Consider the following 144,179-nt stretch of genomic DNA (forward strand, 5'->3'; position numbering starts at 1 on the left):
GTAGACAATGACATCATCCAGATAGGGTGCAGCATAGCCCCCATGGGGTTGCAGGACTTCATCCATGAGTCGTTGGAACGTGGCTGGTGCCCCATGGAGGCCGAAAGGCAGGACCCTGTACTGCCAGTGGCCACTTTCGGTACTGAATGCCGTCTTCTCTCTGGCCTCCGGGGCCAGGGGAACCTGCCAGTTGCCCTTCATGAGATCCAGGGTACAGAGGAAACGGGCTGAGCCCAGTCTGTCTATCAGTTCATCAACCTGAGGCATTGGGTAGTGGTCAAAGGCGGAAACCTCATTCAGCCTGCGGTAGTCATTGCAGAACCGCCAGGACCCGTCCGACTTGGGGACCATTACAACTGGGCTGGACCAAGGGCTGCGGGACTCCTCAATGATGCCCAGGTTTCTCATACGGACTACTACCTCTTCTTCAACCGCTTTCCGCCGGGCCTCTGGTATACGATATGGCCGGAGCTGAACGGTTATCCCGGGGGTCGTGTTGATGTTGTCTTGGATGAGTGTGGTGCGGCCCGGACTTTCTGAGAACACGTCGTGGTGTTGGCTGATTAGCTCTCAAAGGTCTTGGCGCTGGCTTGGGGACAAGTCATCACCGAGAGGCACGAGTAGCTGTGGGGAAGTGATGGCGGCAGATAGGACGGGGTGTCCCTCACCTTCCCACTCCTTCAGCAGATTGACGTGGTAGACCTGGTTTTCCCGTCGTCTTCCCTCTTGTCTCACCCTGTAGTTGACCGAGCTAAGACTCTCAGCGATGATGTATGGGCCCCTCCAGGCAGCCAAGAACTTGCTCCGGGCGTCTGGAACCATCACCTTATCCCCTGGAGCAAAGACGCATAGGCGGGCCTGTCTGTTATACGCTCTCCTCTGGGCCATCTGGGCCTGCTCCATATGTTCCCTCACAAGAAGGAGCACTCTCTGCATCCGGTATTCCATGACTCTCACATGGTCAATGGTGGTGAGAAAGGGGGAAGAATGTTGTTCCCAGGTCTCCCTCGCCAAGTCCAGGAGGCCACGTGGTCGTCGGCCGTACACCGGTTTGAACGGGGAGAACCCAGTGGAAGCCTGGGGAACCTCCCGGACGGCAAAGAGGACGTATGGGAGCATGAGATCCCAGTCCCTCCCCTCTTCGTCCACCACTCGTCGGAGCAGTCGTTTCATGGTCTGGTTGAACCTCTCCACAAGGCCGTCGGTCTGGGGGTGGTAAACAGAGGTTTGGAGATGTTGGACCCTCAGCATCCCACACAGGTCCTTCATCAGTCGGGAGACAAAAGGGGAGCCCTGGTCTATCAGGATCTCCTTGAGAACACCCACTCGACTGGTGAAGAGAACGATTTCTTTGGCGATGCCCTGGGATGTGGATTTCCGTAGCAGGATGGCTTCTGGCCACCGGGTGGCGTAGTTGACCATGACTAAGATGTATTCGTGGCCCCGGGATGACGGAGGGAGGGGCCCCACGATATCTAACCCGATCTGCTGAAACGGAACGTCTAGGATGAGCGGCACCAATGATGCTGGAGGCGGTCGCCGAGGTGCAGTGCGCTGACAAACTGGGCATCGTCTACAGTGTCGTTCCATGTCCCTTCTCATGCCGGGCCAAACAAAGAGGTCTCTGATTTTCTCCAGGGTGTTAGCTTTGGGCCTGGGTGAGACCAGCAGATCCACTTGCTCACCTCTGCATATCATGTTCTGGTAAAGGAGGCCATTCCGTACCAGGAAGTAGGTATCTGGTACAACCTCCCTGTCGGTCCCCCTCGACCACCTGGACCTGTCCCCAACAGTGTTTCAGGTTCTCCCGCTGTTCCCTACTCAGGGAGCCCCCACCGCCTGGAAGCGAGAACACAGACAAGGGGTGTGAGACATCTGGAGGCTCTACTTCTGCGTCGGCTTCGGTCTCCTCTTGACCCAAGCAGGCAGGAAGAGGAGGGCTTGTTAACACTCTCTGGTAGGGTTGGTGAGACGGGGCCCTCTTTTTCCTCCGGGGCCTCGCTTTGGCAGGTGACAGGGTCCCCAGGTCTGGCCAGTCGCCCCCCAGAAGGAGGGGAACTTAAAGGCCTGGGACGACGCCTACTGTTAGGTCTCGGACCTGTGCCCCAGTCCCCTCGATCTTCAACGTTGTGGCAGGGACGTGATGGATGTCTCCATGTACACACTCAATGGGAAGAGTGCCTTTGGTGTGGTATTGAGGGTTCAGCACAGAGGGGTGCACCAGGGATACAGAGTAGGGCTGGGCGGTATGACGGTATATACCGTGCAACGGTAGAAATGTGTCTACCGGGAGAGATTTGGCCATACCATTTCAACCGCGGTATACTTTTCAGTGTTTCCCACACAGACTAATTTGTGGCGATGGGCCACAGAATCAACAGCGGCCACCACATATTGCGTTTCGTAAACATTTTTTTTAAGACTATTTAGGTTAAACATGCAGCAAATTCTTTCAGCTGCATTTCCTTTCCCTGCTCTCCCTCCGTCTCTCTGTCACTTACGCGTCTTTCTCACATACATAGTCACAACGTCAGCACACGTTAGTAACGATGCATACATTCGCCGTTCTAGTAAGACAGACAGCTATATCAGCGAGTATTCAGCATTAGCTTAAGTTCTAGAAAAGTTCAGGCTACTTTTCGCTAGGTACCTACGAACATGTCTTAATCGAAGGTTCCCCTTCGTTCTTTTGGTGAGTAGTCTCAGGAGCTAGTTAATTACCCGGCGTCATGGAGCCGACCAGTTAAATAATTATTTAGCACTAGCGTTGCTACTTGCATATGCAGAAATTATTTGTTTGTGGTTGATTTTGTGAAGGTGTGAATAATTTTGGATGAATAAAGTTCTGTGTAACAAATTATTAACAAAGGAATTATTTTTAACCCCCCCCGTTTGTCTGAGGGCATTACGGATCCGTATTGCACTGTGAGTACTAGGTCACCACGCGGATGGCATGACTGCGCATCAGCCAATCGGAACGCTCATACTAGTAACTTTGAGGCTGTGTCTACTACCGCGCACTTTATGAAGTACACTGCAATACAGTGCCCTGCAAAACAGTGCACTTACATATTCAGTGCACTCCGTCGCCGATAAGTGCTGTCTCAAATGGAACACTTACGTTAAACACTTGGTGGAAGTGACGGACGCAAATCTGCTCGCCACACCCGCAAAACCTGCCAAAATGAACGAGCTTCTCCACTCAAGTGGAAAAAGCTGCTGAAAGGGCTCCTACTTTTCCGCTACGTAGCCAAGATGGCGCCCGTTTAGGGCGAGTAGTGTCCATCGTCCATCAAACACTGTTTTTTTGGACCGTTTGCAGTGCGCCATCTGGGTACTTTCAGTGCACTGAATTCTTCTGTTTTTGTGAGTGAAGCGCCCTAAGCACTGAAAGTCAGTGCTCGAAGTGCACAAGTGCGCGGTAGTAGACACAGCCTGAGTCTTGTTTTAAACTCAAGTGTTGTCTCATGTGAGGCAGTTGTTTTTGTTTGTAATAAATAATCAAGTGTGATGATGAAGTACGGTATGGTTATACAGTACCATTTCTTAATTAAATTGACTATATTTACTATATCAATTACTATACCGTGATATATACCGTAACCGTGATATAAAATTACTCATACCGTGATAGGAGATTTTGGCCATATCGCCCACCCCTAATACAGAGCTCCCTGTATCCAGCAGGGCCTCTACGGTTCTTCCTCCCACCTTTACCGGCCGGGTTGGTGCTTTGGACCCTGCCGAGGGACCGTCCGCAAAGTCTTGTCTGGCTCTGTAACATGGCGAATTCTAACTAAAAAGTGTAGAAACTCACCAAACTTTGAGACTCACACCAAGGCATTATAAAATAAAGGTTCCACTACTAGGTTTATGAAGTTGACTATTCAAAAAACATAAAAATAAAAGTTTGATCATTAATGTGGAGGATCACATCAAAATGCCAAAACTCAAAACGGGAAATGCTATATAGCCTTCTGTTTAATCCGCCACAACTTAACAACTAATGTTAAACTTGAGGGTGTCAAACGAATGACAAAATCACTCAGGAAATGCATGTCACGCTAACCCTATAGCTTTCATGCTGTTACAATGCGCCACCACTTGTTTCTTCATTTAAAGTTTTACATCGGAACATTTCTTCTTAATTTCTGCCATGGTCCGGTTCTCTGAACCCACAGCATTTATGGCCCTATAATAATTATTATTATTTTATTTGTAATGCACTTTACATTTAGCTAAATCTCAAAGGTTAAAAACAAGAAAGGGCACAAATAGGGACAGTTTTCCACTCCGCCGACTTTCTTTTGTCTACTACCTGATGATAGGCCGCCAAACAGGACACATTTTCTCGCCTCCACCCCTGTTGTCAGAACCTCGATCTCACAGTCACCGTATTTCTTTGAATAAACGCTGCAGCGTTTATTAAACAACGTTCATTTTTGGTTCAGCGTTTATTCAGACCAAGAAATGACCTCAGGAGCACATTAATAGGCCATCTGCATATTCATTTATGGGAGGAGGCAAGGTGGGGTCAGTGGATCGTTCACGTTCAATCTCACGTTGATTGTGATTTATAGAGGAAAGGTTCACTCGAGTACAGGGTTTACACCATACAAAGTGTTTTTTGGGAAAGAGGTAGTCCTGCCTGTGGACGTTATGCTTGACCTTGGCAAGAGGCTTGACATAGGCCACCAACCAAGGGTGTGCAGCAAGACCACTGACAGCTGCCATAACACCTAATGAGACCCATCTGCAATCTCCATCCTCTACGACCGGTCGAGGGGGCGAGGTGTTAGTGCCCGGAGCTAGAGCTGGGATGCCCCCAGCCAGACCTACAGGATCAAGCAGTGGCGCAGAAAGCTGCGCTGTCTCAGTTGGATTACAATGGCAAGGGCACCGGCGGTGGTCAAGAGCCTTCACACTGGGACCATGCAGACACCCACAACTAACCAGACTGCATTGGAGGAGGAGACACGCCAAGGCGCACCTCTACTTGAAGCGACACGCCTAGGGCGACCAAGGAGGCCACCAGGATGGTCTCGGGACTATGAGATGTTTTGATTGAGACTCGAGGACGAGTCTGCTTTATGGACGGGAGGAGTGTAATGAAATTACGTTGTGTGTGATGTGTTAGGAATGTTTTGACATGACTCTTCTAATTCCGGAGAGTTACGTTTTAATCTCTACTCTTTTGAGTGCGTGTGTGTGCGTGCGTGTGTACGTGTGTGTTTTTAACCTGACAGCGTTGCCAGTTTATGATCTGGGGAGGAGGGTGAAAAGGGATGGTGGCTTTGTGTGTAGCCTGGCTGGCGTCTTGTGTGCCTATTGCAGTGCCGTGGGAGTATGTGCGGTGCCCTACAGAGGTGGTGTGTGTTGGAACCTTATTTATTGCAGTTTTTTGTATTGCTGTGTAACCTTCCTATGAGTTTGACAGGGCCTTAGGAGTAGTCGTTCAGTCAAGTAGAATAGAAGCTTACTGGGACTGTTTTAGTAACCTGACGTTATCCAGCATAACTGGTTGTGTACCTTGTATAATAATAAAGACTGAACGATTTCTAAAGTTCTTCGTGCAGCCTCATTCTGTGTGCCTTCTCCCAGCTTAAAGAACCTGACTACATTCTAGGTTTAGTATAATATGAAATCAACATCATTTCAGAAGCAAATGTTACTCAGGCTATTTTAAGCGAACATAAAAATGCTTCAATCTCACTTTGTCCTTCCATTAACCCTTAGACGCGTGAGTGCTATGGGTTGTTCCGTAATTGCAAAAATAACTTTCAAACTTTAACAATAAAATGACATTATATAACAGATAATCTTTCTAAATACTTGGCTCTCTTAGTGCTCTCCGATAAAGGGTACGAGACAGGGGAAGGACAAAGGGTGTTAGGTTGTGTTTTTCTCCTAGATCCGAAAAAACGCGGCTTACATGTAAAAACCAAACCGTGGTTTGTGTGTTTAACAATTCATTTTTTTGTGGTTCGTTTTTGCACCCCTAATGTGATGTCGCTTTTAGTCTCTACCCTACCTTTGACTTCATGTTGTTCCTCTGTTTTATGAGATTAGGTTTTGTGTGCCACTTTTGAAAATAGACATTTTTGCTTGTCTGTGTACAGTTTGGGAGATTAATGATGGAACAAAGCAGAGGGGGCCCCCAAAATGTTCCCTATTTTGCCCTTGTCTAGTTCGGGGAACCAGCTAGTTTACATAAAACATAAAACTTAATTTGCAATAAATTTTATGGGATTTTACTTTGACTTCCTCTAATATGTGGAGGTTGGATCGTGTTTTTATAGGGAGCTCTGCTCTTTCAAAATTTAAAGGGTAATAACACAAAATGTATCATGAACTCGGTCAAGATTAGTAATTTACATCAATAAAACAAATCCTCTCCCTAATCCGAGATGACCCTCTACGTTAATTATGATGCACAATTTAAGAAGCCTAGAGTGGTCTTAAAGAGTCGAGTTAATTCCTATTTTAGCTTTCTTGTTATTCTTTCTTGCTAATTGAAGAAGCTAATTATTTTGACCTTCCTCAATCACTCCTTGTTTTGCCCTCCCATCTTCTCCTCTCCCAGCCGATACCTCAGGAGCAGGTGGCCTGTCTTCTTGCCAACGCCTTCTTCTGCACCTTCCCCCAACGCAACTCCAGGAAGTCTGAGTACGCTAACTACCCAAACATCAATTTCAACAGGTAGCCCCCTCCACGGGATAAAAACGGTATCCTTCCCTTCTAGATGAATAGTTACGATAGGATAATTCAACATTAAAATGGTGTAATTCAAAGTTAGACTGCAGTGGATAAAATACAGCTTCATCTAGTCCTGTTAGTGTGAGAATACCTAGTGATTATTTAGACTCATTTCCAGAAGGAGGCCTGTGCATTTTTCTTTACTAAATACTTGCACCTTAATGCTCCTTAGTGTCTTCTCTTAGTATTTTTTTCAGATTGTCTCTCAGTAGAAATTCACTGCAAAATTCACATATACACATATAGAATACTAACGTGTCAGTCATGGCTACCTGTGAATACAAATTTCATTGTTACGGGGAATAACTATATTGATCAGTGGCGATTTCTTTGCATTTCTGCAAGGGAAGCTCGGCTTCCCCTAAAATGTAAAAAAATAGATGGTCAAATATTTACTATTATGTTAACATTTTAAATGCGTTAGAACACGTTCATCTCAAAGACGAGTTTGTTAAAAATCAGCTACATATAGCAGTACGACTGACTCGATTTCCTTCACATACTTTCCCATAGCGTCACAGTGCATTTCCCTGTTGAAGCCTGGCGTCCATGAACTTCAATGGGGCTGCTTAACAGTTTTTTTCAGTGCTTCGAAACCATACGGTCATTGGATAAATGCTGCGATTATGTCCCGCCCACAGACGCTCGGTGTCTATCGGGGTAAATGGAAGTGTGGGCTGGCCTGGACGCCGGGCTTCTGCGTAATGATTGGAGGGTCTGTTGAAAGACTGCATCTCCTTTTGATTGACAGCAATTTTGTACTCGCCGAAGCTATTCGAGCTCAGTCCCATTGCGGATTCTGCAAGTGTAGTCGAAAGACAAACTGCAGCCACATATTTCTTGGTATTTGCTTGACGAAAGTGGTAGCCAATTTTCATCATACATTTCATACAATTATGCAGCACATTCCTTGTTTCAGTGTAACCTAATTCCCACATTTCCTTCTTCAAGTTTAATATTGTTTTGTTAGATCGTTCGTTCATTGATTCATTCATTCATACAGTAGCCAGTGAACTAGCCAAATAAGGGACCATTTTTATGATGTAAGCTTCCCCAATTTGAAAGACCAGCAGCCGTCACCAATATTGATATGGATAGTGGACTACTCTTTGGCTCTTAACACCATCCGGCCATTCAAACTCCGGACCAAGTTAAATTATCTTGGATTAGACACCACACTGTGCAACTGGATTGCTGACTTCTTAACTAATCGCACGCAAAGGGTCAGAGTGGACAAGAACACCTCCTCCACCGTTTTTATTAACACCGGGGCCCCCCAAGCGTGCGTGCTGAGCCCCCTACTCTATACTCTGTACACGCATGAATGCCTTGCCTCTTCCCCCTCCAATCTCATTGTCAAATTTGCAGATGACACCACAGTGCTCGGTTTCATTAACAACAACAATGAGACTGCCTATAGGGATGAGGTGCAACATCTGGCGTCATGGTGCCACTGCAATAACCTGGTCTTGAACATCAAGAAGACCAACGAGATCATTGTAGACTTCCGCAAATGTGGACGAAATAACAATCAGACGCTCTCTATTGGCGCAGAGGAGGTAGAGAGGGTGCCCAACTTTAAGTTCCTGGGGGTGACCATGTCTGAAGCCTTGTCCTGAGGGACTCACACTGCCTTAGCTGTGGGCCAACGCCTCTACTATCTGAGGAGTGCCAACATCCCGAAACCACTGATGGCAAACTTTTACAACTGTGCCATCAGCAGTGTGTTAACGTATGGTTTCTTAGTGTGGTTTTCCGGCTGCACTAAGGCTGAACAGCAGGCACTCCAACGGGTGGTAAAAACTGCGGGGAGAATCATTGGGACGACTCTCCCCGAGATCAGTACCATCTACGCCGGTCCACTGTCTGAGGAGAGTGCACAACATCCTGCGGGACCGTCACCACCCAGCTCACCATCCGTTCCACCTGCTGCCCTCAGGTAGAAGGTACAGGTCCATACGGGCAAGAACATCAAGACTGACCAACAGTCTGTACCCACAGGCTGTGAGGCTTCTTAACAGTGCCCCCCCCCTCCCCTTTCTGCCTCCCTCTCATGGACAGTAACCACATCCACCAATTACAATAACAATGAACTGGAATTTGCATTGTTGCACAAATAACAAAATACTCCACATCTCTTGACTGTTCCGCCGTTGTTATGTTCTGTTACAATGTCCATGTTAAAGCCCTTCACAATGCTAATACAGAATATTGTTATTGTTACTGTTATGTGTATTGATTGTGCTAAGGTTTACACAAGGGTTATTTATGGAAAGTTTATTGGAGGGATATTGCACTTTGTATTACACTTTTATGTCAAACTATGCAGCGTTTGAATGCTCTTAACATAATTTCGTTGTTTTCTATGACAATGACAAATAAATATTGAACTATATATATCTGTTTGACTTTCTCCATAATGGTGCTGGTGTCTTATCTAGCAAAACAAATGGACACCGTTCAGACAAGGCTGTATAATCCAAATTCAATTGAGCCCATGTTTTAAGAGCGCTGTGCAGAATAATTGCAGTTCTAATGTTGCAGGATTTAATTATTACAGCCTAAATTATGTTGCATTGTGAAGTTTTTTTCCATATTATCAGACATGCTAGGTCTTTATCCCACTCAGAGTTCTTAGGTTTTCTTTGATAATGATTGAGTGTTTGGTGTTTGTTTTGTTTTTTTTACAGTTTTTCACAATTGTTAACACACAAAAAACTAAATTTGGCATAACTTTCTCAACCTTCACTTCATGTACCAATTGCTCGACCCAATTTGGTAGTACTTAACACTCCCTTATCTGCATTAGACTCTGACTTTCCTTGTTTACGCACTGATGTCAATTGCACATCACCTTGTTGTCAAAACACTAAACACAATGTTCAGTTGTTGCACACACTTCTCAAGTAAAATCTCAAAGTATCAACCTACAACACACAACTATTCAAATCTCTAAACACTCAGGTCTGGTGAGCAATTTGCGATCAGGACTGCAGCATAAAAAGGGCTTTGGGCCTATGTTTTGTTTGGTGAACAATGGAGAACTTAGAACATATTGACAACCAGAGAAAGAGAGGGGTAAGAGTGAGAGGAGGAGGAGGAAGAGGAGGACAAGACGGAGGGGGACAAGGGGGAGGAGGAGTAAGAGGACAGAGAGAAGGAAGAGTAGGAAGACAAAGATGAAGAGGAGGACAAGGAGGAGGAGGAAGAGAAAGAAGGAGAACGGTCATCTCGAATTAGATTCGGGCCACTGTGGTAGACCATGTGCTCAACCATGGTTTGAGCATGAGGGAGGCTGGCCACAGGGTCCAACCAAATCTCAGCCGCTTCACAGTTGCTGCCATCATTAGAACCTTCAGAATGTAGGTTCACAATTGCCTTGTGTACTGTAATACTGCATATCAATAGAATAGTGTGCTCACAGTATCTGAAAATTCTAAGTGAGATCTGCAAATTGTGTTTTACCATGTGAAATGGTTTAAGGTAGCCTGACGTTGTCATACTCATAATTCTAGTCAGAATATGAGTCTGAAAACTCTCCGTTGGGCTCTGACTACGGGGCGTGTTTCAACCGAACTCGTAAAACAAATGCCTCTTCGCTCAATTGGAAAGACCTACAACCAATCAGAGCAATATAATATGTTGTTTGTTGAAAACGAATTCAACCCAAGCGCTCTTTCGTGACGTTGTTGATTACGTTACTGTTGATCATCTGTCCATCATCGTATAAAGCCCACACTGGCAATTTCATTAGTCCGTCCCGATTCTGGTTTTCTGTAGTTGTCCCCAATACGAGACCCTCCAGACCCAACTTCCCGAACAATTTTTTTTGTGGGCGGGGAGAAGTTGGGCTGGCAGCCAGGCTAGGTTTAAGGTATTGACAACAGACAGGCACAATTAGCTACAGAGTTCAGGCAACTGAGAACTTTGTTCAGCCAATGGGTTTTAGTGTTTTAGCAATTGAGAAAAACTGTAACCAAACACATGAAATAACATACAGTACTTACCAAATACAGTACTGACTAAACAGGTGGATTGAACATTAACACCTGATAAACCTGCAACACAACTTATTAGAGTTCGACTCAAGGGAACCTTTGGGCGTGACATGACCATCTGATCAACCCGACATCTCACTTTAGCTGGTCATAAGACACTTTTATTATTAGGGCTGTGAAAAATAACGCGTTATGCTTAAATTACAGGATTATTTCTTTATTTTTGTTTAACGCATTTAACGTAATATAACCACAATTCCACCCAATCTGCAACTTCTGGATGAGAAGTTTGTGTTCCAAAAAAACTAAGATGGAACATCCAATAAAACCAAAGTGATATGAACACTCTGCGGCAGGGCTCCAGACTGCAACCAAATGGTCGCATTTGTCGAATATATATCAATATATTGGGGGGGACATTTTGACCAGATTTGAATTATGGGGGGGGGATGTGTCCCCCCCAATATGTGTTATGATTACGGCCTTGATTCATAACCTGTTCAACACAATTTAAAAGGGTCCTTTGTAAGAAAATTACTGTTCTGCTTGTGATGATTTGTTTATTAGCCTACACTTCTGTGCTTAAAGTTAGTATACTAGCTTGAGACCACCATAGCTACGGGAACGAGAGTGAATGCAAATAGAGGGTGTCTACATAAAATCTTTCTTGTTTTTTGTTTATAATTTGCATTTAAATGTGTACACAACAGTTAGTTCCAACCAAATAAGTCTACTTTAATTGGACAAGAGGCATTCCATGAGTGCTGACATTTGACATCCTCAGAGAGCAGGGGTGTGGGGGTGGTGGGGCAGCAGTTACATTGGGGCCAGTGGTTCTGTTAGAGGGGCCAGTTACATTACACATTATTATTATCATATAGTTTTCTTCACTGCAGGCATTAACAGGCAAAAGCAGTGGCACCCCCATAAATGTTTTATAGGAGTGGGCAGATGGGGCCACTGAAATCTTGGGGTGGCACTCCAAAATCAAAAGCCATAACTGAATTTCAGGAATTGTATTATGCTGTTGTAGTATATAGGTTAGTTGAAAACAGAAGCGGACTGGGGAAGGGTGACAGGATCTAAGTGTGGAGACGTTGATTTATATGCCGGAATGTTTTATATACAGTACACAGTCATTTTTTGTGCAGAATACATAGAGAATAGAGTATAGAGACTTGTTTAAACAATTGGAAAGCGTGAGAAGGTAAAGAAGTGGAGAAAAGAGAAGCAGAAAAGTGCAACACCCTCCCATTACCATTATCTCTAATTCACTCTCCTCAGTCTCATCTGTGTTGTATGTCTGCAAACTGCTATAGTATGGGCCTACACGAAAGTTATTAAGTCATTAGACTTGTGTGGGGAGGGTTTGACAAGTATGACTGTATTCCTCCACAGATACCATGGGCTTGGACATGGAGTTGGACCAGTTACTATTCACTTTGACTTGATGGGTGTGACCTGTGAAGAATGAATGGCACCATGCAATGGTGAAGGGCTATAACCCAGGGCTGATTGCAACTGTTGTTGGAAAACATATGTAGTAGGGCAGAATAGAGGAACTGGACACAAGGTACTGGTTTGGTCCCTGGTTAGTCCCCAAAAATGTTGCAACAGCAATGAAACAGCAGAAAATATTAGATGGCATTGCATCAAGGCCCAATTGGAGCAGAAGTCATAGGATATTTACAATTGTAGTAGGCCAATTGATCTTTTAGTTTTAAAAGTTCAGGGGGGTAATTTGTTGGATATAAAAGGTGTAGCACAGACAACGGAAATCTGATTTTCCTGGGAACCCTCTCGTTGCTGCTCCGTGCTGTTTTTGGACTTTGAAGAAGTTGAATTTGGACATAGAATATGATCAGAACTTTGAAAATAGTATCCACAATAGTGCCTCTGTCAGTTGTGTGTCTGTGTAAACTGCGAAGGTAGCCCACATGACCTCAACTTTCTTACTATGATTGCCTCAATGCACTTCATTAAAACCTACAACAGAACTGAAAGCGGTAATTTAGGTGGGGAGAGGGAGGGAGGGTTGGGGCGTTGAGTGTTTCTTGCACGGGTGCGATTGTCTTTTTCAACTGATACCGTCTAGCACTTTTGGCCTTGTTTGAACACACACTGGAGCCCCGTCTTATGTTTCTAATATATATTAAAGAAACTTGGGTTTGTTGGAGGCTCGAAAGTGGTTCTTAGTGTTGTAAGAATTGACAGGCTTGGAGTCAGGAGATTGATTACAAAGGCTTTCGTCTTTATTGCTTAGGTAGTTTGGAATCATACGCAGAGCTTCTCTAGCCAGAGAAGTCTGACATGCATTCAATAGACAAGAACTTTTATACAGTCTTTCTACGTCATACAAATATCTTTGGCAATTATCAGACAACACACAGTTTGTTCAAGATAAACAGTCCTCTCAGATAAAATGTCCTCCCTCATTTGGCCATTCTTGTGCAACCAGTGGCTCTAAAGAGCAACGTACCACCCTATCAGGTCATCCTGACCTGACTTCCTTCTGAAAAGAACATTCTAACGGGAAGGGAGAGTGACTCACCCAGCTCGCTCTTACCCCATAACTGAATATGGGACAAAACAAGTCTCCTCTCTAGCTTAATTCCTTACATGGGGACAAACAAGTCTCCTCAACTGACCCCTGTCCTGCTTCTTTCTGCACGTACCCCCTCTTTCCTTCCTCGACACGAAAAAAGCCCCCAACAGGTTCATCAAAGATTTATTAACTAAGTAGCAGCTAGCAAACTCTGTCAACATGTGCCTCCAGCTTGGTGTGTCTTCCACTAATGAACCTGCTGCTAATTCGTAAAGATTGTAGGCCTACAAATCACAGGAAAATGTTTTAAAAAGCTAGTCGTTGATGCCCTCTGGTGTTCGGAAGTAATAACACCCCCAATCATTACACGTCTCTCCCCCTCTCTCTCTTTTTCACTTGTGCCAGTATGCATAATACGGCCAATCAAACAAATGAGTCAATGGCTCGTTATACTGTGTGTGTTATATGGTTATTCCGTAATTCCAAAATGAAACGAAACAACAGAAAACAAGCCTTTCCACATAATCTGGTTCTGACATCCAAAATGGACAAAACGATATTACAAGGTTATTTTTCATCTTTTGCAGATATCAGCATAAAGGATATGGAATAATAAAAACAACGATTAATGGCTCGTTCATTCATTTCTTTTTCTGAATTTCTGCAACAAAAGAAACAAAATGCATGCATTTACTAAACCCAACAAAACAAAAATGTTAGAGGCTTCAAATGAAACTGCATTGCAAAACACAATCTATGATCCATATACTGTGAGACCTGACACATATACTGTATAATAGAATGCAGTTTCTGTAATTTCATCTGATGTTTGTGTTTGTTATGACATGTGCTATGATTGATTACAGTAAATGTTCCTGTTGAAAGTGAACGTGTGTTGGGTTTTGGTAGACATAGTGTATTGTTAGTGTATTTTTGTGCTATGAAAATGAGTGTTTGAGTTTAGTTTACAATGTGTGATTTTGAGCATGAAATTAACAGTTTTGCCAATTGTGTGCGGTAGGTGTGTTGGTGCATTACAGGTTTTTTCAATCGCTAAGAAGCGCTTACCCATACTTCGTATACTTTTTCTAAACTCTTAACACAGACTGACACCTACAAAACACATTTGGCCAAATGGCAAATTTTCTTCTCAAAAACCAATTTTGTTAAATATATACAAACTCTCCATTTCAAGACAGAACACATGTTTTTCTGCACACACTGACTCAAAATGAAATTATTCTGTCAAAGAATAACACTTGTTTTCACATCACAAGGTACATGCAGTCAATCAAAGTACACCAGGTTTCAAAATACTGGCTATTATTGACATTATAAAACTGCATAGACTTATGTTTCAGGTATTTGCATGCAAAACATGCAATCCACCTTTTACACTAAATTTCTTGGTTGGGAACTGTATGTCCATATATACAATAATGTTCACATTCAAACACATTTCAGTAAAAAGCAAATCATAATATTTTTTCTTACTGTTTACTAAAGGAAGTACAGTAGAAACACAGTATACAGTAATAGAACAGAAAACGTTGTTTTACAGTAATGTTACAGTGAACAAAATATTGGTTTGTTGAAAGATGCTTATAATGGAGGCAACCGTTGACCACTTCAACTTGGGTTGCACTCTTTCACCAGCCTCTCTTAGTGAAAGACCGTGGTTGATTACATGGTCAATGATAGTGGTACGAAGTTCATCACTGACTACTGTTCTTGCAGCCCTTGGAATGCCACCATCACGCACTCTTACACCTCTACCTTGCCCTCTCCTTGGGCCTGCTCTTATCCCCAGCCCTGCTCTACTCAATGCACCTGCACCTCTCCCTCCATCTCTCACTGGGCCAGCTCGAATCTCCCTGGGCCCCTTGCTCTTCCTCGTCCAAACATTACAGTGTTTGTATTTTTCTGTTTCTGTTTCCAAAAACATCACTCCTCAAAGTCCTTCTTTTATAGTAATTGAAGGAAATAACCCCTGCCACTGAGTCTAAGCTAGACTGGAATCAGCTGTGGGTGGCCCACTTTACCCAACATAAATCATTTTTCAACTGCCTTTTTTTGTTTTTTTTCAGCTGATATGTTGTTTTTGAACTAATATCATTGCAGAAGCAGATGTTTTTATACTGTATCTAAGGTTTGGATAATTGTTTTTGCTATTGTGGGATGTTGTGTGTTAACATTTGTGAATACTACACAAACAATCCATCATTTTGTTGGGAGTGTGAGGGAATGATAGCATTATACTGCTGATCAATGCTGCTATACCAATCAATATCTAATATGAATATGTAAACACACATGTTTTGTAATGCTAATAACTAAGATACAAATATTGAATGTGATCAATTGATTTAATAAAGTAACAGATAAGAAACATTGAAATGTAACTTTGGTGTGTGGACAAGAATGCAGATGTCAGGCAAACTGACTTGGGAGGCGAGTTCGTGACGCTCAGGGACTGGTGTGAGCACAATGAGCTAGTCAGCTCATGGGAGTAAAAGTGTCAACTTGGGAGATAAGGTGATGCTGGGAACATAACTCTTCTCTGCTTCAGGACGAGTCAGACCGGACAGTTCTTACTATGGATAATATGCCCCCTTCCCCTGGAGACCCTGCCCCCCCCCCCTTCTCACTGGATGCTCCCCTTCTCCTTGGAGCCCATCTGCCCCTTTACATCATCTGACCTAGAAGTGGTCTTACCCTCTCCCCTTCCCCTTGAAGACCCCACCCCGTATATCATCAGGACCTCGAGATGACCTGCTCTCAACTCTGGAGAACTCAAACCCCCCCCCCCCCTTGGATTGCATCAGACCTGTGGGTCTTGTCCACCCCCCTCCCTGAACAACACCAGACCTGTGGGTCTTCTCTGCCCCCTCCCTCTCCTAACATCACCAGGTCCGTGGACTGCCCACCTTGCGCCAGCATGAACGCCCTGGACATTTAATTGGTTAACAATAGCCACCCCAAGGTCTCCTGACCAATGGCCACTCACCAGACCTCCCTCTCTGGGGAGTACAAGATCTGTCTCCCAAGGGCGGGGAGACAGAACTTGGGAGGGGCAGAACTTTCTCTGATATTCTGTCACGACCACTTTCTCAACGAAGGCCTTCGTTCGTTCTAATCTTATACTCTGTTTTGGTGGGATGACTGCTGTTGCATCATCGACTGATTCATTGTACTAGACTACGGACATCTTGGTGTATTGTTTTCATTGTGTATCTTGTGATTGCATCATTACTAATTAAACTACAAATAACTTGGTCCGATGCTTAACCATGTATCATTCTTCCTCTCAACACCCAGTTTACACTATCCTTAACAATTGGTGACCTTCCGACGTGCCTGGGTGAGAGATCTGGACGAGAGGTCCCTGAGAAGGGGACCCCAGCCGGCAGGAGCGGGACAGCTGTGGTTCACTGACACTCACTTGGATATCCACAAAAATAGGGTAAGCAGAGCCTGTTTAAACGAAATCTGCATAGCTTAGGACTTTAGCTTTTAGGAGTGAGTGTCTTTAAACTGCACTGTACTGTGACTCTGGGCTGCACACTTTGAATCAAATTGTCCATAGAGAGATTAACGTTGATGCAAACTCAATGATACATTTGTAATTGTGAAACGAGGTGGGGTCTGGCAGATGTGGCACTGTGACGGGAGCGCTTGGCAGTTTCTATGTGAAACGAGGCGGGGTCTGGCAGTAGTCACACTGTGACGGGAGCACCTGGCTGTTTCTGATTGTGTCTATTGTGAAACGAGGTGGGGTCTGGCAGATGTGGCACTGTGACGGGAGCGCTTGGCAGTTTCTACGTGAAACGAGGCGGGGTCTGGCAGTAGTCACACTGTGACGGGAGCACCTGGCTGTTTCTGATTGTGTCTATTGTGAAACGAGGTGGGGTCTGGCAGATGTGGCACTGTGACGGGAGCGCTTGGCAGTTTCTACGTGAAACAAGGCGGGGTCTGGCAGTAGTCACACTGTGACGGGAGCACCTGGCTGTTTCTGATTGTGTCTATTGTGAAACGAGGTGGGGTCTGGCAGATGTGGCACTGTGACGGGAGCGCCTGGCAGTTTCTACGTGAAACGAGGCGGGGTCTGGCAGTAGTCACACTGTGACGGGAGCACCTGGCTGTTTCTGATAGTCGTAAATAATATGTTTGTGGAGATTTAAGGAGTAGCAAACCTCTTTTTCTTGCTTTCTCTCTCTTTCTCCCTATCTACTGCATTGCTGGAATGGGCTATGCCGAGGTTCGAGCAGGGCACATTTCACAAGCAGACTCTCTCTCTTTCTTGCTCTCTCTCCCTTTCTCTCTATTGCATTGTCGGGATGGGGCCATGCCGAGGTTCGAGCATGGCGCATTTTAGACAAGCTCTCTCTCTCTCCCTTTCTCTCGCTCTCTCTCTCTCGCTATCTCTTAGCATTGTTGGGTTAATAATGTGTATCTCTCCCTTTCTTGCTCTCTCTCCCTTTCTCTCTATTGCATTGTCGGGATGGGGCCATGCCGAGGTTCGAGCATGGCGCATTTTAGACAAGCTCTCTCTCTCTCCCTTTCTCTCGCTCTCTCTCTCTCTCTCTCTCTCTCGCTATCTCTTAGCATTGTTGGGTTAATAATGTGTATCTCTCCCTTTCTTGCTCTCTCTCCCTTTCTCTCTATTGCATTGTCGGGATGGGGCCATGCCGAGGTTCGAGCATGGCGCATTTTAGACAAGCTCTCTCTCTCTCCCTTTCTCTCGCTCTCTCTCTCTCTCTCTCTCTCTCGCTATCTCTTAGCATTGTTGGGTTAATAATGTGTATCTCTCCCCTCGCACCTTTCCCCTCCCCTCTCCTCTCCTCTCACCCCTCCCCTCTCACACACTCTCCCTTCACACACCTCCCCTCCCTTCCCTTCCCCTCTCCTCTCCTCTCCTCCCCTCTCCTCTCCTCCCCTCTCCACTCCTCTCCTCTCCTTTCTCCTCTCCTCTCCCTTCACACATCTCCCCTCAACTCCCTACCCCTCCAACCCCTACCCTCTCACACACTCTCTCACTCTCGCCCTCTCTCTCTCGCTCTCCCCACCTCCCCTCTCCTCTCCTCCCCCCTCCTCTCCTCTCTCCCCTCCCCTCCCCCCCTCACACACTCTCTCCCTTCACACACCTCCCCTCAACTCCCAACCCCTCCCCTCCAACCCCTCCCCTCTCACACACCCTCTCGTCTCTCCCTTCACACACCTCACCTCCCCACCACTCCCCTCTCACACACTCTCTCCCTTCACACACCTCCCCACCCCTCTCCTCCCCTCCCCTCTCTTGCACTACACACACTCTCTCTCTCTCTCTCTCTCTCTATGTCTCTCTCTCTCTTTACCTCTCTCTGGTCAAGGAGCTGAGACCTACCGGTGCCAACTAAACTCCTTGTCTCTCTCTCTCTCTCTCTCTCTCTCTCTCTCTCTCTCTAATACTGATGTGTATGTATGGATCTTTGAGACTCTACCCACAGCTACGACCAGCAACAGGTTACAATTATTTTGGTGGTTGGCATTGACTGGTGACAGTGGGTTGCAGCTGTTACTAGCCTGGATCCGGCTGGTGGCAGTTGGGTGGTTGGTGAGCTCAGACTGGTGGTGGATTATATTATTGCAGTTGTGTTTTGTCTGTGGCTCCGACTGGTGGTGGATGGCATTATTGCAGTTCTATTTTGTCTGGCTCCGACTAGTGGTACATGGCATTACTACAGCTGTTATTGTTTGATTCCAACCAGTGGTGGAACAACAAGTATTTATGGTCAGACGTGACCTTGCTATCTGTGTGTGTCTGTTATGTTTGCCTTATGTTGCCTATATGTATCTGTCATGTTTGTTTTATGTCTGTTTCAAACAAGAGAAAATTATGTTTATGTGTCTTTAAGGAGAGGACAAATGGAGTGGCGTCCATCGCACGTTGAATTAAGGCCAGGTTATAAAATATTAGACTGGTGGCAGACCAAATACACAGTCAACCCAGATACTGGGTTTAAAGAAGGCAGCGGTAAAAAAGACCCCACAACCAACAGAAGAGTGGCATTAACTGAGGAAGAATACAAACTTGTGTTTGCAGGATCGCTGCAGTGCATAAACAAGGAGGAAATAAAAGAACAGTATCCAGCACAAGCAGAATATTTCGAGAAGCTGGCATCACAAATTATAGTCGAACCTTCACACTTGCAGCCAATCTAGGGCAGCAGGCACAGTGTTATCTGGAGGAAATTGTGGAATTTGAAGTTCACTCAGAGATCGAGCGTTTCTGTGAGGCTACAAGTGGACAGGACTGGAGCGACGGCTGTCGCTAGGGCCATGTTCTCTTTCCTCACGGCATTATCTTTTGAACCCCTTTACTTTCACTAATCACGTCCTTATTTACACTGGGACATATCTTAATCAGTAATATCCAGTTTGATTGTTATTCAATGTTCTCAAATTTATTTTATTACAATTCTAAAAGCTTGGCTACAGTTGTATGTATGTGGTGAAGGGGACCTGTGAGTATGTTCAGGTCTGCCGTGGGTACATGGATGTCGAATGTCCACTCTGTGGAGTGACGGTGGGTTTTCCCCTATAACATCGTTAGGGTTTTCCCACTGTGTCCAGTGTGTCCACACCACTTGGCCATAACGCTGCATAGTCTCATTATTATCGTTCTAAGCATTGTGTTCCTTAACGGGATATTTTAAATTTTGTGTTAGTTGTCACACCCTTTAAAGGGTGTGAAAGGAGGGATTCCAAGAAAACTTTAAAATATCCTGTCCGAATTAACAGTTTCTTTCTACATGTATTGACTCTTTTAATGTTCTGTTTAACAGATTGACTGATCGTACGATATGGTCGTCACACCCTTTAGAGGGTGTGAAAGGAGGGTGAGTTCTAGTGAAAAAAAAAAAAAAAAAAATTATATATATCTTCCTGTAATCTGACTGACTGTTTCTTATTGCTCATCTGAACTAACCTCCATTGTTTGCTCACACAGGTTCATAATATTTTACATTTGTGTAGTCACACCCTTTAGAGGGTGTGAAAGGAGGGATCCATGAAACTTTAAAATATCCAGTTTTAATGTTGACACCACATAGTGGTGTCAAAGGAGGGATTGTGAGGGAATGATAGCATTATACTGCTGATCAATGCTGCTATACCAATCAATATCTAATATGAATATGTAAACACACATGTTTTGTAATGCTAATAACTAAGATACAAATATTGAATGTGATCAATTGATTTAATAAAGTAACAGATAAGAAACATTGAAATGTAACTTTGGTGTGTGGACAAGAATGCAGATGTCAGGCAAACTGACTTGGGAGGCGAGTTCGTGACGCTCAGGGACTGGTGTGAGCACAATGAGCTAGTCAGCTCATGGGAGTAAAAGTGTCAACTTGGGAGATAAGGTGATGCTGGGAACATAACTCTTCTCTGCTTCAGGACGAGTCAGACCGGACAGTTCTTACTATGGATAATATGCCCCCTTCCCCTGGAGACCCTGCCCCCCCCCCCTTCTCACTGGATGCTCCCCTTCTCCTTGGAGCCCATCTGCCCCTTTACATCATCTGACCTAGGAGTGGTCTTACCCTCTCCCCTTCCCCTTGAAGACCCCACCCCGTATATCATCAGGACCTCGAGATGACCTGCTCTCAACTCTGGAGAACTCAAACCCCCCCCCCCCCTTGGATTGCATCAGACCTGTGGGTCTTGTCCACCCCCCTCCCTGAACAACACCAGACCTGTGGGTCTTCTCTGCCCCCTCCCTCTCCTAACATCACCAGGTCCGTGGACTGCCCACCTTGCGCCAGCATGAACGCCCTGGACATTTAATTGGTTAACAATAGCCACCCCAAGGTCTCCTGACCAATGGCCACTCACCAGACCTCCCTCTCTGGGGAGTACAAGATCTGTCTCCCAAGGGCGGGGAGACAGAACTTGGGAGGGGCAGAACTTTCTCTGATATTCTGTCACGACCACTTTCTCAACGAAGGCCTTCGTTCGTTCTAATCTTATACTCTGTTTTGGTGGGACGACTGCTGTTACATCATCGACTGATTCATTGTACTAGACTACGGACATCTTGGTGTATTGTTTTCATTGTGTATCTTGTGATTGCATCATTACTAATTAAACTACAAATAACTTGGTCCGATGCTTAACCATGTATCATTCTTCCTCTCAACACCCAGTTTACACTATCCTTAACAGGAGGTATAGCTTGCCTCTTTTTCCTCCAGTTACTATGCACTAAGTATCAACAAATATATTGCTACACATGTGATACATCATTGGAAAGCTACGATTCTTGTGCTTCCATTGAAATAAACCAATTCAAGATCAACTCGCAACAGCAAGTATCGTCAACGTCTTTGTCCGGTGACCGTTCCTTCAGCAAAATCAGAGAAAAAAGTTACTACTTACCTACAATTACTTCGGAATGTTCTAGGTATGCACACAACCCATCAAAACCTCGTCTGCATATTCCCAAAGGTCCAAAGTATCTAACCATGTGGAGAAGTTGTCCAAACAATGAATTATATCCACACATAGCCACAATCTTGTTGCTTAATTCTTCCTTCGCCAATTATTTTTATTTCAGTCTCTCATGCACTATCGCTCATAGGAGGAGATGTGGGTCAGTACAAACGCGGGGATAGTCTTAAAATGGCCGCTACACTCTGCCCTTTCGATTGACATCTTATTTCACCCAATAGGAGCTTCCATCATGCCCCGTTGACAGCCTTCTAAAGCCAACTAGGTCTGTGCGTCCTGCCTCCCCCTGCCCCCCCCTCCCCCCCCCCCTAGGCCAACAAGGGTGAGGAGGAGGCCAACAAGGGCGAGGAGGAGGCCAACAAGTAGGGATGGGCGAACGATGCCATGTGAAGATTTGGTGGTTTCTTCCGGATTGTGCCGGCCCAAAGAGCCAAACTATCGGCGCATTGAAAATGAACAGCGTCATGTAGCAGCCGTTTAAACTGGCTGAATGAGGCGTAGTGGTTGTCTCCGACGGTAGAGTACCCTACGTTATTCAATATTTAATTAAGGCTACATGTGTTAATTTTGGTCTGATATTAGTGCTCACACATTAAAATGTTGTGATGCATCCGTAGGCCTTTAGAATTGTCATTTTCTCACAGTAAAAGTTAAAGAATATCGTACGAGGTTCCCTGCACTGGGGCGCGAACTCGGGATCCCAGATTCGCATTAACAATATGTTGTCGTACAACGCTTTAACCAACTACACCTCCGAAGAGATCCTTACTTGTTAATGCGGTTGGACGGACTTTATACGATATGGTCTTTATATCAATTAAACTAGATAACACAGATTTTTTCTTAACATTTGTGATATGTAGGTCTATTGTGAACTGGGGGAACTTTATTTTTACAAATTATTATTACTGTTGACAATGTTGACGAATCATCAACATTTGTTTTCTGGGCACTGTATAGACCTACCTAGTCCTATCATGTTACGTTTCATTTCAATAAAATAACACAACACAAATGCACGGATTTATAATTATTACTATACGGATTTGGCTAAATAATAATGACTGATGGAAGAAACTCTAGCGATGCCTAGTGCTGCTTCTCTGACAATGTGAAATTTGTCTTTAACAAGAAGCGGTGGCTTCGTTCCTTCCATGGCTCTGGTTCAGAAGAGCGGCAAAACTTCGAACCAGTTCGTGACGTTTGAAGCATTGAACGTCATCTGACACGTGGTTTCGTAAGTTGATACAAGCTCCAAAACACTTTTTCGAAACTGTGTGTATTGGTTTTGCGACACAAGCATCGATGCGTCAGTGCCATACGTCCCATCCCTACCAACAAGGGAGAAGAGAAGGTCCAGGAGGGAGAGGAGGAGGCCAACAAGGGAGAGGATAAGGTCCAGGAGGGAGAGCAAGACAACCTCGCACCATCATTACGGACGAGATGCGAGCAACAGTCATTGACCATGTCATTGTCCGTGGCATAACAATGGCTGAAGCAGGACTAACAGTCCGTCCTAACCTGAGTAGGTTCACTGTGGCCACCATTATCAGGGCATTCAGACAACACAACAGGTATTGTACTCTATTGCTTTCTTTGGCACATTACAATTTTACAAGCCTGTGAAAATAGTCTATTGGTTTCAAATCAGTTGTTACTGTATTGTAAAACATGTCAAATGACAACATGTTTCTTTCTTTAGAGTTGAAAGAATGCCACAGAGGTGGGAGGGTTGCCATATTTACAGTGGCACAAGAAACCCTCATTGTGGATATGGTTCGTGAGAACAACCTCATCAGACTCCGGGAGATGAGAGACAAAGTCATTGCCAATAATGTCAACTTTGAGAGCATTGATGATGTCAGCTTGGCCACAATAGACCGAGTTCTCTGGCGCCAAAAGATGCGTATGAAACAGTTCTATAGGGTTCCCTTTGAGCGCAACTCTGCGCGACACAAAGACCTACGTTACAAGTATGTGCCAGTAAGTACACATCCATGTTCACAGTACAGTTAGTGGACATACTGTGTTACTCAGTGGCCTACATTTTTTCTGGACAATACTGTGCTACCTGATTTGACTGTTGTTCTGAACACCTGTGCACTTTCACATTTTCACAGAGGATATTACAGTTGGACGCAATGGCCAGACCTCATGAGTACCTCATCCTGGACGAGGCTGGCTTCAACCTGCAGAAACGAAGGCAAAGAGGCTGTGACATCATTGGCCAAAGAGCCATCACTGAGGTTCCTGGCCAACGGGGGTGTAATATTACTCTTTGTGCGGCCATGGGTTTGCAGGGGCTTGTCCACCGGCATGCTGTCCTTGGGTCTTACAACACCCAACGTCTCCTCACCTTCCTAGAGGAGCTAAAAGACATCCTCCTGGACCGCCAACAACACCATCCTGGGCCCGCACATCACATGTATGTGATCATTTGGGACAATGTACGCTTCCACAGAACAAACCAGAGTGCTTCACCACCAACAGTAACCACTTTTTAAACGTCTGTCTGCCACCCTTCTCCCTTTTCCTGAACCCTATAGAAAACGTTGTTTTGACATTTTATCTGAGTGTGCACACGGCCCTGCCATATCATGCCCTTTTATGGAAATTAACGGGGCGTTAACCTATGCTAAATAGGAGCAACGGGGCACGAGCTTTCAACTTACGAAATATTGGGATTCATCATTCTAAGAACACACCTGCGAAAAAATTTCTGTTTAAGAACACTTCATGAATCACACGTAGATTATTCTTAGTTTTCAAACTATTCTGAGTTTCACCGATACACACCGGCTACATCTATGAACTACTTGTTCTGAGCAGGTGTTGTCAGTGAACAGGCTGTAAAACTGTTGGCTAAGTTACAGACACTCATGAAAAATGTATGCTAATTATCTGGGAAACGTTTTCTAACAGCAGTAAATTGTCATTGTTTGTGTCAAACAAGTTGTGAATTTGTTGTAACATTAAAACAGGAGATCATGACTTCTCAAAGTAATGCTCGCGCTCCAGTGGTTTGCTCTGTAGGTGAATGAAACTTTTGGAAGACGCTGAAGCAGAATCACGTGAAAAATTACAGGATCTGCTTTTTTTCCATTGTTTGTTGCATTAAATTTTACCCAGATAAAATGGTGCTATTTTCCGATTGGTTATTGTGTAGACCCTTTATTTTTTATAAGTGGCTGATAACAGAGCCATAGAAAAAGAGAGTTGCGACACGCTTTGATCTCGCCGACACGTGATCACGTGGTTCAAGTAGCTCGCTGTAGTTCCAAAAAGCCCCACTGCTGTCAACTTTTTTGAATGGTTTTCAATGGAGCTGGCCAACGGAAGTCGTTTTCTCAGGCAAATTACGAATGAAACAGGCTCAGTTGAAGAAATCCGATATTCTGGCTATCTTCAGCTGACTCTTATCTACATTAGGCAGTCCTCGCTGACGTTTTTGGTGAACAATGGAGTGAACTACAACATGTGTGAACACTCACTGCCAGTGAAACGCAGGAAAAAAGCTAGAGCTTGTTTGTCACGTGGTTCCGGTAGCTCGCTGTAGTTAAATGAAAACCCACTGCTGTCAACGTGTTTGAATGGTTTTCGGCGGGACCGACAGCAGCACCATCTCGATTCACGGATATTTTCGGTATATTAACACAATATCAATTGGTTACTGGTGTGTTGTATCATGTATGTATGCTACTTTATTAACATGTATGTATAACATTAACTTATAATGCATAACGCAATATTGTGAAGCAGAGCTGGAAATGGCTATGCTAGCCTACATTGTTCCACTTAACGTTTAACCTTCGACTGTTGAAGTAAATGGGATTTGTTCAACTTTTTTTTTCTTCATCAGCCCACTTACAATTTACCACATTAACAACACGTTTGTACTTGATGCAAGTTGAATCTATCCATGATCACCGGCAACTGTTCAATAGAAAACAATTGAACAGAATATACAAGGCAACCAACTGCAATTCAATAAAACATTTTATTGTACAATATGTCCAGTGTTCTTCCACTCCTTTTGTTTGTAGTGAGCAGGTGATCTTAATGTCTGCTTTTCACAAAACTTAGACCGCAGTAGTAGATGCATCTAGTTGAGCTAACTAACTAGCTAGCTATTGAGTGGACCTGAAATTCCTGCCGAGCGTTGCTGGACGATAGGGGACCCAAGGCTTTAATCTGCAATTCATTGTTGCTAGCTATAATCAGATGTACTATAGGCTAATAAGAGCAGATTCTGTAAACTGTATGCCAAAGAACACCAATAACTTGAACTAATTTGACAGACTATAAACCAACGAACTTCTGGTTGATACACATGCTCTTTAGCTAGCTACAGTAAAAGTGTTGCATAGCTCTACTATAGTCTAGCGCAAACTGCATTTAGAATCTAACAAGCTATAATCTAACAAGCCATAATCTTACAATACATTTTCTCTACAGCTGGCTATATGAAATACTACTAATAACAATTGATATGTGGTGGTTGAAATATGAAAAAATGCAGGATTTTCATCAATTTACCAGCTCACTTGCTTCGGACCCCATAAGCCATATATGGCTCTAACAGCTCTAACTGCATTTAGAATCTAACAAGCTATAACCTTACGAAAATGTTTATCTTAAATTGGCCATATGAAATACTACTCATAACAATTGATATGTGGTGGTTGAAATATGAAAAAATGCATGATTTTCATCAATTTACCAGCTAACTTACTTCGTAGACACTGAAAATGAATGGGGTTCAACGGTGGAAAATACAATGTTTGGAACTATAGGTTGCATGAGACACGCTTAACTTCCGCATTCCTCGATAACAATGGGAGTCTATGGAAGTGTCGCAACTCTCTTTTTCTATGGCTCTGGCTGATAAGTTACAGGCTCGACTTAGAACTCCAGGGGAGACGCGCTTGATTCCTGCCGGTTCCATGGTGAGAGTTCCATGGTGAGAGAATTTTTTTTTTTTTTTTCTGCGTGAGAAATACAATGTTTGGCGGGAGGGCGTGACAAAAGACCGAAATTAGTGACTGTCACGCTCAATGCGTGACACTTGAGAGCCCTGGGCCTATGTCATTGATTCATGTAATTATTTTATGTTTGGCAACACACACATAAAACAATAGGCTACTGTACATTTATTTGAACAGTGTTCTGCACATGTCATTATCACTAAACTGTTAACTTTATCACTCTGATGACTAATATCAGCGCAATAATATAACAAATATGTTCGTTTAAGTGGAATGTTGCAATGTTTCTTTTGAGAATACCTGAATTAGCCATTGTTTTACTTTTTTCCATACATTTTAACCACTGACAATATACCGGCTCACCAAAATGCACATGAGGATGTTTACTTCCTACTTTACTCGCCTTGAATATCGGGGTATACGATTGGTGGATTTTATGAAGGTGTCATGTATATGAGCTCTTATTGGATGCGGACTATAGTTGTCCGGAAAACATGCCTGTGTCGATAAAGAAACAAAATGTCTGTTCCTTGAAAAATATGTGTCCAAGAACTGGACATGCCAACACATTTTTTAAAGGTTGTAGAACAGTTTTAAAGTGATACAGAAAAATCCAGCTTCTCCATCGCCAGGGATCGTTGAAATGCACGATTTTGAGTCTATCGTCTGATCTTCACTCCGGAGCAGAAGGTGGCGGTAATGTACCAATTACCTGGATGCCAACCACCGTCAAACAAGAAGAACAGTAACAGAAACAATATTCTGTAGAATTGAGTAACACTACACTTCAGAAAACACTGCTGTTGTCACAAATGGATTTAAACAAAACGCCTGCTAAGGTTCAAAGTGAGCGTGCATGCTTGTGTGTTCTCTGCGGTTTACCGGCATCAGGAAAATCAACACTCGCTCAGGCTGTCAAGACTCTGACTGGTCAGCAACACTGGAGATCATCGGTTATATCTTATGATAATCTGATTCCAGATTATGCTTTTCATTCAAAAACAGTCGAAGGTTATGAAGACATGGTACAGAGGGTAATGATGATCTAATTTACAATGTTATAAGGCAGGCACTATTTATCAATAGCCTACAATTCGTGTATTTTTCTTATTGAATGAATGATTTTAATTGTATTTAAAATAATTCACTACTTCGAAGAACAAAAAAAATAATAATTATATAGGTCTAAAGGCGCACACAAATTCGACTGTCTAATCAGCCTCACATTCTGTTCCTGACAATCACGCGGTGTCAACCAATATACTGCATGAGGGAGGGCCGAGCCAACTCACACACACTCAGACGAGTAGTCGAAACTCGGAGAGCCGTAACAAATCAATGCATTTTTACAGACATTGTTGTTAAGGCAAAGTATTATTTCATTTAATAATTTCATTAGAATTGTTTTCACACCATTTATAGTTAAAACATTCATGTTTTAAAGAGCCGTTTGAGAGCCAAAAGAACGAAAAACGAAAAACGAAAAAGAGCCAGAATGCCCATCACTAGTGCACAGTGCCCGTGATGTAGTCAATGATTAATGCCAGTGAAACACACACATACAGATTACTTTAATTATAGATACTGCGCAGTGCTCATGATAAAATTGGTGGCACACACAGATTCTTGTAATTATAGATAGGGCACAGTGCCCGTGATGTTGGTGATGCACACAGATTTATGGAATTATAGATACAGCGGGTGAAGTAAGTATTGAACACGTCACCATTTTTCGCAGTAAATATATTTCGAAAGGTGCTATTGACATTACATTTTCACCAGATGTTGGTAACAACCCAGGTAATCCATACATACAAAGAAACCAAAACAAATAAGTTCAGAAATTAAGTTTTGTAATAATGTAAAATGACAAGGGAAAAATATGGAACACGCTTACTGATATTTATTTAATACTTTGTACAAAAGCCTTTCTTGGTAATGACAGCTTCACTATGACTCCTGTATGGATAAACTAGTCACATGCATTGCTGTGGTGTGATTTTGGCCCATTCTTCCACACAAACAGTCTTCAAATCTTGAAGGTTTTCTGGGCCTCTTGATCTTCAGTGAATATTGATCTTCAGTTCTTTCCATAGATTTGTATTGGGATTTAAGTCAGGTGATTGGCTGGGCCATTCTAACAACTTTATTTTCTTTCTTTGAAACCAATGGAGAGTTTCCTTGGCTGTGTGTTTGGGATCATTGTCTTGGTGAAATGTCCACCTTCGTTTCATTTTCATCCTGGTAGATGGCAGCATATTTTTGGTAAATTTGCCCATTCATCCTTCCTTCAATTATGTGAAGTTTGCAAGTACCATTTGCTGAAAAGCAGCCCCATACCATGTTCAAGTTCTATTTTATTTATATAGCACATTTACAAACAGCCACACGGCTGGCCAAAGTGCTTCAGAGTGCGTTTTAACTTACACATACACTTAAAAATACACGTAGATAATGAAATAGAGTTCAAAAAGCTAAAATAGGAATCGTAATAAAAGAGTAGACTAAATAAAATAACCAGTTTAAAAGAAAGTGATATAAAAACTAAACAAAAATATAAACGAACATAAACCCCACAGCAATCATGGAAAGGCTAGAGAAAATAGGTGGGTCTCTAGCCTGGACTTAAAACAAAAAATGGACGGTGCCATACTAATCTCTGTGGCGGCTGCCTTGTATATTTGGAGTTCAAGACCCGTAGGTGCTGAAACCCTACTCTTTCTGTGTATTATTTTTCTGAAATATTTGAGAAAATGTCCCTGAAATCATCAGACTTGACATTTTGCAGATTGACTGGAAGTTGTGCATCTGTATGAATATGAGCCCAATCGGCCAGATGGTGGCGCTATAATGAATGTTCAAAAAAATCACATTTCTAAAGGTCTTACCCTCCACACCGTAAGTTAGATTGACTTTAAATTGGACATACTTGGACAAAAGTCAGCATGATAGATTTTCCATTTAGAATTTTTTGTCAAATGCAATTTTGAGCTCCTCCTAAACTTTAGATCCGATTGCTACCAGAGTTTCAAGTTTGACATTTTAAGATATTGACTTATTAACTTCAAAAAGGGTGTGGTGCAGCAAATAAATACAGAAAGGTCCACAATTGCTGGGCTAATCATCCCAAAACCTACCGAATATATCCACATGAGTACCTACAACCTACCCTGAAAGATTAATTGAAATCAATCTCTAGGAGGCATGACAAATGTAACAAATGGGCGTGGCTTTATACAAATCATACAATATATAAATATAGTAGCCTATTATTATATATTAATTAGTGATGGGCCGTTATCGGCCTTGACGTGCTGCTTACGGGAGACTCTTATCAGGCGTAAAAAAAAATATTGCCGTTAATCTATTTTCAAAGTTGGGTTGGGAGCTGGGTCTATACTACGCAAGCTATGATGACTTTCACCTTGATATTTTAGCATGGATCTATACCTAGCCAAATTGCACTGTAGGGGGCGAGAACGAGTCTTCGAACCTGTGTGTATGCCTTTTGTAAATGTTCACTTTATTTTCATCACCAATTATTGTAGTAGAACAGCTTTCTCAAGTAGTTTGTGATGCATTTTGGAAACAGGAGATGAGCCCCTGGTCTAATGCGCCACCTGGCTTGAGAAACCCATTCTCAAAGACTTACTTTTAGTCGTCATTTGGGTTGCATAAATTCTGAATGCCTTCGGCGGAATTCAAATGAGCCATTTTAATCTAGATTAATTCCAAGATTACAGTGAGATTAATCTAGATTTAAAAAATTAATCTATGCCCACCACTGATATAAATTTATTTTGTCAAATCATTATAAAACTTGCAGGGAAGGCCCTATGTTTCATAATAATGATGAAGTAAAGCTATTTTGAAATTTCTCAACAGGTATGTGTACGGACGTGGTGCTAATTTGGCCATACATTGTCACCAATGTACGTTCAAACATCACCAACTTGTTGGATATTTATATTAAACTCTTTATGTAGAAAGAATGCAGTGTTTCCCACAAAATAAGATTATACAGTGGGGCAAAAAAGTTTTTAGTCAGCCACCAATTGTGAAAGTTCTCCCACTTAAAAAGATGAGAGGCCTGTAATTTTCATCATAGGTATACCTCAACTATGAGAAACAAAATGAGAAAAAAAACAAACAGAAAATCACATTGTCTGATTTTTTTATAATTGATTTGCAAATTATGATGGAAAATAAGTATTTGGTCAATAACAAAAGTTCATCTCAATACTTTGTTATATACCCTTTGTTGGCAATGACAGAGGTCAAACGTTTTCTGTAAGTCTTAACAAGCTTTTCATACACTGTTGCTGGTATTTTGGCACATTCCTCCATGCAGATCTTCTCTAGAGCAGTGATGTTTTGGGGCTGTCGCTGTGCAACACAGATTTTCAACTCCCTCCACAGATTTTCTATGGGGTTGAGATCTGGAGACTGGCTGGGCCACTCCAGGACCTTGAAATGCTTTTTACAAAGCCACTCCTTCGTTGCCCGGGCGGTGTGTTTGGGAAGATTGTCATGCTGAAAGACCCAGCCACGTTTCATCTTCAATGCCCTTGCTGATGGAAGGAGGTTTTCACTCAAAATCTCACGATACATGGCCCCATTCATTTTTTCCTTTACACGGATCAGTCGTCCTGGTCCCCTTGCAGAAAAACAGCCCCAAAGCATGATTTTTCCACCCCCGTGCTTCACAGTAGGTATGGTGTTCTTTGGCTGCAATTCGGCATTCTTCCTCCTCCAAACACGACAAGTTGAGTTTTTACCAAAAAGCTCTATTTTGGTTTCATCTGACCATATGATATTCTCCCAATCCTCTTCTGGATCATCCAAATGCTCTCTAGCAAACTTCAGACGGGCCTGGACATGTACTGGCTTAAGCAGGGGGACACGTCTGGCACTGCAGGATTTGAGTCCCTGGCGTTGAGTGTGTTACTGATGGTAGCCTTTGTTACGTTGGTCCCAGCTTTCTGCAGGTCATTCACTAGGTCCCCCCGTGTAGTTCTGGGATTTTTTTTCACCGTTCTTGTGATCATTTTGACCCCACGGGGTGAGGATATTGCGTGGAGCACCAGATCGAGGGAGACTATCAGTGGTCTTGTATGTCTTCCATTTTCTAATAATTGCTCCCACAGTTGATTCAGTCTTCCCAGCCTGGTGCAGGTCTACAATTTTGTTCCTGGTGTCCTTTGACAGCTCTTTGGTCTTGGCCATAGTGGAGTTTGGAGTGTGACTGTTTGAGGTTGTGGATAGGTGTCTTTTATACTGATAACGAGTTCAAACAGGTGCCATTAATACAGGTAACGAGTGGAGGACAGAGGAGCCTTTTAAGAAGAAATTACAGGTCTGTGAGAGCCAGAATTCTTGCTTGTTTGTGGGTGACCAAATACTTAATTTACAGAGGAATTTACCAATTAAGTCATAAAAAATCCTACAATGTGATTTTCTGGATTTTTTTTTCTCATTTTGTCTCTCATAGTTGAGGTATACCTATGATGAAAATTACAGGCCTCTCTCATCTTTTTAAGTGGGAGAACTTGCACAATTGGTGGCTGACTAAATACTTTTTTGCCCCACTGTATTTGTGGTGGTAGGCAGGGCCAGACGTTGTAAACATTAGGGGCTTAGCCAAAATCTAGGTCCTTGTATCGGTTTGATGTGAGTGTACATAGGGACTTGAACAAGTAATGCGAGCGTGCATGCAAAATTTTTTAGCATTAATTGGAGCGCAAAATATCTTTATGAGCTTTATGGATTCTGAACATTACGTTGGACTCGTATTGTTATATTTGCCAAAAGTATTTAACTTTATAATATTATATAATATTATGATATTTAACTTGAATGTATAAATTTGACAAATTTGTGCAGAGAATTATGATACTAAATCCCAATGTCCCCCCTAATCCCTAAACCTTGAACTCTCACAGATGTACGTGACGTCACCTAGTAAGTGATTGAGTGCAAGAGGCTGCAAGGGCTCAAAATGCTTTAAATTGGAATGGGACGTTTGCTGCATTATCGGCAAAATAGTAATGTTGTTGGATCAAACCTGTTGAAAGCATAATTTTTATCATCAAACTGCAACCTACAGACAGTTCTGACTATATCAACCATCAGTTTAAACTTAACTTTTATTTCTAACTATCTTTATGTCAGGGTTGGTTGCTCCTTCAATGCTTGTTTGTTTGATGTTTGTTTTGTGAGGCGGGTTTGCCTGGACCTTCCTCTCGCTACCGGGCTTCCCCTGGTAACCCTCGTGTTTCAGATTACAACGCTGTGAATTGTGGGCAATTCCCTTAGGCAAAGTCTGCAAACAAAAAGGGTGCATAAACAGGGGCGGATCTACCGGGGTGGCATGGGGTGGCAACAGCCACCCTAAAAATAGCCTTGCCCCCCCAGTTGGCAGCTTTGAAAACAAAGAAAAGTTGTGGTTCATCGGACATTTGCCAGAGCGAATTTCTAATATCCGAATGCAAGGAAATGCAGCACAAGACGACTACATCCACCCTCCCCACACAGCCGACAGAAGTTGCTTTCATTTTAACACTAGGAATGCGCAAACTGATCGTAGAAGGCTCCAATTCAAGGAAGCAATCGTGAGCACGGACAGCAGACCACACCGGAGGAATGAGGTGTTTACGCAATTATATATTAATGACTACGAATAATTACAAAAGTGCAGGGCTAACGGAGTTGCAATGTTAGTTTTCCTGTTGAATTTAGGTTAACAACGTTAACACCTTAACTCGTGAATGCTTTGGGAAAGCAACAACAAGGACAACCGTGGTAAAGTTAGTTTGAATTTCGATATTCAACAGATATTCGCATGGCCAGTATTGGGTTATTTTACCCGGTGTTTTGCACCGCTACGACCGGCCGCTTAGCCAATGCTTTTGGCTGCCTAAACAACGCGTATGTTTAGGGACCATCAACAAATTACAAATGTCTAAAGTCAATAGCTTTTCAACAACATTAATTAGGAGCATCAAAATAATGTTAAACTGTTGAAGATGTATGCGTTCATGCTGCACAGCCTTTAGTTTGTTCATTTTTGTCTCAGGTTATTTTTTTATTTTTTTCAAAATAAATCTTCAAACTTCTATAACTTTTTGGTCATGTGACTTATAATCCTCAAATTAATTGTGTTCACTGACTATGCATGTTGCACATCCTTTATTTTTTTTTCATTTTTATCTCACACACTTCTGCCATGGGGAAGCAAACAGGATCACCTTAGGTGGGTAACGTTAGCAATACAGCTTAGCAAACAAACTATCGTTATTAAACTCAGCTTCAGTTAGCTCTAGCTATCTTGCTGAAAAATAGATCTGGACAAACATGCATCTTGAATTGTAGATTAACATGACAACATGGGTTATTTATTTGAATGTAACACAGTCAGGAACATGAAATAACGTTATCCCCATTGCCAATAAACTAGGCTAAATCATCACACATTCTACCTATGCTCTTGCGTTAGCAAGCTTAACTAGTTTACATGCCTACAGTGTAGGTGTTTTCGCTATCTAGCTGTTCTTGCATTCCTTGCAAATCAGCGTTAATAAAAAGCAGATGAGCTAGAGTCTAGCTAACATTGACTCGACGGGCATGGCTGATGTTTGTCTACACGGTAGCGTAGAAGATCCCTGTGCAGTTCGACCCTCACACATTTGCGCGAACCATTTTACCAAGGACGATTTTAAAAACCTGGGACAATGTAAAGCAGGATTTGCTATGAAGCTGTTGCTGATAAGAGGTGCGTTCCGACCTTATGTTCATCACAACCGCAAGCTGTAGTATGATTTTGTCGGTAACAGTTATTAGCAATGCTAACGTATCCTGTATCTCGCACCTCTCTTTCTCCAGTTCTTTCAAATAGATAATCTAGACAGGCATTAGCAATAAGCTAGACTGCTATTTGTTTTCTGGCAATTTTTTCGGAAGTTTCCCTTCTAATGCCTTCTAACAGCTAGTCTAGCTGGAGTCAATTGTTAAGTAAGGTATGTTGATGTGTTTAGAAACGTATTTAGCATTCTACCTATGCTAGATACAGGAGATGTTAGCATTGCTAATAGGCTAACTGTTAGCGACAAAATCATACTTGCAGCTTGCGTTTGTGATGAGCATATGGTTGGAATAGCACCTCTTTTCAGCAACAGCGGCTTAGCAAATCCTTCTTTAAATTGTCCAAGATTTTAATTCAAAACTGTCTTTGGTGAAATGGTTCGAGCAAATAAATAAATGAGTGTCGAACTTCACAGGGATCTTCTCATAAAAAAAAGCCATGCCCGTCAAGTGTCTGGTTCCTTGGGAAGATTATGAAAAGTGTCAGCATTCCCACTACAGCCTGGAACACTGCATTTACGATGGTCCATTTTCAATATACTTTTAAAACTTAAAAACGTTCTCCTTGGTTGTTCGCGTGGAAGTACACAGAGCAGCGCACAGCTAAACTAGTGTCTGAGATCATGGGCCAGAACACCAGAGGGCTGGTCTGTATGTAAATGTTGGGGCATGACAAAGGTGATGTGGAATTTGCGACATCACAAATTTCACTTTTTCGAAACCAATCTTTTACAGCTGCAATTTCAAGTTGTGAGATTTAGATAGGAATGAAGTGTCAATGGACTTTGAGGTTCACTGTATGTCCATTTTACCCACCGAACTGTCGTTATTCCACTATGACAAGGTAAAATCGGTATTGCAATCAATGACCTCTTTAAACTTTTTTCCAGCATTGAAATATACAGTGAATTCCAATTCCAATAAATGGTCAAATCTGGAGTAGATTACCAAACAGACTATACAGACTCTTCAAAAGCACAATTCAAATTGTAAAAATGCACAGAAAGAGTTGTGCTGGCTTGAACCCCGGAATCGCCACTTTTGGCTGTATTTGTTCTGTGTTTTTTTCTCAGCAAACCAAATGGAGGTTGTACAGGCAAGCAATTCTACAATGTGTCGAGCATATCCTGCAGAATCCTCAAGCCTTGGAGCTGCCACCCACCACCTGCCAGATCAACAGTTTTGCTTTGAGACAATGTGTTTATGCGGTAAGGGCTACAGAGCCTAAGACCCACCAAACACCACTCATCCTTCTACTGGATGACAACTTCTACTACCGAAGCATGAGATATGAAGTGTATCAACTGGCAAGAAAGTGTAAGTAGAATTTGTGTGTCAGTTTGTTACATAAATTATTTGTGGGTAATCAACTGTAGTTTGTATGTTGTGTTAACATGTTGCCACAGACTCTATTGGATTTTGTCAGGTGTATCTGCACAGTCCAGTGGAATCCTGCATAGACAGAAACCAAAGACGACTCCAGGCCTTACCCAATGAAGTAATTGTTGCGATGGCCCAGCGCATGGAGCCTCCCAATCCTGAGAAGAATCCATGGGAGCAGAGCAGCATCTCACTGGACACCAAAGACAGCTTCACAGACAAGGCCTTGTGAGCTGCGAATCAATTGATCAATGAACTAGAACATTATGTAGTGATTTATTTGATCATATTCTGAATAAATCTATATTATTCTCTATTTATCTTACTATGTACATACTCTTTTACTGTATCTCAGACAGAGGTTGAAGGAGCTTATCTCTATAGCTTTGGACAACCCACTGAGCCCAGTTCAGGACAACACAGAACAGAAGGCATGTTTGGGTTTCTAAATGTATATGTTTACACATAGATTTATTAAAAAATATGACTTTGGCTGTATTTATGAAGTGTCTCCTAATGTTTTTTGTTCCAGGTGGCAGATAGTCTAATCTGTGCCAACAGTGTGGTTCATCAAGCTGACCAGGCTTGTCGACACCGGGTATCTCAGGCCATGCAGAAGGCAAGAGGTCAGCTAAAAGCCCTGCTTAAAGCATTGCTTAAACATGATTCAAATGTACACACTAACACACACATGCTTAGGTAATAGTTTTGGAATGTTATTTAGTTTTTGCGATGGACTACTGAAGTATTTATTTAGGCTCAAGCATAGTTTGTGTTAACATATATTCTTAAGTGTAACGTATTTTGGGTTTAGAGCATCTTCCTTACATTTACTCCTATGTTCAGAGAACAAGATGTCTCCAGATCATATGAGGTCTCTAGCAGCAGAGCTGAATAAAGCAAAGACAACATTTCTTCAAAACCTGCGAAAGAAAGTTCTTCAAGACATACCTATTACCCCACGGGAAACCATAGATGGAGAGAGTGTGGCAAAAAGAGCATTGGATGTTTTTGATCAAGATACAAAGGAAATCATGGCAAGATTCCTTCTGATTTAAACAAATACCACTGGAAAAGTATTGAAACCCCATCATTGATAATTATTAGTTTATGATGTAGTGTTTATATGTACAACATCTCAAATACAACATACAGAAGATGCCTGTTTCGTAGGTACCACAAGAATACATTTACAGAGTGGTGTGTAAGAGCAGTAACTGCAGAAAACAGCAAATATGACCTACAACTGTTGGCTATTCTTTTTTTTATACTTGTAAATATATACATACATATACACACACTTATGGAGGACCAAACCTGCCATATTTACAAATGAATGAATAAATAAATGTCAACATCCATGCATTTAGACAGAAATAAATGAATATATATATTAATTAATGCACAATTGTCAATCAATAGTTACATATATTTTACATTTATGTATGTATTTATTTTTGTATTCATTTTACTTATTTATTCATTTATTCATTCATTCATGGTTCCCAATATGATAATGAGGAGGCCAGTAGGCGTGGAAACTGACGTTCAGACATTGCAATCAATCCAGAACCATAGATTCAATCTAGCTAACGCCTGGGACACACTGGCTGCAAAGCGCCTTGAAGCTAGCCTGGCTCTGCCCTCCTACATACTTCCGCTCAATTTAGATTTTGCTTCTGTACTTAAACGGTTTGGTTTGTTTTCAACGTCAGAGATGTAGCTATGCCACTGCATACTTCTGAATAATTATTTAGTAACAAAAATTGAATAGAAGTATGCAGTGGCATAACTATATCTCTGACGTTGATTAAAAAAAAAAACGGTTGAAAATTTAGCAAGTTATGGTTATTTAAAAAGTACATGTAGCACCAACCCAATGTTATGGGTGAGCGAGTTCACTTTAGCAAGATGGCCGCCATGTGCGGACATTCGACTCCGTTGGCCGGACGAGACATCTAGCCTTTATATATATCTATGGGTCTGGCCATCAGGTATGTAAGTCAGATGTCTGCGGTTGATTTTCTACCGGCGAATCAGCGAACAGAGGGAGTGGCTGAGAACGATGACGTTGATGTTGTGCGCTAATTTGTGTTGTAGCTCCGGCGGCGGAGAAAGATGCGAGCGAAGCCATTCGGTCCGTTGTGGCAACACTGCCGAATATCTATAAACTAAAGCCAGAGCAAGAACAAGAGTTTTGTTGGTGGCCATGATGTTGTGGCCCTCCTCCCCACGGGGTTCGGGAGCAGTTTGATTTTCCAGCTACGGCAGCTAGTTCTGTTACAGTAGTGGTGAAAGAATTGGCTAAGGCGAATGCTTGCGATTGGTTATGGCAGGCAGGGCCAGGTTAAGGTAATTTGGGGCCCGGGGCAGGAGCCTCCCCGAGGCCCAACCCTACCACGCAAAATATTTTTAAATATATATATTATTATTACTATGATTTTTATCAATATATATTAGAGAGAGAGAGATTGGTAATTAAATTATGACAGACAAAAATATCAGTGTGATACATTGTAATCAGTGGCGGCTGCTGGTCTTTCAAAAAGGGGAAGCTCTTTTTCGGCCTACATCCTAAATGTTTTATTTATTTGGCTAGATCACTGGCTAGTTCACCCCTACGTAAAACCTAGCCGACTGAATGAATTAATGAATGAACGAACGATCTAACAAAACAATATTAATCAAGGCGGAAATGTGGAAATTAGGTTAAACTGAAACAAGGAACGTGGTGTATAATTGTATGAAATGTATGATGAAAATTGGTTAGCAATTTCGCCATGCTAATATCAAGAAATAGGTTGCTGCAGTTTGTCTTTCAACTACAGTTGCAAAATCAGCGATGGGACTGAGCTTGAATAGCTTCGGTGACTTTTTGTAGTACAAAATTACTGTCAATCAAAAGGAGATGCAGTCTTTCGACAGACCCTCCAATCATTACGTGGAAGCCCAGCGTCCAGGCCAGCCCACTCCTCCATTCACCCCCAGAGACGCTGAGCGTCCGAGGCGGGATCATCTCAGCATTCATCCAATGACCGTATAGTTTCGAAGCACTGAATAAAACTGTTCAAAGCAGCCCCATTGAAGTCCATGGAAGCTGAGCTTCAACAGGGAAATGCACTGTGACGCTACGGGGACAGGGATGGATTAACCAAGGGGCCTACCCAGGGGCCCATGAGCTCAGGGGGCCCATAACCCAGAGCCTCGGCGTATCGTCGCTGTTATTAACTTGATGTACTAGGGTATTGATATGATGATATGTGCCGTAGCCGGTATATGCTAGGCTTAAGTCATTGATGTCTTTAACAGGGCCCCAAAAGTCCTACTGATTAAAATAAAAAATAGCCTAAACATTCACTTTGAAGATGTCACAAGAAAGAAACCTTCATGATACCTTTCAAGCGAGTGTTTATTCCCTCAGTTTATCTATAGGACTTTAGAGGGGCTGAGTACTCCATGCAATATGGGCCCTTCAACTTTGTAGGTAAAAATCCAAAAAGCAAGTGCAAAACAATAGCATTAGAGCTGTGTCTAAGCACCCCCAACACACTATTTATTGAAGATATAATATTATTAAGCCTATGATGGTAATTTTTCAAGAAAGAGAGAGGGTTGTGTGGGCTACAAATGTACACTCTAGTCTTAGGTTACAACTATCAAATATTTTTGTAATATAAACGTTGTTTATTTTGTTGATTACTCGATTACTTTTGCGTTTTTAAACAACAATATCAATATTATTCCTGAAAAAATAAAATAAAAAATGTTTTGCCAAGAGAAATGTTTTTTTTTTGCGGTGAGGGGGGGCCCCTTGACACATCCAGGCTCAGGGGGCCATGGTTTCTTAATCCGTCCATGTACGGGGATGTATGAGAAGGAAATCAGCCGACCTGCTAATATGTAGCTGATTCTGAAAGAACTCGTTTTCGATATGAACGTGTTCTAACGCTTTTAAAATATTAACACAATAGTAAATATTTGAACAGGGAGTCAGATGGCTGAGCGGTGAGGGAGTCGGGCTAGTAATCAGAAGGTTGGCAGATCGATTGCCCGCCGTGCCACATGATGTTGTGTCATTGGGCAAGGCACTTCACCCTACTTGCCTCGGGGGGAATGTCCCTCTACTTACTGTAAGTCGCTCTGGATAAGAGCGTCTGCTAAATTACTAAATGTAAATGTAAATAATTGACCATACATTTTTTTATTGCAGGGGAAGCTGAGGGGGGAACCTTGCAGTCTTAAAGAAATCACCACTGATTGTAATACATTGTAACACGCACCCCTAGCCAGCCACGATGTCAAATACATTGGAACATGCAGTCTAGCGTGCACACACACAGCCCAGCGAACACATATTTATAAACAACTCGATTGAACAATTTAATTATCAGGCTGTGGCCCTCCACTGAAAGGAACATAGGCTAGATAATCAGTTCGGGACTAGTTTAAGTCCACTCGTCTACTTTTTTTGAAGGCAAAGTCACAAATCAAATCGTTGAAGTCAATTTGGCAAAGCAGGTCAAACTCGTTTGACATCACCTTCATGCAAAGCCATTGTTGTCTTGCATGCTTTGATCATAGAGTTAATATAACTAGAGTAAGCTACTTTTGTCTTCCAAGATGGCGTCCCCATTCATTTCTATGAAAAGTGCTCAGTAGCGCAGTGAGGCAAGCGAGAGCGCGAGAAAGGACGCGGCCATCTTTCCACTTCCGTGTCTTCCTGTCTAGCTTTAAACAGTGGCTCCTTTTTTCCCTAGCTCCGAGAGCTCATGTAAATCGTCTATCGGCCAATGTGAACTTTTGTGCTCGTGCCCTGTTAGTATCCGCGAGCACATTTGAAGGTAACTTTCATTGACTAAGCAAAAAAATTGGTTGCTAGTTTACCCATTTCGGATTGGTTTCAAACTTAGCAAAAATCGGGAAAAATTCTTCCATGAAAAAGCTAGTAGTATGAGCCAGGTTCGAGAATCAAACAAAAATCATTGGGGGAGATAGTTTTGTAAATGTTGAATGGAGTTAATAGAATAAAAACGACGGAAGAGTCGGAAACCTAACCGTACATGCAATACCACCTACATCCACCGGGGCTGTTGCTTCAAGCCGAGGGGAGAGGGGTGGGGGCTTGGCTTTGATACCGGCATCGACACATGACGCTAAGAGAACGTGGACTTCACTACGGGTGGGTAAATGCATTTTTTTTTAAAGGCCCCCTAGTGGCCGGGGCCCGGGGCAGCAGCCCCTCCTGCCCATTGCACAAACGCGGCACTGTTACTCTGAGCCCCTCCCGGATGACCGAGCTTCTCACCCTATCTCTAAGGGAGAGCCCGGACACCCTGCGGAGAAAGCTCATTTCGGCCGCTTGTATTCGCGATCTCGTTCTTTCGGTCACTACCCATAGTTCGTGACCATAGGTGAGGGTAGGAACGTAGATTGACTGGTAAATAGAGAGCTTCGCCTTTCGACTCAGCTCCTTCTTCACCACGACGGACCGATGCAGAGCCTGCATCACTGCGGACGCCGCACCGATCCGCCTGTCAACCTCGTGCTCCATTCTTCCCTCACTCGTGAACAAGACCCCGAGATACTTGAACTCCTCCGCTTGGTTCAGGATCTCCTCCCCGACCCGGAGATGGCACTCCATCCTTTTCCGGTCGATTACCATGGCCTCAGATTTGGAGGTGCTGATTCGCATCCCAGCCGCTTCACATTCGGTTGCGAACCGCTCCAGTGAGAGCTGAAGATCACGGCCCGATGAAGCCAACAGGACCACATCATCCGCAAAAAGCAGCGACACGATCCTGAGGTCACCAAACCGGACCCCCTCAACACCCTGGCTGCGCCTAGAAATTCTGTCCATATAGGTAATGAACAAAATCGGTGACATAGGGCAGCCCTGGCGGAGTCCAACCCTCACCGGAAACAAGTTTGACATACTACCGGCAATGCGGACCAAACTCTGGCACCGGTCGTATAGGGACCGGACAGCCCCGATCAGGAAATCAGGTACCTCGTACTCTCGGAGCACCCCCCACATGAGCCCCCGAGGGACACGGTCGAACGCCTTATCCAAATCCACAAAACATGTGTAGACTGGTTGGGTGAACTCCCATGTACCCTCCAGGACTCCGCGGAGGGTATAAAGCTGGTCCACTGTTCCACGGCCAGGACGAAATCCACATTGCTCCTCCTGAATCCGAGGTTCGACAATCCGACGGACCCCTGAATAGACTTTCCCAGGGAGCAGCGTTAATTGATTTTGGGAGTTTTTGGGGATTTGTCCCCAAAAAAGGCAATGTTGCCGCAATTAACATGGCAAGGGAGACAACTTGTCAAACCATTATGACCGTTAACATGCGTACATTGTAGACCTACCAAATCTACTTAACATATATATATATATATATATATATATATATATATATATATATATATATATATATATATATATATGCATTTAGGCTTACTGATAATTAGCGTAATTTGATGAGCTGTCTGAAACCGTTCTGACAGTACGCTAGCCTATGGCCGATATTCTCAACAGGAGATTGAGAATAATAGCCCAAAAAAGAACATGGCAGCAATTGAAAATTGTAGGATGAAATTCAAAACACTGAAGAAGGCCATTGATGTGGGCCAATAATGTTTTTGTCTTCACATCTTGACAAAATCAATGAATTACTTCAACTTAACTTTGCCACACAAATTTATTAACTGATAGGCTAAATGCTGAGCTTTAAGATAAAAGGGAAAGATAACCATGAATAAAATATGGATTCACTGAAATGACTATAGTATTGCACAGATCCAGCACTGACTTTTAAGATCAGAAGGTGACCCAAACTGCAGACTTTGTTTGGCAGAAAAGTCATTTAAAATTGCTCAGCATGACTATCATTATTATATTATGAGTATTTCCTATTAACATAGTCTGACTCTACAGATCCAGAGGGAGCTTGGACAGTGACAGACTGTGGCTGTGCCAAGTGTTGTCACAAGTGTTTTTGTTTGTGTTTCCTGTTCAGCATCTAACCTCTACAAGCGTACCATGACATCGACAGAGAAAGGCAACATTACATTGATTAGAATAAGTTGTGTTTAATTAAATGTTGTTAACATGAGCTCAGGTTACACTTGTGCCGTTGTTGGCTGCCATAACAATTCAAGAAAATTGAAGATTTTCGTCGGAAACGTCTTGCTTCGAACATCAACAACTTTGGAGAAATTGTCTGTGTCCATCGCCCTATGCTTTGCACTCCATGCCAAGGAATAAGGAACGCAAAATAGTGTGGCTTGCAGCTTTGAAACTAAAACACCCTCCAAAGAAAGTGTATGTTTGCTCCAGTGTTGCCAGGTTCGCGGTTTTCCCGCGGAATTGGGCTACTTTTGAAGTGTTGCCGCGGGTAGATTTTTTTGTCCGCTGGTTTGGGAGACGTATTTTGCATGCAAATTACATGAATATATTTATATAAAAATCCATATTTTAAATGAAATAATGTATTTATACTAGTGCTGTCAGTTTAACGCGTTATTAACGGCGTTAACGCAAACCCAAATAAACAACGTCAATTTTTTTATCGCGCGATTAACGCTCTTTTTGGCCTAGCAAACTTTGTAGTTTTTTTCACGTGCTGTTGCAACAATTACCGACGTTAGAAAGACTACAACACCACACCGGATATAGCTAGACCGGAAATAAAACAACAGGCACGCCACACACACTTGTTTGGCTTGCGAGCCGGCTAAAGAGTAGTAGCAGAGCCCGTTTACGGATATTAGACATTCTCTGGTAGTAGGCTAACGTTACGTTTTGAGTGGATGGCGAGCGTGAGACGCCGAAATGGATGCCAATAAGATTCTGAATGGAAAGTTACTTTTAAAAAGTTGCCAAATGGTTCCATTGACAAGACCAAAGTGATCTGTGTGTTTTGTCGTTGTTAACTGAGCTATCATCGCAGCACGTCCAGTCTGAAATACCACTTGATGGCCAAGCACACAGCTGATGCGATTCATGCGAATTCTCCGCCCCCTCGTCAAAGCCAGGCGATTGCAATGTTGTTTTCAATAAATGAAATATTTGCACAAAGCAATCCGAACCACTTTTCCATGTTGATAAGAGCTTTAAAATTTGAAAAAAGAATGGGACAAAAAGAAATCAAGGGACATTTAGAATATATAAAAATGTGCGATTAATTGATTAATCGCGAGTTAACTATGACATTAATGCGATTAATCGCGATTAAATATTTTAATCGTTTGACAGCACTAATTTATACCCAAATCCTACCAAACTGACTCCAGATTAGCATGTACACACATGGACATGGGACACGCCCACATACACACGCACTTTGCGTGTACACACGTGCCTAATGCTCTCAGTTTCCTGAGAAAACCTCCTGAAAACCGCTTTTAATGCTGGCATACTAAAAAATTGGTGTTACTTTGTAGATATTACAATACATTTGGCAATGATAACAATGCTGTTGGACTTTAAAAGCAGTGTATATGGTTTGGCAGGGGTACATTTTGAGTTCTGATATTGGGCTGGTTTTTGGGCTGGTTTTATCGACCATTGGGCTGGTTTTGGGCTGGTTTTGATTGGTCATTGGGCTGGTTTTGTCACACAGACCTGGCAACCCTGGTTTGCTCTTTCCATTTCTTAAAGGGGCAATTGACTGCAAAACCGATTTTACCTTGTCATTGTTGAAAAACGACAGTTCGGAGGGTAAACTGAACATACCGTGAATATCAAAGTCCATTGACACATCTTTCCTATTCAAATCTCAAAAAGAAAAAATTTGGCTGTAAAATGCTAGCTTTTCAACAAAGCCACCGGTCCTACGTGGGACCGGTGATCGCCCTCTTATTGGCTCTGGTCTGTATCTTTGTCACGCCCCAGAATTTACATCCAGACCAGCCCAGCCCGAGGTAGCGTCTATCTCCGATACTAGTTAAGCTGCGCGCTGCTCTGTGTAGGCTACTTATAAGGAATTACAAAGAAGAACGTTTTGAATTATAACAAGGATATTGAAAATGGACCACGGTCGTAAATGCTGTGTTCCAGGCTGTACAGGGAAGGCTAACACTCACAGTCTTCCCAAGGAGCCAAACATTCAACAGGCATGGCTGCTGTTGTCTATGAGAAGATCCCGGCGAAGTTCGACACTCAATCATTCATTTGCTCTGAACATTTCACCCAAGACAGTTTTGACAACCTTGGACAATTTCAAGCAGGATATGCTAGGAAGCTGAACCTGGAAAGAGGTGCTGTTCCAACCGTATGCTCATTGCAACCGCAAGCTATAAGGACAGTATGATGTTGTGCTAACAGTTATTAGCAATGCTAACGTTTCCTGTATACAGCATACCAGGTAGAATGCTAAATACGTTTCTACACACATCAAATGACTCTAGCTAGACTAGCTGTAGTCGGCATTAGAAGGGAAGCTTCCGAAAAATAGCCAGAAAACGAACTGCAGTCTGGTTTATTGCTAACGCCTGTCTAGATAATCTATTTGAAAGAACTGGAGAAAGGCAGGTTCTAGATACAGGATACGTTAGCATTGCTAGTAACTGTTAGTAGTAACACCTAGACTGTAGGCATGATGTAAACAAGTTTAGCTTGCTAGTTAATGCAAGAGCATAGGTAGAATGTGTGATAATTTAGCCTAGTTTATTGGCAATGGGGCTAACGTTGATTCATGTTCCTGACTGTTTCATTCAAATAAATAACCTGTGTAATGAAAATCTACAATTCACATGCATGTTTGTCCAGATCTTTGTCATGTTATTTTACAGCAAGATATCTAGAGCTAGCCTAGCTAGCTAACTGAAGCCGAGTAGAATCATGATATGGTTTGGTTGCTAAGCTGTAGCCTAACGTTCTACCCACCTAAGTCAATCCAGTTTGCTTCAACAACAGTAGTGGAAACAAGTAATGTTATCATTTCAAATGATATATAGTCAATCTGTTGAAAACAGTGTTGTGTAGACACGAATAGATTTATTTGCGCGTTTTTATTTCAAGTCTCCAACTTCGGTGTTTTAGCAAGTGCTGCTGTTGGCCGTGTTGCGTTTTTGCTCCCAGCTTCACTCGTTGATAACCAACCAATCAGCGCGCAGCTTATCTAAATATTAATGAGCATACCATAAAAAGAGAAAAGCTAGTGTTTTTTCCCGGGAACATTTCAGAGGATCTGTCAGAGGGCATAGAACAGCACCCGGGCCATTTTCAACCCAACCAATGTTACATACCCTATTCGGAGACCTTAAGGAACAGTGTGAAATACCCAAAAAACCCAGTCAATTGCCCCTTTAAAAAAAAGCCAACCGAACTGTATCCTGATCCGGAGCTTCTGGGCTACGCAATAATGCAATAATGGCATATCAATATGCTATTATTAATGGTAATGTTAATAGTAGGTGGATAAATAAAGACAGTAAGCAAGAACATATTAAATTACAATTACAAAAGTACATTTTGTCAAGTGCTGTGCATATGTAGTATTATATGTTTACCTTCCACAGAATAGCTGCTGCATGGCTACATGACTTCCCTAACCCGGCTGCTAATGTATTGTAGCTAATGTATTGTACATGCTCGTATGGTTCTTCCCTTTGGCACTTATTTTGGTTGTTCACAATATGTGCTTCATGTTTTGGCGACGTTTTTGGGGCTATCTTGTTGTTATTATCAGTGACCAATGCACTTTGTAAAGCTCTCTCTAGGAAGTCGCTTTGGATGAAAGCGTCTGCTAAATCAGTAAATGTCAATGCTTTCCCTCAGCGTTACCCATGCTGTTTGTTTAGCTTCATTGACACTCTGACTGGAATCTACTGCTGCCTTCAAAAATATAAAGCTGCTGTATTTCTTCAACAGTAGCCTATGGGGTGGGCGATATGGCCCAAATCTCCTATCACGGTATGAGTAATTTTATATCACGGTACGGTAAATATCACGGTATAGTAATTGATGTAGTAAATATAGTCAATTTAATTAAGAAATTGTACTATATAACCATACCGTACTTCATCATCACACTTGATTATTTATTACAAACAAAAACAACAGGTCAAAAGTTGAATGAACGAGTAGGCTACTTATGTACTTTCGATTTCTTACAGGGTAAGTCGTTGTTGCCCATAACGCGCTAGCATTCTGCTAGTGCTAACGAATGCTGATTGGTTAGTGAAGGGATGACTACGACCAGAGATCCCGCTTGATGGCATCCGAAGCAGAACCAGAATGTCAGAGCATTAGCAACATTAGCAACAACATTAGCAAGCCAAAACTCTTTCTAGCATGTGTATTGACCCAAGCCCTCGGCTTGAGGCAACAGCCCCGGTGGATGTAGGTGGTATTGCATTTCCGATTTTCTACCCGACTCGTCCGGTCGTTTTTATTCTATTAACTCCAGTCAACATATCTAAAACTATCTCCCCCAATAATTTTTGTTCGATTCTCGAACCTGGCTCATACTACTAGCTTTTTCATAAAATAATTTTTCCTGATTTTTGCTAAGTTTGAAACCAATCCGAAATGGGTAAACTAGCAGCCCATTTACTTGCTTACGTCAAGAAAAGTTGCCTGGAAACGTGTTCGCGGATACGAACGGGACGCGCACAAAAGGGAACATCAGCAAATCACTGATTTACCTGAGCTGAATGAGAACAAGGAGAAAGGGCTTGATAATCTACAGTTGCCTGCCTTTATTGTAGCACGTTTTACAAATGGTTGCACACATACATGACGGTTGTTTGTAGAGTTTATGTCCGTTATTTTAAAGCAGATGTAACCATTTCGTAATGAACAAATTATTATGCTCACGGCATGACAAACGTAATTATAGCATCATATAATTAGTTGTAATATCGTGGCATGTTACGGCGTCATTATTGATTGTTGACGTGTTATTCTGGTGCAAAGACCAATATGAATAATATGTCTGATAGCCACAATATGGTCGTTATATTGTTAACTTTGTCAACACTACAATGGCATTAACAATAAGCTAGTAATAGTAAACAACACTCATCATCATTATAATAGTAACATAGGTAGGCTATACAGGCTTAATTTAGCTTGCTTTGCAAAGCTAGAACAACGAGATACAAGCCAGATATATAAGTTTACAGTTTATTTATCCAACACAATACAGCAGTCAAACTATAAACACGAAGCAAAAAGAACAACGTATAGGCCCTGCACGTATAATACTACAGTACTAATGGTATTGATCTTCGTAACGTTTACATGCATCTGCTTCTTGATCGGGCTTGTACCACATTCTGACAGTTTTCTGCTATGCCTTAGCTCCAGCTCACAAGCTCGCGAGTGGTTGTCGCAAAGTATGACGTATACAGCTAGTTGCAAGCATGCACGAGTTTCGGAACTAGGAATAAGCTTCTGCGCAAGACCGGACGAGTCGGTCTGGAAAGATGGCGCGGTCCATTTAGCGCTCTCGCTTGCCTCACTGCGCCACTGAGCACTTTTCATAGAAATGAATGGGGACGCCATCTTGGAAGACAGAAGTAGCTGTCTCTAGTTATATTAACTCTATGCCCTTTATTAGACATAAGCTGTGTCTACTACCGTGCACTTGTGCACTTCGAGCACTGACTTTCAGTGCTTAGGGCGCTTCACTCACAAAACCATTAGAATTCAGTGCACTGAAAGTACCCGGATGGAGCACTGCAAACGTTCCAAAAAAACAGTGGCTGTGTCTACTACTGCGCACTTTATGAAGTACACTGCAATATAGTGCCCTGAAAAACAGTGCACTTACATATTCAGTGCACTCCGTCGCTGATAAATGCTGTCTCAAATGGAACACTTATGTTAAACACTTTGTGGAAGTGACGGACGCAAATCTGCCCGCCACACCCGCAAAACCTGCTAAAATGAACGCGCTTCTCCATTCAAGTGGAAAAAGCTGCCGAAAGGGCTCCTCCTTTTCCACTACGTAGCCAAGATGGCGCCCGTTTAGGGCAAGTAGTGTCCATCGTTGTACACTGTTTTTTTGGACCGTTTGCAGTGCGCCATCCGGGTACTTTCAGTGCACTGAATGTTTCTGGTTTTGTGAGTGAAGCGCCCTAAGCACTGAAAGTCAGTGCTCGAAGTGCTCGAAGTGCACAAGTGCGCGGTAGTAGACACAGCTAGTGTACAACGATGGACACTACTCGCCCCAAACGGGTGCCATCTTGGCTACGTAGCGGAAGGGGACGAGCCCTTTCGGCAGCTTTCTCCACTTGGGATGGAGAAGCGCGTTCATTTTGGCAGGTTTCGCCATAGACATAATAAAGAGTAGACGCCGCATTGGCTGCTGGGCGCAAGAAATGCGGCCGCCATCTTGGAAAGGTCAAGTTTCTAGTTGCTTTGCAACAGAATAAACAAGATGCCAGCACTGTGCAGCATATTTCTGCTCAAATCGGCGGATAATCGCAAACAGGGCTCAGGGGATTACTTTCACAAGTAAGATTTAACATTACCATACTATTGGTTGTATTTTGTGAAAATAATAACCATGTCCTGTATCATAGCCACGTGTATGACCTTTGCAGCAAAGCAAACCGCGTGAAAATCAGTTCGGCATTCAGTTCGGTATGATTAATTGAATGCGCTGACAGCTCATTGCCCCAGCCAAACAGATTACACTGAGTGGAGCGGTGGACCTTTCCAAGATGGCGGCCCCACGGTTCGTCAGCGCCAGTAGGCAGTAGCGGTCGATGCGGCGTCTACAATTTATTATGTCTATGGGTTTCGCGGGTGTCGAGAGCAGATTTGCGTCCGTCCCTTCCGCCAAGTGTTTAACGAAAGTGTTCCATTTCAGACAGCACTAATCAACGACGGAGTGCACTGAATATGTAAGTGCACTGTATTGCAGTGTCCTTCGTAAAGAGCGCGGTATTAGAAACAGCCATTCTCTGGACTAAAGTGCTTTGCGCGCAGGAATTTACTCGACGGAACTGTCTTTTGAGATTCTGTTTCCGCCTGTTTGAAAGTATTTGCGACACATTTTAGTTTAGTTTGACTTTTAGCCCGACACGTATCAGGCTAGTTCCGAACCTTGGTTACGTAGCTAGAACTAGAATAATCCACCTTAATGGAACGGAACTCTCGTTAAAGTAAGTGAGACTTGTCAAAGTCTCGCTTTCCCTTAATCGACGTTGATGGAACACCCCCCACAAAAAGCAGCTACCTTATTGGCGTAGAAAAATCACGTGTTGAACCGTGCCACCACTTGCGACCAAAAACCGATTAGGCTCTGAAGAAAATAGTTCTGCATAAAACATACCCGCATCACAATCGACTGGAATTTCAGCAACAAACTTTTTTAGGTAGTTTAGCAGGACTCTTTTTTATGAACTAAAGATTGTGTAGATGCCAGACCGTGGAGCGGGTTGAAACTATATGGGGTTCACCTTGTGGCCTGTTTCTCCACGCCGGTCAAAAAGGCTTTCACCTTCTATGAGCTTTCCTTTTATACATGTTAAGCTGACATGGTACATAAACATGGCATAGGCTACAGGCTATTTAGGCAACTTGTTGCTCCAACAACCGTCGCAACAGCATCCCATTCCCAACATAACGTGACAACGTTTGGCTTTTGTTGCCGTAGTCTTTGTAAAATACGTGCTGTGGGGCATAAAACTAGCCTGGTCCTAACCAGACCCTCGTACATTTCATTTGTACAGAGGGTCTTGGATCTCTCCATTGACAAACGTTAACTTCCTTGAAGGCGGGTCCTCTGTTGAAGTTTAAAACTATTGGATCTGCCCAGAGCCACTCTGATTTGCCATAACCAATCGCAAGCGTTCGCCTTAGCCAACTCCTTCACAACACTGTAACGGAGCTAGCTGCCGTAGCTGGAAAATCAAACTTTTCCCGAACCCCGTGGGGAGGAGGGCCACAACATCATGGCCACCAACAAAACTAAGCAAGGAATATTCTTGCTCTGGCTTTAACCTATGGATATTCGGCAGCGTTGCCACAACCGCAGAATAGCTTCGCTCGCATCTTTCTCCTCCGCCATTACTGAACTGCTCAAACTAGTGCACGACATTAACGTCATCGTTCTCAGCCACTCCCTCTGTTCGCTGATTGGACCTGCAAAAAATGTGTTTCTGGAAACCGACTTCAAAGTCAAGCTCCCAGACCTAGTACAGAAGCAAAATCCAAATTGAGCGGAAGTACGTAGGAGGGCAGAGCCAGGCTAGCATAAAACTCCATTTAGCTACATTTCATTTTCGATGATTAACTTTGTGTCGTCAATCTTCACAAATGTCTCTTCTGCTTGATTGGGGGCTATGACAGATCGTCTATCTCGCTCTTACACACAGGACAATTATGTTGGTTTGACAATCAACAAACAGGATTTTTTATTTTTGAATGATTACATTTTGAGAATTGATATGATATCGTTTTTATCGGGGTAAACACATGGTTGGCCGGTCAGCGTAGTGAAGTTGGGTGTTAAGTGATAGGCTAGCCCACAACTAATGTAGTCAAATATTTATAACATGTTTGTTTATCCAAATATCATATATGGTGAATTAAATCTTTGTTTTCAACGAGGTCGGCCAGCCTGGCCATGTTGTCCATGACAGCAAGGATGGATGTAAGGCTACATAATCGAATAAAAAGCGTTGAAAACGATTAGCCAATGGTGTGTCAAATACTGCCTACCTATTTTGATTTGACATGCATTAACTTATATTGAGATGAAGAAATACAGGAATGAATGAATAAATAAATGGATACACAAATGAATACATGTAAATTATAAGGTAATATTGATTGACAATTGTGTATGAATTTATACATGTTTTCATTTATTTTTGTCTAAATGCATGGATGTGGACATGTATATATTCATTCATTTGTAAATATGGCAGGGTTGGTCCTCCATACATATGAGAGATTTTGAAATGCGGAAGCTATTGAGGACATGGATAATGTAAATATTTTATTGAGTGCACAGTAATTGTCAGTGTCTTTTAGTTGGAAGATTTATATCCAATGAATACACTTGACTTTTTCCCCTCGCAAAGTTTTTTAATTCAGAATGTACAAAAACAGTAGGTAAGATTAGTTCATCACAAATGGTTAATTATTAGGTAAATTGAGGTTTAAATTGCTGATGTTCCTGAGTGAACATAAAGCTGCTGGTAAGCTTATGCAGTTCCTCAGTTACACCAACTGCATTGATAAGTCAGTCCAACCTACGTCGAAGAAGAATATAATTGCAACAAAATCCATTGAAGTATTAAGTCACATTCACATACTTGATTCCTGTAAAGATTAGAAGGTGTTCTGATGGGAACACCTAACAGATCAAAGATTGGTACTGTAATCAATAGCAGTGGACCAACACAAACTGTCTAAATGCTACATGATAAAAAGAATCAGCACCAACAACAGTATAAAGGCATCATTCTGAAATCAGAACAAACACAAATCTAAAAGGTTTATCCAATGTAACTAAATAAAACACTAATTTGTTTTAAATACTTAAAACATATGAATACACTTTAGTTACTTATATAAGACAATAAAGGCCTTTTCAAGGTAGAAGACACTTGATGTCTACTCATCACAGTTTCCAGATAACATACAGTATCTTGAGATACAAACTTTCCTATTCACATACAATAAACATATGGAAGATTACACAACACTCACTTGGTGTGCAAATAATGTAAAATACTTTACGTAAGTCTTACATTACAGATTATACAGACCACACAAACACTGCTACAGCTTCTACAGACCTAATGTACAACTCTCCTTTAGACATTTTGAAAGAAAAAGAACACTTTGGTCTTTGAATGATCAAGTTTTAATTGAATGGTGGATGTGAAATATTCCAGGCATGTCAAAATATGTTTTTAGCCCGCATTCTCTCAACCAGTGAACAATAAAGGAGCTAACAGCACAAAACAAGCAGCACAATTCAGTCAGGACAAAATGACTTTTTGGGAAGATGTGATTGGCAGCAGGGAATTTATGTGCAACAGAGTGTACATGAAATGTATTTAAAAGTGCCAAAGTAAAAGGAATAAAAGTTACGATTTTGAGTTGCAGAGTTAAACAATTTAACATAAAATGTTCTCCTTGTCCGTCTAGCTAATTTATTAGTTAAGGGCCTAGTACTGTTGTAATGGCAAAACATGTCTCTGACATGGTAAACTTCTCTATAAAAGGACTGTCTCGTCTGTCTGCTTGTACTTCTCGTTTAAAGTGAAATCTTTTAGCTCCAAGCCATGTATTACATCCACATCTTTAAACAGTCACTGAATCTGACAGTAAATATGTAATGTATTCTTATAAGTATCAAGTAATTGCGTACATATTCGGCCAAAATAATATGCTATATGTGGGCAAAACAAAGGAACTGTTATTTAGCTTGAACTTTTGAAGAGTTACTGCTTATGCTGTCCCTGAGCAAAATGGCAAGCAAAGTCATACTTATCACTGCACTTACTGCCACAGATGTTGCACTGGAACGGATTCTCATAGCTGTGGCAGCCCATGTGGATGGTGTAGAGGATGTTGTCTGCAAAGTAGGTCTGGCAGTACTGGCAGCTGTGAAGCAGCTGAGGGTCCTGTGGTGGCAGGCCAGGGACAGGTGTGCTAGGCATGCTGTTGCTAATGCTAGCTGAGCTGTGCTCACTGCTGGGGCCTGCTACTGGGCTGTAGGTCCTGCGTGCTGGGGGCTGCGGTTCTGTTGAGCCGGGGGGAGACGTGTGAGCTCCACCTGCAGACGCTTCAGCCGGTGTACAAGAGGCCTGCTGGATAAGAAATGGTTTCTCATCCCTGTCTGGAGACACAGTGGTCTGGCATTCAGGAGGTAGGCTGGCTAACTGGCCTGCCAATGTTGACAATTGGTTCAGTGGGTTGTCCGTCATCATATGCCGTGCACCCTTGCCGGCATGTGCTTCATAAGCATTAGAATGCAGGTGGGGTAGCTCATGTGAGAGGTCATTCGGATAATCCGGGTTCTGCACCACCATGGATGGAGGACTGAAGTTGATGAAGAGCCTCCTGCTGTAGGCCAAGGAGCTGGTCCTCTTCTGCAGGACACTGAGCATCTTCCGACTGGAAAGTGTGGAGCGCGGCCCCTTCATGGGCAGCAGCTTGTGGCGGCGGCGACGGTGGTGTGACAGGTTGCTGCGGTCACTGCAGCGGAAGGAGCAGAGCTCGCACTTGTAGGGCTTCTCCCCAGTGTGAGAGCGCATGTGGGCCTCTAAGTGCCGTTCATAAGCTGATGCAAATGGGCACAGGTGGCAGCGATGGGGCTTTTCTCCTTTTCCATACCACACAAGGGAGAAGACAATAACATAAATGGAAAGACATGCATGCAAAAGATGCAACATGACAAAAATAAAAAGGCATAAGACAGAAGTGTCATAAAATGAGGAAAAAAAATACTACCCCATGTTAAAAAAACGTTACCTGTATGGATGCGCATGTGCTCTATCAGCCGAGCTGTGCCTTTGCTGGCATAGTTGCAATAGCGGCACTTTAGCTTGCCATCGTAGGTCCTCTCAAAATCATCTGCAAGTAACCCTGAGCTGTCATCCAGTGACACCTCCACAGAAGGATGGTCCAGCCCATTATGCTCACTCTCTGTAGCAGCTGCAATAAGTACACATAGATAAAACAGAATGTCCAATTAGATGTTTCTTTTAGTGGTTTAGATTGTGGTATTATTTCGGTTTATAAAAACTTCTGTTTAAAGTTTGTTTGTCAAAGTTAGGGCTTAGTCATCCTCACCAGTTTGTGGTGGAGATTCTGTTTCTCTGTCAACACCCACGGAACCAGAGATCATGTTGACATGCTGGGTTTGCTGTGTCAGATACTCTTGGAAGTCTTTCACAAAATCAAGAGGCTCTGATTTGATTTCTTCCATGATTCTCTTGTGGGTGGTGGTTACTGATTACATAGGGAAAAATACAATATTAGACAATATGCATCGTTAAAAAGCATTGTTTCCATATCATGTAAAGAACTCGCTGTCAATCAACATTACAACATGCAAAACAGTTGGCTAGCTAGCTAGTCCAACTACTGAAGCTAAGCAGCCATATCCCCCTTGCTAGCTAACGCTAGTTACCTAGCAGAGCTAGCTTAACTGTTTAAGAGGCCAACACATCTCCTCTGTCAAGTTACTTACGTAGTAGCTAGTCACATCCGCGCTAATCAATGAAATGTCATATATATGCGTGATTAAACATTGATTTATAAGAGCAAACTGTCAAACCCCAGCTGGGTTGAATAAAGACACCCTGCCGATGTAGCACACAAAAAAGGACTCCGACTTTAAAAGAGCTATATTATCGAAAGTTCCTATCTGGCAAATTGCAGGTATGGCGGACTGATTATTAGAAGATCATGCACCATAAACAGATGATTATCTTAACGTTAATTCGTTATTATGAAAAGTCTAGATAGTGACCGCCCTGCACATGAACTAGAGGGGGACTAGTAATCAAGTCTGTATTCCACCCGGTCTACATACATTGAAACACGTAAATGTAAAGCCGATGCTCGTATAAACAACAAGAATCATGGCGGCCCCACTATTCAGGATCTCTACGAAGGTGAGGAGAAATTTAATGGAAACTAACAAGTCCATGAACATCATTGTCAAACATGTTTTTTGTATTTTCTTTCGTCTAGTTTGACACTATAGACACTTTTGCCGGTTTTGGACAAAAGTGGTTTTGTGTGCAAGACACGCTTAAATAACACCATTACGTAACGTTCCATCTCGCAATCATGAAACGGACCTGCTACTACTAGCTAGCTAGATAGCTAGCCTAGGAAATTAATATATAACTATAATTCCATGACTCTCTATATCTGTCTGTGGCTCGATTCTATCGAGAACAGGGTATTAGGGTTGCATGACGGCAGGTGTCTTGTTCGGACCCAAGGACGTGCAGTTTTTCAGGGATGCATACTCAGGGCTCTCAAGTTTAGAAGACAGGCAAGAGTTATATTCGCCCCCCCCCCCTCCCCCCCCCCCCCCCCCGTTAGGGGGTCAAAGTTAATTAAATAATAAATTGCTTTTTACCTGACATCTTTGAAAAGCAGCAAAGATTAATGCAAAACACTTAAATGTATTTAGTGCTAATAAAATTATTACGCCTATTTGGAAAGAGATGTTTATAATGGGACAATATGTCAGTCATCGTGTGATAACGAAAATATGACTAGGCCTATTACAGAGGCGTTGTTAGACATAAAACTCTACTGGGGCACAGGCCCCTAATTCATATCCCTTTTTTTATTTCAAGCTTGCTGCGCTCAATGCATTACTAGGCTATAGAACCTCCCCTTGCTTAACCCTCTATTCTTCAATTTTTTCTCCCATTGGGAGTTTTTCCTTGTCTTCCTTGAGGGTTTAGGTTGGTTGAGGGGCAGTTCTATGGGCGTATGTGAAGCCCTCTGTAACATGCTTGCGTGTAAAAAGGGCTATACAAATAAATTTGATTTGCCGGGCCTATGTTCGTTCCGCACTGGGGTTCGAACTTGCCACCACTGACATCCCAAGCGCCACCACTATCAACTACGCCAACAAAAAGCTAACAAACCATCGATGCGGGTGACCTGTTACCAAGGGGGGGGTCCAAATGAATACCCTTTCCCATCATTTTTTTTTTGTTCAGTGCATTGCCTACAATTCTATATTTATATATGAAAACTCGGCATTTAGAAAATAGTTTCAAGGAATACATTGACCATTTAAATTTGCATCTACAGGAATAGTGTAATTTCTCAGAGACAGTGACTGCCTGCATTGTGACCACGTCATTTTATCAGAAAAACAGTGACTCATGCATGCTTTTATGAGGCTAAGCTACTCGTTTTATTTGTTTACACATTTAGCTTGGTATCAAGTTACTTACTGTCGCGTTTGCGTATGCTTGGCTGCTGGTCCAGTTTTCTCCGCTTTTTAGGTAACCTCAAATCCTCCATTACTCTAACTCCTATCCAACAAGTTAACTAACGTTACTTTCTTTGCACTCAACTGACTGGCGAAAAAGGGTTAAGTAACCATGACAACGCAGAACGGCGCAAGGTGGATTCAAACTAAATCACACAAGTGTACAATTAGGAGGGGGGATTCACACACTTATGTTTTTCTTGACTAACGGAAATAAATTGAAAATAAATAAGACATAACAAGAGACCGATCCATTCACAGGGTTCATAAAAGGAGAACATATATTTTACATATTTTCTGCTGTATATTGGGGGGGACAGATTGGTATTTTCTCAATATTGGGGGGGGCACGACCCCCCAAAGAATGCGTGGTTACCCCCTTGCCTGTTACATACCTGAGGAGTGAGTTTCACCGATACACACCGGCTAGATGTCACAAGAAAGAAACCATCATGATACCTTTCAAGTGAGTGTTTATCCCCTCAGTTTAGGACTTTAGTAAGTAAGTAAGACTTTATTTATATAGCACATTTCATACAAGAGTTGTAGCTCAAGGTGCTTTACATAAAATCAATAAAAACAATAATACAAGTGAAAAAAGTAATAATTAAAATAGCAAATCTATAAGACCAATAATATAACTAATACAAGTAGTAAAGGTAACAGGGAGTCAGTGTAAAGTGGCTAGGACAGGACTTATGTCTTCTCTCCTTTAATTTTTTGTTAATAATCTATCTGCAGAATTTTTAATGAGCTTTAGTATTTCAGTGGTTTTCTTGGGAAGACCAGTGAAAAGTGCATTTACAGTAGTCCAGCCTGCTGGATATAAAAGCATGAATTAACTTCTCTGCATTATTTTGGTTTATGAATGGTTGTACCTTTGCTATATTCCTCAGGTAAAAGAAAGCTGTTTTGGTCACTTTATTAATGTGTGAGTTAAAATTCAAATCTGAGTCCAGGATTATACCGACTGAGATGTAACAGGATAAGGATAGAGACTTTATTTGGATCACAGTTCGCGGAGGTCGCTAATTATTTTGGTGAGAGCAGTTTCAGTACTGTGATATTTCCTGAAACCTGACTGCGAGACTTCCAGGATGTTATTTTCTTCAAGAAAATAATTTAATTGGACTAAAACTCTTTTCCAGTACTTTACTAATAAATGAAAGGTTTGATATTGGTCTGTAATTTGCAAGTAGACTGTTATCCAATTTGGGTTTTTTTAATAGGGGCTTTACAACAGCTGTTTTGAAGGCATCTGGGAAGACGCCAGTTCTAACGGTGCGTTCACACTGCAGCGGGGTGGGCAGAGCGGGGCGTCGGCTTCCAATTCATTTTCAATGTAACCAGGCGTTGACGCCCGCGTAGGGCATTGTGGGAAGGCGAGCGGGGCGTCGACGCTCGCGTAGGGTATTGTGGGAAGGCAAGCGGGGCGGCGAAAGTTGGATTTATCTCAACTTTATGTAAATGAGGAGCGTGAAAACGCCAGCGATGGCCAATCGGGTTGGTTTCTTGTAACGTAGCAACTGTTGGTCATGGTAAACATTTCTAGGTTTGACAATTTCAAGATGGAAGAGCAACTCATTGTATGTGTGTCTTCATACCCAGTATTGTATGATACATCTATGTTCGATTACAGAGACATAAACAAAAAAAATTATGCCTGGCGCAGGGTTGCTGAGGTTGTCTGTGTCCCTGGTGTGTTGTATTTTGTACTTTAATTCAGTTTCTTCACATTACGTAACTTTCTTCTGTGCTAGCTGCATTAGTCTAGCTAGCTCACCCGGCACAGGATTGACATTCAACGCTGAAATGCTGGCTGGCAGCCACTCGCTATCCATACAGTGATTGTGTAGTGGCAAGTCATAATCTAGCGATTGATTTGCAGAGATTTCGAGTAATATAATAAAAGGTTACACATGTCAACGTTTATGTCTGATGCATCTTTTTTTCCAGCCGGAACATCTTTCCATCTTTCACTCGCCTAAAAAAAGTGTGGAAAAAGATAACCTATTGTGTGCTGTAGATAAGATCATGTCAGATCTAGAATGCGTGTCGGATTTTTGCTTAATGTGTGTAAAAGTTGTATTTTGCCCGCACATTTGCCATGACATTATACAAACTACAACAGTGATTTAAGAGAACTACAGCTCTGAATGAATCTGTCTGACATGCCCCCGAGCGTGATGCACTGTGGGAAGGCCGGCGGTGCTGAGCGGTAAAAAAGTCTGCAGTGTGAACGCACCGTAAGGGATGTGTTTATAATCTCTAGCACCGGACCTGAGACACTATTAGGGCTGTCAACGAATATTCTAAATTCGAATGTATATTCGAAAAGTGGTTAAAAACGAATGTCTTACGGTTCAAAAGTTACGTGTGTAAACACATGTCTAACTTTGACCAGTTGGTGGTGCTCAAGTGCTCCAATGGGAGACATGAAACTTTGTGACTATAAAGAGGGGACTGTGCTTAATGAGTGTGCTAAATTTCACAACTTTTTACCATATGGTTCTAGGGCCTGCCATAGACTCCAATGGGAGAGGAAGATGATTTATAACAATAATAGAAAGAAAAGGTAGAAACAATTAAGTGGCTTCGCGGCTTGGCCACCAATAATATTTGTTTCAATCACTGAATTGAAGCCTGCCATATTTGGGACAAGAATCGCAACCTTAAGTTGCTTGCTCAGAACTCAGCATTTGTTTATTGTTGTTGTTCATTTCACACCGCTATGTGCAGAGAGCGCGACGGTGCGGGAGAGAGAGAAAGAAAGAGTGTGAGCGAGAGGCCAAGGTCTGCGGTCTTGGCCATTAGTTCATTTACTTATTTTTGTTGAGGTAATTTGTCAAATATGTTTAGACTTAAATAAATTAGGCCTACCTACCTACCTACAGTATACAAGTAGTTGTGTTTCGTTGTATTAATTTGTCCTGTTATTGACGTACCTAATGCACAACCAGAAATTTGAATATATTTGAATGTGTTTTTTTAAGGGAATATTCGACCGTCATTATTGAGCAATTTTGACAGCCCAAACACTTGCTTAAAGAATGTTGTGGGTATAGGATCAATATCTGAGGTTGTGGAGTTAGATTCGCTGACAATTTTGGAAAGTTCACTAAGTGTGATATAGGTGAAAGTGCTCATGGTTATGTTGCAGAATCTACTGATGTCAGTTTCGACCCCACTATTAATAATACTAGCTCTGATTAAAGTTATTTTGTTCTTGAAGAACAAAGCAAGCTCTTCACATTTAACTGCTGAGGATGGAGGGGGGGCAGGGACAGTGTTTAGCAGCTGGTCAATGGTGGAGAAAAGAACTCTGGAACTTCTGGCATTTTCTGTAATAATGTTGGAGAAATATTCTCTCCTTGCTAGACGGATGGTTTTGTTATAGGTGGTTAGTGTATCTTTGTAGATATTGTAGTGAATAGTGATCTTTGTTTTCCGCCATTTTCTCTCTGCTGCACTGCATTTTCTTTTCGGTTCACTAACATTTGTATTTCTCAGCCATGGGGAGGTTCTGATGTGCACTTGTTTTTGGTTTTCAGTGGTGCAACAGAGTCTAACACAGATAATAGTGCATCAATGAGGTTCTCTACCATTTAATTCAGAGAGCAATCATGATTAGTTGGCTCATATAGAGCAAATTGTTTAGAAAATGTCATCATAGCTGTATCGTCTAAATATCTTCTTTGGACTAAGAATTCTTTTGTGGTTTCTGTCAAATTTCCACATTAAAAAGTATACATTGATGTTCTGAGAGGGGTAGATCAGTTATTTAAATATGATTGATATTTAGTCCAGTTGTTATCACTAGATCTAGTGTGTTTCCGTGCCTGTGTGTTGGGTCTGTTATCTGTTGAGTTGGATTGAAACTGTCGAGGAGATTTAAGAGCTCAATAGTTCTTGGGTCTGCTTTTTTATTTACTTGGATATTTAAGTCTCCGTTTAAAACAACTTTGTCATATCTAGTGACACATAGTGATGATAGTTCAGAGAATTCTTGTATGAATATTGGCGAGTGCTTGGGTGGGCGATATATAATAACAAAAAGTATTGATTCGGTTTTGAGCTCTATAGCAAGATATTCATATGATGTGAATTCACCTAGCTTAGTGATTTTGAACAACAGTTCAGAGGAGAAAATAGCTGCAACTCCTCCACCTTTTTTTGATTTCCTAGAAACATGGTGAAAGCTGTAATCGGGCTGACACGCTTCTATCAAAGTTGCTGTTGCCGTGTCATTGTTTAGACAGGTTTCTGTTATACAGATGCAGTGTAAGTTGTTTTCTTTGACCAGATCATTAACTAGAAATGTTTTGTTATTTAGTGATCTAACATTTACAAGGGCCAGTTTCATCTGTGGGGTATTAACAGATAAAACAGTGGTTGATAAATCTGTTGGAAGAATATGGATAATTCTGTGACTTCTAACACTAGTTTCATGTTTGTAACCATGCATTTTACCATGCCATTTCTGTTTGTGATGATGACCGGTATGTCTAATGAAATGGCATGGTGGCTGTCCTAGCGTAGCTTTTCTTTGGGAAGGTCTATGTCACTGAGCTGTTCCATCACAAGGGAATTCATCCGGGGGGTGCAGATCTGTGCAGGGCCCATGTCCTTGCAGGAGGCTGTTTGAATGTTTTGTTCCATGGGAGGTTAGACACAACAGGGATAGGGAGAGAAACTTGATTTGTGGTCAGGAGCACGTGACTGATGTTTGCTGTTAGTAGTCGAGATACTCTACGGTTTGTCAGCTTGAAAATGGTCTGCACAGTTCCAGAACACATTGAAATTATCGATAAATCTCAGTTTGTGTGCCAGACAGACAGATCCCAACCATGTGTTGAAAGATAGTAGTCGACTGAAGGCTTCTTTTCCTCTGCGAAAGCATGCAATTGGTCCACTGATGAATACATCTTGATACCTGTTGAGTGCGTTCAGTAGCTGGGTGAAATGTTTTTTAAGTATCTCAGTGCCAGTTTTCTTGTGTAGGATATCAAACGAGCCAGTGTGGATGATAATCTTAGGGTTGTTTGGTTTATTGATAAGGATTATTTGTACCTCTGACGACAGTTCCTCGTTGCTAAGACAAATATTTTCTGTCTTTGCCAGTTTAACATGTACTGTCATGGCATCTCCAATCAAGATAGTGGCCATGTGTGGTGTTGTGTTTGCATTTCTAATGTTTGCCTTATCAGTAGCTGCAGAGCCTGTTCTTATTTTATTTGGGTTAGCAATGATAGGACCTTGTGCTAGACCAAGGTTAGCTACTGTGTCAGTGCTAGCAGTAGATAATATAGTGCTAGCAGCGTTAGCTCCTATAAGTGCTGAGGGTAGTCTTAGCATACCATAGATCTTGATAATACTGTGATATTGTTGTCTGATTAGGCTTGATAGGGGGTCGAACAGCACCCTGAGTATTCCGAGAGGGGCTTGGAGTGAAATGGGGGACTCCTGTTCGCACCAACGATGATGTGTTGGATTTGCATGTGCGTAGTAGCTACCATCATGGTGTGTCGGCGATCTGGGCCCTTCATGTTTGTTAGCTGCGTGGCTAGCACTCCTGTGCCTCTTTGCCTTGGATTCCACACACAAGGGAGAGAGAGTTCCCAGTGGTTCGAATCTGTTTCTGAGTGGGACAGGAGGAGAGGTTATGCGGGAAGAGTTTCTGCCTCGCTTATTTTGCTTTTTATCCCTGGTGCCAGTCCCATCTCCGATGAAGATAGAAGCGGTGCTAGGCCTCTTTGGCTTAGCGCCAAGAGCAGGCCATGACTCATCCGGTTCACCGGCCGGTGGAAAGAAAGCTGGTTCCAAGGGTGGCTCATTAGCCGGTAGCTTAGCCTCCGGGCTAGGTAGCATGGAATCTATTAAGTCTTCGGTTCTCTGATATCTAAGAGGGTTCTGACTCTTAGCTCCAGTTCGACTATCCTCTAAGTTGTTTGCAGTCGTTGCAAGCCATAGTTCTACAGGGAACAAGCTGTAGCTTGCTTGCCTGTGGTCAGTCTGGGAGAGCAGCCCAAAATACTTCTGTTCTCCTTGGGCTTCAGTCCCTCAGGTTGTTCCTTTTTGTGGTTGTAGTCGATCCACTTGATTTTGAGTAATATCATCAAAAACGATCCAAATGATTGAAACTTCAGAGCATTTCTCTATGAATGACTAGACAATGCAGCAGCAGGGAAGGTCAGGGGGGAGGAGAGGGAAAGAAAATGTGACTGCCTTCGTTGGGAGCCAGAGTTCAAGAGGGGCTGAGTACTCCATACAATATGGGCCCTTCAACTTTGTAGGGAGAAATCCAAAAAGCAAGTGCAAAACAATAGCATTAGAGCTGTGTCTAAGCACCCCCAACACACACTATTTATTGAAGATATAATTTTGTTAAGCTTATGATGGTCATTTTTCAAGAAAGAGAGAGGGTTGTGTGGGCTACAAATGTACACTCTAGTCTATGGTTACAACTATCAAATATTTGTGGAATATAAACGTTGTTTATTTTGTGATTACTCAAGTACTTTTGCGTTTTAAACAACAATATCAATATTAGTAGTTATTATAATTTTTTGGGGCGGTGAGGGGGTGTTGGAGAAATTGAAGATGTAACACATTTATCCTGAATAAGAATGATTCTGTGTTCAGCATTCCTTGTGTGTAGAGAGAAGCCTACCCCCAAATCTGAGGCCTGTTCCATAAAGCGAGTTTACCGAATAAGCCAGACTTATGTCAGTTAGTCGGACTCATTTCTTGTTCATTCGATTCCTTAAAGCTAGCTCAACGTAGTTCGAACTCGGTTACTATGACAACTTAGGCTACGAAAGTAGTCTGGTCAGGGTCAGACTAACCGTCAGGCTTAGCGTGACTTGCTTAACCAGACGTCCCTGTAACACTGAACGGGAAGACGATGATTTACCACGTATATTCTCATTTTCTTATTCTCATCAGTTAAACATTGATAGAAAATCAACGTAAATAGCCTACATAGGCTACAACATTTAGCCTAATGCATTAAACAATGATGAACAATGCTTTGATAGGCTACACCGTAGCCGTTAACGCTAAATGTATGGATGTTAGTTTGTGATTACAAATGTTTAGGCTTCAGGCATAGGCCTACATCTCAATCTAAAATATCGAGTATATTTATCATAGCAATATAATTGTTAACAGTAGCCTACAATTGCAAAACAAACCTAAATCCGCCCTCCATTTCCCCGACACAAAACCCATGTTAAAAAGTTAGCACTAGGCTACTGGATAATATGTTAATTAATAGTAGGTTATTTATTTCAAACGATGTCAAAAAAGTCAATTTAGATGAGTTTAGAGGGTATTTTTTAATCAACGAAGGTCTTATCGTTCATGACGTCAATCATGGCGTGTCATTTTACTTTGATTGAAGCGGTGGATGAGGGAGCTGTCATTGTACACGATTTAAAGGGGACGTTCTTTCTGGAAGAAGTTATGTGGCCGTGTGCATTGCTTTTGCCGTGGTGGATTGTGTGATCCATGTTTGACCTCTTGGGCTGTTAAAAAATAGGGTGCACGCGCAATTAGCTTGACTACGTAAATCTGACTTGAATTAGTAGGACTGCGTGAGCTGAAATTGGCCTTTATGGAACCGCTTAAGCCCCACTTGACTAATTAAACTTATTCAAGTCTGGTTTAGGACTTTAAGTCTAGCTTTTTTGAGCGGCCTTTATGGAATAGGCCCCTGGACTTTGGGTAACATGAGGTATATGTAAACAAGGTGACCTGGGCTGACCACTCTCTCTTACTGGAGAGGCCATAAAAGATGTCTGGCCTTATCTGTGTTGGGTGAATCATGTGGTCAAGCTTTCAGGGGTCAAAAGGCACACACACACGCACACACTCAAACATGCACGCACACACGCGCACCAGGTCTACGCAAGGAGCCAATGAAGAAGAGCAATGGAACATTTGCATTCCTTTGTCTTAACCAATGACTGTAAAGAGCGGTTCTGCTTAAATAGGTAGCTAGCGCAACATGCTAGCGAACAAACTTGTAGCACAATGGGGTGTAATGTTTTGTCTCCTTGTGGGCCGGCCGCAAGCAATAAAGCTTTTTTAAACTTGTTCACCGACTGACTGTGCAATGCTTGATAGATTAATATTTCTGACAGGGGGGCGGGGGGGCCTTGACACATCCAGGTCCAGGGGCCCGTGGTTTCTTAATCCGTCCATGGCTATAACCCAGGGTTGATTGTAACTGGTGTTGGAAAACACATGTAGTATGGCAAAATGGAGGAATTGGGCACTGTTTTTGCACTTCAGGGGTGTAATTTGTTGGATATAAAAGGTGTAACATAGACAAAGAAAATTAGATTATCCTGGGAACCCTGTTGTCGCTGCTCCGGGTTGTTTTTGGACTTTGAAGAAGTTGAATTTGGACTTAGAATATTATCAGAAAAAAGTATCCACAACAGTGCTGTCAGTTTAGTTGTGTGTATGTAAACTGCAAAGGTAGCCCACACAACCTCAACTTTCTCAGTATGAGTGCTTCAATGCACTTTATTAAAACATACAACAGAGTTGAAAGCGGTAATTTAGGTAGGGGGGAGAGGGGGTGGTTGTCTTTTTCAACTGATACCGTATTAGCCTGGGTGCCAGCCGAATTTAGCCCCGCCCACAACATTTTTGGGTCAGGAAGTTCGGTCGGCATTGCTCCGTTGTGGAAAAACGATGCCCGAACCAAGTCCGGATTAACCATTAGGGCAACCGGGCACTTGCCCAGCAGTGCGTAGGGCACCAACTCCTGAGGGCACACCAAAAATTAGCCAACTGAAAAATCATCATAGTTATAATACTTATAATGCCGATATTATTTTAGTATAGAAATATTAGGCACGTATATTACAAAACAGGCAGAACAAGAGATATAGCCTCTATTTAAATGCTCAAAAAAAGGTACGATGGTGCCCCCCCCAAAAAACACTACTTTCTACTATACTACTACTACATTTCGGCAGAAGATTGAGCGACACGGTTGGCCAGTAACACGGTTAGCCGGCCCCCCTTTCCCCCGGGACAGTTGGTCTATTCCAAATGAACGTCTATGAGCGGCAGCCATTAGTTCCGCTTATGCACAACTGTGACACTGACAGACCGAAAGCTAGCTAGTAGAGACAATATAAAGATCGAAAACCAGGCTAAGAAACGTAAATGTAATTACCTTCACTAGACAATGTTTTATCAATTGAATATTTTTTTTTGTTTTACATAAAGCTCCAAAAACAAGTTTTCGCTCAAATCAGCCAAAAAAAGATCGCTCTCGCGCTATGCGCGCTATGCGCGCTATGCGCGCTATGCGCGCTCGCATTAAAAGTGGAAGTCCCTAACTAGTATCACATCAGGCACAGAATTTGCATGCATTAGCAGTGTGCTCGCTGTGGTTGTGTATACGGGACCAGCTTTGGTGGGCTGGTCTGGATCAAAGTCCAGGGCCTATTTTCACTCCCAGTCCGTCCCTGGTTCCCTATCTCAGTGGCCTGACGAACTTCGACAGTAGGCTAGGTCAACTTTTCTAAAATGGGCTTAAAAAAATTAAATTATAAGTCGGGGGAAGAAAACAAGAAAGAAAGAGACTAAGAGATGGTGCCCGTGCATCACTTTCAGGTAGTCCATGTTTAATCATTGTTAAATACGGGAAATGTGCTGCTAATTTAATGGTTAGCCTGCATACACCTCAAACTAGCTGACGTTATTGCTAATGTTAGCACCATGGCTCAACATATTTTTTTTTTTGACAAATCCTGAGCGCCAAAGGCAAAAAAACCTGTGTTCATCACGCGTGCAATGCATGTCAGCGAATATGTTCTCAATAGTATGTTTCAAGTAGGCTACAGCCGAACCCTCGTTCTGTTTTGATCAATAATAATCAAGTTGATGAGCGTGTGTTCTTGTCTGATCAATACGCAACTGTGAGGTGCGCGAATGGACAGAGCGGCCACTAAACTGTTGTTCCGCTCAGAGCCATAGAAAAAGAGAGTTGCGACACTTCCATAGACTCCCATTGTTATCGAGGAATGCGGAAGTTAAGCGTGTCTCATGCAACCTATAGTTCCAAACATTGTATTTTCCACCGTTGAACCCCAGTCATTTTCAGTGTCTACGAAGTAAGTTAGCTGGTAAATTTATGAAAATCATGCATTTTTTCATATTTCAACCACCACATATCAATTGTTATGAGTAGTATTTCATATGGCCAACTTAAGATAAACATTTTCGTAAGATTATAGCTTGTTAGATTCTAAATGCAGTTAGAGCTGTTAGAGCCATATGGCTTACGGGGTCCGAAGCAAGTGAGCTGGTAAATTGATGAAAATCCTGCATTTTTTCATATTTCAACCACCACATATCAATTGTTATTAGTAGTATTTCATATAGCCAGCTGTAGAGAAAATGTATTGTAAGATTATGGCTTGTTAGATTATAGCTTGTTAGATTCTAAATGCAGTTTGCGCTAGACTATAGTAGAGCTATGCAACACTTTTACTGTAGCTAGCTAAAGAGCATGTGTATCAACCAGAAGTTCGTTGGTTTATAGTATGTCAAATTAGTTCTAGTTATTGGTGTTCTTTGGCATACACAGTTTACAGAATCTGCTCTTATTAGCCTATAGTACATCTGATTATAGCTAGCAACAATGAATTGCAGATTAAAGCCTTGGGTCCCCTATCGTCCAGCAACGCTCGGCAGGAATTTCAGGTCCACTCAATAGCTAGCTAGTTAGTTAGCTCAACTAGATGCATCTACTACTGCGGTCTAAGTTTTGTGAAAAGCAGACATTAAGATCACCTGCTCACTACAAACAAAAGGAGTGGAAGAACACTGGACATATTGTACAATAAAATGTTTTATTGAATTGCAATTGGTTGCCTTGTATATTCTGTTCAATTTTTTTCTATTGAACAGTTGCCGGTGATCATGGTTAGATTCAACTTGCATCAAGTACAAACGTGTTGTTAATGTGGTAAATTGTAAGTGGGCTGATGAAGAAAAAAAAAGTTGAACAAATCCCATTTACTTCAACAATCGAAGGTTAAACGTTAAGTGGAACAATATAGGCTAGCATAGCCATTTCCAGCTCTGCTTCACAATATTGCGTTATGCATTATAAGTTAATGTTATACATACATGTTAATAAAGTAGCATACATACATGATACAACACACCAGTAACCAATTGATATTGTGTTAATATACCGAAAATATTCGTGAATTGAGATGGTGCTGCTGTCGGTCCCGCCGAAAACCATTCAAACACGTTGACAGCAGTGGGTTTTCATTTAACTACAGCGAGCTACCGGAACCACGTGACAAAAAAGCTCTAGCTTTTTTCCTGCGTTTCACTGGCAGTGAGTGTTCACAATGTTGTAGTTCACTCCATTGTTCACCAAAAACGTCAGCGAGGACTGCCTAATGTAGATAAGAGTCAGCTGAAGATAGCCAGAATATCGGATTTCTTCAACTGAGCCTGTTTCATTCGTAATTTGCCTGAGAAAGCGACTTCCGTTGGCCAGCTCCATTGAAAACCATTCAAAAAAGTTGACAGCAGTGGGGCTTTTTGGAACTACAGCGAGCTACATGAACCACGTGATCACGTGTCGGCGAGATCAAAGCGTGTCGCAACTCTCTTTTTCTATGGCTCTGGTTCCGCTGCGAGGGCCAGACCGACGTGCACAAATAGTACACCTGTAGCCTACAAATGCTAATTACATTTCCACTCAAAATGCTGACAAAAGTTTGATTTACGATTTCAAACGCAGCCTCCATGGTATTCTTAACCTGGAATGATAACATATAGTGCAGTGTTTCCTCTATGGCTACATTTCTGCCGTCACGGTATTAGAAATCAGGCTGTACAAAAGTTTAGTCCATGTATCAGCAGTGAGTGCATGTCAGAGAATAGCACGGACACGCGCTTCACACCGCAGTTGAGATTGCGCGTGTGCGTCCTTGAGAACGTATAACTTATGTTGTCAGTTCTTAAGATTGTTATTGTATAAGTCTATAGTTCTTGCAAATTTAAATCAAGTTAACTGGTGATTTTTGTTGTTTGTATTCTTCCCCTGCTAGCTAAATTGCACATGTCTGTTGATTTGATAGCGATTGCTGCCCTTTCTCAGGTTTGTATTTTAGGTGCATTATTATGCTGAAGTAGTTTAAATTAATAAAAAGTGGGTATATTGTTAATATTTGCTACAGAATGCTTAACCTATCAAGATCAAATGAAGCAGGCAGTGTACTTGCTTCAGAGTGGCCTACCTTAATCGATAGGCTAGGCTACTGACCATTTACAATAAGTTGTTACGTCAATTATTAATTGCAGCATTTATGCCATTTAAAACATACTTTATAACTTTATTGCCTTAGGGGAAATAGGACGAAAATATGTGTGTGTGTGTGGAGGGGGGGGGGGGGTGCAAAACACTTGGGAATAAATACATTGATTAGAAATATATATATATACATATATATATACATATATATATATATTTTTTTTTTGGAGCACCGAAGACCCATTTTGACCCAGGAAAAAGCCCGCTTACTGGCAATTTTTACTAGCCCCCTCCAAAAGTTGTAATTTATCATTGTTATAACAAAACCAAAGACTTATACGTTGTGTTATTCTGTTAACATGTTTAACCATTTATTAAACACATCCTGAATATAAAAATATCAACAACGAAATCACATTTCTAATGATAAAAAATAAAAAGGTAATAGTCAGCAAAACAATTGACTTTTAACCTCAAACATGATGTGCTCTCTTCCCTGCTGACAGCCATCTCTGCACAACTCTAACAGAAACTGAAACCTCTGGTCCGTCAATGCTAATATATGAAAGCTTCCATAGCATTTCATCAATACGATACTAAGTACCCAAGTCGACACCATTCTTCTGCTGCAGTTCAATAGCCTGAGGGAATGAGGCGAATGGCTGGTCCGTCTTGATTACGTGATATGCCGTTGTTATAAGTCGTGCAATAACACGATGGGCATCTACATTTAAATTCCTGACCAGCATGGTCAACGGCCTGGAAGATGGATTGTCAACCATCCGTTTAGCTGTCACGCAAACCAGGTGCTGTCTGCTACCATGGCTGGTCAGGGATTGTTTTTGAAAAATTGTCGGTGCCTGTGTAAAAAGATCCACTTTTGTCTGCTTTAGACGGGAACATACGACAGACAACACAATGCATCTCGTTCCATAAAAAAAGTTGCTTCCGTTTGAGCTTGTAGCTCTACTTTGCTGCCATCTTTACTTTATTGTCTCGCGCCAGTTGTTAAAATGTTTTTGAGATTAGAGAATTACAATATTACGTCTCGTCACTCACTTCTCAACTCTTAATTTGCCAACTGTGTGCCCCACGAGCTGCAAAGTTATTTACATTTACATTTATGCATTTAGCAGACGCTTTTATCCAAAGCGACTTCCAAGAGAGAGCTTTACAAAAGAGCATAGGTCACTGATCATAACAACGAGGTAGTCCCAAACATTGCAAGCAGCCAAAACATGAAGCATACATTGTGGAAAACTAAACAAGTGCCAAAAGGGAAGACCCATAAGAGCATGCAGTTATACACGTTTACAAATTAAAACAACATGAACCACAAAAAGTGCAAATTAAAACAACATGAACCACAAAAAGTGCAGGACTGTACCTGTGGAAGAACAATCAATAGTAAAATATTTCACAGCGAGTACAAGACTTAACTTCGTTATAACTAACCTACAAGAGCAACAAGTCACTCAATAAGAGTCATTGTGATCCTGGAGGAAACTAGCAACAGGTCTAGCCAAGCATTCCTAAGTGCCGTTGTACTCCCGGAACAAGTGTGTCTTGAGCCTTTTCTTGAAGGTGGGGAGACAGTCGGTGTCCCTGATGGAGGTGGGGAGCTGGTTCCACCATTGGAGGGCCAGGCAGGAGAAGAGCTTGTGTTGGGACCGGGGTCTTGAGCGGTGGGACCACCAGGCGGTTGTCTGAGGAAGACCGTAGGTGACGGGTGGGGGTGTAAGGTTGCAGGAGAGACTTGATGTAGTCGGGTGGAGTCCCGTTCACTGCTCGGAAGGTCAGTACCAGGGTCTTGAATCTGATACGGGCGTTGATGGGTAGCCAGTGGAGAGAGATGAGAAGCGGGGTAACATGGGAGCGTCTGGGTAGATTGTAGACCAGGCGGGCCTCTGAGTTCTGAATCCTCTGAAGAGGGCGGGTTGCACATGCTGGGAGACCAGCGAGCAGCGAGTTGCAGTAGTCCAACTTGGAGAGGACCATTGCTTGGACTAGCAGCTGGGTGGAGTATTTATGCATCTAGCATCTAGCTGGGTGGAGTATTTATGCATCTAGCAATAGCAAAACATATGAAGGATGTTAACTTTTTCAATCAATAATTTGCAGTTGCCCGATCGGGCCAGTGAGTTGCTAGTTTAACTGTCCCGACGTTACTTTTTACTGGCTATGCATTTTACAAGAAACTGACGCCGGCTAGCTGTTACTTTACATTCTATGATGCTTTTATATTCCATTTATCAAATAGTTTAAATGAGTAATAAAGGTGGAGAGCTCCTTGGCTAAACCAGGCTAAGAAACGCATGGTACGTGGGGTTGAAAAATTGAGACAAAAATACATTACCTTCTCTAGACAAGATTTGGCCTTGAGCCTTGTTGCCCAGGGCACAGAAAATTGTTAATCCGGCCCTGGCCCGAACAAGAGCTGTTCGTACCAATCAAATTGTCAGTACATTTATTTACATTTATTCATTTAGCAGACGCTTTTATCCAAAGCGACTTCCAAGAGAGAGCTTTACAAAGTGCATAGGTCACTGATGATTAGGGATGGGCGTGGTTAATCGAATATCCGGATATCCTAAAGTAAGTTAGTATTCGAATACTTTTTTCGAATACTTATGAGCGTAGTTTAATAAAATATTTTTTTTTAATGAAAAACCGTTGTGTTGTGAATTCTTATAGTTGTGACGTTAGAAATGATGAAAACCATCAAAAAAGGTAGGCTACGCCTGCGTTCTGCTGCGAGTCTCCTTTCATTTCATTTGACGCGGGGCAATTCCATGCAAAGGTCACCCTTACCATAGAAAAAAAAAAGTTGTGCCCACACAAATGTAACTGTTGTTAAAATGTTCACTTAGGTCTATATTTTGTTGCATGTAACCACTCTGATCTAAATGTATAGACAATTGCACTCTTTTACATAATATACAAGTTGTGCACTCATGCTAAAAAAACATTTGTCAAATGGCCGTTTTATACCATTTCAAGAACGGGATAAATGGACTCCAGTTTTCAATAAAATGTTACCATTTAGCATTTTCCTGATTGACAAGGGAATGATAGAGCATTGTGTATGCTCAGCTTGAGTTAAAAGCACAACTCCTTAAATGCATTAAGCCTCTTGTTTATGAGTCAGTGAGTTCCATGGCCAAGTCACGTCCGTAACGTTTTGTAGAATTAGTTTATGCCTATCAAACAGTGCCGATGCTACAACATCTAAAGTTTCTGTGCAAAGCTTATTTATACCAATGGTTAGTTTAATAAAAAAATCTTGCCCCTTTGTTACTTTTAAAAACTTTAATGATGTGTTATGGACGTGACGTTACGGACGCTACACAATGTAAATCTTCACAATACACTGTTCACAACACAATGCAAATGTTCTCAAATGAAACGGCAAAGCTAACAGTAGTTTTTTCGGCTGTTATAACCCCTTTCACCGACGTGTTTCAAAACAGACATTCCAGTCATGATTATAGTCGGAATCATGGGTAACATGATATAGCCTTAACATCTTCAACGATCGACATCTTCTCCAGTGATACTGAAATTTCGAGTAGCCTAATTGTTTTGCCGTAACTGTCTTTGCCATAACCTCGATCCCCGCTCCATGTTTGTCATATTTACTTCCTACTAGAGAGGCAACTCGAAAGTGCTCGAGGAACTCGATTCGTTAGGCATTTAAGGCGGTGCTCTGTAATTTGCTCGCGCTACCTGTCGGATCAAGCTGAGGTAGAGTTGACAGCTTCGATCAAAGATGTCTTAAAGGGGTCATTGACATTTAATTTCAGTGCTTAATCAATAGTTTAATGTTGAAAATCACTATTCATGTAGGCGTTTTATGTAATTTGCAGAAGACTGGTCAAGACGCGTCACATCCATGACGTTCAAACGTCATATCCGAAATGCTGGTTTCCCAAAAAAGACAAATATTTAAAAAAATACTTTTTTTGTGTTCATTACTCAAAATCATTTGTAATACTGTGTGAGAGTATTCACAGCTAAAGATGATTGTGACCATTCTGAACTTTTATAATAGTAATTTGACAACAACTCAAAAAAAAGATAAGGGGTCCTTTTCTTGTACCCAGCGCAATTGACTTTGTACACTGAAACAAGTATCATTCCTATTTTGCACTCAACGGAAAGCAGACTTTTCCCTTCACAGACGCACGTCGGTAAATTAGGGAAGGAACTTGCGCTCCCAGGGTAGTTCAGTGAAAAGAGGGGCGTGTCCCGGCACAAACGTTCCTTGGTGTCATTTTGCAGTTTGCAAAAAACTATTCCGCCACAGACCAGAAAAAAGTCTAAAGTCAATGGCGCGTTATTCAGATGCTATTTTAAGGGTGCATGCTTGGCCCGTGCGCACTACTGGCGAGGCCAGGCTCCTTTTCCTGCAAGCTACGTTACATTTCTTCCATGTCAACGATTGAAAAGAGTTTCATGAGTCTCTGTATGTGAACTTGATTTTTAACAATTGTGGCAAATTCTGTTATAATAACAATCCGCAAGATAACAAGCGCGCCTGCTCTGAAAGGAAATGTGAGATGATGCTCTGATTGGTTTATTTCACGTTATGCCCATGCCCAAACCACGCCTATGAGTAATGTAGCTACTTCAGACCAACCCATTTTAGATTTACGCCAGGCGCAGAGTCATTTATTCCGCCGGTATAATAGCAACAGCGCCGGAGTCCCGCCCACAAAGTCACTTGCGTTTCACTTTTTGATACTTACGTTCAGATTGTTAAAATAGGGCCCAAAATGTCATTATCAATGCTATTTTGGTGGCCATCTTGAAAATCTCCAGTGACATTTCAGATGTTTTTCTTAATTTTAAAACTATTTCACAAGTTATTTTAGATGTTGAGAAAAGCGCTGTGAAAGTTAGATTCTTGATTTCCCAACAGATTCTGTGTGTATTTCAGACACGTCACATCCATAACAGAATAATATCACATCCATAACGCAGGTTTTTCCTCATAAAATTCAGCATAAAAGACTAAATGTTTTAAAAATGGCTATTTTTATGTTCACCTAAAACTCCATGATCATGTCAATATCAAACTTTCTACATTATACTTACAGGTTCACAGAGTTACAGAAAAAAGTACAGTCTCCAGAAAATGACTGTCATCTCTCGTCACATCCATAACGCAGGTGTTTTTGTAATAATTTTGTGTCTGAAAAATATTTGTTGCAAAAAATTGTTTTCCTCCTCTATTCTACCCAATGAGTACTTTCAGAATATGCATTACTAATTTAAATATTGTAAGAAGCTTTGTTTTACTGATACATTTTTCTTGTCATTTTGAGTACAAAAAACATAGTGTCCTGGCTAAGCAGTACCTCACAGCAACCTCAGTTCCTGCAGTCTTTTCTACGCCGGCCTGCTCGTAAATCGACTCCGTACTCGCCTCTCCCCTGAGCATGTTTACATGCTAATTTCCCTGAATAAAAATGTGTATGCCTAATGCAGTTGTGGCTTATTTATTTTCTTACCAGTAGCCATGTAGAGCTAGCCTGACGTTGTTATACTCATAATTCTAGTCAGAATATGAGTCTGAAAACTCTCCGTTGGGCTGTGACTACGGGGCGTGTTTCAACCGAACCCGTAAAACAAATGCCTCTTCGCTCAATTGGATAGACCTACAACCAATCAGAGCAACGTAATATGTTGTTTGTTGAAAGCTAATTCAACCCAAGCGCTCTTTCGTGACGTTGTTGATTACTTTACTGTTGATCATTTGTCCATCATCGTATAAAGCCCGCCCTGGCAATTTCATTGGTCCGTCCCGATTCTGGTTTTCTGTAGTTGTCCTCAATACGAGACCCTCCAGACCCAACTTCCCGAACAAATTTTTTTGTGGGCGGGGAGAAGTTGGGCTGGCAGCCAGGCTAATGTAGAGCTAGCATAATCGGTTGTTTATGTTTGCTGTTTGTATCCTATAGGATTCCGGTTCCAAGTTAATATCCAAGTTAATATGCAATATTTCTCCATGTGTGTCTTTCATTTTATCGAGGATAGCCTACCCAATGTGTTTAATTTAGTCCAATGTAGCCTACTTTTTATTTCACATAATAATAGGCTAATCGATTTTCCGCCAAATTAAGAGCCTATGTCTGAAGACAAAGCGTTTTTTCAAGTTCACTGTCTTTTCGTCATGTTAATAAATTGATCTTTCATTTGTTTTCTTTATTCAACCCTTGTTTAATCTAATAGCTTAACAGTCCCAATTATTGCCAGAATGTGTGGTGGTTCATGTGTTTGCTGTATACTTTGCGTCACGTCATTCTAATTACATAATGGAACCACATTAACAAAAATAGATTGTAGAAAATAGATCGAAAATCATTTCGGATACTATTCGAATAGTGAAATCAGTTCAAATCTCCATCCCTAGTGTAGACACAATAGATTTATTTGTACGTTTTTATTTCAAGTGTCCACCTTTGTTGTTTCAGTGTGCTGTTGGCCATGTTGCGTCTTTGCTCCGCAGCTTCACTCGTTGTAAACCAACCAATCAGCGCGCAGCTCTGATCTATTATTCATGAGCATACCATAAAAGGACAAAACCTAGTGTTTTTTTCGTAGGAAAATATTAGAAGATTTTTCAGGGGGCATTAAACAGCACCCGGGCCTTTTTCAGCCAAACCAATGTTACATCTCCTATTTGGAGACCTTAAGGAACAGTGTGAAATACCCAAAAATGTACCCAATCGCCCCCTTAAGAGAACACGTGAAAGGCCTTCATATCTCTACTGCTGACATCTGGGCCATCTATTAATTCTGCAGTAAACTGCGTCCGGAAAGTATCCACATCGCTTCACTTTTTCCTAATTTATTATGGTACAGCCTTATTCCAAAATGGACTTCCAGGTTGGCCTACAAAAAGATGTCCTCCGTGCCATACACTCTTGGTCTTTGTAAGCAAAAAATTGGTGCAAGTTTACCCATTTTGGATTTGTTGAAACAAAGGAGCCGGATGCCAAAACGGAAATGCATTACCACCAAGATCCATCCGGGCCTTTGCTTCAAGTTGAGGTGCTGGGGGTGGGGCTGGTGGGGGTGGGGCTTGTGAGCTGCACAAACCATGGAACCATGGATCTTACAGGCTGCAAACTATGGGATGAATATCATTCCAGGATTCAAAACCGTAAAAAAAAGTTTTGAAAGGTTGTAAAAAAATTAAAATCCGAAATAAAGTTTGGAAAGGTCATGAAAAGTTTTGAAACCAATTTCTTTTTTTCCAAAGCAAAAATAATAATAATCCAATCAGAAAACAAAGGTTTAAAAAGTCTGAATATTGTTTTCCCCACTTTTTTACGATATTCAAAGATATGCCCAGATATTTATGAACTTGCGAATTATGTGATTCCTGCCAGCAATGTCCCCTCTAATCTTTTCCCGCACTGAGCAAATAGAAATCTGTCTGAGCGCAAACCTCAGTACTCTGAGCAAAGTTTGCCGAGAACTCCGCTAGCTTCTTCTTAGCTAAATATATCAGAAAGCTTCACCAGCCTACCTGGACCATCGCTTGTCAGGGATGCAAACACATGTATGGTAAAAAAAGAGAGAGGTAATTGAAACCCTCGCCCATGGCAAATATCCATATACTTACATTGCCACCAACCCCCTGACATCCCTGGCCCACCCCTATATGCACATAGAGTAAAATGACATTCTGAAGATCAAAATACACCAACACTAAGTTGTAATATTCAATTTAATTTTTTATTCAGAGACATAAACTCTTATTAAATTATCTAGCACTTCTTCTGGTTTTATTCCTTCTTCTTCTTCCTGGCCACCTTTTAAGGGCACTAAATGTTGATGATCCTAGCCAACTCCTTCAGCTGAGTAACAGCCTGGGAATGGCCCCTCACCACAAGATCAATGGAGGACAAGGCCTGTAGGTTCTTATTTTTGAGAGTTAGTTTTTTCTACTTGCCATAAGCTGTGTATGCCTTGGTCACCTTCCAAATAAAATCCATAACAGTTGGAGATGTCTTTAAGACTGCAAGGGAAGCTCAGCTTCACCTAAAACAGGGGTACTCAATTAGAAACTCAAAAGGTCCATTCACCAAATTTTCATTCAGTCCAGGGTCCGAAAGGGACCATGGTTTATTAGGTGCACGTGTCCCTGGGCATCTTTCTCCCATAGACCAGAGTTCTGGGGGTAATTTTGTTCAAAGTGTCTATGCTTTGTGTCGTAGTGACATTTCACGTTAACTCTACCAATTTTGACAAGGGCAACCGTCTCATTGCAGATTAAACACATCGGTTTTGTGCTCCCCACCGGCAACACAAATGCGAACTTGTCAGCCCATTCTGTCTGAAATTTGCGATTTTCTGAATCAACTTTTTGCTGGGTTTTGTCATGCCATGATTTTAGCTAAGGAAGAAACAGGTAGGCTAGCTACCGTTAGCAAATCGATTAGCCTGCGATGTTGCGAATGACACACACAACCTGCGTTACACACAGAGGTTGCGGCCCACGTTGAGTGAGTGAGTTGTCATGGTGATTACAGTTATTACAGCTCCTGATTGGAGCTTTAGATTGGACACAGAAGATATGAAGAACATCTAGTAAGAAAAAAATATAGGCTATAGTACACAATCACGCACCAATGAATTGCGGCTAGGTATTGCGGTCCGGATCCGGACCGGAGTCCGTTTATTGAGTACCCACCGCAGACAGTAAAAGATACGCAGCAAGAAGAAACACTAGTGGTTCACACTTGCACGCATAGGCTACTGCTGATTTGCTTATTTCCTATTTACTTTTTTGGTGGAGGCAATCCAGAATTACTGTTGGTGCAATTATAATCAGTTTTTCCTGCACAGTATTTGATAAATTGTATACAGACGCTAACCATGCTTAGTTGACTGACATTGGTCGAGATTACAAGGATAGGCATATTACTGTCCAAGGGATCATATAGGCCTACTTATTACCAGTTAATATCACTTTTGAGTTGCTAGCCTGCTGGTACTAGGCTAAACTAGCACGGTCCCATTATGTTGGTAGGTTACCTTTATCCTTCTGGCTTCAACAAGACAAGCTGCTGCTAACACACTGGTCGAAAGATTGCAGGCGCTAGGGATAGATTTAATACAAGCAAAAGTTACATGCTCTACTACTGAAGGACTGAAAATCTTTGTGTCTAATCCAATATGTAATGATGGTAATCAATAACACAAATATGTGTTCTAGAAAGAGTGATCTGGAGTCGCACAGGTCCGATAATATCAGCTTTAATGCAGCAGTTGGAAATCAACAAGTACAGAGCTCTGGGGCTGTCTACGTTTCCCTACCCGCAACAGAGTTTTGGGCTGGTTCACAAAGTCCAACTGACTATCTGTCCCTGCCCCAGCATATATAATACAGTGCAATTGAAACAGAAATATCAAAAAAGGGTTGACCTTGTTCTCTCGTGTATCAGGGAGTTTGTTCTTCCCGACGCATCCCTTCTGCTCGGGTGCTGTCTCAGCCTGGATTCAAGGTTGCTTCTGAAATGGAGAGATAACACACAAAATACAGCCTGTTTCCCACACCCTGTGTGAGACACAATGTTTTAAGCCTGAGCACACTTCTAAGTTCATAAGATATACATTTAATAAGCACAAAACATAACTTTAATACATGCATCCTGTATAAAGTCTTACGAACATTGTTCCCGTTGCTATATAGTGCACAGTGCCCGTGATGCATTTGGTGATTAAGTTGCCACAAATATTAATAACTGGAATTATAGATAGTGCCATGCCCGTGATACAGCTAATGATTATAGCACTAGAATTGTACTGTAATGTATTATAAATTCTTTACTACACTAACAACTTTCAAAACATGTTTCCATTGTAGAATGGGTGTCGATGTAAGGCTAGCAGGTTTGCACTGTTTGTGTAGTTTTCCTACTAGCTAACTAACAACGACCTGCTTGATAGCTACTTACTCTCTGGGTGGTGAAAAAACTTCTGATATCTCTCTTCTTTTTGGGTGACATTTTCCTATCTATAAATCACACAAGGATAAAAAATATCAATGCTGAGACCAAATGAAATTCTAATATGAGGCTTTATTTTTTCCTGGTGTACTGCTAGCTCGCTTTCTGCAAGTCACGATTCAGTAAGTGTTTTTGACTCTGCCTGCCATTTCAGACAATTAAATGACATCATCTAGTCTTGCAGGCTCGAGGGTGCATTGGTTAACTTGAATTTTTTTTTTTCATTTTTCTGGGCAACGAATATAGTAAAGATAACAATACGAATGAGTTTTGCAAATATATTGAGCAAAATATATTTTTTGAAAATTAACAAAATATTGGTGGGGACGATTGTATCTTTCCCAAACTTTGGTTGTGACTAGTCCCTATTGACCCTATGCAAACCTACGCCCTTGGCCTGTAAAGGTTACGTTTCGTTGCCAGTCAAAGCTTGAGCAGAGCGCCAGGGTCGTTGTTTTGTTAAAAGCTTGCGTGTAGTCTAGAGTGGGCTTATCAGATCGTCTCTTCCAATTTTAGCCAATCACATTAACGTGTCTATGTGGACTTCAACAACCTGCCATAATGACGGACATCGTCTCCTTCAGATCACGAGCAATGTCGTCTGGTAGCATGTAAGTGAAATATTGCTTGTTAATCTTATTAAACCGATGATCATACGTGATTGAATATTGCTGAGAATGGCAGGATTCATGTTTAGTCATTTTCCGTGTTTCCTGGGCTAACGCAGAGCCCGTCTACCCATATTAGACATTCACCGGTGATTGGCTAAAATTGGAAGAGACGATCTGATAGGCTGCAGAGGATGTCTTTTAGAAAAAATGCATTTGTGAATCTAAGCGCGTCAGGAAAGTTCCAAAAATCCACACCAACGAATGCAGGGATTCACACCAACGAATGCAGGGATTCACACCAATGAATGCAGGGATTTGTAACTTGTGTTTGTCAGGTTGCAAACGAATGTAATAGGGTCATTTATTTGTGAATCGCGTTACATTTGTGAATCACGAAATACATTTGTGAATCGTGTTACGTTTGTTTGAATCGTGTTACGTTTGTTTGTTTGAATCGTGTTATGTTTGTATGAATCGTGTTACGTTTGTTTGGATCGTGTTAAGTTTGTTTGAATCGTGTTGCGTTTGTTTGTTTGAATTATGAAACTAATCTAACTCCATACCCAACAGGCATTGCACTACATTTGTCACAAAAAGGCATTGCAAGAAGATGTTTCGTGCTGATATTGAATCATTTAAAAGTTAAACGTTAACAGAAAGAATTAGTTAACATTTAATTATTTGTGTCCATATTTTATCTTAACCCAACCCCAACCTAATACATTATTTCAAGAATTAGGCCCATATATATCAGTATTTAATAATACATTTCTATATTTATTTCCCCAATGTCATTATTTATTTCCAAATGTAATTATTTGTTGTCACATTAAATTATTTCATGATTTATTTCAGGACTGTTGGTAAGTAAAACAGTACTGTTAAACCCAGTCAGTCTCGAATAGATTAGAGCCTTTGTGGTAGTGTAGTATTATCCCTAATATTGCCATGTCAAAAAATTTCCCTGAGCAACCCATTTGCATTGTGTTCAAAGTCAGCCTAATGTTGGTTTAAGGATGGGAGACAAAACTGTTACTGTTTAAATCCAGCCTCAGACTTGTGACCAATGCCATTTCTGGATTAACATATTGACATTCTTTCAGGGAAACAGCAATAGTCGGTATTTAATAGACCACACAGAAGTGGCTCAGAGTGCCCAAAAATCAATTTTAAAAACTCAACAACAATGTCTCCGTCCAGATAACCTGGTTACTCAAGACAATCCACTGATCTTGTGGATTGTGAGATGAATGTAGGATAGTTCCTACATTCATCTTCTCAGAGCCAGGTCTGTGGATTACAGACTACTAACTCGTCAACTAGCTGTTTTATAATTAGCATCATTGTTTGATTACAGATTGGTAGATGGGTCTCCCAACCATGGGGCACTTGCCAGGTATGGCTGCAGAACAGGTCCACATGGTCTGCACCAGAGATGGCCTCAGACCAAGCTGCTGGCCTGAAAGTCTCCTACCCTCCCCTACAGACTTTCTCTGAGGAAGAGGGAATGATGAAGGATGCTGGTAAGTGATAACATTTTTTGTGGGGAATGCCAAAGAACAGAAATGGTTATACCTAGGATTAGGGCTGGGAGATATAAAAAAAAACGATACGATATCGTACGATATTCGATGTATATCTCGATGCATTTGCATTAAAAAAATAAAAAAATACGATTTTCTTTTGCCCCCATTAGAAAACAACAAAAACTATTAGATAGAACAGCTATTGTTACAAAGTACAAAATGTGTAGTGCAAATTTAAGTAGTTGCCATAACATGGTACCTGCAACTTAACAAATGGACCTCACATGGAACAATTCATACAGAGGTCCTTATGCGACAGGACAGAGTGCCTGTGCAATTTTCAGTGAGCATGTGCAAAAATAGTGTGCGTGTATCTGTGTGTGTGTGTGTGTGTGTGTGTGTGTGTGTGAACACAGCACAGAGGAGCCAGACGGTGATCTTAAAACACAAGGACCAGCAAAAAAAAAAAAAAAAAACGATATTCATGATATTTACAAATTGTACATTGTCAAAATTATTGCAATATTATTGCTTATATTCGATATATCGCCCAGCCCTACCTAGGATTCTGTTTGAGTCTTGAGCCAAAGGAATCTCTTTACTGTCAGGGAGTCTTTCTACTGTCCTTTTACTGTAAAAATATTTGTTACGGTTTTTTTTTACAGTGAAGAAGTTTGCCCAGGAGCGTATTGCCCCTTTTGTGTCTAAAATGGATGAAAACTCCAAAATGGATGATGAAGTGATATCTTCATTATTTGAACAAGGGGTGTGTGTCCTCATTACGGTTATTGTTGCTATCCCGCAAAATTAGAAATTAAGAATTAATATATGTTTGCTATTGATCTTAACAGCTGATGGGCATTGAGATAGACCCAGAGTATGGCGGCACTGGCTCCAGTTTCTTCTCTTCTATCCTGGTAATTGAGGAACTGGCTAAGGTGGACCCTTCTGTGGCTGTGCTGTGTGACATCCAGAACACTCTCATTAACACTCTGGTGGCCAAACTGGGGACCCCAGCCCAGAAAGAACAGTATCTCAGCCGACTCTCGACAGACACGGTCAGGGATATCCTTTCATTGATTATTTCAATGCATTGTATTAACTTGCACATACTGTATATCACACAGCAATTGTGGACTGGGGTCTGACTCTCTTGTCCTGATCCTCAATCTTTGTCCTACAGGTAGGTAGCTTTTGTCTTTCTGAAGCTGAGTCAGGTAGCGATGCCTTTGCCCTGAAGACACGTGCTGAGAAACACAAGGACTATTACATCATCAATGGCTCCAAGATGTGGATCAGCAATGCAGAGCAAGCAGGGGTGTTCTTAGTCATGGCTAACGTGAACCCTTCAGCTGTGAGTTAAACCTATTCACCAGTGTTGTAGTACCCGAGATCAGTCTTGGTCGCGAGACCACATTTTGAAGGTCTCGATCTTGTCTCGGAATCAACTGCATTTTTACCCGGTCTTGGACAAAAAGCACTGTGGATTTTATTTCTAGACCGGTCAAGACCACAACTGCGGGAATATCACTAAATTGCCTGTGCATTTGTCAGAAATATTAATTGATCAAGCACTGTACAGTCAGTCGGAGAACAAGTTAAGAAAGCTATATTGCTTGCGGCCGGCCCACAAGGAGACAAAAACATCACACGCCATTGTGCTACAAAGTTTGTCCACTAGCATGTTGTGCTATTTAAACAGAACCGCTCTTGACAGTCACTGGTTAAAACAAAGGCATGCAAATGTCCCATGGCTCTTCCTTCATTGGCTCCCTTACGTAGGTAGACCTGGCGAGCGTGTGTGCGCTTTTACGTGTGTGCATCCCTTGCAATGGACATTTGCAACAACAACCCTACCCCCACTAGGTGACAAGCTAATGATCACCCGGCCTTCAGTCTTCCTTCTAGCTCTGTCAAACAGTATCTCCTTTAAATAAACAAACAAACCCCCCTCTTCTTAGTCCTCAGCCCCAAGATAAGGGTCTTGTATGTTTACCCAGAGTTCAGGTTTGGGGGTAGGCCTCTCTTTGCACACAATGAATGCTGAACAAAGTATCATTCTTATACAGGATAAGAGTTACATCTTTAACTTTTCTTGCATCTCCCTCCTGTTTATCTTGAATAAAATGTGTTATTCCAAAACCCCACCTTCACACAGTCAATAAAATCGTAAATGCATAAAAATCTAAGTAATTTATAAATAAAAATAATAATAATAATAATCAATAGGTCTATACAGCATTATAGTCTAGTAGTGTGAATTAACTCAACACAACACGGAAACCCATGATATTGGGTTAAAAACCGCCATCACATGTCCGGATGCATTCACCGGCAGACCTGGGGCCTGTTCCATAAAGGCCGCTCAAAAAAGCTGGACTTAAAGTCCTAAACCAGACTTGAATAAGTTTAAATAGTCAAGCAGGGCTTAAGCGGTTCCATAAAGGCCAATTTCAGCTCACGCAGTCCTACTAATTCAAGTCAGATTTAAGTAGTCAAGCTAATTGCACGTGCACCCTATTCTTAAGCAGCCCGAGAGGTAAAACATGGATCATACAATCCCACCACGGCAAAAGCAATGCACACGGCCACGTGACTTCTTCCTGAAAGAACGTTTCCTTTAAATCGTGTACAATGACAGCTCCCTCATCCACCGCTTCAATCAAAATGAAATGACACGCCATGATTGACGTCGTGAACGATAGGCTACATAGGTCGAGGACCTTTTTAGACCTTTACTTCGTTGATTGAAAAATACCCTCTAAACTAATCTAAATGGACTTTTTTGACATTGTTTAAAATAAATAGCCTACTATTAATCAATACATTGTGCAGTAGCCTAACTTTTGAACTTTGGTTTTGTGTCGGGGAAATAGAGGGCGGATTTAGGTTTGTTTTGCAATTGTAGGCTACTGTTAACAATTATATTGGTATGATAATTATACTCGCATATTTTAGATTGAGATATAGGCCTATGCCTGATGCCTAAACATTTGAAATCACAAACTAACATCCATACATTTAACGGCTAAGGTGTGTAGCCTATCAAAGCATTGTTCATCATTGTTCAATGCATTAGGCTAAATGTTGTAGCTTATGTAGGCTATTTAAGTTGATTTTCCATCAATGTTGAACATATTGAACTGATGAGAACAAGAAAATGAGAATATACGTCGTAAATCATCGTTTTCCCGTTGGGTCAGTGTTACAGGAACGTCTGGTTAAGCACCAAGTCACGCTAAGCCTGACAGTTAGTCTGACCCTGACCAGACTAGTTTCGCAGCCTAAGTTGTAGTAACCGAGTTCGAACTACGTTGAGCTAGCTTTATGGAACTGAATGAACAAGAAATGAGTCCGGCTAACTGACATAAGTCTGGCTTATTCGGTAAACTTGCTTTATGGAACAGGCCTCAGGACTTCATCTCAGATCTCCTTAACCACACAAAATCAAATAGAAACAAAGATTGCAACAAAGAAATCAATACAGAACTGATCAGGATACTAACATGCATACTTGTTGTCAACATGGTCATCACTAAAACAATCAACCATTCCGTTAACTGTCAGTCAGGTTCTTCTAAGACAGTCTAAACCAGAGGCCTGTTCCATAAAGCGAGTTTACAGAATAAGCCAGACTTATGTCAGTTAGTCTGACTCATTTCTTGTTCATTCGGTTCGATAAAGCTAGCTCAACGTAGGTCGAACTCGGTTACTATGGCAACTTAGGCTGCAAAACTAGTCTGGTCAGGGTCAGACTAACTGTCAGGCTTAGCGTGACTTGGTGAACGGGAAAACGATGATTTACCACGTATATTCTTATTCTCATCAGTTCAATATGTTCAACATTGATAGAAAATCAACTTAAATAGCCTACATAGACTACAACATTTAGCCTAACGCATTAAACAATGATGAACAATGCTTTGATAGGCTACACACCATAGCCGTTAAATGCATGGATGTTAGTTTGTGATTTCAAATGTTTAGGCATCAGGCAGGCCTATATCTCAATCTAAATTATCCGAGTATAATTATCATAGCAATATAATAGTAGCCTACAATTACAAAACAAACCTAAATCCGCCCTCCATTTCCCCGACACAAAAACCATGTTAAAAAGCTAGGCGACTGGATAATGTATTGATTAATAGTAGGCTGTTTATTTTAAACAATGTCAAAAAAGCCAATTTAGATGAGTTTAGAGGTGTTTTTTAATCAGCGTAGTAAAGGTCTAAAAAGGTCCTCGACCTACGTAGCCTATCTTTCACAACGTCAATCATGGCGTGTCATTTTATTTTGATTGAAGCGGTGAATGAGGGAGCTGTCATGGTACACAATTTAAAGAGAACGTTCTTTCTGGAAGAAGTCACGTGGCCGTGTGCATTGCTTTTGCCGTGGTGGATTGTATGATCCATGTTTTACCTCTCGGGATGCTTAAGAATAGGGTGCACGCGCAATTAGCTTGACTACTTAAATCTGACTTGAATTGGTAGGACTGCGTGAGCTGAAATTGGCCTTTATGGAACCACTTAAGCCCCGCTTGACTAATTAAACTTATTCAAGTCTGGTTTAGGACTTTAAGTTTAGCTTTTTTGACCGGCCTTTATGGAACAGGCCCCAGGCCCTGATTATGCTCTTCCTCTCCATGTTTGGTGATTCTCTCCAGAGGACTTTTCCATAAAGCGAGTTTACCGAATAAGCCATACTTATGCCAGTTAGTCGGACTCATTTCTAGTTCATTCGGTTCCATAAAGCTAGCTCAACGTAGTTCGAACTCAGTTACTATGGTAACTTTTATGCTTCGAAACTAGCCTGGTCAGGGTCAGGCTAATTGTCAGGCTTAGACCACGTTCTTGCTTAACCAGACGTTCCTGTAACACTGACCCAACGGGAAAACAAGGAATTACCACGGACATTCAAATTTTCTTATTCTCATCAGTTCAATATGTAGGCTACATTTATAGAAAATCAACTTAAATAGCCTACATAGGCTACGACATTTAGCCTTAATTATGCATTAAATAACGTTGAACAATGATTTGATAGACAATATAGCCACGTTAAATGTATGGCTATATGGTAGTTTGTGATAAAAAAAATTTAGGCATCAGGTATAGGCCTGTCTCAGTCTAAACTAGAGGAGGTACAATTTCTGGGGAAATTGTAGGGTGTGCTTGCTTACTTGTAGGGGTCCGTATTTAAATTACATTTTACAACTGATATTTCTGTATATTTTATATTAAAATGCATAGCCTTCTTATTATTTATTAAGATTACATAGATTTAAAAGCATATTTGTTTCTGCTCATTTACAACTCAAAATACTAAGAGTGAAGAGTAGAATGAAATAGTCTTGTCATTTCCCCTGCAAGATGAATGGTGATCAGCAACCTCATAGTTGAATCAAAACTAATATATTTGGCAGACCGGTGTAAAATTTGACCTAATCTCTATGATTTAAACGTCATTGTAAGTTTTTCCCTTCTCGTGATATTTTCAGGCATTTAGCCTACTCATATTGCATTCATTCATTAATAAAGAACCCCCTTTGAAATGTATTTTAACAACAACGTTACCAGCAGTAGCTATATCAGATGGAATCGTGATTCAAATAGTATCATCTGCTAACTGAAAATATGCCCCCAAAAACGTAAATAAGATTGACATTTACTAAGGGGAAAATCACTCATTCATAAAAATGTCAGTGGTAGCGATCATTGTCAGTAACAAGGCAAAATGCGATATAGCCCTGCTGTGTGGAGAATCTGCCCCGGTAAATTGTAGGCTACAACTACTACTAGACTGTCTTGGTAGCGATTGCATTGGTTGAATTCGATTTAATGTTACTTCCGTTGTACGGTCTAGGCCGAAATGAATTATTTTCATGAACAGATTGAAGTTTAGGCTGTGGCAATGGAGTTCAGGTTAGTAGTCACTAGTCAGATAGTTTCACCTATTGAAAGACTTTTGATTTAAGGTAGGGTAGTGCCGAACATCATTGACTTCCATGTAGGCTACTGTAAACAGCTGTGGATATGTTTTTTTTTTTAGCTACTTACTGTACAGTACAGCGTTGCAGTGAGCTACACTGGTTTGAAACCACAGGTAATGATAATTTCACCAACAAATCGTTTACTTGTAATCTAATGTCATAATAAATCCTACAACGAAAATGTAATTGTGAGGAATGTTTATTTTAACGATTGAAAACAGATGCATCATAGACCGCTGTAGTATGTGTTGCCCGGACAACAGAGGCTAATGTCATGATGCTAATGCTTCAGTGAAATAGTAGACTAATGTTTTCGAAAGAAGATGTAACTACTTCCTTATATCAGCTTATATTGTTTTTCATATCACAAAGTAAAATTATTAAATAGTTATCACCCTGGCCTATTTGCTTGTGGCGTTTCTGCAGCTCCCTTGCAGTAAAGCAGTTAGCCTAGCTATCTCCCAGAAGTTAACGAGCTGCTAAACTAATGTTCTGCTAGAGGTAGTCACGCGATATTTCGTGACATTGGTGACGTCAGTAGCGTCAGTGACTGTGGCTAGCAAGTTAGCCACCGTTAGCTTCACTTTTGCCACAAAAACTTAATTAAAACCTAAATCGTGCAACGGAACATAAATCCCAATAGAACCAACGCAATCGCGACCAAGACGAACCTTTTGACATCGACGTTGTCTATGTAGTCCAAATATTGACTGAGCCTTAGGGGCGCGAAAATAAACAATAATAATAATAATATATATGTGAGATAACAATGGTTTGTGCTCGCCGAAAGGCAAGCACACCCCAATTATCTGAGTATAGTTATCATAGCCATATAATTGTTAACAGTAGCCTACAATTGCAAAATGAACCTAAATCTATAGGCTACATCTATCCTCCATTTTCCCGACACAACAACCATGTTAAAAAGTTAGGCTGCTGGGTAATGTATTGATTAATCGTAGGCTTTTTATTTAAAACAATGTCAAAAAAGTCAATTTAGATGTGTTTATAGGGTGTCTTGTTTTTTAATCAACGAAGTAAAGGTCTAAAAAAGGACCTTGACCTATGTAGCCTATCGTTCATGTCAATCATGGCGTGTCATTTCAGTTTGATGAAGAAGTGGATGAGGGAGCTGTCATAGTACACGGCTTAAAGGGAACGTTCTTTCTGGAATAAGTCACGTGGCCGTGTGCATTGCTTTTGCCGTGATGGATTGTATGATCCATGTTTTACCTTTCGGGCTGCTTAAGAATAGGGTGCACGTGCAATTAGCTTAACAACTTAAATCTGACTTGAATTAGTAGGATTGCGTGAGCTGAAATGGTCCTTTATGGAACCACTTTAGCCCCGCTTGACTAATGAAACTAATTCAAGCCTGGTTTGGGACTTTAAGTCCAGCTTTTTTGAGCGGCCTTTATGGAACAGGCCTCTGGTCAGGGAGTCATAAACCTTATTTAACCAAACAAAAACCTGTTTAACCCTAAAGTCACCCCAGATCACTCCAGATGTACTCCCCTGCAAACTTACCTCCATTTTAAAGATGGCAAAAGTAGCTTATCCTCCCCCGAAGGTGATCTCCTACAGAGCAATCAGGACCTTAGGTCAACAGACATTTCTTTCCAGCCTGCTGCTAAGACACATCACTTTGGCACACATCCTGAAATCTCATTACATGTTCTCAATGTCTTTTTCGTCACATTACTATCAACTTTCTGTAGTATAAACAGGTTTCTCAAAAACAAAACATTAAGCTTTAATGCAACTCCCAAATAATACTTCATCAATTCACATAAATGAAACAGTATTGTTATCACCTCTTCCGACAGTCTATAACTGTTCTCAAAACATTCAAACTTCTGCCCTGGAACATAACAAAATCAACTGGAACATCTTTAGGTAACTGGCAGGACGTATACATGATAGGAGTGTTTATACTTAAGCTTTATTCCACAGAAAAGTTTCTAATTTATATCAAGATAAAAACTTCACTTCTGAATCTATTTAACATTTGCATTGTTACCAATGAAACAGTTAAATCATTACATCCATAGGCATAGCACCATTTAGAATTGTTCATACGTTTTTCAACATACAAAATGGAATGTCATTCCCAAGACAATTCCCATTGTTTCTCTATCTCAAAGTCCAATTTGTCTAGACAACGCCATGATTGTGTGTGCATGGTGATTGTGTAATCTTCTCATAGACAATGTAGCCTAGTTGATTAAAACGGCAACCTCAACAGACTGTACAGTCTTTCCCACAGATTAGAAATCTAATTGTGGCGGGGAGGGGGATGTCAGACGGGGGGGGGGGGGGGGGGGGGGGGGGGGGCGTATAATTACGTTTAATTTCTGCATTATGCATGTAGCAACGCTAGTGCTAAACCACTATTTAACTGGTCGGCTCCATGACGCCCAGTAAGTAGCAAGCTCTTGAGACTTCTCACCAAAAGAACAAGGGGAAACTTTGAGTACTGTAAATTGCTCTGGATAAGAGCGTCTGCTAAATGACTAAATGCAAATGTGAGTAAGGTACCTAGCAAAAAGTAGCCTCAACTTTCCTCGACTTTTAGCTACGGCACTAATGCTGAAGGCTCGCTGATATAGCTGTCGGTCTTACTAGAACGGCATATGTATGCATTGTTGCTAACGTGTGCTGACGTTGTGACTGTGTGCATATGTGGGAAAGACGCATGAGTGACAGAGAGACGGAGGGAGAGCAGGGGAAAGGAAATGCAGCTGAACGAATACGCTGCGTGTTTTAACCTAAATAGCGATAAAACATTTTTTTTTACGAAACGCAATGTGTGGCGGCCGGTGTTGATTCTGTGGCGCACCGCCACAAATTAGTCTATGTGTGGGAAACTCTGCTGTACTATAGGCTCCACGCGAAATTTCCTTGACTTGACGCTATCAAACCAAATGCACGCTTTGCAATGACTCACGTGTACCATGTTATCTCCTTGATTACCTCTGATACTAGCCAGGAATGACCCCATCCACCTCGGGTCATTTCCAGGACTTTACGTTTCAAATCCGTCACCACAATCCAGTCTCCTGATCTTAGGTCCTCGGACCTCTCACTGGATTGAAACAGCATCTCCTGCCTGTCTGTGAATTGCTAAATGAAATAGACTACACAGTAATTGGGTGTTTTATGCCTTCGGCAAGGGCACAACCTTTGTTCTCTCACATATATATTATTATTCTTTTCCCACCCCTAAGCCTCAGTCAATATTTGGACTACATAGACAACCTAGGTGTCAAAGGTTTCGTCTTGGTCCTGATTGAGTTGCTTGTATTTTTATTTACGTTCCGTTGCACAGTTTAGGAGGTTTCAACGTTTTTGGGGCAAAAAGCGTCTTCTGTCAACGAAGGGCACTCAGTGCTAGCCTATGTCACTGCGTCAGCACATGTTAGCAACGACGCATGGATACTACGTGATAGAGACGTTCTAGCATGCAAGTTGGAGCTTGGATTATGAGTGAAAAATACCATCCCAAAAAATTCCCAACCATTTGACTTTGTTGAGAAAGTGATTTCGAGTGGAACTGCCATCTCAGATTTTTATTTAGGTTGTGAAAGTCTTTGTAATTTGAGTGAGTGCGGGTCGCCCGTGAGACCGTCTTTTAGGCGGCAGCCATGCTAGAAGGTGTCATAGTAGTATTTTTGTAATTTTATAGTCAATTTTACACGAAAAAAATGGAAGAGGGAAATGTTATGACGTTATGACTATTGTGAAGACAGCCAGGTGGTGAGATTTGAATGTAGGTTGCTGTAAAAACTTTGATTTGTTTGCTACGTGAGAGTCCCGTCAGCTCAATGGACGATTGCGGCAGCTGTTGTCAATCTGCGCCTGATGAGTATTTTCTTAATCGTACCAGGGTCAATTCTACATCAAAAGGGAGAGCAGAGTTTTAAAGATATGGAAATTGCGAAGACTGCCAGCGGGTCAGCATATTTTTGTGATTTGTGTAAAACTTGGAATTTGAGTGAGACCGCGTCTTGTTTTGACGTTAGCCTCAGAGTCAGACTCGGCTCGCCCACTGGCAGTGTGTAGTACTGTCCTCATTTCCGGCGCTTTCAAACAATCAGTGAAGTGTGGCTAGCAACAGCAGCTAGCTTTCCTCTAGCAAACTTCTTTTGAATTAGCCATGTCCCCCTAAATTAATCTCAAACTTATTTACGTTTTGGGGTGCATATTTTCATATCGTTTTCTTCATTGCAGTGCAAGCATTGACAGGCAAAAGCAGTGGCACACCAGATGGGGCCACTGAAATCTTGGGGTGGCACTCCAAAATCAAAAGCCATATCTGAATTTCAGGGATTGTGTTATGCAGTTGTAGTATATAAGTTAGTTGAAAACAGCAGTGGGCTGGGGAAGGGTGATGGGATCTGAGTGTGGAGAGATATATGGATTGATATGCCGGATTGTTTTGATATACAGTACACAGTCATCTTTTATGCAGGATACAGAGAGAATAGAGTATAGAGACTTAAACAATTGGAAAGCGTGAGAAGGTAAAGTGAGTGGAGAAAAAGAGAAGCAGGAAAGTGTAACACCCTCCCATTACCATTATCTCTAATTCACTCTCCTCAGTCTCATATGTGTTGTATGTCTGCAAACGGCTATAGTATGGGCCTACACACAAGTTATTAAAGTAATTGGACTTGTGTGGGAAGGATTTGACAAGTGTGATGACTGTATTCCTCCACAGATACCATGGGCTTGGATATGGAGTTGGACCAGTTACTATTCACTTTGACTTGATGCCTGTGACCTGTGAAGAATGAATGGCACCATACAATGGTGAAGGGCTATAACCCAGGGTTGATTGCAACTGGTGTTGGAAAACACATGTAGTAGGGCAGAATAGAGGAACTGGTTCGGTCCCTGGTTAGTCCCCAAAAATGTTGCAGAAACAGCATAAAATATGACCTAGCATTGCATCAAGGCCCAATTGGAGCAGAAGTCATAGGTTATTTACAATTGTAGTAGGCCAAAAGATTTGTTTTAAAAGTTCAGGGGTGTAATTTGTTGGATATAAAAGGTGTAGCACAGACAAAGGAAATCTGATTTTCCTGGGAACCCTCTCGTTGCTGCTCCGTGCTGTTTTTGGACTTTAAAGAAGTTGAATTTGGACATTGAATATGATCAGAACTTTGAAAAAAGTATCCACAACAGTGCCTCTGTCAGTTGTTCGTCTATGTAAAATGCAAAGGTAGCCCACATGACCTCAACTTGCTCACTATGATTGCCTCAATGCACTTCATTAAAACGTACAAAAGAACTGAAAGCGGTAATTTAGGTGGGGGGAGGGAGGGAGGGTTGAGGCGTGGAGTGTTTCTTGCAAGGGTATGATTATCTTTTTCAACTGATACCGTCTGACACTTTTGGCCTTGTTTGAACACACACTGGAGCCCCGTCTTGTAATGTTTCTAATATATATTAAAGAAACTTGGGTTAATCAAAGATGTATTAATTAAGTAGCAACTAACAAACTCGGTCAACATGTGCCTCCAGTTTGGTGTGTGTCTTCTACTAAAGAACCTGCTTGTAATTCGTCAAGATTGTAGGCCTACTGTAGGCCTACAACAACAACAGATCACAGGAAATGTCAAATGTAAAAAGCTAGTCGTTGCTGCCCTCTGGTGTTCGATAGTAATAACACCCCCAATCATTTCACGTCTCTCCCCCCTCTCTCTCTCTTTCACTTGTGCCAGTATGCATAATACGGCCGATCAAACAAATGAGTAAATGGCTCGTTATACTGTGTGTGTTATATGGATATTCCGTAATTCCAAAATGAAACAAAACATCGGAAACCAAGCCTTTCCCTATAATCTGGTTCTGACATCCAAAATGGACAAAACGATATTACGAGGCTATTTTTCATTTTTTGCAGATACTAGCATAAAGGATATGGAATAATCAAAACAACGATTAATGGCTCGTTATACCATTTGTGTTATATGGTTATTTCATTATTTCCAAAAAACCAAAACAACCAAAAACAAGCCGTAATACTTAAATGTGTGTTTGAGTTACTAAAATGACAACACAATATTACGGCCCTATTTTGCGTTTGTCATCACGGGTTCCAAAATAGAAAAACCAATGGCCACAAGGTACACGGACCCTAAATGCTTGAAAATATCACTAGAAGGGAAAACGGACCCACTTGCAACCAACGCAAGCAAGCACACCCTACAATTTCCCCAGGAATTGTACCCTCTCTAGTTAAAATTAAATTCTCACAGAGGTCAGTTGAAAGCAACTGACTTGTTGTCGGCCCATTCTTGAATCTTTACAAAATTTCTTTAGCTCAATAAAGTTCATGCATATTATGTCTTCTCTCAAATAGGGTATGCTAAAAAGGTTTTTCCTTTTTAGCACATATGCTATAAACACTCTTTCGTTATCACCATCCCTCCTGTTCAAGACTTGATTTATCCCATGGTTTAAATCAGCACATAACAAAATAGATTATTTACTAACACAAGTTCTCCTATAAATTTACATAATTATTATATTTTTATTTTTATTAATATTGGGGACACTTGCTGCATATCTCTCAAGACAGTCTCATACACATTTCCTAATGTTAAGACATCTTGTTTGGCTGCCTCTTTTGCTGCCACAACTGCTTTAGCATTCCCATGTAGCGTAGTTTGCACGGTTAAGATTAGCAATACTTAATTTATAATAAAGTATACAGTTCTTGGGGGCACCACCTCTGATTTATTTAAGGGACAGAGGAAACCTTATTGAATAATATTGAATAATAGCACTCGTAATAATCAGTCTAATCTTAAGTAGCGAATTCCATGAAAGTAGAGCAGATCAGATAACGTGAGGGATAACGCGAGTATTATAAACAATGATTTATTTAAGAAAATGTAATTATGATGAACAAATACCAAAGAAGTTATAGGCTAGTTGAGAGTGAGTTGAGTTAAACAGTATACAGTAGGTCCTAAACTATGATGAGGGCGGAATACTAGATGGTGGGTTGAGAGCGCGTGGGGAGGGGAAGAGAGAGAGATAGGCTTCAGGAGAACAATGGAGGGAGTCTATGTTAACTAATCCTAACGAAAGTTAGGTTGAATCATTTGCAAACTAAAAATCAAACGTAACAAATTAAATCACAATATGCCAATGTTCACAAGTAAGAAATGTAGCAATATCGCAGTTACTGTTGTCAGTTTGAAGAAGAAGAATCAAAGTTCCGTTCGTCGTTGTCAAACGGTTAGAGCAAAGGAATCTTTCGTTAAAGTTCCTGGTGGTCCAGTGAGTTGCTGATTGAGAAGGATAGGTCAGATGTGTCGCGAACATATCCGGTGAATCCTTGCGAAAAAGCAAGGTTTGCTTGTGCGTCAGGGTTTTATAATCCTTGCTAAAGGGGGGGTATCCTTTTGGAGGTGAACTCTTTGATTGGTCAGTTACTCCCCCCTGGGCGTCCATCCTGAGATTGACGTATGGGTGTGAAGTAGTTGATAACTTTTCAGAGTTCAGCTATTTCAAATGTCCATGTATTTCTAATACTTCAAAATATAACAATACAACATTAATAAATGGTTTAGTTTGTAGATTAAAATCATTTTGATATCAAGATTAACTGATTTATCATAACAGGAAAGGAAGTTACATTAAAACATCAAATTATATCAACACAGCATAAAAGGGGAAGCATACATTATAACACATCAACTACTGTCATTGAAATAGTGTCCATAAGCCATGTAGTCCTTGAGCATATGTTTGTAAATCCAGAAAAGTTAGTCTTTCCTTAAACTCCTTTGTCTGCATACTGTAAGGCCATTTTGGTCTACCTTCTGACCCCATGCTGGGCCAGAAGCTTTGAAGGTCCTGCTCTGGAGATAAGGACAAAGGGGGAAACCCCCTTTCTCCTTGTCGGGGGTAGGGGAAAGGTGTAAGGGTACGTGGTTTGTCTGTTGGCTCTGCTACACCCAGAAAAATGAAACCAATTTTATCAGTGTGAAGTATACATTTACAGATGACAACCTTTTCAGGAATTTGGCCTTGCCTACTTCTAGTAGAGCAAACACGTTCTTTGTAATTGATATCTGCCCTTGTAGAGGTGATCATTCCCTTATTTATCCATTCTTGAGCAAATATGTATAACAAGACCATACATCATCATTTGATATTCAACTCCTATATTAGTCATGTCCAGAAATGACTATTTCTTTGTTCCCTTATTTAAACTAAATCAACTGTTAGTCTCATTACTTTCACTCCCAAAAATATGTTCTTTCTTGCAACAGTTAAGTTTAAGACGTATATAGTTTCAGATTCCTCTTTTTATCAAATCACACCTATTTTTGTCAAAGATATGAAAAAAATCAATGTCATTATCACAAACCAGAGTTTAATCTGTATGCTTCTTAAATGAAAATATCTAGACCACATAATGTTCTTAATGTAGCCATTAACCAAACATATTATTTACCAACTATATTTTCTATATAGGCTATAGGGAGCTAGAGCTTCATGAGTGTCTTGCTGCAGACAAAACAATCAAGTTAGCTACAACTTTCATAACCACAAATATGATCAGACTTGATGATCCTTCCCAAATCATTTCAGAACGCATTTTATAATAACCCTCTTTATGCACTAATACCCAGGGGTGAAAGTAAGCCGGTACTGGCCGGTCAGCGTACCGGTAAGAAATTACGACACACGCACAGGCCCGTCGCGACAAGGCAAGCTAAACAAGCAATTGCTTGGGGCGCTGAGCTGGCTTGGGGCCCCAAGACAACGACTGGTTAAGAATAAAATGCAACGACAAACTGTGTGAGCGCCCCTTTGATAGTCAATGCAGTAAAGTGCAATGACACTGTTATCGGGATCCCCCTCATGATCTCTGCTGCTGGCAAAATACAAAACCTTGTGGTCGGCAGTCATCATGAAGCGTAATTATCAAAAACAGATACAGGTGGGTTGAAGAGTGATACTATAGAGCAGGGGTGTCGAGCTCCGGTCCTCGAGGGCCGCTGTCCTGCATGTTTTAGATGTTTCCCTGATCCAGCTCACCTGATTCGAATGAATGGTCGTTATAACAACCCTTTTAATTGAATCAGGTGTGTTGGAGCAGGGAAACATCTAAAACATGCAGGACAGCGGCCCTCGAGGACCGGAGTTCGACACCCCTGCTATAGAGGGTTTTCACCGACGTCACTTTCTGGGTGGTAACCCGGATGCGCGGCCATATTGGAGGCACTCGGTGTAAACAACTGAACGGAGTACAACCAAAGAACATATATTCTATACTCTTTGGTACAACTGTAGCCATGTCTAAACGACCGAAATGGTCATCAAAACGCGTCCAAGATCCAAAGGCATATAGGGAAAGACTTGGACCACAAGAAAAGGGTCGATATTTTGAGAAATTAGGATTTATTGGAGGTGCAGATCCCTACCAGTTAGCTCCATCTACTTGGATCCGTGACGACCCGGTGATTCTGCCTTCAGTTGGATATCTTGATATTGTTAACTACCTGGTTTTCTCGCCAAACCCATACACATGCAGTAGTTTGATATGAATTATATTACATCAACGTCAGCTTTACAGTAAAATAAGCGCACAGTAAAAACAATAAAAGCAGTAATTGTTTTTACTATTTACTATAAAAAATATTCTTATTACAATAGAAAATTAGTTTTGAGCCGCTGAAATAAACATTTCACAATACCTGACAAGAAATGTGCCGAACAAATCCATATGTTGTACAGATTTTTCCCTCGTAGATCTTGGTTGAGCTTTGCCAACCACAAGCGCCTCCTTTCCTCTGACAATCTCTGGCATTCCTTTCCCTGGTTTTTAATAACTTTTGGAAGTCGATATTATACCAAATGTTTTTCACGATCTGTCCTATTTGTAGGCCTACAACCTAAAACACGGCAATAATTCACCATTTTCCTTGACGACGTTCGGGATATAATTCAGTGCCAGTGCTTTGTTGTGATGCGGAGTGCCTCCAAGATGGCGACTTCCGGTCTGATGACGCGTCGGTGAAAACCCTCTATAGTGATAAGAAGTCCTAGTGAATGCTTGATAAGTAGACTATAATACAGTAAATAAACAAATAAATAAATAATTAGGCTAAGTGAATTTTTCGGCGCGCACTGTGCGTGCGCATTAAACTTGTATCATAGTACCACCAATAAATAAAAACTACTTTCACCCCTGCTAATACCATTTTATTAATACAACTTCAAGTTACATTTTCAAATAAAATCAAAGCCTTAAACACATTCTTTCTACAAATATAAACCAACCTTTCTGTCTGAAACACAAAAACTTGACATATGTTCCCATGGTTGCAATAATCAAACGAATATTGCTATTTGATTTCAAAATTAGCCATTTACTAATTATCTGACCCACATTTGAATTTGCATCATATCATATGAATTATAACAAATGTTGAACATGCACTTGTTAACCACCAAACTTTGAATTCATCAAAACGAACACATCTTTCGGCAATAATATTCACATAATTATGCAGAACTAGACCCTCTGGGAATTCACTATTGTAAAATCTCAACGTAAAGGGACTCGCACCTTTCTCCATCTCTCCTCAGTATTTCTGTAACTCATGTAAAGTATACTCAAACAAACAAAAACCTTGTTAGCAAATGTATCAAAATACTCATCACATAACATCTTTCAAAAGTAACTAAATGAGTATGTCAAAATTGCTCTAAATTCGTCCATTTCTCAATTTACGTCTGCGCATGCGTCGTTACTTATTCTGGCAGTCAAATGTCAAGCTGCAATTCCTTTACTAGCCCGTACCCACTGCCATCGCTGTTGATCCTGTCTGTAAGTTCTTGCAATGTCGCTCATGCTAACTTACTTCCTGGACTTCCCTTTGTCTCAGGAAAGACTCCCTTCTAGTGTTAACCAGAGGATAATTAGCCATTAGCTGATTTAGCTGCCCGCAGCCTGGATCTTTCCTCTCTGATCTGAAAGCTATCCTGCTAGCACTTTGTATCAGACATTGTTCAACAGACTGGCCTAGAATGGAACCAGAATCATGTCAGCGTTATGATGTCTTTCTAGTGACAATTCTACCCTCTCACAACATGTAAAACAATTACCCATGGTTATATTTACAACAGAACCTCGATATTTATAATTCTATCAACTTTTAGTACTATTTTAATTTCAATATAAAAATTGGGATCCACTACTGGGGTAGATCGCCATGGTAACACATGCTGAACGGCTAACCTGGTCGGGAGCTGGTTAAGTTGGAGATCAGAGATCAACCGGTATAAAAACCCCGCCCACTAACTAATTCTTGACGATAATGTCGTCACCGTTCATAGAAGATTATGTGGAGCTTGGTGCGCGGATTGTGAGAGCGGTGCGCTCAGAAGAACCAGAACATTGAGAGACTGACAAAACCCTTTCGCATTCCCTCATGAGTATCTTTCTGAAAGATATAGGTTCTTAGCAGAAGGAATTACGTATAATGCCAGCTTCTTGAGCCGTATGTTGCCAATGCGACACATTGAAGCTGTGCACTCACAGTCCCACAGACTGTACATAGCGTTTCGTTATTTCGCTATGGGTACTTTTATAGTGTGGGTGATGCAGAGAACCTGAGCAAGAACACGGTCTGCCGCGCAAGTTGCAACGGATTTTCTTTATGGCTGTTACCACCATATTCTGATTAATGGAGTGATGAAAAAGAGATATCCAAAGTGCCCTTTGTTAAAACCTTTGACTCTAATATGTTGACAAAATGAAAGCAGCAGGTTGGAAGCCCAGGCATATGTATGTTTCAAGTAATCAAGTAATGTGACCATGTTCATTCAACAATTATTTATGAATATTGTAGGAGTGAAATGTATTGCTGTTCTCTGCAGTGACAGGAAATACAGAGGTGTTGCTGCCACCACCCACTGTCGTCCCACTGTGCCATACAGAGGTAACAGTGAAACTAATAGTCAAACGCCAGTATGTATGCCATATGTGGTTGCTGAATATTGATCAAATATACTATTTACTTTCTCAAGTGGAGGTCCTAGATGATCAGGAAACTGTGTCTGCCTGCTCATTTTGGGGGTACACTTTTGAGTTTTATTTACCACTTTCAACACAGATGGTGAGAGTGTGTGAACGTGTGGTTGTGATTGAAGTGTCTGTAATGACTGTCTTGTGGTGGTGGTCTCAACATAAGACACAAGTCCTTAAAGTGCTCATTTCAAATATGACTCAATTGATTAAATTGCTATGGTGTTAAACTCAGCAGGAAGAGGAACTTCTTCCTCTCCCTGAGCCTAGGGCCTCCACTTCAAGGCCAAGACAAAGACACAAGGTACAGCAATGAACCTTGAAACACAGTAGTCAAATGGACACCTTCAACTTTGTCCAAGTGTGCCTTGGAAAGGGACAATGTTCTTTATTTGTTTCAGGTTGGAGCAGACACTGTGAGGGCCCTGTATAAAAAAAACTGGAGCTCGATTAAAAGAGGATTTTAATGATTAAAAAAAGCAAGGCTGGAGACAGAAAAACTGGAATATGAGAAGAGATAGTACATGACTGAATGAATGACACTAAACTTAGTTACACTGACATATTTGTCTGTGTTTCTAGAAGGTAAGGGAGAACACATGAGGATGTATTTGTTAAACTTTTTTCTATGATTTGGTCTTTTTATAGGCCTACCTTTTTGTGGCTTTCTTGTTGTGCCTTTTGAATCTTTTCTGGGGGGTTTCATAACTTATCTCTTTCAATGTCCTATTTATTATTTTTGAAAAATGCTATAAAAGTGAATGAAATATCAAAATTCAATGAAATAAGTAAAATGATCATTTATGTATCACTTGTGAAGAGATTTGTACAGATACCCATTGTTCTTTTTGGTTCGAAAGGTTTTGGTTGAAAAAAAACTCAATTTCTGATATGGACATGATTAGAAAATGGCTCAAAGCAACCCAAGGACAACACAATGGGTTAAGGGGAGACACCCCATAGGGATAATATATCAACATGAAACCTCCCCAGTTGATAACTAATACGTCAAATATTGTTTTCATTACTAGTTTCCTGTAGCAGAATGTATGTTTAAATAAGCAAATGATTAAGTTGTAAAATATGATATCATTTGCATACATTTCCAGAACGGAAATCAGAACATTGAGTGAAAAACCTTGTTTCATTTTGTCAACATATTAGAGTTCAAGGTTTTAACAAAGGGCACTTTGGATATCTCTTTTTCAACACTCCATTAATCAGAATATGGTGGTAACAGCCATTAAAGAAAATCCGTTGCAACTTGTGCGGCAGACCGTGTTCTTGCTCAGGTTCTCTGCATCACCCACACTATAAAAGTACCCATAGCGAAATAACGAAACGCTATGTATAGTCTGTGGGACTGTGAGTGCACAGCTTCAATGTGTCGCATTGGCAACATACGGCTCAAGAAGCTGGCATTATACGTAATTCCTTCTGCTAAGAACCTATATTTTTCAGAAAGATACTCATGAGGGAATGCGAAAGGGTTTTGTCAGTCTCTCAATGTTCTGGTTCTTCTGAGCGCACCGCTCTCACAATCCGCGCACCAAGCTCCACATAATCTTCTATGAACAGTGACGACATTATCATCAAGAATTAGTTAGTGGCCGGGGTTTTTATACCGGTTGATCTCTGATCTCCAACTTAACCAGCTCCCGACCAGGTTAGCCGTTCAGCATGTGTTACTAGGGGTGGGCGATATGACCAAAATCTCCTATCACGGTATGAGTAATTTTATATCACGGTTACGGTATATATCACGGTATAGTAATTCAGTGTTTCCCACAGATTAGAAATCTAGTTGTGGCGGGGAGGGGGGTGGGTGGTCCGACCGGGGGGGGGGGGTCGTAATAATTCCTTCGTTAATAATTCGTTACACAGTTAATTTGTTAATAATTTGTTACATTAAATATTAATCCAAAATGATTCACACCTTCACAAAATTAACAACAACTAACATATCATTTCTGCATTATGCATGTAGCAACGCTAGTGCTAAACAGCTATTTAACTGGTCGGCTCCATGACGCCGGGTAAGTAGCTAGCTCCTGAGACTTCTCACCAAAAGAACGAAGGGGAACCTTCGAGTAAGGTACCTAGCGAAAAGTAGCCTCAACTTTCCTCGACTTTTAGCTACGGCACTAATGCTGAAGGCTCGCTGATATAGCTGTCGGTCTTACTAGAACGGCGTATGTATGCATTGTTGCTAACGTGTGTTGACTTTGTGACTGCGTGCATATGTGAGAAAGACGCATGAGTGAGAGAGACGGAGGGAGAGCAGGGGAAAGGAGATGCATCTGAACGAATACGCTGCGTGTTTTAACCTAAATAGCGATAAAAAAAATGTTTTACGAAGCGCAATATGTGGCGGCCGGTGTTGATTGTGTGGCGCACCGCCACACATTAGTCTATGTGTGGGAAACACTGTAATTGATATAGTAAATATAGCCAATTTAATTAAGAAATTGTACTATATAACCATACCGTACTTCATCATCACATTTGATTATTTATTACAAACAAAAACAACTGCCTCACATGAGACAACACTTGAGTTAAAAACAAGACTCAAAGTTACTAGTACGAGCGTTCCGATTGGCTGATGTGCAGTCAAGCCATCCGCGTGGTGACCTAGTACTCACAGCGCAATACGGATCCGTAAAGCCCTCAGACAAACGGGGGGGGGGTTAAAATAATTCCTTCTTTAATAATTTGTTACACAGAACTTTATTATATTAAATATTCATCCAAAATTATTCACACCTTCACAAAATCAAAAAATAGTGGCGGCTGGTGTGGATTCTGGGGCGCATCGCCACAAATTAGTCTGTGTGGGAAACACTGAAAAGTATACCGCGGTTGAAACGGTATAGCCAAATCTCTCCCGGTAGACACATTTCTACCGTTGCACGGTATATACCGTCATACCGCCCAGCCCTATGTGTTACCATGGCGATCTACCCCGGTAACAAGTGATCCACCATCGTAGTACAGAAAACCCTGGGTTAAACCTGAAGTTACCTCGCCAACGCCAAATCTTGATTCGTAGTACAGGCCCCTGGTCAGTCAGGCCGTAACTAATTCTCCTGGCGCCATTTCTAAGTAAAACATAACCTCGTCTATTTACTTCACCGATCTTTCTGCTCCCACAAACGTTTTCAAAACAACTAAAGTTGTTGGCCAAATCAGTTATAATTAGATTTGGTTACCTGAACCACAAAGAATTTACAATAAAATCAAAAAGAAAACACAGTTTGTGTAAATTCTGCAAAGAGACGCTCACTGAGCCGCTGGCACGAGGCCTACATCAAACTTTTATCAGCATTTAGAAAGAACATGAAAAGTAAGCTAGACGTAAGTGACGCTAGCAAAGCTAGCTACCCAATGTTTACAATGTGCCTCTGTACATTTACATTTATTCATTTAGCAGACGCTTTTATCCAAAGCGACTTCCAAGAGAGAGCTTCACAAAGTGCATAGGTCACTGATAATAACAACAAGATAGCCCCACAGCATTGCGGGTAGTCAAAAACAAGAAGTACATATTGTGAACAACCAAAAAATAGTGCTAAAGGGAAGAAACCATAAGAGCATGTTAAAAATTACACAACATTAATCTCTAAGTGCAGGTGTACCTGTAGGAAAGCAATAAAAATAGGATTTACTAGAAAAAGAATACAACAGTTTAAATCAGCTACCACTAACCAACAAGAGCAACAGTCTAAGCAAGAGTCATTGTGAACCTTGAGGAAACTAGCGTTGGGTTCAGCAAACCATTCCTAAGTACCATTGTACTCCCGGAACAAGTGTGTCTTGAGCCTTCTCTTGAAGGTGGAGAGACAGTCCGTGTCTCTGATGGAGGTGGGGAGTTGATTCCACCACTGGGGTGCCAGGCAGGAGAAGAGCTTGTGCTGGGATCGGGCGGTCTTGAGAGGTGGGACCACCAGGCGGTTGTCTGAAGAAGACCGTAGGTGGCGGGTGGGGGTGTAAGGCTGCAGGAGAGACTTGATGTAGTCGGGCGCAGTCCCGTTCACTGCTTGGAAGGTCAGTACCAGGGTCTTGAATCTGATGCGGGCCGTTATGGGTAGCCAGTGGAGGGAGATGAGGAGCGGGGTAACGTGGGAGCGTCTGGGTAGATTGTAGACCAGACGGGCCGCTGCGTTCTGAATCCTCTGAAGAGGGCGGGTTGCGCATGATGGGAGACCGGCGAGCAGCGAGTTGCAGTAGTCCAACTTGGAGAGGACAAGTGCTTGGACAAGCAGCTGGGTGGAGTGCTCAGACAGGTATCTCCTGATCTTCCGGATGTTGTAGAGGGTGAATCTACACGACCGGGAGACCGCAGCAATGTGGGCCGTGAGGGAGAGCTCGTCATCCATGGTAACCCCAAGGTTCCTGGCAGAGGATGAGGGGGTCACCGTCGCAGATCCCAGGGTGATTGAGAAGTCATGGGAGATGGAGGGTTTGGCCGGGATGATGAGAAGTTCCGTTTTGGCAAGGTTCAGCTGGAGGTGGTGCTCAGTCATCCAGGCGGAGATGTCTGCGAGGCAGGCCTCAATCCTAGCTGAGATCCCCGGATCGGTCGGAGGGAATGACAGGTACAGCTGCGTGTCGTCAGCGTAGCAGTGGTAGGAGAAGCCATGGGAGGTGATGATTGGTCCAAGTGAGGTGGTGTACAGAGAGAAGAGGAGGGGACCAAGGATGGAGCCCTGTGGGACACCAGTGGAGAGCTGGCGTGGGCCTGACAGTTTGCCTCCCCAGGAGACCTGGTAGGATCTTCCCGACAGGTAGGATGAGATCCACTGGAGTGCAGTGCCAGTGATGCCCATCTCAGAAAGTCTGGAGAGCAGGATCTGGTGGTTAACCGTATCAAACGCCGCAGAAAGGTCCAGCAGAATGATGACGGATGACCTGGAAGCCGCTCTGGCAGACTGGAGGGCAGTGGTGACTGAAAGGAGGGCAGTCTCTGTGGAGTGGCCGGTCTTGAAGCCCGATTGGTTGGGGTCGAGCAGGTTGTTCTGAGAAAGGAAGTTAGACAGTTGGTTAGATACAGCACGTTCAATTGTTTTAGAAAAGAAGGGCAACAATGATACCGGTCTGTAGTTCTGGAGGACGGCAGGGTTAAGGGAGGGTTTTTTGAGTAAAGGGGTAACTCTGGCCTGTTTGAAGGCAGAGGGGAAGGTGCCAGAGGTAAGAGAGGAGTTTAGAACATGGAGCAGAAAAGTTATGATAGAGGGGGAGATGGTTTGAAAGAGAGGGGAGGGGACAGGATCAAGGGGACAGGAGGTGGGGCGATGAGAGAGAATGAGGTCAGAGAGCTCTGCCTCGGACAGGGGAGAGAAGGAGTTTAGACATTTAGTTGGGTCAGTAATGGAGGGTGAGGGGGTAGGAAGGGTGGGTTTAGGGAACCGACTGCTAATGTCGGCGACTTTTTTCTCAAAGAAGGAGGAGAAGTCGTCTGCTGTCAGGGTGGAGGGAGGGGGTGGGGGAGGTGGGTTAAGAAGGGTGGAGAAGGTAAAGGTACCAAAAATCTTCAGAAATGTCTTCCCCATTACACAAATATATTCAGCTAGTAATATATACTGTATGTTTCAGGGCGACGGGCGTTAGTTTCAATTGCTTGCCAGATTTTGTTTGTGAAAACGAGCCAGACACATAAAGCAATGTAATGATGACTGTAAAGTTATGTTACATCAACGTTAACTCATGTCAGTTGCATACCTCTCCCGACTTCATAATGTTAAGTTAAACGCCACGGTTCCGCGCTCCTTCACTTGGATGAGAGAGAGATGTGAAAGCAGAGACCGAGTACTAATGCGCCTCTAAGATAAAGAATAATATTTTTTTGGGGGGGGTTTGCCTGGCCATAAACACACGGCATTAAGAGTGCTAATTTTTTGTTCGAATACAGTTATTTATTATCTAGTCAAACCAGTGGCAGGCCGTGCATTTCACCCCTAGGCCTTCAGTGACGTCATACTTGGTCCTACCTAAATTAATACACCTCATAATTTACATCAATATGACACTACGGCTCGATAATCCATACAGAATCACATTTACACATTACATCACCTCAATATAGGCTAGTCGAGCAACACTTAATTTCCGGAGCATTTAGAATCAATAAGCTTGCATTCACAATCAAGAGTAGGAAACTAAGATCACGGATACTGTCAAAACTCAAACATAAAAGGCGATTTTAAGAGAGGTCAACAAAGTTTGTCCACCAAAGTCCACCAAAAGTACGCTATGTGAGCTTAAACAAGTTTGTCCAATAAACTGCGCATTGTCGCCGTTTCATACGTCACCAACGAGACGATAACGGAACAAACTATTAATTGAAAATCAAAGTAAACATATTATTTGCATTTGTTTCTGAGAATATGCAACAGTAAAACAATTGAACATGTTATGCGCCACGTTATTTACATTATAAATTGCAGATGATCCGAATGAATTTACGCTAACGGATTGCCCTCTTTCTGGCTCTCATGAGTGCTTATCGAATCACAGGATGCGTACATGTCAAGTGCAGCTTAAGGCAGGCCCAGAGTGGGTAATTGCAGAGAATGTATAATATGGGGAGAACTGCCACCAGAGCCTGTTTAAGGAGAGCCTGTCCACTCCCTATTAAGCCCCATTGTACCGAATTTGGTTGCAGTTCCACCAGAGTTCCACTGGGGGTGATCGCAAGCAAGTGCATGCCGAATGGGAGTCTATGGAGCTAAACGGCTAAAATTTGTCTCTTTCGCCTGATTGTTGTTGAGAAATCTCCGATTTTATTGCAGTTTTGGCATGTTCAACATGGATTATAGGTCGAAAGTTGAATATACAGATACTTATGTCCTTTCGATTTCTTACAGGATGAGTCGTTGTTGCCCATAACACGCTAGCATTCTGCTAATGAATGCTGATTGGTTAGTGAAGGACTGACTACGACCAGAGATCCCGCTTGATGGCATCCGAAGCAAAATCAGAATGTCAGAGCATTAGCAACATTAGCAACAACATTAGCAAGCCAAAACTCTTTCTAGCATGTATATTGACAGGGAGAGCCTTACCTGTCAGCTGTGTTGTCGATGCCTCGAGAGAAAAAAGGAAGAGACCACATCTTGCCATAAAACAGTATCTACGATGTGTATGACATTGTTGACATTTTAAAAGGCTTTTTAGAACAGAAAGGCGATTCAAAAAAAATCGAACACCCAGCAGTGTGTTTTTGTATTTTGCCTCCCCTTTCTAATTTAGAATTCTAATTACTAGACAAAAAAAAAATCCAGAGAAAAGTGGATTTTGAGACCTCCATAGACCTCCATTAATTCTGCACTCGCTCGTTAGTGCCCTCATATGAAACTAGAGTGGAACTGTAACCAGTTCAGAACCCGTAAGTTTCCCAAGAGTGGCAGTTATCCCCATATTAGACATTCTCTGCTGCCACTCTCGGGTCTATGGAGCTATACCCCTCAACTTTTTGCAAGCAAAATATTACATTTAAATGTAAATATTACATTAAAATATTAGCCTTTTGGTATACAAAAAAAGCGGGCCGGTGTTGGGCCTGAAAGCAAAATATTACATTTAATTAAAATATACGACTTTTTGTTTCACCCAAGATATGATACAAAAAAAGTCATGAAACTCCGAACCTTCTGAAGATCTGATTGGCAATCGCAATTGACCATGCTCTTTTGATTCTGAAGGCCTCAGGCAGATATCATAGAGCCTGACAACACAAGCTAGCTGAATTATGATTGGATAAAAACTCTACCATAATATACAACACTGTCAGCAGCTCAACCATGTGGATATAATATGACATGAGAAAAGAACAGACTATCAAGAATATTTGTTGTTATTTATGTCAGTGTATTTATTGAATGACATTAGGATGGGGGGGGTATTATTAAAAATATATATATAACCGCAAAAAATAAATAAAAATGTTTTATTATGTTTAGGCCAGCAAAAGTTCTTGCAGGCCCTGACGGCCCGCCACTGAATCAAACTCTACTGCTTGTGTATTTTGAGTGGTCTGGTCTTGACCCGGTCTCGCCCTGCTTTGGTCTTGGTCTTGACCCGGTCTCGCCATGCCTTGGTCTTGGTCTCGACCCCTCAAAGTCTTGGTCTTGTATCGATACACTGGTCTTGGTCATGACTTGGTCTCGGGTTAGGTGGTCTTGACTTCAACACTGCTATTCACTCACAAATGATCTTATCCTATTATGGAGTGACAATCATTCCAACATTCCAGGAGCACAAAGACCACATATCAGGATGTAGGCTACACTTAGTTCAAGGCATACTCTTCCTGTTTTGGCAGGGCTACAAAGGCATTACCTGTTTCATCGTAGACAAAGACACAGAGGGGCTTCACATCGGCAAGAAGGAAAATAAGCTGGGCCTGCGAGCCTCCTCCACCTGCCCTCTTAACTTTGACAACCTCAAGGTCATATCAGATACATTTCCTTTCAATAGGACTTTGTTGTTGTTGAAACATGACATAATGACACCAACCTGAGTCTATGTGCCATAGGTTCCAGAGAAGAACATTTTGGGGGAGATCGGTCATGGGTACAAATACGCCATTGGCATGTTGAACGAAGGCCGGATTGGAATTGCTGCTCAGGTATGCGAGCAAAAGAGTGCCCCCCCCCCCTGCTTGTTCAGCCACATTGTTGAAGGAATATCTAAATGCAGTGTACTTCTCGTTGCGTGTGTCATGCCAGATGCTGGGCCTGGCTCAGGGCTGCTTTGATCAGGCTGTGCCATACACCAGGCAGAGGGTGCAGTTTGGCAAACGGATTTTTGACTTCCAGGTAAAAGTTATTGAATTTGTATGGTAAAACACAGTAATCTAGTTATGCTAATGGTTAATGTTTCTGACCGTTGATGTATTTCAGGGGATGCAGCATCAGATAGCCCATGTGGCCACTCAGATTGAAGCTGCAAGGCTGCTGACCTACAATGCTGCTCGCTTGAAGGAAGCTGAAAGACCTTTCATCAAGGAGGCCTGCATGGCCAAATACTTCACTGCAGAGGTGACCTCCTAAAATATAACTTGATATTGATCGTTAAACACACTTTGTGTAATATTTATGCCATTTATCATTCTGTTTTGTGCCTACAATTAGCTTGCAACTTTGACTACATCCAAAAGCATTGAGTGGATGGGAGGGGTGGGCTTCACCAAAGACTACCCTGTGGAAAAATACTACAGAGATTGTAAAATAGGTGAGTTGCAAGCAACCAGCCATTTACGATTCAGATTCGTCCCTCATAACCAGTCCAAAGGCTATGGCTCCCATGTATGCTTGCAGTGTGAAGGCAATTGGGTTTATGAAAGTCACAACTACAGACTGAATGTGCCAGAGTAAGATAAGAAGGGGGTTGTCCTTCGGACCTTCTCACAGGACTTTTTCAGTTTGACAGTTGCTAAGAGAGAAAATAAATTGTCATAAAAATTGGGAAAGGATCACTCAGGACAGAAAGATAATTTATATTTAGTCAATTTCACACAACTGCCTTCTCCTTGGGAGTTTTCCTAATTAATATTGTTTTCCTTTCTTGTTTTCAATGTATAGGAACCATTTATGAGGGCACAACCAACATCCAACTCACCACCATGGCCAAATTCATTGACAAAGAGTATGATAACTAAACAGACTTAGGAAGTTTCAAATAGAGGCTGGCCACTTGCACTTCTTTTTGTGACACTCCTTGCTTTTATCTAAAGACTGTAGTGGGGTTTAGAGGTTTAAAAAGCATTGCTATATCAGTTTTTTTAATAAAACACAATGGATCATCCTTATGTTTGTTGTATGCTATGTACATTAAATGGATGTTTGCGGCTCCCATCCACTATGGATTATCAGGTTACATTTGCCAGGCAGTCTAGTTCTGGTGTTGGTAAGGTGTTTTTAGGTTTTTCTTCATCCCAGAATAGTTTGCTGGGATCCCAACAAAAATGCAAATTGCACCGTATAAATGTCTCTGTATTTTCCCTTCTGTTGTGTTTTCCCTGTTGTTCTGTCTACCATTCCCGTTTGGAGCGTATGTGTTTCTGGTGAATAATACCACAAAGGTAATTTAATATTTTGAAACTTGTATCGTCTTGACACAGATTGTCATTATTATTACTTGATCCTGTTTTGCAGTATAAGCTAGTTATAGTTGATTCAGTTTAAAAAACAGTGCCTTTATCACACCATAGTTACTTTAGGCTTTTAAGACTGAACAATATGAATTTCTCATGAGAGGCATGCACTAAAGACCTGTTTTATGGCTTTTTGTTTTGTTTTCTATTATATTGTTCGCTTTCCTAAAAAGTGGGCCGTGATTTTTTTAAATTTTAATATGTATGGTAATTCTCATATGGACTGCCATTAAGATTTATAGATTCAACAGTATCAATAAATGTTACGTAAAAAGTATTTCTATTGAATGTGTTTGTTCCAAAAACTACAGTGTGCAGTACTTTTCCTCAGTTTAAAAAACAGTGCCTTTATCACACCATAGTTACTTTGGGCTTTTAAGACTGAACAAAATGAATTTCTCATGAGAAGCATGCACTAAAGACCTGTTTTATGGCTTTTTGTTTTGTTTTCTATTATATTGTTTGCTTTCGTAAAAAGTGGGCCGTGATTTTTTTTAATTTTAATGTATGTATGGTAATTCCCATATGGACTGCCATTAAGATTTATAGATTCAACAGTATCAATAAATGTTACGTTAAAAGTATTTCTATTGAATGTGTTTGTTCCAAAAACTACAATGTGCAGTACTTTCCAACACATGATCACCAACTGGCCCAAATGATCAATGATCTCACTTACTCACCTATTACAATGACATTACATTTATGCATTTAGCAGATGCTTTTATTCAAAGTGACTTCCAAAAGAGTGCTTTACAAAAGTGCATAGGTCACTGATCATAACAACGAGATAGCCCCGAACATTGCGGGTAACCAAAACATGAGCATACATTGTGAAAAACTTAATACGTCCCAAAGGCAAGAACCATAAGAGCATGTAGTTAAACATGATACAATTAAACAGCATGAACTTTGAAAAGTGCAAGGGTGTACCTGTAGAAAAAAGCAAGCAGCAAAATTATTTTACACAGCAAGTACAATAGTTTAGTCAGTTACAACTAACCAACAAGAGCTATTACAGTTTTTTTCAATTGGTTTGGCTCATTTCACGAAACAGAAATGACATTCTCAAAACAACACGTGCAAACCTCCAAACCGCTGGGCACTTGTTCACAACAGATTGGAATTGTTCATTCCTTTAATCAAATTGCAATTGTATTAGCACATCCTTGTAAATGACAAGTGCAATTGCCTAAAGTTTGCACACATTTCAAATGATTTTGCACATCTCTGAAATGGTTAGGTATAATTGCCTTCAATTAGGCCAACTATCAATTGAAAATATCTTGCTGGTCTAAACTGACCGTTATTTCTCAGTCAAGTGGTTGTTCTCTGCAAAACATATTGGCATAATTTCCTTGTGTACATCATCACCTGCACAATAGTTCACTCCACTGTCAAAATCTTTCAGTCACATAATACCATGAAAAACATAATGGTATACACTGTAATATGGATCTCTTGGATCATCTTCTTACAGTCATTGTCTGGTGCAACTAGAATTTTACTAAACAAGGGGACACATCCGATCACCAATCACACAGTAAGTTTAGTTAGCTGACAGGAGCTATCCAGGAGTATAAATCCTTCCATCAAATATTTAGAGCTTGTCCCAGGCCAGCTCGGGGGAAACATCACTGTTTGTGCTGCCATTTCAGAGAATGGTGTAGTCACCCACATTCCCAGTCTTGGCCCATACAATACCCAGACACTCCTGGTGTCCTTGGACTGCCTGCACTCCGATCTTATCCCTCTACATGAGACCACTTTCTTACATTTGTCATTGTGTGGGACAATGTAAGCTTCCACCGTCACCCGCTCATCAGGATTCACTGCCCATCAAAGAATGCTAATGGTGCTCATATCACCTAACTCCCCATTCCTTAAACCTATCCAGGAGGTTTTTTCTGCTTGGAGGTGGAGGGTTTATGAGCATCGGGCTCAAAACCAGAGGTCCCTGCTCCAGGCAATGGATGCTGCTTGTGATGATGTCACAGCAGATCAGTGTAGGGGATTGTTGCGGCATGAACAACAATTCTTCCCCTGTTGCATCGTAAGGGAGAACATCAGATGTGATGTCAATGAAATCTGTGCCAGACAGACAGTGAGGACGACAACTAGTGAAACTCCAGCTTTGCTTTACTTTCTTACTGTATGTGTTTCCTTCTTGCCATGAAATGCACCCTCTGCAACTTTGACTAGGAGGGGGTCACTTGCCTGAAACTTACTGTGGTTACTCATACTACTAGTGTAGGTTATTTACATTTAGTCATTTATACAGTTATACATAATGTTAGTTTTGATGTGCTTATTGTATAAAGTATATTGTGCTGTACACATTTCCTGTAACAGTAACCATGATGTATGGCAATTACAGTAACAATTTCCATGGCAGTGTAAGTGCAATATGTGATGTGAAACCTTGTAGGTTACTCTTGAATTACTGTAATCTTTTTTCTGTTTGATACACATTTACATTTTACATGTATTCATTTAGCAGACGCTTTTATCCAAAGCGACTTCCAAGCTGTCTGCTTTACAAAAGTGCATAGGTCAATGATCCTAAACAACGAGATAGCCACAAAAACATTGTGGTTAGCCAAAACATGAAGCATACATTACAGTATTGTTGCTTGCTTTTCTACAGGTGCACTCTTGCACTTTTGAGGTTTATGTTGTTTAGTTGTAACTTGTTTGGCTACATGCTCTTATGGATCTTCTCTTTGGTACTTACTGTATTTGGGTTTTTCACAATGTATGCTTCATGTTTTGGCTACCCGAAATGTTTGGGTCTATCGCGTTGTTACTGTATGATCAGTGACCTATGCACTCTTGTAAAGCTCTCTTGGAAGTCGCTTTGGATGAAAGCATCTGCTAAATGAATAAATTTAAATGTAGATTGAGACATATTGTATTCTGGAAAGAAAACATCTACTACAGTAACTGTAGCACAGTGCACATAAGGGATATTTCTAAGGTCCACTGCCATACTGACAAAACATCTAAACATTTTGACCTGCAGTGTTTACACACTGCCAAAGGGACTTTTCATTTTGGGGGCACTGACTATTTGTATGAGAGAAGGATTTAGTTTTGACTGATAAGTTGTCTGTTCTAGGAAAGAGATGACCCTTTGCAGGTGTTCCATGGTGTTTTGCTGAACCATCTGGGTTATTTTGGCAAATGTATTTAAAAGTTTGAGAATGTTCTATTTTTTTTCGAGAGATGAGCCAAAGCAATCGAGAAGGAACTTTTCATTTTGAGGGCACTGACTATTTATATGAGAAAATGATTTGGTTTTGAAGCATGAGTTAACTGTTTTGGGTGAGATATGACCTTTTGAAGGTGATCTATGTAGTTGTGCTGAACCATATAGGCTATTTTGCTAAATGCACGTGGAGCTTTGAGAATGTCATTTCTGTTTCAAGAATTGAGCCAGAGCCATCGAGAAAAACTGTAAGACAAGACTTCCTTCTAAGGTTGCCAAATGTGTCACTATGAAATTCAGGGCTAAAGGTGGCCTGCCGCAGCAGCACGGGTATGTTTTTTGTGTGAATATACAGTGTATCGTTTTTAAGCCATTTCTCATAATGATAGCTTATTGGGGAATTGGTGCATTTACTTAACGTATACTGATGCGCAAGAAAGGGGTTAGTGATTGGATGATGACAGGTGTCTGTGATCATTCTCAAGTGTCCTGATCAGCACTGCTACTGTTGCTGTTGTATTAGTCAGTGGTTAGATCAGCGTATATAGCAGTTAATAATCAGGGCAAGCGATGTCACGAATGGGACAAATAAATTAAGCCCAATATAAGGGACATTTTGGCAACCCTATTTCTTTCCCAGTAATATATATCCAATTGAATATGGTGTTGGGAATATGGGGTGGCTTCTTCCAGTATTTGTGTGTAAAACAAAGTGAAAGTAACTATATTGTTTGTGAATTGTTTGGTTGTGCTTAAATACGTTTGGCACCTTGTTTCAGTTAAAGATGTATAGATCCTTCAGGTCCATTTCTTTTGTTCCTTTAAAAACCACCAATATCCAGTGAGCTTGGCCCTTTTTCCAAAGTTAATTTGTGTCCAGTATTCCTACTCCTTTTGTTTCCTATAGAGAAGAACACACACACACTAACCACTACAAGGTTCATAAATATGATCATTCATCTGGAATCCTTAGTCTTGCTTGTGCGTGATAACAGAACTCAAATAAACCCATAAAATGATACAGAGTGTTGCATGGTCTTTGATTAATGCTAAACCAACCAACTTCGCAGCCCCACTTGCTGGTCCTCTGCACTAGATGGCAGCCTTGTGCATGCTTTCATGAACACCTGAGGACTCAGAAATTTGTAAAGCCACCAGAATGAAGAGCAATCAATTACAAAACCTTTAAATTTCCTGACCAAATAAAATAGTATTTCAATAACACTTTTTACAAGCAATGTCACAGAGGGCTTCACATACGCCTGTAGAAATACCCCTCAACCAACCTAAACCCTCAAGGAAGACAAGTAAAAACTAATATGAGAATAAATTAAAGAAACCTTGGGAGGAGCAATTCAGTGAGAGATCCCCTCTTCCAGAGATGGTTGGTGAAAGAGAGGTGCAGAACACATGCTAAACATAGTAATACATCAGGAGTAGAAATAAAAGTGCCAATGGATGTTGAAACACAGAAATCGAAAGTTCAACTCAGGTCAGAGTTGGCGAATGTCAGTTTTAGCAGTGGTAGCCAGGGCTGGGTGTGTGTGATCGGCGCAGCATCTCAAGACAGCCAGGTATATGAACAATATTGTGCAGTTTAAAAGAGAAACAATATGAAGAACGGTCTGAAGTATGAAGAAGGACCATGCTAGCCACTCATAGCACAAATCACTCATTTAACTTTCTCTGACAAGCCTTGTTTAATTAATTGCTGCATTTTAATTAAAAAGATCTGGATCATTTTTTACTAAACGTGTGTGCACAAGGTAACACAGTCATGAGACCAGTGTTCATAGCATGTTTGCTTGTTTTGAATGACCCCATCATTATTTGCTCGCCATTCTGGAGGTAGCTTATTGCCTAATATCCGCTCCTACGTTGCCAAGAATGGTATTCATGCTTTGGAACGTCTTTATTTCCTGCAACGGTCATCTAATGCCCGATGTATATATGAACAGTTGTGATGCCAACATTGTCCTGGTTTATCACTTTGTGTATTCCTAGAGGTTACATTTTCTTCAGGTCTAAATTAGCCTGCAGGTCATTCTTAATTGAAAAATAGAATAAAGGATTATGGCCTATATGTTTGACTGGTATGCAGAACCCTTTCACATTTGAATTGAGGGCTAACGAAGTCCAAATGCAAATGGGTGGCTTATAAAATAGCTTTTATTATAGGCTAGTTATTTTTATATAGGCCTACAATTAAACGTGAAGTATGTTGTTATCGTATCGTTATCGTACACCTTCAATTGGCTTAGGCTATTGCTTGTGAAGATAGCCTATTCAGTAATTGTAAATTATAGTGGACAAAGGATGCATTAGAGATTAGGTGATAAGTGACTTTGAAATACCGAGTCGTCCGATGACTTAGCCTACCATGCACACTGTGCTAACGAATGCCGAATAGCTAAAGAACAATACAACAACGTCAGTGTGTGTCAACAGACTGGACCAACGATGGATAGGGTCTTCAGAATAAAAAAATAAAATAAAAATAATGTCCATTTTATTTCTCACTTTACTGTGGTCATTACTGTTTTTCAGTTGTGTTTGAAAAGGAAATTATAATTCATCTTTGCTATTAGCCTACTGCATTAACATGAACTTAAAATAATACAAACATCATGGAACTGGTTAGCTATAGCACACTGGTATCCTTTCATAAAAAGCTTGGTAAAAATTGTGTGTATAGGCTATGGGATACGTTCGATCCTAATTGGCCTACATGGAATGTTTTGGAATATTTAAATGGTTGATCTAATACAATGCAGTCTGTCCAATTGATCATAGGCCTACAAGCAATAATGTCTCTCGTCCGAAGCTTGCCTACTTGTTCTTCACAGCCTAATTAGAGGTATCGTGGCCATGTTAAACATGTTAACAAGGGATGGAACTAAAATAGCATGGAAAAACGTGCTTGCTCAGTCAAATTGGACGACCCACGCGTGCCCTATATGCTTTGCAGCAAGACGGGTTGACTTTTTTCACATGTTCCTGTCCTATCCCCTCACTCTATTTCCTCAAATTTCATTTGCCATTGTACGTTTAGTCACTGAGGACTGTGCGCATTTAACTTGGATGACATTTTTATTTCATCGTTAGTATTCGTCGCAAGACTGACACAGTAAGCGTTGAATCACTAGTGACAGAGCCTGGATGCACTTAACACATTGACCAAAGCGAACATAAACTTGGGATAGCCTACGATAACATAGTCTGATGTTTTTCCTCAAAAGTTTTTTTATTTGCAAACATTAATGGCAATGTCAGAGACTCAAAAGACCAGTCAATCGGCTAAAGACTCCCCATTCTCCATAAGGAACCTTCTGAACTGTGACAACAAGCCCTTAAAACGAAATACCTTTTTGGCATCAGGACTATTTGAAGGTGGCTTTTCTCTGTCCCGGATCAGTGATTTGCCTTTTCCACGTTTTGAGTTACCATCTCAGCGATTTGGACTATCTGCGCATTATCTGGAACGAACTTCTACTTGGTGGTACCCTTACTCATTGGGCACATCTGGGCATATAGTACACACTGCAGGTAGGCTATCGCATGCATTAGTCACAGTTACACACTTAGTTCCCCCGAAGTCAAATTGTTTTGTTAACAAATATTATTTAGTTTTCTAACAGGCTAACTGACAGATACAAGCCCATTATTCATGATTTAACCTAACAGTCACAATTTAATACAAACCATTTAAACCCAATTAAACTTACTATATTATTGACCTTATGATAGAACAACAACAGTATCAATGGTTTCTGATGTGTTTTAGGAAATTGCCAAATACGATGTCCAAATGCTATGTCTTCAATGACTTTTTGTATTTGATCTGAATTTAAATTGATTCATAGTTTTTGAAGTGTGAAAAATATGTGATACTTTTTCCTTTTAGCTTCTGAAAAAGCCAGTGTGCGACATCAATCACCGGGCTTGGATGGAGATTCTCCGCAGCTGGTTCAAAAATCCCAAGTTGATCTCAAAGAGGATGACAAAAAAAGCGCTGATGACATGGAGGAAAGTGATGTGGAGGAACAGAAGAGAGACGACGTGGGGGGTGACTGGAGGAGAATGGATGATCATTTAGATAAAAACCCGTGTCGCAAAAAGAAAACGCGCACAGTATTTTCCAGGAGTCAAGTTTTCCAGCTGGAGTCCACATTCAACATGAAGCGGTACTTGAGCAGCTCCGAAAGGGCAGGGCTTTCGGCATCTTTGCACCTGACGGAGACACAGGTGAAAATTTGGTTCCAGAACAGAAGAAATAAGTGGAAAAGGCAGCTTGCTGCTGAGTTGGAGGCAGCCAATTTGAGTCATGCAGCTGCTCAAAGGATCATGCGTGTGCCCATACTGTACCATGAAAACATATGCTCAGAGACTGTCTCTGCTGGTAATTCACCTGCAAGACAGTCGCTTCTAACATTTCCTCATCCCATGTTCTACTCTCATCCAGTAGTGACATCCGTTCCTTTACTGAGACCAGTTTAGAGACTCCATTACTGTTTTATTTGTATTAGGCTATGCATATAGCCTATTGTTTTGGGGAATTGTGTAAAAACGGTTGGTTTTGGACAGTATAATTGTGGGCTAAATTGTGCTGTTTATCAAGCCTATTGTATTGTTAATGATAACATTATGTTATGTGTCCTACAGCCAACAACGCTAGCTATAAAGTTTGACAATTTTCATCTTGGTCCCCTTCAAAATGCATCTGTAATTTGTATTTCTAAATTAACTAAGTTAATGTGAAGGTAAGTGGTTGGGTCTGTGATCAAAATGTTTAATTCCCTATTGTACAATGTTGGTATAGGCACTATTCTTCTGTTCTATAGCTTGCTCGGAAACAGTGAGGACAATCATCTGTACATGATAACTTTTTAAAAGACGGCATTCTACTGAAGAAAATCGACTACGTATTTTGAAGCCTCGAAATATTCAGATAGAGTCCCTTTATGAATCAGCAAAAGCCTGTTTTATTGCCTGTTGTAGAAGTTGTAGAACATTGCAGAAATAAATTCGAAATTAAAGGTACTATTGACTATAACTGAATACAGGTTTACCTTTATTATAATATAAAATAATGGATGTAAAACGTTTGAAATATTTTGGGATTGGACCAAGGGCAAATAAAAGGTTGTGGAAATGTATATCAAGATATGTCAAGATATTTAGAAGCTAAGTTAAGCTAATACACTTCATGGAACAACAAAATGATTAATTAAATAAGAATTATACAGCAAATAAGAATGAAAACATCAGCTTTCATTTATTTCGGTACAGATTTTTTATATAATTTGCATTCTGGGCCAGTAGGCTACTTGTTCTTCTGAGTCTTGATACAAAACGTTTACTGATATCTGTGTTGGTCCCCAAATCTTATCTCAAGAGTAAAATGTAGGCAAATACAGAAAATATGGAACACGTGACACTTATTGGACGGTCGTTGGGAACATAACGGAAAAATATAAATACAGATAAAGCTAATGTAGGCATGGCTGGAGATGTTATTTCAGCCACAAAGCAAAATAAATAGAAACCAAACAACTCATAGGGAATTTGTTTCGAAACTGCCGGGGCTCTTTAGCTTGGCCCATGTGAAAAAGTATTAGCTTATTACAGAACATGGGGACGTCAAGTAAATTGGCTGAAGAGTGTGCTATGGGCTAAAGCTTGACTTGGACCTTTTATTTTGAAAAAATATGCGAATAATGATTATGAAATCAGATGATGGAATAAGACAAACCTTGCGCACTGTCCTCTGATGCATAGTCTCCTGATGACTATTGCTGCATTGGCCCATTGTTGTAGTTAGCTACTCTTGTCTTGGACTCGGACAAAGAGACTCGGGATTTTATTTCAAGACTAGTCAAGACCACAACTGCGGATATATCACTAAACTGCCTGTGCATTGTTTAATGTATTTGTTAATATCATAACTGTTATTGGATGTAAAACGTCATGATTCAAATGCAACCAATAACTTAACTCTTTTCTAATTCGAAGTTACCCATCACCCCTCCTCGCACCCCTAAAGTAAATTAAGAAGATTGGCGAAACAGTGCTGTCTGAAAATGTTGGCCAAATCAGCTATAATTAGATTTGGTTACCTGAACCACAAATACTACAATAACGTCCAAAAGAAAACACACAGTTTGTGTAAATTCTACTAAGAGACGCTCACTGAGACGGGTGGCACTAGGGCCTACAACAAACTTTTACCGGCATTTAGAAAGAAAACATTAAAAAAGGTAAGGCGTAAGTGACGCTAGCAAAAATGTTTGCATGCTCTGTACCAAAACTCTTTAGACATCTATTCCCCCATTACAAAAATATATTTAGCTAGTATCTTGTTCCAGGGCTACGGGCTTTGTTTCCGTTGGTTGCCAGATTTTGTTTGTGATAACAAGCCAGGCCACATAAAGCAATGATGAATGTAAAGTTATGTTACATCAACTTTTACTCATGTCAGTTGCATAGCCTTCCTCTCCCGACTTCATAATGTTAAGTTAAACGCTGCGGTACCGCGCTCCTTCACTTGGGTAAGAGAATGCGCTTCTAAGAACAAGAAAAACGGCACTAGGCTACTTTAAGAGTTAACATTTTTTGTTCAAATAGGCCTACAGTTACAGATCAAATCTAACTTTTACCTAGTCAAACCCTACTGCTTGTGTATTTTGAGTGGTTTTGACTTGGTCTCGACCCCTCAAAAGTCTCGTTCTCTATCAGGGCTGGACTTAGGGCGGTGGGAGCCCCTGGGCTTGAATAATTTTCGGGCCCTATCTTCTATACATTTACATTTATGCATTTAGCAGACACTGCAGGACTGTACCTGTAGAAGAACAATCAACACTAAAATATTTCACAGCGAGACTGAACTTCGTTATAACTAACCTACAAGAGCAACAAGTCACTCAATAAGAGTCATTGTGATCCTGGAGGAAACTAACATGTACTGTAAGTTGCTCTGGATAAGAGCGTCTGCTAAAATAACTAAATGTAACATCAGGTCCAGCCAAGCATTCCTAAGTGCCGTTGTACTCCCGGAACAAGTGTGGCTGGAGCCTTTTCTTGAAGGTGGGGAGACAGTCAGTGTCCCTGATGGAGGTGGGGAGCTGGTTCCACCATTGGGGGGCCACGCAGGGGAAGAGCTTGTGTTGAGACCGGGAGGTCTTGAGCGGTGGGACCACCAGTCTGAATAAGACCGTAGGTGACGGGTGGGGGTGTAAGGTTGCAGGAGAGACTTGATGTAGTCGGGTGCAGTCCCGTTCACTGCTCGGAAGGTCAGTACCAGGGTCTTGAATCTGATACGGGCGTTGATGGGTAGCCAGTGGAGAGAGATGAGGAGCGGGGTAACATGGGAGCGTCTGGGTAGATTGCCGACCTGGCGGGCCGCTGCATTCTGAACCCTCTGAAGAGGGCGGGTTGCACATGCTGGGAGACCAGCGAGCAGCGAGTTGCAGTAGTCCAACTTGGAGAGGACCAGTGCTTGGACTAGCAGTGGAGTGCTCAAACAGGTATCTCCTGATCTTCCGGATTTTGTAGAAGGTGAATCTACAAGACCGGGAGACTGCAGCAATGTGGGCCGTAAGGGAGAGCTCATCATCCATGGTTACCCCAAGGTTCCTGGCAGAGGATGAAGGGGTCACCGTCGCAGATCCCAGGGTGATTGACAGATCGTGGGAGGTGGAGGGTTCAGCCGCGATGATGAAAAGTTCTGTTTTGGCGAGATTCAGCTGGAGGTGGTGCTCGGTCATCCAGGCGGAGATGTCTGTGAGGCAGGCCTCAATCCTAGTGCTAGAAAGGTCCAGCAGAATAACTTTAAATAGAACAAAATGAGACGATCACGATTCTGAATAAACAACTAAACAAAATAACTAGAGCTGTCAAACAATTAAAATATTTAATCGCGATTAATCGCATTAATGTCATAGTTAACTCGTTAATCTATTCTAAATGTCCCTTGATTTTGTTTTCATCCATTATTTTTTCAAATTTGAATGCTCTTATCAACATGGAAAAGTGGTTTGGATTGCTTCGTGCAAATGTTTTTTTTTTATTGAAAACAACATTGCAATCGCCTGGCTGTGACGAGCGGGCGGAAAATTTGCATCAGCTGTGTGCTTGGCCATCAAAATTGTATTTTAGACTCCACGACGTGCTGCGATGATAGCTCAGTTCACAACGACAGAACACACTGATCACTTTGGTCTTGTCAATGGAACCATTTGGCAACCTTTTAAAAGTAAACTTTCCATTCAGAATCTTATTGGCATCCATTTCGGCATCTGGCGCTGGCAATCAACTCAAAACGTAACGTTAGCCTACTGATGAAGAAAGTGTTTGGTCCGTCTCTTCATAAACGGAGTCACTAAGTGCAGTTGAGTTCTGGATTTTAATAAATATTTATCAATCTGCAGATTGGGAGAGAAAACCAGACCTCTGACAATAAATGACAACACAACACCAGGCTTAGGTCTCAATGATGTCTCTCTCAGCTCTGAAGGCCGGAGGACCATCTTTTATAGGGTACAAGAATGTAAACATAGATAGTGACAGTCAGGCAGTAATGACGTTACAACAGTCTCAGAGAAAGAGATTCACTGCTCCGAACACATGACAACTCTCAGACTAGAGTTCACTGGTGGAGCTCTCCTTGTAATCATGACAAAGGACGTTTAACCAGTTCTTTCTCCTGATCCCGAACATCCAGTAATCCTGACACATAGACACAATCTACTCTTATTAATAGCAAGCTTACATGAGAACATACTAACTAGTATGTAATGACTAGTTCTATTGATCAGTGAATAATGTAAGCACACAGGAAATCGCAATTTCTTCCACACTACTACCAGAGAATGTATAATATCCATAAACGGGCTTTGCTACTACTCTTTAGCCGGCTCGCAAGCCCAAACAAGTGTGTGTGGCGTGCCTGTTGTTTTGTTTCTGGTCTAGCTAGATTCAATGCGGTATTGTAGTTTTTCTAACGTCAGTGGTTGTTGCAACAGAATGTGAAAAAAACTACAAAGTTTGCTAGGTCAAAAAGAGTGGTAATCGCGCAATAATAAATTGACGCCGTTAATTTGGGTTTGAGTTAACGCCGTTAATAACGCGTTTAACTGACAGCACTAAAAATAACATAATTTATATTAGCTTAATTGCTGAAGTCTATTTAAAATGTTTAATTTATCTGAAAGATAAATAAATAAAAACTTGGTTTGAATGAATGATTCAATTACTCACTCAAATACTTCATTTGGTTCATGGATGAATCAGCATTTTTGAACGAATCTCCTAAATGAACGATTAAATTACAAATATTTTAAGTCATTATACCATGGTCTGGGTGAATACTCGATTCTTATTGGCTGCAGGGGTGGACACCTGAGTAGTTCCAGCAAAATTGTCTTTTCGCCGTTCTAAATGATTGTGCTGGCTACATAGTATGAGCTTGTACAAAGTGTCTAAACATTGTGTCCTTGGACAAGGCACTTCACCCTACTTGCCTCGGGGGGAATGTCCCTGTACTTATTGTAAGTCGCTCTGGATAAGAGTGTCTGCTAAATGACTAAATGTAAATGTACTCACCCAGACCATGGTATTCACAAGAGCCTGTTTAAGGAGAGCCTACCCACTCCCTATTAAGCCCCATTGTACCAAATTTTGATCGCGGTCGAGTGCAAAATGAATGGAAGTCTATGGAGCGAAACGCCTAAATGTGTCTCTTTCACCTGATTGTCAATGAGAAATCTCAGATTTTATGAATGGGAGTCTATGGAGCTAAACGGTTAAATGTGTCTCTTTCGCCTGATTGTCGTTAAGAAATCTCAGATTTTATTGTAGTTTTGGCATGTTCAACATGGATTATAGGTCAAAAGTTGAATGAACAGATACTTATGTCCTTTCGATTTCTTACAGGATGAGTCGTTGTTGCCCATAACACGCTAGCAATCTGCTAATGAATGCTGATTGGTTAATGAAGGACTGACTATGACCAGAGATCCCGCTTGATGAAATCCAAAACAGAATCAGAGCTGTAGCAACATTAGCAACAACATTAGCAAGCCAAAACTCTTTCTAGCATGTGTATTGACATCACATGATTGCTATCAGCTGTGTTGTCGATGCCTCGAGAGAAAAAAAAGAAGTGACCAGAGCTTGCCGTGAAGTTTTTTTAATTTTTTTATTATTATTATTATTATTATATTATATATATATATATATTATTTATTATTACACATCTTCGAATACACATATTACAAAGATATAACAACAATCGCACTCTAGGGGGTACTTGATGTAGAATTAAATACAAATATTGAAAAGTTTACAGGTCCTCAAAGTTTTCACTGCTTTTTGCTTCATTGAGAATCTTATTGAAACAAAGTAATGCTCAATTTCTTTCTTAAACGAAAAAAACAAGGGTTTTTTACATGAAATGGAACTACAGAGGAACTGCAACCAGTTCAGAACCCTGAAGTTTCCCGAGAGTGGCAGTTCTCCCCATATTAGACATTCTCTGGCTATACCCCTCAAAATCCACTTTTGTCAGGATATAAAATTTTGTCTAGTAACTTGAATTCTGAATTTGAAAGGGGAGGCAAAAAAAATACACACCGCTGGGTGATGTATTTTTTTCGCCATTCTTTTTTTTTTTGGGGGGGGGGGGGGGCACAGTTGGTGGCGCGGTTTAAATAGCACTCCACAATGAGAAAAAACACACAAGAGGTTTTGAGTAGAATATATTAAAAAACAAAGATTTAATTTCAAGAAAACAGTGCTCAACACTTTTCATTAACAACTCTCAACAAACTGTAACATTGGGCATGAGAGGTTTAGAGCAGAATGGTTTAAGAAACATTGGGTTGTGTTCCAGAGGTTTACAGAATAAAAGACTACAACCATTAGGTACTAGAGGTTTAGAGTAGACTAGATTCAGAAACATTGGATACTACAAGTTTAGAGCAGAATCAATTCAGAAGCATTGTGTACAAGAAGTTTATAACAGTAGATTCAGAGGGTTTAGAGCAGAATCAATGGAGAAACACGGGATGATACTAGTTTAGAGAAAGGGGAGGCCAAAAAAACACACTGCTGGGTGACAATTGATTTTAAAGTCGCCTTTCTGTTCTAAAATGTTAGCCATGACGTTGTCATACTCATAATTCTGGTCAGAATATGACTCTGAAACCGCTCCGTTGGGCTGTGAGTATCGGGCGTGTTTCAACCGAAAAAAAAAAAGCCTCTTCGCTCAATTGGATATACTTAAAACCAATCAGAGCAACGTAGTATGTTGTTTGTTGAAAATGAATTCAACCCAAGCGCTCTTTGGTGACATGGTTGATTACGTTACTGTTGATCATCTGTCCATCATCGTATAAAGCCCGCCTTGACAATTTGATTGGTCCAAACAGCTTCTGTTTGGAGATACTTTTTCCCCAACCGAGCTACCCCAGACCCAACTTCCCGATAAAATGTTTTTGTGGGCGGGGCTAAGTTGGTCTGGCAGCCAGGCAACTAAAATGTCATTGAGGTCATACACATTGTACGGCCCGAGATACTGCTTGACGGCAAGCTCTGGTTACTTGCACTTTTCTCTCGAGGTATTGACAACACAGCTGACAAGGGAGGCTCTCCCTGTCAATACACATGCTAGAAAGAGTTTTGGTTTACATTACATTTATTCATTTAGCAGACGCTTTTAACCAAAGCGACTTCCAAGAGAGAGCTTTACAAAGTGCACTGATAATAACAACAAAATAGCCCCAAAGCATTGAGGGTAGCCAAAACAAGAAGCACACATTGTGAACAACCAAAAAATAAGTGCCAAAGGGAAGAACCATAAGAGCATGTAGTTGAGCAAGTTACAATTAAACAACATGAATCTCTAAGTGCAAGTGTACCTGTAGAAAAAGCAAGCAACAGTAAAAATAAGATTAACTAAAATTGAATATTTCGCAGCAAATACAACAGTTTAAATCAGTTACCACTAACCAATAAGAGCAACAAGTCTCTAAGCAAGAGTAATTGTGATCCTTGAGGAAACTAGCATTGGGTTCAGCAAACCATTCCTAAGTACCGTTGTACTGCCGGAACAAGTGCGTCTTGAGCCTTCTCTTGAAGGTGGAGAGACAGTCTGTGTCTCTGATGGAGGTGGGGAGTTGATTCCACCACTGTGATTATCTGTTTAGTTCAATAGGATGACATCATTCTGAACTACCACAAAAAATGTCACCTTGGTATGTCAAAGTATGATTGAATTAGAGCAGATTCAACGTTGGCTGAATCTATCAACGCTTACCACAGGAGAAACAGCTTACTTTTTTATACAGTTACTGAACATGATACTTCTCAACATTGATAATAGCTCAATGGGCTGGGATGGTGACCTGTTAAGAATTGAGTATTAAGTTGGAAACCAGCCATTATATTTTGGCCTGTCATAATTTTGATTATTTGTTTAGTTAAACAGGATGACATCATTCTGAAATACCCTGCACAAATTCATGCAATTTCACCTTGAAATGTTAACCGTTTCCTAAACTTTGTCCTAAAGCTGACCAAGGTTAATACTCTGCCCTTTCTATTCAAACAATCTCAACAGTTGGTGTTTAGCAGAGAGGATAGAGTGATTGACTTGTGACCTTATGCTCATGAGTTCAAATCCCCATTCAGCCTGTTGTTGGCCAAACATGAAGTAGTTTTGCTCTTTTGTTGTCCAACTCTCGATCGTCTACAGTGTACATGTTTATAATATTTTGCGGAGGAACCCGCATTGCTGCTTGCAGCTATATTTAGGGGCCAAGCAGCAGCTTCCTATTGCTTTTGTTAGTTTTATTATTATTATTAGGGGCCAAGCAGTCTATGAGTCTATGGCAGCCCATAGAACAGATTGGTTCGAAGTTTTAAAATTTGGCACACTGATTTGGAACGGTCTCCTGATTATCGTCAGAAAAGTTTCATGTCAATCCCTGAAGCTCTATAGCGCCACCAAGGCGTCAAAGTTGGAGGTGCGGTTACGCCCACAACTTTTGAACCGTGAGACCGTTTTTCTTAATTGAGGTATCATTGGATTCCGTAGATGCAGACGATTCGACAATACCCTATGGCGTCATTGTCTTCCCGAAGGTGTTTCCGTCATTTGTATTTTAAGAAATTGCTACTTTTTCAAACTCCTCCTAGGTCGTTGCTCCGATTTTCATGAAAATCGTAACAGATCATCTTCAGACCATGCCGACAAAAAGTTATCAAAATGTTATCGATGAGTCAAACCGTTCACGAATAAGGCGCAAACGATTTTGACAAAGAGGACGCCAAAGCGGACGTGAGGCCTTGACTCTGCGACAGTTTACCGTATGGAGTCGAAACTTTGGAAATGTCATCACGAGCATGCAATCTAATCATCTTCTTACCACAATAACCTTGATATGTCAAAATATGACTGAATTACAGCTGTTTGTACTTGGGTTAAATCTGACAAAGCTCGCCACGGAAGAAACGGCTTCCTTTTTTATAAAGTAACCGAACACAGCAATTTCCAGCAGCGAGAATAGCTTACTGGGATAAGACGGGCTGCTTTGAAACGCAAGGTCATAGGATCGAATCCAGCCACAGTCGTCAAGCATGTCCTGACACTGGATTATCTGTTTAGCGAAGCCAGGTATGCCAGAGTAGCTGTCTAGCAGTATAATCATAATGGTAATGATAACGTTTCATTGTCAGGGGATTTATAGTCAAGAAGAAGCGGATTTATTGTGCTTTGTAGATATAACGCTGCTACATGTAGCCAGCGCATTCTGTCTCAAAATGACATGAATGTTTTTTATGAAAAGTCTTGCTTTTTAGCTACTGAATTTCCATATCGAATGATGCTTGGCCCCTTTGATTGCTGCTTGCAGCTATATTTATTATTGGTGGCCAAGCCGCGAAGCGGCGAAGCCACTTATGTGTTTCTACCGTTTTCTTATTAGGAATCCTCTGTCAGGAGGAAACCTATTATTATTGGTGGTTTTATTATTTAGGATTCCTCCGTCAGGAGGAAACCTATTTAGGGGCCAAGCAGCGAAGCTGCGAGGCACCTATTGTTATTGTTAGTATTATTATTAGGGGCCAAGCAGCGAAGCTGCGAGGCACCTATTGTTATTGTTAGTATTATTATTATTATTAGGGGCCAAGCAGCGAAGCTGCGAGGCACCTGTTGTTATTGTTAGTATTATTATTAGGGGCCAAGCAGCGAAGCTGCGAGGCACCTATTGTTATTGTTAGTATTATTATTATTATTATTATTATTAGGGGCCAAGCAGCGAAGCTGCGAGGCACCTGTTGTTATTGTTAGTATTATTATTAGGGGCCAAGCAGCGAAGCTGCGAGGCACCTATTGTTATTGTTAGTATTATTATTAGGGGCCAAGCAGCGAAGCTGCGAGGCACCTATTGTTATTGTTAGTATTATTATTATTAGGATTCCTCCGTCAGGAGGAAACCTATTGTTATTGTTAGTTTTATTATTATTAGGATTCCTCCGTCAGGAGGAAACCTATTGTTATTGTTAGTTTTATTATTAAGGTTCCTCCGGTAGGAGGGAACCCTATTGTTATTGGTGGTATTATTAGGGTTCCTCCGGTAGGAGGGAACCCTATTGTTATTGGTGCTATTATTATTAGGGTTCCTCCGTCAGGAGGAAACCTATTGTTATTGTTAGTTTTATTATTATTCTTGTTCCATGGAAGTCAATGGCAGCCCCTAGAACCCTTCGACAACTTTTTGTGAAATTTGGCACACTCATTAAGGACAGTTGATTCTATACCTACACCAAGTTTCATGTCTCCCATTAGACCACTCCAGCGCCACCAACGGGTCAAAGTTGGACTTGTGTTTACACACGCAACTTTTGAACCGTATGACCCATTTTCATGAGGTACCATTGGATTCCCTGGATCAAGCCGAGTTCAACGCACCCCATGGCGTCAATTTCCGGTTATATAGATTTTCCGCTATTTCCGGTTTGATCAAAAACCTTTGAAAGCCTACTCCTCCTACAATTTTTGTCATATCTTCTTCAAAGTTACCAGAGATGATCTTCAGACCAAGCCTCACAAAAGTTATCGAAAAGAATTTTGATCCTCGCAACCGTTTGTCCGGTACAGCCAATCAAATTCATCAGAAAAGCCGCCAAACAGGATGTGAAGTCATGTCTCAGCAAATCTTTGAGATATCAACACGAAACTTGGTATATCGATGGAAGACACTACAACATTTTACCGTGTGCAAAGGCAACTTCATATCTCCAAAAATGATTGATATAAAGCAAATTGAACTTATCGCTAACGCTAAAATAATTCTTTACACATCAGCCAGTCAAAAACTGATACTCTGATTCAATCACAAGTTCATATGAAGACTCTTGAGAATGCTTATAACACAAATCTGTGAAAAATTTGACTGTAAGATCAAAGGTCGATTTTTGGTGAATATTTGAAACCTGCTTGCTTGGCTAATTTCTAGCCAAATTTCCAATGAATGTCTCCCCTCCTCCTGCCCGCGCGTGCTCCACATCCTCACACACTCAGCCTTAACTTACACACGCGCGGGCTTGGCAAGACGCACACGCAACATTTCAGGAGAGTGTGGGCTGACCAAGCCCCCACTCATTCCTTGGTTTCTAGCAAAGGCCTTGTGGATCTTGTAATCTTGGATCTCTTAACAAAAGCTGATCTTTTTAGTATTGCATTTCCGATTTTGTATGCAATGGTAAAAAGTAATACAAATCCTGAAACATTGATATATATATATATGTATTTATATATATATAAATCTTTATTTCAGACGCCAAGTTCCACATAAAATAACAGACATAGAGCTATAAAAAAGAGAGTAAAACGAAAACATAAAACATAGATAATACAGTGCATAAAAAGTATGAAGACTTTTGTGCCAATGTAGTCTTAAGTTCCAAGTAATCGATAGCAGCTCTTTAGAGGGTTGACCAGAGCCTCTACTATACAGTTCTCAGACTTGTCCAGTCGACACATGAAACCATACATCAGTTGTCTCAGGAGTGCCTTACAGGTTGGTACGTGCTTAGACAGAAACAACTGACCAGCACTATGCCACCTAGGCACATTAAGTAGCAATCTAAAAGCATCATTGAAACCATACATCAGTTGTCTCAGGATTGCCTTACAGGTTGGTACGTGCTTAGACACAAACAACTGACTAGCACTATGCCACCTTGGCACATTAAGTAGCAATCTAAAAGCACCATTGTAGGCTACTTTCAGTATCTGTATACTCCTTTACCTGTACATAGACCACAAATGAGCAGTGTACAATGGTGTTATGTAGGTTCTAAACAGGGAACATTAAACTGAATCTGAGCACATAGAAAACGTCCTTAATAACATACTGGCCTGAGAATATATTTTACAGCGCTGTTGATACATATCGTTGTCATCTGTCCAATCATCAGAAATGACATGGCAGATATTTTATTTCCTCACAAACACCAAGGGGACTGCCAGATAAATAAAAGGTAGGGAAGGTTAATTTCCTGTCCTGATTACTTCTGACTATCATTATGTGGCTTTTCTTTGCATTATATTTTATATCATGATCTAAGCCATACTGAGAGCACACCCATAGCATCTGTTGCAACAGGCTGAGTGGAACCAGATAATCTGCGTACATCAGATGATTGACAATAGATTCACCAACAAGACAGCCTGTATTTGTCTTATTCAGCTGGCTTGATAAGTCGTCCATATCCATATTAAACAAAAAGGGAAATCAAATTCCTCCTTGTCGAACTCCGTTACCAACATGGAAAGGAGCTGATACAACATTGTCCCATTTAACATGAAAAGTTTGATTGGCATACCAGAACACCAAAATCCTCACAAGAGGTTTAGGGACACCTCTCGCTATTAGCTTCATAAACAGTTTTTCATGACAAATTCGATCGAAAGCTTTGTAAGCATCAATAAAGCATAAAAATACAGATAAATTAAGACTTGTGTACCTGAGACAATCTCCTTCAGAGCATAGATACAGAGATCAGTACCATGTTTTCTTTTAAAACCAAACTGATTTTCTGCCGTCAGAATATACATTTCCAATTTCAATCAAATAATTCTCTCAAACACTTTAGACAAGATACTGGCCAATGCAATGGGTCGATAGTTGTCTATGCTGTTCAGTTTACCAGCCTTATCTTTAACAACAGGCACTAACAGTACTGACATAATAGAGTTCGGTAGAACACCATGAACCATAATTCCAGTGAGACACATGGCTAGAAATGGACTGAGTCTATAACTGGCATTTTTTAGATGCTCTGCAGAAATGCAATCCATACCACAAGCTTTGTTGTTGTCTAGCATGTGGATGGCATCATAAATATCTACTGATCTAACTATCAAGTCTGCAGAGATACCTTTATATTCATTATCAATTCTCACTGTGTTACTTTGAACACAATTAAATAGTTTACTGTAGTGCTCATGCCATAGATCAGCAATCTTCTCTGGACAACTAACCCCTTTGATATCAGAAGGGAGGGGAGTTCTATTATTATTTATGATCTTGACCTCCTTCCAGAAGTCAGTAAGATTGTTATTCTGCATCTTTCTGGCCAGCGAGTCTGCTCTCATTGTGTTTTCATTTCTCTTAATGAAATGAGTGCATATTTAAATCTAGCATTTGTGAGGTTTTTGTTATCAAGCAGCACTCCCTGTCTGGGTCTGCCTGCCTCTGACCAGACTCTAAAGGCTTCTCTAGCAGCAGCATGTTGCTCAGACACAAACTCATTCCAGACAGGCCGTGCGTTAGGGACCTTACTCTTGTGATTAACAAAAGGTTCACTGGAAGCATAAAGACATTTGACAATATCATCATACATGGCACAGAGCTTTTCAGCATGATGTTTATCCTTGCAGTTCATATCCGTGCACATTAGGGCATCCCTAGAAAATGCAACATCACTATGTAAGCTGTCAGTTAATAGAGAATATCTGTGCATAACCTCTTTGGTCAATTTTGACCAGTCCAGTTTTCTTGGGGGGCCAGCAACAAGGGTACACTCTCAACATTTAGCAGCATAGCAACTGGTACGTGATCAGTGGTGGCCAGCCCATAACACATCTCTATACTTTCCAGTGAGTCATGAGCATCGGCTGTGGTTACAATATGGTCTAGCCAGGAAGTTGTGTGCCACGTTTCACTTATATAGGTAAAACTTGTATCAGGCAATAACGCTTGATATAATTAATTTAGTTTCATTACAGAACTGCTGTAGATGTTGTGCGAATAAACGCTTATCTGACATGTCAGCATTAAAATCACCCATGACATAGACACAACATGAACTATTGTCCTCTATGAAGGACTGAATAAAAGCTAACCTGTTCTGAAATTCATCCTCATGGTCATAGGATTCATATGGTGTGTACACATTTACAATAGTACATTTATTTTCATTGTGATTAAACTCCAACCCAATAGCCCAGTCAACGTGTAGCCACACCACCTTTACCGTTGGGTCATATTTTATGTTCCACAGTATAGCTACACCACCAGCTATCCTCCCACAAACCATTCTCATGCTGAGATCGGTAGTGGACTCTCCAGCACCATGAAAGTTCTTGTGTAGGGAGTTCAATTTGTCCAGATCTTGCTTGGCCATCCAGGTTTCTTGAAGGCAGACAATGTCACTCTCGTCCAATAATGTGTCCACCACCAAACGTCTTGATCTATCAGCAGCAGTATGTCCTACTCAGAGGCCACGAGCGTTGTAGGATACAACCCGCATTAATGATCTACCACGGACCCATCAGGGCAGCTGGCCGGTGTGTCTGTCTCCCCGGTCTCTACATATAGGCCTACATTCATCCCAGCATCATGACTGAGCTGAAGCTCGGTACCCTGCGAACGGGGGGTATGCTCTGGTCGAGCTTTTTTGAAAGTATAGACCAAGGGTAATTACCACACCACAACTGTCCCACCATTACCCATAGGTGGCGCTACATTCCACGCCCTAAAGCACAAAGGCTTTCTGGAATGGATAGGCTAACCAAGCCCCCTCCCTTCACTCCTTGGGTTAAAATATAGGCCCTTGTGGATCTTGATGGTATTATATTTCAGATTTGGTATCCCATTGGTAATTCTGCAGCATAGATTTTTCTATACAGTTCCAATTTGTCAAGAATATACATTTTTCAATGGTTCGCAATGTTTGGAGGAATCCGCCATTACTGCTTGCAGTTATATTTATTAGGGGCCAAGCAGCGAAGCTGCGAGGCACCTATTGTAATTGGTAGTATTATTAGGGGCCAAGCAGCGAAGCTGCGAGGCACCTATTGTAATTGGTAGTATTATTATTATTATTATTATTCTTAAGACTGGGTGTCTATGGCAGCCCCTAGAAGCGCTTGGTCGAAAGTTGTGAAATTTGGTACACTCATTAGGGACAGTCCCCTGGTTCAAGTCACAAAGTTTCATGTCCCATACTTTGGCACTCTAGCGCCACCAACGGGTCAAAGTTGGAGTTGTGTTTACACACGCAACTTTTGAACCGTATGTCCCATTTTCAAAAGTGAGGTACCATTGGACTCCCTGGATCAAGCCGAGTGCAATGCACACCATGGCGTCAATTTCCGGTTATATAGATTTTCCACTATTTCCGGTTTTATCAAAAACCTTTAAAAGCCTACTCCTCCTACAAATTTTGTCAAATGTTCTTCACAATTACCAGATATGATCTTCAGACCAAGCCTCACAAAAGTTATCGAAGGATATTTGATTTTCAAAACCGTTTGTCCGGTACAGCCAATCAAATTCTGCAGAAAAGCCGCCAAACAGGAAGTGAAGCCATATCTCAGCAGTTCTTTGAAGCAGTGACACCAAAGTTGGTACGCCTACTCGGAACCTTATTCTAAGGATGTCCTCCAAAAAAGGTGTCATGTGACTAAAAGGGGGCGTGGCCGGAAGCATAAACGTGTTTTGGCTAATAACCGTTGAAGTGTTTAACTTAATAAAGTAATTTCTTTGTCTGTTGATGTCTTGTGAGATATCAAGCCTGGCCATTGATAACTTTTCATAATAACCGAATTGATGCGGCCGCCATTTTGGATTTCATGGAAAAGTGTAAAAACCTTTTACACGCCCCAAATGTTGTCCAATGTTTACAAAATTTGACACAGATGATCTTCAGACCAAGCTTCACATAGGTGTCGGGATGGATTTTACATTTTCAAAACCGTTTGTTCGGTAGAGACGATCAAAGGCGGCGGCGAAGCCGCAAAAGACACGTGAGAGCGTAACTCAGCAACCATTTGTGCGATTGTCACCAAACTTGGGTTCCATTGTTCCCACGAGGAGCAGAGGAGGCCTGCGGTGTTATACCAGAAAAAAACACTGTAAACAATCACTACTTTGGAACGCAAACAGATATTTCAACCAAACTTGGCGTGTTGCATGAGTGCAACAGGTTGTTGTGACTTAATTGTTGCGCAAGTGCTATGGAGGCCTTGTCCTGCTCTGGACTGCTTGGCCCCTCCATTGCTGCTTGCAGCTATATTTAGGGGCCAAGCAGCGAAGCTGCGAGGCACGTATTGTAATTGGTAGTATTATTATTATTATTATTCTTAAGACTGGGTGTCTATGGCAGCCCCTAGAAGCGCTTGGTCGAAAGTTGTGAAATTTGGTACACTCATTAGGGACAGTCCCCTGGTTCAAGTCACAAAGTTTCATGTCCCATACTTTGGCACTCTAGCGCCACCAACGGGTCAAAGTTGGAGTTGTGTTTACACACGCAACTTTTGAACCGTATGTCCCATTTTCAAAAGTGAGGTACCATTGGACTCCCTGGATCAAGCCGAGTGCAATGCACACCATGGCGTCAATTTCCGGTTATATAGATTTTCCGCTATTTCCGGTTTTATCAAAAACCTTTAAAAGCCTACTCCTCCTACAAATTTTGTCAAATGTTCTTCACAATTACCAGATATGATCTTCAGACCAAGCCTCACAAAAGTTATCGAAGGATATTTGATTTTCAAAACCGTTTGTCCGGTACAGCCAATCAAATTCTGCAGAAAAGCCGCCAAACAGGAAGTGAAGCCATATCTCAGCAGTTCTTTGAACCAGTGACACCAAAGTTGGTACGCCTACTCGGAACCTTCTAAGGATGTCCTCCAAAAATGGTGTCATGTGACTAAAAGGGGGCGTGGCCGGAAGCATAAACGTGTTTTGGCTAATAACCGTTGAAGTGTTTAACTTAATAAAGTAATTTCTTTGTCTGTTGATGTCTTGTGAGATATCAAGCCTGGCCATTGATAACTTTTCATAATAACCGAATTGATGCGGCCGCCATTTTGGATTTCATGGAAAAGTGTAAAAACCTTTTACACGCCCCAAATGTTGTCCAATGTTTACAAAATTTGGCACAGATGATCTTCAGACCAAGCTTCACAAAGGTGTCGGGATGGATTTTACATTTTCAAATTATTATTATTATTATTATGTTTTACCCATGGGAGTCAATGGCAGCCCCTAGAGCACAACGGTAAAAAGTTGTGAAATTTGGTATGTTGAAACTGCAGACCATTAGTAACTACCATACCAAACATGGGCCATGTAATACAATAGGTGGCGCTACAGGCCACGCCCCAATATGTCAATTTTCAAAGCGATGCCATTTGCAGGCCGTAAGTCCCAAAACTCTGAAATTCATTACATATGCCTTATTTCTGATGAGGAACAAAAAAGCCTCTAGAACCTATAACGGCCGCCATATTGGATTTTTCTGTACAATAAAGATTAAGGAAACACGTTTTTTCGCTACTCCTCCTACATTTTTGGTCAAATCTTTTTCACAATTGCCAGACAGGATCTCCAGATTGAGCCTCACAAAAGTTATCACTGGAATTTTTATTTTCGAAATCGTTTGTCCGGTACAGCCAATCAAAATCATCAACAAAGGATCAAAACAGGAAGTTGGGTTAAATCTCAAAAAATCTTTGAGATATCAACACCAAACTTGGTATATCGGTGGAAGACATTACAACATGTTCCCATGTGAAAAATTGACTTAATATCTTAAAAAATGACTGATATAAAGCAAATCAAAATTATCGCTAACGCTAAAATAATGCTTTACACATCCACCGGTCTAAAGCGGATACTCTGATACTATCACTAGTTCATATGAAGACTCTTGAGAATGTTAAGTATTCAAATCTGAAAAAAAGTTGAATGTAAGATGAAAAGTCGATTTTTGGTGAATATTTGAAACATGCATGCTTGGCTAATTTCAGAGTTTTTGGGGCTAAATCCTCTCTCCCCTCCTCCTGCCCGCGCGTGCTCCAAATCCTCACACACTCAGCCTTCCCTTGACACACGCGCGGCAAAGACGCACACGCAACATTTCAGGAGAGTGTGGGCTGACCAAGCCCCCACTCATTCCTTGGTCTTTAGCAAAGGCCCATGTGGATCTTGATGGTTTGGCATTTCCGATTTTGTATGCAATGGTAAAAAGGTCTCAAATCCTGAAACATTGATAGTAAAGGCCGAGAAACACTTTAACAAAAGCCCATGTGGATCTTCTTGGTATTGCATTTCCGATTTTGTATGCAATGGTAAAAGGTTATATAAATCCTGAAACATTGATAGTATAGACCAAGAGTAACTACCACACCACAAATGGCCCAACATTACCCATAGGTGGCGCTACAGGCCACGCCCTAAAGCACAAAGATACAAGGCTTTCTGGAATGGATAGGCTCACCAAGCCCCCTCCCTTCACTTCTTGGCTTGAAATAAAGGCCCATGTGGATCTTGATGGTATTGCATTTCCGATTTTGTATGCAATGGTAAAAAGGTCTCAAAATCCTGAAACATAGATAGTATAGGCCAAGAAACACTTTAACAAAAGCCCATGTGGATCTTGTTGGTATTGCATTTCCGATTTTGTATGCAATGGTAAAACGTTATAAAAATCCTGAAACATTGATAGTATAGACCAAGAGTAACTACCACACCACAAATGGCCCAACATTACCCATAGGTGGCGCTACAGGCCACGCCCTAAAGCACAAAGAAACAAGGCTTTCTGGAATGGATAGGCTCACCAAGCCCCCTCCCTTCACTTCTTGGCTTGAAATAAAGGCCCATGTGGATCTTGATGGTATTGCATTTCCGATTTTGTATGCAATGGTAAAAAGGTCTCAAAATCCTGAAACATAGATAGTATAGGCCAAGAAACACTTTAACAAAAGCCCATGTGGATCTTGTTGGTATTGCATTTCCGATTTTGTATGCAATGGTAAAAAGTTATAAAAATCCTGAAACATTGATAGTAGAGACCAAGAGTAACTACCACACCACAAATGGCCCACCATTACCCATAGGTGGCGCTACAGGTTACGCCCTAAAGCACAAGATACAAGGCTTTCTGGAATGGATAGGCTCACCAAGCCCCCTCCCTTCACTTCTTGGCTTGAAATAAAGGCCCATGTGGATCTTGATGGTATTGCATTTCCGATTTTGTATGCAATGGTAAAAAGGTCTCAAAATCCTGAAACATAGATAGTATAGGCCAAGAAACACTTTAACAAAAGCCCATGTGGATCTTGTTGGTATTGCATTTCCGATTTTGTATGCAATGGTAAAACGTTATAAAAATCCTGAAACATTGATAGTATAGACCAAGAGTAACTACCACACCACAAATGGCCCAACATTACCCATAGGTGGCGCTACAGGCCACGCCCTAAAGCACAAAGAAACAAGGCTTTCTGGAATGGATAGGCTCACCAAGCCCCCTCCCTTCACTTCTTGGCTTGAAATAAAGGCCCATGTGGATCTTGATGGTATTGCATTTCCGATTTTGTATGCAATGGTAAAAAGGTCTCAAAATCCTGAAACATAGATAGTATAGGCCAAGAAACACTTTAACAAAAGCCCATGTGGATCTTGTTGGTATTGCATTTCCGATTTTGTATGCAAAGGTAAAAAGTTATAAAAATCCTGAAACATTGATAGTAGAGACCAAGAGTAACTACCACACCACAAATGGCCCACCATTACCCATAGGTGGCGCTACAGGTTACGCCCTAAAGCACAAGATACAAGGCTTTCTGGAATGGATAGGCTCACCAAGCCCCCTCCCTTCACTTCTTGGCTTGAAATAAAGGCCCATGTGGATCTTGATGGTATTGCATTTCCGATTTTGTATGCAATGGTAAAAAGGTCTCAAAATCCTGAAACATAGATAGTATAGGCCAAGAAACACTTTAACAAAAGCCCATGTGGATCTTGTTGGTATTGCATTTCCGATTTTGTATGCAATGGTAAAACGTTATAAAAATCCTGAAACATTGATAGTATAGACCAAGAGTAACTACCACACCACAAATGGCCCAACATTACCCATAGGTGGCGCTACAGGCCACGCCCTAAAGCACAAAGAAACAAGGCTTTCTGGAATGGATAGGCTCACCAAGCCCCCTCCCTTCACTTCTTGGCTTGAAATAAAGGCCCATGTGGATCTTGATGGTATTGCATTTCCGATTTTGTATGCAATGGTAAAAAGGTCTCAAAATCCTGAAACATAGATAGTATAGGCCAAGAAACACTTTAACAAAAGCCCATGTGGATCTTGTTGGTATTGCATTTCCGATTTTGTATGCAATGGTAAAAAGTTATAAAAATCCTGAAACATTGATAGTAGAGACCAAGAGTAACTACCACACCACAAATGGCCCACCATTACCCATAGGTGGCGCTACAGGTTACGCCCTAAAGCACAAGATACAAGGCTTTCTGGAATGGATAGGCTCACCAAGCCCCCTCCCTTCACTTCTTGGCTTGAAATAAAGGCCCATGTGGATCTTGATGGTATTGCATTTCCGATTTTGTATGCAATGGTAAAAAGGTCTCAAAATCCTGAAACATAGATAGTATAGGCCAAGAAACACTTTAACAAAAGCCCATGTGGATCTTGTTGGTATTGCATTTCCGATTTTGTATGCAATGGTAAAACGTTATAAAAATCCTGAAACATTGATAGTATAGACCAAGAGTAACTACCACACCACAAATGGCCCAACATTACCCATAGGTGGCGCTACAGGCCACGCCCTAAAGCACAAAGAAACAAGGCTTTCTGGAATGGATAGGCTCACCAAGCCCCCTCCCTTCACTTCTTGGCTTGAAATAAAGGCCCATGTGGATCTTGATGGTATTGCATTTCCGATTTTGTATGCAATGGTAAAAAGGTCTCAAAATCCTGAAACATAGATAGTATAGGCCAAGAAACACTTTAACAAAAGCCCATGTGGATCTTGTTGGTATTGCATTTCCGATTTTGTATGCAATGGTAAAACGTTATAAAAATCCTGAAACATTGATAGTAGAGACCAAGAGTAACTACCACACCACAAATGGCCCACCATTACCCATAGGTGGCGCTACAGGTTACGCCCTAAAGCACAAGATACAAGGCTTTCTGGAATGGATAGGCTCACCAAGCCCCCTCCCTTCACTTCTTGGCTTGAAATAAAGGCCCATGTGGATCTTGATGGTATTGCATTTCCGATTTTGTATGCAATGGTAAAAAGGTCTCAAAATCCTGAAACATAGATAGTATAGGCCAAGAAACACTTTAACAAAAGCCCATGTGGATCTTGTTGGTATTGCATTTCCGATTTTGTATGCAATGGTAAAACGTTATAAAAATCCTGAAACATTGATAGTATAGACCAAGAGTAACTACCACACCACAAATGGCCCAACATTACCCATAGGTGGCGCTACAGGCCACGCCCTAAAGCACAAAGAAACAAGGCTTTCTGGAATGGATAGGCTCACCAAGCCCCCTCCCTTCACTTCTTGGCTTGAAATAAAGGCCCATGTGGATCTTGATGGTATTGCATTTCCGATTTTGTATGCAATGGTAAAAAGGTCTCAAAATCCTGAAACATAGATAGTATAGGCCAAGAAACACTTTAACAAAAGCCCATGTGGATCTTGTTGGTATTGCATTTCCGATTTTGTATGCAAAGGTAAAAAGTTATAAAAATCCTGAAACATTGATAGTAGAGACCAAGAGTAACTACCACACCACAAATGGCCCACCATTACCCATAGGTGGCGCTACAGGTTACGCCCTAAAGCACAAGATACAAGGCTTTCTGGAATGGATAGGCTCACCAAGCCCCCTCCCTTCACTTCTTGGCTTGAAATAAAGGCCCATGTGGATCTTGATGGTATTGCATTTCCGATTTTGTATGCAATGGTAAAAAGGTCTCAAAATCCTGAAACATAGATAGTATAGGCCAAGAAACACTTTAACAAAAGCCCATGTGGATCTTGTTGGTATTGCATTTCCGATTTTGTATGCAATGGTAAAACGTTATAAAAATCCTGAAACATTGATAGTATAGACCAAGAGTAACTACCACACCACAAATGGCCCAACATTACCCATAGGTGGCGCTACAGGCCACGCCCTAAAGCACAAAGAAACAAGGCTTTCTGGAATGGATAGGCTCACCAAGCCCCCTCCCTTCACTTCTTGGCTTGAAATAAAGGCCCATGTGGATCTTGATGGTATTGCATTTCCGATTTTGTATGCAATGGTAAAAAGGTCTCAAAATCCTGAAACATAGATAGTATAGGCCAAGAAACACTTTAACAAAAGCCCATGTGGATCTTGTTGGTATTGCATTTCCGATTTTGTATGCAAAGGTAAAAAGTTATAAAAATCCTGAAACATTGATAGTAGAGACCAAGAGTAACTACCACACCACAAATGGCCCACCATTACCCATAGGTGGCGCTACAGGTTACGCCCTAAAGCACAAGATACAAGGCTTTCTGGAATGGATAGGCTCACCAAGCCCCCTCCCTTCACTTCTTGGCTTGAAATAAAGGCCCATGTGGATCTTGATGGTATTGCATTTCCGATTTTGTATGCAATGGTAAAAAGGTCTCAAAATCCTGAAACATAGATAGTATAGGCCAAGAAACACTTTAACAAAAGCCCATGTGGATCTTGTTGGTATTGCATTTCCGATTTTGTATGCAATGGTAAAACGTTATAAAAATCCTGAAACATTGATAGTATAGACCAAGAGTAACTACCACACCACAAATGGCCCAACATTACCCATAGGTGGCGCTACAGGCCACGCCCTAAAGCACAAAGAAACAAGGCTTTCTGGAATGGATAGGCTCACCAAGCCCCCTCCCTTCACTTCTTGGCTTGAAATAAAGGCCCATGTGGATCTTGATGGTATTGCATTTCCGATTTTGTATGCAATGGTAAAAAGGTCTCAAAATCCTGAAACATAGATAGTATAGGCCAAGAAACACTTTAACAAAAGCCCATGTGGATCTTGTTGGTATTGCATTTCCGATTTTGTATGCAATGGTAAAAAGTTATAAAAATCCTGAAACATTGATAGTAGAGACCAAGAGTAACTACCACACCACAAATGGCCCACCATTACCCATAGGTGGCGCTACAGGTTACGCCCTAAAGCACAAGATACAAGGCTTTCTGGAATGGATAGGCTCACCAAGCCCCCTCCCTTCACTTCTTGGCTTGAAATAAAGGCCCATGTGGATCTTGATGGTATTGCATTTCCGATTTTGTATGCAATGGTAAAAAGGTCTCAAAATCCTGAAACATAGATAGTATAGGCCAAGAAACACTTTAACAAAAGCCCATGTGGATCTTGTTGGTATTGCATTTCCGATTTTGTATGCAATGGTAAAACGTTATAAAAATCCTGAAACATTGATAGTATAGACCAAGAGTAACTACCACACCACAAATGGCCCAACATTACCCATAGGTGGCGCTACAGGCCACGCCCTAGAGCACAAAGAAACAAGGCTTTCTGGAATGGATAGGCTCACCAAGCCCCCTCCCTTCACTTCTTGGCTTGAAATAAAGGCCCATGTGGATCTTGATGGTATTGCATTTCCAATTTTGTATGCAATGGTAAAAAGGTCTCAAAATCCTGAAACATAGATAGTATAGGCCAAGAAACACTTTAACAAAAGCCCATGTGGATCTTGTTGGTATTGCATTTCCGATTTTGTATGCAATGGTAAAAAGTTATAAAAATCCTGAAACATTGATAGTAGAGACCAAGAGTAACTACCACACCACAAATGGCCCACCATTACCCATAGGTGGCGCTACAGGTTACGCCCTAAAGCACAAGATACAAGGCTTTCTGGAATGGATAGGCTCACCAAGCCCCCTCCCTTCACTTCTTGGCTTGAAATAAAGGCCCATGTGGATCTTGATGGTATTGCATTTCCGATTTTGTATGCAATGGTAAAAAGGTCTCAAAATCCTGAAACATAGATAGTATAGGCCAAGAAACACTTTAACAAAAGCCCATGTGGATCTTGTTGGTATTGCATTTCCGATTTTGTATGCAATGGTAAAACGTTATAAAAATCCTGAAACATTGATAGTATAGACCAAGAGTAACTACCACACCACAAATGGCCCAACATTACCCATAGGTGGCGCTACAGGCCACGCCCTAAAGCACAAAGAAACAAGGCTTTCTGGAATGGATAGGCTCACCAAGCCCCCTCCCTTCACTTCTTGGCTTGAAATAAAGGCCCATGTGGATCTTGATGGTATTGCATTTCCGATTTTGTATGCAATGGTAAAAAGGTCTCAAAATCCTGAAACATAGATAGTATAGGCCAAGAAACACTTTAACAAAAGCCCATGTGGATCTTGTTGGTATTGCATTTCCGATTTTGTATGCAATGGTAAAAAGTTATAAAAATCCTGAAACATTGATAGTAGAGACCAAGAGTAACTACCACACCACAAATGGCCCACCATTACCCATAGGTGGCGCTACAGGTTACGCCCTAAAGCACAAGATACAAGGCTTTCTGGAATGGATAGGCTCACCAAGCCCCCTCCCTTCACTTCTTGGCTTGAAATAAAGGCCCATGTGGATCTTGATGGTATTGCATTTCCGATTTTGTATGCAATGGTAAAAAGGTCTCAAAATCCTGAAACATAGATAGTATAGGCCAAGAAACACTTTAACAAAAGCCCATGTGGATCTTGTTGGTATTGCATTTCCGATTTTGTATGCAATGGTAAAACGTTATAAAAATCCTGAAACATTGATAGTATAGACCAAGAGTAACTACCACACCACAAATGGCCCACCATTACCCATAGGTGGCGCTACAGGTTACGCCCTAAAGCACAAGATACAAGGCTTTCTGGAATGGATAGGCTCACCAAGCCCCCTCCCTTCACTTCTTGGCTTGAAATAAAGGCCCATGTGGATCTTGATGGTATTGCATTTCCGATTTTGTATGCAATGGTAAAAAGGTCTCAAAATCCTGAAACATAGATAGTATAGGCCAAGAAACACTTTAACAAAAGCCCATGTGGATCTTGTTGGTATTGCATTTCCGATTTTGTATGCAATGGTAAAACGTTATAAAAATCCTGAAACATTGATAGTATAGACCAAGAGTAACTACCACACCACAAATGGCCCAACATTACCCATAGGTGGCGCTACAGGCCACGCCCTAAAGCACAAAGAAACAAGGCTTTCTGGAATGGATAGGCTCACCAAGCCCCCTCCCTTCACTTCTTGGCTTGAAATAAAGGCCCATGTGGATCTTGATGGTATTGCATTTCCGATTTTGTATGCAATGGTAAAAAGGTCTCAAAATCCTGAAACATAGATAGTATAGGCCAAGAAACACTTTAACAAAAGCCCATGTGGATCTTGTTGGTATTGCATTTCCGATTTTGTATGCAAAGGTAAAAAGTTATAAAAATCCTGAAACATTGATAGTAGAGACCAAGAGTAACTACCACACCACAAATGGCCCACCATTACCCATAGGTGGCGCTACAGGTTACGCCCTAAAGCACAAGATACAAGGCTTTCTGGAATGGATAGGCTCACCAAGCCCCCTCCCTTCACTTCTTGGCTTGAAATAAAGGCCCATGTGGATCTTGATTGTATTGCATTTCCGATTTTGTATGCAATGGTAAAAAGGTCTCAAAATCCTGAAACATAGATAGTATAGGCCAAGAAACACTTTAACAAAAGCCCATGTGGATCTTGTTGGTATTGCATTTCCGATTTTGTATGCAATGGTAAAACGTTATAAAAATCCTGAAACATTGATAGTATAGACCAAGAGTAACTACCACACCACAAATGGCCCAACATTACCCATAGGTGGCGCTACAGGCCACGCCCTAAAGCACAAAGAAACAAGGCTTTCTGGAATGGATAGGCTCACCAAGCCCCCTCCCTTCACTTCTTGGCTTGAAATAAAGGCCCATGTGGATCTTGATGGTATTGCATTTCCGATTTTGTATGCAATGGTAAAAAGGTCTCAAAATCCTGAAACATAGATAGTATAGGCCAAGAAACACTTTAACAAAAGCCCATGTGGATCTTGTTGGTATTGCATTTCCGATTTTGTATGCAATGGTAAAAAGTTATAAAAATCCTGAAACATTGATAGTAGAGACCAAGAGTAACTACCACACCACAAATGGCCCACCATTACCCATAGGTGGCGCTACAGGTTACGCCCTAAAGCACAAGATACAAGGCTTTCTGGAATGGATAGGCTCACCAAGCCCCCTCCCTTCACTTCTTGGCTTGAAATAAAGGCCCATGTGGATCTTGATGGTATTGCATTTCCGATTTTGTATGCAATGGTAAAAAGGTCTCAAAATCCTGAAACATAGATAGTATAGGCCAAGAAACACTTTAACAAAAGCCCATGTGGATCTTGTTGGTATTGCATTTCCGATTTTGTATGCAATGGTAAAACGTTATAAAAATCCTGAAACATTGATAGTATAGACCAAGAGTAACTACCACACCACAAATGGCCCAACATTACCCATAGGTGGCGCTACAGGCCACGCCCTAAAGCACAAAGAAACAAGGCTTTCTGGAATGGATAGGCTCACCAAGCCCCCTCCCTTCACTTCTTGGCTTGAAATAAAGGCCCATGTGGATCTTGATGGTATTGCATTTCCGATTTTGTATGCAATGGTAAAAAGGTCTCAAAATCCTGAAACATAGATAGTATAGGCCAAGAAACACTTTAACAAAAGCCCATGTGGATCTTGTTGGTATTGCATTTCCGATTTTGTATGCAATGGTAAAAAGTTATAAAAATCCTGAAACATTGATAGTAGAGACCAAGAGTAACTACCACACCACAAATGGCCCACCATTACCCATAGGTGGCGCTACAGGTTACGCCCTAAAGCACAAGATACAAGGCTTT

The 144,179-nt window shown here is 41.3% G+C and overlaps 4 protein-coding genes across 5 annotated transcripts; 3 read left to right on the forward strand and 1 right to left on the reverse strand.

The window, feature by feature from the left end:
* The first annotated feature begins 27,245 nt into the window (after window positions 1–27,245).
* On the forward strand, window positions 27,246–37,675 carry LOC124475698 (L-seryl-tRNA(Sec) kinase). Its single transcript, XM_047032488.1, has 6 exons — window positions 27,246–27,814; window positions 35,714–35,957; window positions 36,047–36,248; window positions 36,376–36,451; window positions 36,553–36,646; window positions 36,867–37,675. Exons 1-6 carry the CDS (start codon window positions 27,593–27,595, stop codon window positions 37,076–37,078), a joined length of 1,050 nt encoding a protein of 349 aa, XP_046888444.1. The 5' UTR covers window positions 27,246–27,592; the 3' UTR covers window positions 37,079–37,675.
* Window positions 37,676–52,038: 14,363 nt separating this feature from the next.
* On the reverse strand, window positions 52,039–55,286 carry LOC124475373 (zinc finger protein Pegasus-like). The gene is made up of 4 exons (XM_047031919.1): window positions 55,196–55,286; window positions 54,796–54,954; window positions 54,475–54,657; window positions 52,039–54,325 (listed from the first exon to the last, which is right to left on the reverse strand). Exons 2-4 carry the CDS (start codon window positions 54,929–54,931, stop codon window positions 53,442–53,444), a joined length of 1,203 nt encoding a protein of 400 aa, XP_046887875.1. The 5' UTR covers window positions 54,932–54,954; window positions 55,196–55,286; the 3' UTR covers window positions 52,039–53,441.
* acadsb (acyl-CoA dehydrogenase short/branched chain) lies at window positions 55,202–110,221 on the forward strand. Of its 2 annotated transcripts, XM_047031917.1 has the most exons (11): window positions 55,202–55,622; window positions 81,263–81,428; window positions 82,097–82,197; window positions 82,283–82,489; window positions 82,615–82,785; window positions 107,805–107,930; window positions 108,018–108,110; window positions 108,211–108,300; window positions 108,385–108,522; window positions 108,616–108,715; window positions 109,066–110,221. In XM_047031917.1, the coding sequence occupies exons 1-11, from the start codon at window positions 55,590–55,592 to the stop codon at window positions 109,140–109,142; spliced, it is 1,302 nt and encodes a 433-aa protein (XP_046887873.1). In that variant the 5' UTR covers window positions 55,202–55,589; the 3' UTR covers window positions 109,143–110,221. The 2 variants fall into 2 exon arrangements, with proteins under 2 accessions (XP_046887873.1, XP_046887874.1); XM_047031918.1 differs by lacking the exon at window positions 82,615–82,785.
* Window positions 110,222–116,105: 5,884 nt separating this feature from the next.
* Window positions 116,106–117,342, forward strand: LOC124475898 (homeobox protein HMX3-like). Its single transcript, XM_047032758.1, has 2 exons — window positions 116,106–116,391; window positions 116,750–117,342. Exons 1-2 carry the CDS (start codon window positions 116,106–116,108, stop codon window positions 117,340–117,342), a joined length of 879 nt encoding a protein of 292 aa, XP_046888714.1.
* Window positions 117,343–144,179: the final 26,837 nt, after the last annotated feature.

This window comes from Hypomesus transpacificus, chromosome 13 (assembly GCF_021917145.1).
Source record: "Hypomesus transpacificus isolate Combined female chromosome 13, fHypTra1, whole genome shotgun sequence".
Taxonomy (NCBI): domain Eukaryota; kingdom Metazoa; phylum Chordata; class Actinopteri; order Osmeriformes; family Osmeridae; genus Hypomesus; species Hypomesus transpacificus.

Bases quoted from the DNA above. Each gene is read 5' to 3' on its own strand.
- LOC124475698 (XM_047032488.1), top strand. From the start codon at position 27,593: ATGGATTTAAACAAAACGCCTGCTAAGGTTCAAAGTGAGCGTGCATGC. The intron at 27,815-35,713 runs GTAATGATGATC...TTTTTTTCTCAG, and splicing joins ATGAAGACATGGTACAGAGG to CAAACCAAATGGAGGTTGTA. The intron at 36,452-36,552 runs GCATGTTTGGGT...TTTTTGTTCCAG, and splicing joins AGGACAACACAGAACAGAAG to GTGGCAGATAGTCTAATCTG.
- LOC124475373 (XM_047031919.1), bottom strand. From the start codon at position 54,931: ATGGAAGAAATCAAATCAGAGCCTCTTGATTTTGTGAAAGACTTCCAA. The intron at 54,658-54,795 runs GTGAGGATGACT...TACTTATTGCAG, and splicing joins AGAATCTCCACCACAAACTG to CTGCTACAGAGAGTGAGCAT. The intron at 54,326-54,474 runs GTAACGTTTTTT...GGTATGGAAAAG, and splicing joins GCACATGCGCATCCATACAG to GAGAAAAGCCCCATCGCTGC.
- acadsb (XM_047031917.1), top strand. From the start codon at position 55,590: ATGGCGGCCCCACTATTCAGGATCTCTACGAAG. The intron at 108,111-108,210 runs GTATGCGAGCAA...GTGTCATGCCAG, and splicing joins GGATTGGAATTGCTGCTCAG to ATGCTGGGCCTGGCTCAGGG. The intron at 108,716-109,065 runs GTGAGTTGCAAG...TTCAATGTATAG, and splicing joins CTACAGAGATTGTAAAATAG to GAACCATTTATGAGGGCACA.
- LOC124475898 (XM_047032758.1), top strand. From the start codon at position 116,106: ATGGCAATGTCAGAGACTCAAAAGACCAGTCAATCGGCTAAAGACTCC. The intron at 116,392-116,749 runs GTAGGCTATCGC...TTTTCCTTTTAG, and splicing joins GCATATAGTACACACTGCAG to CTTCTGAAAAAGCCAGTGTG.